General features: G+C 45.0%; 2 protein-coding genes across 2 annotated transcripts; one reads left to right on the plus strand and one right to left on the minus strand.

The window, feature by feature from the left end:
* Window positions 1-51,948: 51,948 nt before the first annotated feature.
* Window positions 51,949-80,205, plus strand: SHFL (shiftless antiviral inhibitor of ribosomal frameshifting). Its single transcript, XM_088479878.1, has 9 exons — window positions 51,949-52,083; window positions 72,010-72,151; window positions 73,321-73,370; window positions 74,904-74,945; window positions 75,882-75,908; window positions 76,923-77,078; window positions 78,038-78,141; window positions 79,079-79,227; window positions 79,477-80,205. The coding sequence occupies exons 1-9, from the start codon at window positions 52,054-52,056 to the stop codon at window positions 79,689-79,691; spliced, it is 915 nt and encodes a 304-aa protein (XP_088336004.1). The 5' UTR covers window positions 51,949-52,053; the 3' UTR covers window positions 79,692-80,205.
* Window positions 80,206-82,386: 2,181 nt separating this feature from the next.
* Window positions 82,387-114,384, minus strand: ANGPTL6 (angiopoietin like 6). Its single transcript, XM_088479993.1, has 6 exons — window positions 114,247-114,384; window positions 89,793-90,420; window positions 88,920-89,121; window positions 88,003-88,196; window positions 87,041-87,311; window positions 82,387-83,082 (listed from the first exon to the last, which is right to left on the minus strand). Exons 2-6 carry the CDS (start codon window positions 90,372-90,374, stop codon window positions 82,895-82,897), a joined length of 1,437 nt encoding a protein of 478 aa, XP_088336119.1. The 5' UTR covers window positions 90,375-90,420; window positions 114,247-114,384; the 3' UTR covers window positions 82,387-82,894.
* Between the last annotated feature and the right edge of the window lie 29,795 nt (window positions 114,385-144,179).

The raw sequence follows: 144,179 nt of genomic DNA on the forward strand, positions 1-144,179 counted from the left end.
TGTCATATTCCCTCCCCTTTCACACTCACTGTCATACTCCCTCCCTTATCATACTCTCTGTCATATTCCCTCCCCTATCATACTCACTGTCATATTCCCTCCCTTATCATACTCACTGTCATATTCCTTCCCTTATCATACTCACTGTCATACTCCCTCCCCTATCATACTCACAGTCATATTCCTTCCCCTATCATACTCCCTGTCATACTCGCTCCCCTATCATACTCCCTGTCATACTCCCTCCCCTATCATATTCCCTCCCTTATCATACTCACTGTCATATTCCCTCCCCTATCATACTCACTGTCATACTCCCTCCCTTATCATACTCACTGTCATATTCCCTCCCCTATCATACTCACTGTCATATACCCTCCCCTTTCATACTCACTGTCATACTCCCTCCCCTATCATACTCCCTCCCCTATCATACTCACAGTCATACTCCCTCCCCTATCATACTCCCACCCCTATCATATTTCCTCCCCTATCATACTCACTGTCATACTCCCTCCCCTATTATACTCCCTCCCCTATCATGCTCCCTCCCCTATCATGCTCCCTCCCCTAATATACTCCCTCCCCTATCATGCTCCCTCCCCTATCATACTCCCTCCCCTATCATGCACCCTCCCCTAATATACTCCCTCCCCTATCATGCTCCCTCCCCTATCATACTCCCTCCCCTATCATGCTCACTCCCTTATTGTATTCCCTACCGTATCATACTCACTGTCATATTCCCTCCCCTATCATACTCCCTCCCCTATCATACTCAGTCATATTCCCTCCCCTATCAAACTCCCTCCCCTATCATACTCACAGTCATACTCCCTCCCCTATCATATTCCCTATACTATCATACTCACTGTCATACTCCCTCCCTTATCATACTCCTTCCCCTATCATACTCACGGTCATACTCCCTCCCCTATCATACTCCCTCCCCTATCATACTCACTGTTATACTCCCTCCCCTATCATATTCCCTCCCCTATCATACTCACTGTCATACTCCCTCCCCTATCATATTCCCTCCCCTATCATACTCCCTCCCCAAATCATATTACTTCCCCTATCATACTCCCTCCCCTATCATTCTCACTGTCAAACTCCCTCCCCTATCATATTCCCTCCCCTATCATACTCCCTACCCTATCATACTCACTGTCATACTCCCTCCCCTATTACACTCCCTCCCCTATCATACTCACTGTCATACTCCCTCTCCTATTATACTCGCTGTCATATTCCCTCCCCTATCATACTCACTGTCATATTCCCTCCCCTATTATACTCCCTAACCTATCATACTCACTGTGATATTCCCTCCCCTATCATACTCACTGTCATACTCCCTCCCCTATCATACTCCCACCCCTATCATATTCCCTCCCCTATCATACTCACTGTCATACTCCCTCGCCTATCATACTCCCTCCCCTATCATGCTCCCTCCCCTATCATACTCCCTCCCTTATTGTATTCCCTCCCCAATCAAACTCACTGTAATACTCCCTCCCCTATCATACTCCCTCCCCTATCATGCTCCCTCCCCTATTATATTCCCTCCCCTATCATACTCACTGTCATACTCCCTCCCCTATCATGCTCCCTCCCCTATTATATTCCCTCCCTTATCATACTCACTGTCATATTCCCTCCCTTATCATACTCACTGTCATATTCCCTCCCTTATCATACTCACTGTCACACTCCCTCCCCTATCATACTCCCTGTCATACTCCCTCCCCTATCATACTCCCTCCCCTATCATGCTCCCTCCCTTATTATATTCCCTCCCTTATCATTCTCACTGTCATATTCCCTCCCTTTTCAAACTCACTCTCATATTTCCTCTCCTATCATACTCACTGTCATATTCCCTCCCCTATCATACTCACTGTCATATTCCCTCCCCTATCATACTCACTGTCATACTCCCTCCCCTATCATACTCCCTCCCCTATCATACTTACTGTCATACTCCCTCCCCTATCGTACTCCCACCCCTATCATATTCCCTCCCCTATCATACTGCCTGTCATATTCCCTCCCCTATCATACTCCCTGTCATATTCCCTCCCTTATCATACTCACTGTCATATTCCCTTCCCTATCATACTCCCTCCCCTATCATACTCACTGTCATACTCCCTCCCCTATTATATTCCCTCCCCTATCATGCTCACTCCCTTATTGTATTCCCTCCCCTATCATACTCACTGTCATACTCCCTCCCCTATTATATTCCCTCCCCTATCATGCTCACTCCCTTATTGTATTCCCTCCCCTATCATACTCGCTGTCATACTCCCTCCCCTATTATATTCCCTCCCCTTATCATGCTAACTCCCTTATTGTATTCCCTCCCCTATCATACTCACTGTCATATTCCCTCCCCTATCATACTCACTGTCATACTCCCTCCCCTATCATACTCCCTCCCCTATCATACTCACGTCATACTCCCTCCCCTATCATATTCTCTCCCCTATCATATTGCCTATCATACTCCCTCCCCTATCATACTCACTGTCATACTCCCTCCCCTATTATATTCCCTCCCCTATCATGCTCACTCCCATATTGTATTCCCTCCCCTATCATACTCACTGTCATACTCCCTCCCCTATCATGCTCCCACCCCTATTATATTCCCTCCCCTATCATGCTCCCTGTCATATTCCCTCGCTTATCATACTCACTGTCATATTCTCTCCCCTATCATACTCACTGTCATACTCCCTCCCCTATCATACTCACTGTCATACTCCCTCCCCTATCATACTCCCTCCCCTATCATACTCACTGTCATACTCCCTCCTCTAGCATACTCACTGTCATACTCCCTCCCCTATCATACTCCCACCCCTATCATACTCCCTCCCCTATCATGCTCCCTCCCCTATCATACTCCCTCCCCTATCATGCTACCTCCCCTATTATGCTCCCTCCCCTATCATGCTCCCTCCCCTATCATGCTCCCTCCCCAATCATACTCCCTCCCCTATCATGCTCCCTCCACAAGCATACTCCCTCCCCTATCATACTCACTCCCTTATTGTATTCCCTCACCTATCATACCCCCTCCCCTATCATTCTCACTGTCATACTCCCTCCCCTATCATACTCCCTCCCCTATCATACTCACTGTCATACTCCCTCCCCTATCATACTCCCTGTCATATTCCCTCCCCTATCATACTCCCTGTCATATTCCCTCCCTTATCATACTCACTGTCATATTCCCTCCCCTATCATACTCACTGTCATACTCCCTCCCCTGTCATACTCACTGTCATATACCCTCCCCTATCATATTCCCTCCCCTGTCATACTCACTGTCATATTCCCTCCCCTATCATACTCACTTTCATACTCCCTCCCCTTTCATACTCACTGTCATATTCCCTCCCCTGTCATACTCCCTCCCCTATCATACTCCCTCCCCTATCATACTCCCTTCCCTATCATACTCCCTCTCCTATCATACTCCCTTCCCTATCATACTCCCTCCCCTATCATACTCACTGTCATACACCCTCCCTTATCATATTTCCTCCCCTATCATATTCCCTCCCCTATCATACTCACTGTCATATTCCCTCCCCTATCATACTGCCACCCCTATCATATTCCCTCCCCTATCATACTCACTATCATACTCCCTCACCTATCATACTCCCTCCCTTATCATACTCACTGTCATACACCCTCCCCGATCATATTCCCTCCCCTATCATACTCCCTCACCTATCATACTCCCTACCCTATCATACTCACTGTCATACTCCCTCCCCTATCATACTTACTGTCATACTCCCTCCCCTATCGTACTTCCAACCCTTATCATATTCCCTCCCCTATCTTACTCACTGTCATTCTCCCTCCCCTATCATACTTCCTCCCCTATCATACTCACTGTCATACTAGCTCCCCTATCATATTCCCTCCCCAATCATACTGCCTGTCATATTCCCTCCCCTATCATACTCCCTGTCATATTCCTTCCCTTATCATACTCACTGTCATATTCCCTCCCCTATCATACTCACTGTCATACTCCCTCCCCTATCATACTCACTGTCATACTCCCTCCCCTATCATACTCCCTCCCCTATCATTCTCCCACCCCTATCATACTCCCTCCCCTATCATACTCACTGTCATACTCCCTCCCCTATCATGCTCACTCCCTTATTGTATTCCCTCCCCTATCATACTCACTGTCATACTCCCTCCCCTATCATGCTCCATCCCCTATTATATTCCCTCCCCTATCATGCTCCCTGTCATATTCCCTCCCTTATCATACTCACTGTCATATTTTCTCCCCTATCATACTCACTGTCATACTCCCTCCCCTATCATACTCACTGTCATACTCCCTCCCCTATCATACTCCCTCCCCTATCATACTCACTGTCATACTCCCTCCCCTATCATACTCACTGTCATACTCCCTCTCCTATCATACTCCCACCCCTATCATACTCCCTCCCCTATCATGCTCCCTCCCCTATTATACTCCCACCCCTATCATACTCCCTCCCTTATCATGCTCCCTCCCCTATTATACTCCCTTCCTTATCATGCTCCCTCCCCTATCATACTCCCTCCCCTATCATGCTCCCTCCCCTATCATACTCCCTCCCCTATCATGCTCCCTCCCCTATCATACTCCCTCCCCTATCATGCTCCCTCCCCTATCATACTCACTCCCTTATTGTATTCCCTCCCCTATCATACTCCCTCCCCTATCATTCTCACTGTCATACTCCCTCTCCTATCATACTCCCTCCCCTATCATACTCACTGTCATACTCCCTCCCCTATCATACTCCCTGTCATATTCCCTCCCCTATCATACTCACTGTCATACTCGCTCCCCTATCATACTCACTGTCATATTACCTCCCCTCTCATACTCCCTCCCCTATCATACTCCCCATCATATTCCCTCCCCTATCATACTCCCTGTCATATTCCCTCCCTTATCATACTCACTGTCATATTCCCTCCCCTATCATACTCACTGTCATACTCCCTCCCCTATCATACTCACTGTCATATTCCCTCCCCTATCATACTCACTGTCATATTCCCTCCCCTATTATACTCCCTAACCTATCAAACTCACTGTCATATTCCCTCCCCTATCATACTCACTGTCATACTCCCTCCCCTATCATACTATGTCCCCTATCATACTCACTGTCATACTCCCTCCTCTATCATACTCCCACCCCTATCTTATTCCCTCCCCTATCATACTCACTGTCATACTCCTTCCCCTATCATGCTCCCTCCACTATCATACTCCCTCCCTTATTGTATTCCCTCCCCTATCATACTCCCTGTCATACTCCCTCCCCTATCATACTCCCTGTCATGCTCCCTCCCTTATCATACTCCCTGTCATACTCCCTCCCCTATCATACTCACTGTCATACTCGCTCTCCTATCATACCCCCACCCCTATTATATTCCCTCACTTATCAAACTCACTGTCATACTCCCTCCCCTATCATGCTCACTCCCCTATTATATTCCCTCCCCTATCATACTCCCTCCCCTATCATGCTCCCTCCCCTATTATATTCCCTCCCCTATCATACTCACTGTCATACTCCCTCCCCTCATACTTACTGTCATACTCGCTCTACTATCATACCCCCACCCCTATCATATTCCCTCCCTTCTCATACTCACTGTCATACTCCTTCCCTTATCATGCTCCCTCCCCTATTATATTCCCTTCCCTATCATACTCCCTCCCCTATCATGCTCCCTCCCTTATTGTATTCCCTCCTCTATCATACTCACTGTCATATTCCCTCCCCTATCATACTGCCTCCCCTATCATATTCCCTCCTCTATCATATTCACTGTCATACTCCCCCCGTTATCATACTCCCTCCCCTATCATATTTCCTCCCCTATCATACTCCCTCCCCTATCATACTCACTGTCATACTCCCTCCCCTATCATATTCCCTCCCCTATCATACTCCCTCCCCTATCATACTCACTGTCATATTCCCTCCCCTATCCTCCTCCCTCCCCTATCATACTCACTGTCATACTCCCTCCCCTATCATATTCCCTCCCCTATCATACTCACTGTCATACTCCCTCCCCTATCATATTCCCTCCCCTATCATACTCCCTCCCCTATCATATTCCCTCCCTTATCATACTCCCTCCCCTATCATACTCACTGTCATACACCCTCCCCTATCATATTCCCTCCCCTATCATACTCACTGTCATACTCCCTCCCCTATCATATTCCCTCCTCTATCATACTCACTGTCAAACTCCCTCACCTATCATACTCCCTCCCCTATCATATTCCCTCCCCTATCATACTCCCTCCCCTATCATATTCCCTCCCCTATCATACTCCCTCCCCTGTCATACTAACTGTCATATTCCCTCCCCTATCATATTCCCTCCCCTATCATACTCACTGTCATATTCCCTCCCCTATCAAACTCCCTCCCCTAGCATACTACCTTCCCTATCATACTCCCTCCCCTATCATACTCCCTTCCGTATCATACTCCCTCACCTATCATACTCCCTCACCTATCATACTCACTGTCATACACCCTCCCTTATCATATTCCCTCCCCTATCATATTCACTCCCCTATCATACTCACTGTCATATTCCCTCCCCTATCATACTCCCACCCCTATCATATTCCCTCCCCTATCATACTCACTGTCATACTCCCTCCCCTATCATACTCCCTCACCTATCATACTCCCTCCCCTATCATACTCACTGTCATACACCCTCACCTATCATACTCCCTCACCTATCATACTCCCTCCCCTATCATACTCACTGTCATATTCCCTCCCTTATCATACTCCCACCCCTATCATATTCCCTCCCCTATCATACTCACTGTCATACTCCCTCCCCTATCATACTCACTGTCATACTCCCTCCCCTATCATACTCCCTCCCCTATCATACTCCCTTCCCTATCATACTCCCTCCTTTATCATACTCCCTTCCCTATCATACTCCCTCCCCTATCATACTCCCTCCCCTATCATACTCACTGTCATATTCCCTCCCCTATCATACTCCCTCCCCTGTCATATTCCCTCCCCTATCATACTCACTGTCATATTCCCTCCCCTATCATACTCCCTCCCCTATCATATTCCCTCCCCTATCATACTCACTGTCATATTCCCTCCCCTATCATACTCCCTCCCCTGTCATATTCCCTCCCCTATCATACTCACTGTCATACTCCCTCCCCTATCATACTCACTGTCATATTCCCTCCCCTATCATACTCCCCGTCATATTCCCTCCCCTATCACATTCCCTGTCATATTCCCTTCCTTATCATACTCACTGTCATATTCCCTCCCCTATCAAGCTCACTGTCATACTCCCTCCCCTATAATACTCACTGTCATATTCCCTCCCCTATCATACTCACTGTCATATTACCTCCCCTATTATACTCCATAACCTATCATACTCACTGTCATATTCCCTCCCCTATCATACTCACTGTCATACTCCCTCCCCTATCATACTCACTCCCCTATCATGCTCCCTCCACTATCATATGTATTCCCTCCCCTATCATACTCCCTGTCATACTCCCTCCCCTATCATACTCCCTGTCATGCTCCCTCCCTTATCATACTCCCTGTCATACTCCCTCCCCTATTATATTCCCTCCCCTATCATACTCACTATCATACTCCCTCCCCTATCATACTCACTGTCATACTCGCTCTCCTATCATGCCCCCACCCCTATCATATTCCCTCACTTATCAAACTGACTGTCATACTCCCTCCCCTATCATGCTCCCTCCCCTATTATATTCCCTCCCCTATCATACTCCCTCCCCTATCATGCTCCCTCCCCTATTATATTCCCTCCCCTATCTTACTCACTGTCATACTCCCTCCCCTCATACTCACTGTCATACTCGCTCTCCTATCATACCCCCACCCCTATCATATTCCCTCCCTTATCATACTCACTGTCATACTCCCTCCATTATCATGCTCCCTCCCCTATTATATTCCCTCCCCTATCATGCTCCCTCCCTTACTGTATTCCCTCCTCTATCATACTTACTGTAATATTCCCTCCCCTATCATACTGCCTCCCCTATCATATTCCCTGCTCTATCATATTCACTGTCATACTCCCTCCCCTATCATACTACCTCCCCTATCATATTTCCTCCCCTATCATACTCCCTCCCCTATCATACTCCCTCCACTATCATATTCCCTCCCCTATCATACTCCCTCCCTATCATACTCACTGTCATATTACCTCCCCTATCATACCCCCTCCCCTATCATACTCACTGTCATACTCCCTCCCCTATCATATTCCCTCCCCTATCATACTCCCTCCCCTATCATACTCACTGTCATACTCCCTCCCCTATCATATTCCCTCCCCCATCATACTCCCTCCCCTATCATATTCCCTCCCCTACCATACTCCCTCCCCTATCATACTCACTGTCATACACCCTCCCCTATCATACTCCCTCCCCTATCATATTCCCTCCCCTAACATACTCCCTCCCCTATCATATTCCCTCCCCTATCATACTCCCTCCCCTATCATACTCACTGTCATACTCCCTCCCCTATCATATTCCCTCCCCCATCATAATCCCTCCCCTACCATACTCCCTCCCCTATCATACTCACTGTCATACACCCTCCCCTATCATACTCACTGTCATATTCCCTCCCCTATCATACTGCCTCCCCTATCATATTCCCTCCTCTATCATATTCACTGTCATACTCCCACCCTTATCATACTCCCACCCCTATCATATTCCCTCCCCTATCTTACTCCCTCCCCTATCATACTCACTGTCATACTCCCTCCCCTATCATATTCCCTCCCCTATCATACTCCCTCCCCTATCATACTCACTGTCATATTCCCTCCCCTATCCTACTCCCTCCCCTATCATACTCACTGTCATACTCCCTCCCCTATCATATTCCCTCCCCTATCATACTCACTGTCATACTCCCTCCCCTATCATATTCCCTCCCCTATCATACTCCCTCCCCTATCATATTCCCTCCCCTATCATACTCCCTCCCCTATCATACTCACTGTCATATTCCCTCCCCTATCCTACTCCCTCCCCTATCATACTCACTGTCATACTCCCTCCCCTATCATATTCCCTCCCCTATCATACTCACTGTCATATTCCCTCCCCTATCATACTGCCTCCCATATCATATTCCCTCCTCTATCATATTCACTGTCATACTCCCCCCCTTATCATACTCCCTCCCCTATCATATTTCCTCCCCTATCATACTCCCTCCCCTATCATACTCACTGTCATACTCCCTCCCCTATCATATTCCCTCCCCTATCATACTCCCTCCCCTATCATACTCACTGTCATATTCCCTCCCCTATCATATTCCCTCCCCTATCATACTCCCTCCCCTATCATATTCCCTCCCTTATCATACTCCCTCCCCTATCATACTAACTGTCATACACCCTCCCCTATCATATTCCCTCCCCTATCATACTCACTGTCATACTCCCTCCCCTATCATATTCCCTCCTCTATCATACTCACTGTCAAACTCCCTCCCCTATCATACTCCCTCCCCTATCATATTCCCTCCCCTATCATACTCCCTCCCCTATCATATGCCCTCCCCTATCATACTCCCTCCCCTGTCATACTCACTGTCATATTCCCTCCCCTATCATATTCCCTCCCCTATCATACTCACTGTCATATTCCCTCCCCTATCAAACTCCCTCCCCTATCATACTCCCTTCCCTATCATACTCCCTCCCCTATCATACTCCCTTCCCTATCATACTCCCTCACCTATCATACTCCCTCACCTATCATACTCACTGTCATACACCCTCCCTTATCATATTCCCTCCCCTATCATATTCACTCCCCTATCATACTCACTGTCATATTCCCTCCCCTATCATACTCCCACCCCTATCATATTCCCTCCCCTATCATACTCACTGTCATACTCCCTCCCCTATCATACTCCCTCACCTATCATACTCCCTCCCCTATCATACTCACTGTCATACACCCTCACCTATCATACTCCCTCACCTATCATACTCCGTCCCCTATCATACTCACTGTCATATTCCCTCCCTTATCATACTCCCACCCCTATCATATTCCCTCCCCTATCATACTCACTGTCATACTCCCTCCCCTATCATACTCACTGTCATACTCCCTCCCCTATCATACTCCCTCCCCTATCATATTCCCTCCCCTATCATACTCCCTTCCCTATCATACTCCCTCCTCTATCATACTCCCTTCCCTATCATACTCCCTCCCCTATCATACTCCCTCCCCTATCATACTCACTGTCATACTCCCTCCCCTATCATACTCACTGTCATATTCCCTCCCCTATCATACTCCCTCCCCTGTCATATTCCCTCCCCTATCATACTCACTGTCATATTCCCTCCCCTATCATACTCCCTCCCCTATCATATTCCCTCCCCTATCATACTCACTGTCATATTCCCTCCCCTATCATACTCCCTCCCCTGTCATATTCCCTCCACTATCATACTCACTGTCATACTCCCTCCCCTATCATACTCACTGTCATATTCCCTCCCTTATCATACTCCCCGTCATATTCCCTCCCCTATCACATTCCCTGTCATATTCCCTCCCTTATCATACTCACTGTCATATTCCCTCCCCTATCAAGCTCACTGTCATACTCCCTCCCCTATAATACTCACTGTCATATTCCCTCCCCTATCATACTCACTGTCATATTCCCTCCCCTATTATACTCCATAACCTATCATACTCACTGTCATATTCCCTCCCCTATCATACTCACTGTCATACTCCCTCCCCTATCATACTCACTCCCCTATCATGCTCCCTCCACTATCATACTCCCTTCCTAATTGTATTCCCTCCCCTATCATACTCCCTGTCATACTCCCTCCCCTATCATACTCCCTGTCATGCTCCCTCCCTTATCATACTCCCTGTCATACTCCCTCCCCTATTATATTCCCTCCCCTATCATACTCACTATCATACTCCCTCCCCTATCATACTCACTGTCATACTCGCTCTCCTATCATGCCCCCACCCCTATCATATTCCCTCACTTATCAAACTCACTGTCATACTCCCTCCCCTATCATGCTCCCTCCCCTATTATATTCCCTCCCCTATCATACTCCCTCCCCTATCATGCTCCCTCCCCTATTATATTCCCTCCCCTATCATACTCACTGTCATACTCCCTCCCCTCAAACTCACTGTCATACTCGCTCTCCTATCATACCCCCACCCCTATCATATTCCCTCCCTTATCATTCTCACTGTCATACTCCCTCCATTATCATGCTCCCTCCCCTATTATATTCCCTCCCCTATCATACTCCCTCCCCTATCATGCTCCCTCCCTTATTGTATTCCCTCCTCTATCATACTTACTGTAATTTTCCCTCCCCTATCATACTGCCTCCCCTATCATATTCCCTCCTCTATCATATTCACTGTCATACTCCCTCCCCTATCATACTCCCTCCCCTATCATATTTCCTCCCCTATCATACTCCCTCGCCTATCATACTCCCTCCCCTATCATATTCCCTCCCCTATCATACTCCCTCCCTATCATACTCACTGTCATATTACCTCCCCTATCATACACCCTCCCCTATCATACTCACTGTCATACTCCCTCCCCTATCATATTCCCTCCCCTATCATACTCCCTCCCCTATCATACTCACTGTCATACTCCCTCCCCTATCATATTCCCTCCCCCATCATACTCCCTCCCCTATCATATTCCCTCCCTTACCATACTCCCTCCCCTATCATACTCACTGTCATACACCCTCCCCTATCATACTCACTGTCATACTCCCTCCCCTATCATATTCCCTCCCCTAACATACTCCCTCCCCTATCATATTCCCTCCCCTATCATACTCCCTCCCCTATCATACTCACTGTCATATTCCCTCCCCCATCATACTCCCTCCCCTATCATATTCCCTCCCCTACCATACTCCCTCCCCTATCATACTCACTGTCATACACCCTCCCCTATCATACTCACTGTCATATTCCCTCCCCTATTATACTCCATAACCTATCATACTCACTGTCATATTCCCTCCCCTATCATACTCACTGTCATACTCCCTCCCCTATCATACTCACTGTCATACCCCCTCTTCTATCATACTCCCACCCCTATCATATTCCCTCCCTTATCATACTCACTGTCATACTCCCTCCCCTATCATGCTCCCTCCACTATCATACTCCCTCCCTTATTGTATTCCCTCCCTTATCATACTCCCTGTCATACTCCCTCCCCTATCATACTCCCTGTCATGCTCCCTCCCTTATCATACTCCCTGTCATGCTCCCTCCCCTATTATATTCCCTCCCCTATCATACTCACTATCATACTCCCTCCCCTATCATACTCACTGTCATACTCGCTCTCCTATCATACCCCCACCCCATCATATTCCCTCACTTATCAAACTCACTGTCATACTCCCTCCCCTATCATGCTCCCTCCCCTATCATACTCCCTCCCCTATCATGCTCCCTCCCCTATTATATTCCCTCCCCTATCATACTCACTGTCATACTCCCTCCCCTCATACTCACTGTCATACTCGCTCTCCTATCATACCCCCACCCCTATCATATTCCCTCCCTTATCATACTCACTGTCATACTCCCTCCCTTATCATGCTCCCTCCCCTATTATATTCCCTCCCCTATCATACTCCCTCCCCTATCATGCTCCCTCACTTATTGTATTCCCTCCTCTATCATACTCACTGTAATATTCCCTCCCCTATCATACTGCCTCCCCTATCATATTCCCTCCTCTATCATATTCACTGTCATACTCCCTCCCCTATCATACTCCCTCCCCTATCATATTTCCTCCCCTATCATACTCCCTCACCTATCAATCTCCCTCCCCTATCATATTCCCTCCCCTATAATACTCCCTCCCTATCATACTCACTCCCCTATCATACTCCCTCCCCTATCATACTCACTGTCATACTCCCTCCCCTATCATATTCCCTCCCCTATCATACTCCCTCCCCTATCATATTCCCTCCCCTATCATACTACCTCCCCTATCATACTCACTGTCATACACCCTCCCCTATCATACTCACTGTCATAATCCCTCCCCTATCATATTCCCTCCCCTAACATACTCCCTCCCCTATCATATTCCCTCCCTATCATACTCCCTCCCCTATCATACTCCCTCCCCTATCATACTCCCTCCCCTGTCATACTCACTGTCATATTCCCTCCGCTATCATACTCACTGTCATACTCCCTCCCCTTTCATACTCACTGTCATATTCCCTCCCCTGTCATACTCCCTCCCCTATCATACTCCCTTCCCTATCATACTCCCTCCCCTATCATACTCCCTTCCCTATCATACTCCCTCCCCTATCATGCTCACTGTCATACACCCTCCCTTATCATATTCCCTCCCCTATCATATTCCCTCCCCTATCATACTCACTGTCATATTCCCTCCCCTATCATACTGCCACCCCTATCATATTCCCTCCCCTATCATAGTCACTGTCATACTCCCTCACCTATCATACTCCCTCCCTTATCATAGTCACTGTCATACACCCTCCCCTATCATATTCCCACCCCTATCATACTCACTCACCTATCATACTCCCTCCCCTATCATACTCACTGTCATACTCCCTCCCCTATCATACTTACTGTCATACTCCCTCCCCTATCGTACTCCCACCCCTATCATATTCCCTCCCCTATCATACTCACTGTCATACTCCCTCCCCTATCATACTCCCTCCCCTATCATACTCACTGTCATACTAGCTCCCCTATAATATTCCCTCCCCAATCATACTGCCTGTCATATTCCCTCCCCGATCATACTCCCTGTCATATTCCTTCCCTTATCATACTCACTGTCATATTCCCTCCCCTATCATACTCACTGTCATACTCCCTCCCCTATCCTACTCACTGTCATACTCCCTCCCCTATCATATTCCCTCCCCTATCATACTCCCTCCCCTATCATATTCCCTCCCCTATCATACTACCTCCCCTATCGTACTCACTGTCATACACCCTCCCCTATCATACTCACTGTCATACTCCCTCCCCTATCATATTCCCTCCCCTAACATACTCCCTCCCCTATCATATTCCCTCCCTATCATACTCCCTCCCCTATCATACTCCCTCCCCTATCATACTCCCTCCCCTGTCATACTCACTGTCATATTCCCTCCGCTATCATACTCACTGTCATACTCCCTCCCCTTTCATACTCACTGTCATATTCCCTCCCCTGTCATACTCCCTCCCCTATCATACTCCCTTCCCTATCATACTCCCTCCCCTATCATACTCCCTTCCCTATCATACTCCCTCCCCTATCATGCTCACTGTCATACACCCTCCCTTATCATATTCCCTCCCCTATCATATTCCCTCCCCTATCATACTCACTGTCATATTCCCTCCCCTATCATACTGCCACCCCTATCATATTCCCTCCCCTATCATAGTCACTGTCATACTCCCTCACCTATCATACTCCCTCCCTTATCATAGTCACTGTCATACACCCTCCCCTATCATATTCCCACCCCTATCATACTCACTCACCTATCATACTCCCTCCCCTATCATACTCACTGTCATACTCCCTCCCCTATCATACTTACTGTCATACTCCCTCCCCTATCGTACTCCCACCCCTATCATATTCCCTCCCCTATCATACTCACTGTCATACTCCCTCCCCTATCATACTCCCTCCCCTATCATACTCACTGTCATACTAGCTCCCCTATAATATTCCCTCCCCAGTCATACTGCCTGTCATATTCCCTCCCCTATCATACTCCCTGTCATATTCCCTCCCCTATCATACTCCCTCCCCTATCATGCTCCCTCCCCTATTATATTCCCTCCCCTATCATACTCACTGTCATACTCCCTCCCCTCAAACTCACTGTCATACTCGCTCTCCTATCATACCCCCACCCCTATCATATTCCCTCCTCTATCATATTCACTGTCATACTCCCTCCCCTATCATACTCCCTCCCCTATCATATTTCCTCCCCTATCATACTCCCTCCCCTATCATACTCCCTCCCCTATCATATTCCCTCCCCTATCATACTCCCTCCCTATCATACTCACTGTCATATTACCTCCCCTATCATACACTCCCTATCATACACTCCCTATCATACTCACTGTCATTCTCCCTCCCCTATCATATTCCCTCCCCTATCATACTCCCTCCCCTATCATACTCACTGTCATACTCCCTCCCCTATCATATTCCCTCCCCCATCATACTCCCTCCCCTATCATATTCCCTCCCTTACCATACTCCCTCCCCTATCATACTCACTGTCATACACCCTCCCCTATCATACTCACTGTCATACTCCCTCCCCTATCATATTCCCTCCCCTAACATACTCCCTCCCCTATCATATTCCCTCCCCTATCATACTCCCTCCCCTATCATACTCACTGTCATATTCCCTCCCCCATCATACTCCCTCCCCTATCATATTCCCTCCCCTACCATACTCCCTCCCCTATCATACTCACTGTCATACACCCTCCCCTATCATACTCACTGTCATATTCCCTCCCCTATTATACTCCATAACCTATCATACTCACTGTCATATTCCCTCCCCTATCATACTCACTGTCATACTCCCTCCCCTATCATACTCACTGTCATACCCCCTCTTCTATCATACTCCCACCCCTATCATATTCCCTCCCTTATCATACTCACTGTCATACTCCCTCCCCTATCATGCTCCTTCCACTATCATACTCCCTCCCTTATTGTATTCCCTCCCTTATCATACTCCCTGTCATACTCCCTCCCCTATCATACTCCCTGTCATGCTCCCTCCCTTATCATACTCCCTGTCATACTCCCTCCCCTATTATATTCCCTCCCCTATCATACTCACTATCATACTCCCTCCCCTATCATACTCACTGTCATACTCGCTCTCCTATCATACCCCCACCCCATCATATTCCCTCACTTATCAAACTCACTGTCATACTCCCTCCCCTATCATGCTCCCTCCCCTATCATACTCCCTCCCCTATCATGCTCCCTCCCCTATTATATTCCCTCCCCTATCATACTCACTGTCATACTCCCTCCCCTCATACTCACTGTCATACTCGCTCTCCTATCATACCCCCACCCCTATCATATTCCCTCCCTTATCATACTCACTGTCATACTCCCTCCCTTATCATGCTCCCTCCCCTATTATATTCCCTCCCCTATCATACTCCCTCCCCTATCATGCTCCCTCACTTATTGTATTCCCTCCTCTATCATACTCACTGTAATATTCCCTCCCCTATCATACTGCCTCCCCTATCATATTCCCTCCTCTATCATATTCACTGTCATACTCCCTCCCCTATCATACTCCCTCCCCTATCATATTTCCTCCCCTATCATACTCCCTCCCCTATCAATCTCCCTCCCCTATCATATTCCCTCCCCTATAATACTCCCTCCCTATCATACTCACTCCCCTATCATACTCCCTCCCCTATCATACTCACTGTCATACTCCCTCCCCTATCATATTCCCTCCCCTATCATACTCCCTCCCCTATCATATTCCCTCCCCTATCATACTACCTCCCCTATCATACTCACTGTCATACACCCTCCCCTATCATACTCACTGTCATAATCCCTCCCCTATCATATTCCCTCCCCTAACATACTCCCTCCCCTATCATATTCCCTCCCTATCATACTCCCTCCCCTATCATACTCCCTCCCCTATCATACTCCCTCCCCTATCATACTCCCTCCCCTGTCATACTCACTGTCATATTCCCTCCGCTATCATACTCACTGTCATACTCCCTCCCCTTTCATACTCACTGTCATATTCCCTCCCCTGTCATACTCCCTCCCCTATCATACTCCCTTCCCTATCATACTCCCTCCCCTATCATACTCCCTTCCCTATCATACTCCCTCCCCTATCATGCTCACTGTCATACACCCTCCCTTATCATATTCCCTCCCCTATCATATTCCCTCCCCTATCATACTCACTGTCATATTCCCTCCCCTATCATACTGCCACCCCTATCATATTCCCTCCCCTATCATAGTCACTGTCATACTCCCTCACCTATCATACTCCCTCCCTTATCATAGTCACTGTCATACACCCTCCCCTATCATATTCCCACCCCTATCATACTCACTCACCTATCATACTCCCTCCCCTATCATACTCACTGTCATACTCCCTCCCCTATCATACTTACTGTCATACTCCCTCCCCTATCGTACTCCCACCCCTATCATATTCCCTCCCCTATCATACTCACTGTCATACTCCCTCCCCTATCATACTCCCTCCCCTATCATACTCACTGTCATACTAGCTCCCCTATAATATTCCCTCCCCAATCATACTGCCTGTCATATTCCCTCCCCGATCATACTCCCTGTCATATTCCTTCCCTTATCATACTCACTGTCATATTCCCTCCCCTATCATACTCACTGTCATACTCCCTCCCCTATCCTACTCACTGTCATACTCCCTCCCCTATCATATTCCCTCCCCTATCATACTCCCTCCCCTATCATATTCCCTCCCCTATCATACTACCTCCCCTATCGTACTCACTGTCATACACCCTCCCCTATCATACTCACTGTCATACTCCCTCCCCTATCATATTCCCTCCCCTAACATACTCCCTCCCCTATCATATTCCCTCCCTATCATACTCCCTCCCCTATCATACTCCCTCCCCTATCATACTCCCTCCCCTGTCATACTCACTGTCATATTCCCTCCGCTATCATACTCACTGTCATACTCCCTCCCCTTTCATACTCACTGTCATATTCCCTCCCCTGTCATACTCCCTCCCCTATCATACTCCCTTCCCTATCATACTCCCTCCCCTATCATACTCCCTTCCCTATCATACTCCCTCCCCTATCATGCTCACTGTCATACACCCTCCCTTATCATATTCCCTCCCCTATCATATTCCCTCCCCTATCATACTCACTGTCATATTCCCTCCCCTATCATACTGCCACCCCTATCATATTCCCTCCCCTATCATAGTCACTGTCATACTCCCTCACCTATCATACTCCCTCCCTTATCATAGTCACTGTCATACACCCTCCCCTATCATATTCCCACCCCTATCATACTCACTCACCTATCATACTCCCTCCCCTATCATACTCACTGTCATACTCCCTCCCCTATCATACTTACTGTCATACTCCCTCCCCTATCGTACTCCCACCCCTATCATATTCCCTCCCCTATCATACTCACTGTCATACTCCCTCCCCTATCATACTCCCTCCCCTATCATACTCACTGTCATACTAGCTCCCCTATAATATTCCCTCCCCAGTCATACTGCCTGTCATATTCCCTCCCCTATCATACTCCCTGTCATATTCCCTCCCCTATCATACTCCCTCCCCTATCATGCTCCCTCCCCTATTATATTCCCTCCCCTATCATACTCACTGTCATACTCCCTCCCCTCAAACTCACTGTCATACTCGCTCTCCTATCATACCCCCACCCCTATCATATTCCCTCCTCTATCATATTCACTGTCATACTCCCTCCCCTATCATACTCCCTCCCCTATCATATTTCCTCCCCTATCATACTCCCTCCCCTATCATACTCCCTCCCCTATCATATTCCCTCCCCTATCATACTCCCTCCCTATCATACTCACTGTCATATTACCTCCCCTATCATACACTCCCTATCATACACTCCCTATCATACTCACTGTCATTCTCCCTCCCCTATCATATTCCCTCCCCTATCATACTCCCTCCCCTATCATACTCACTGTCATACTCCCTCCCCTATCATATTCCCTCCCCCATCATACTCCCTCCCCTATCATATTCCCTCCCTTACCATACTCCCTCCCCTATCATACTCACTGTCATACACCCTCCCCTATCATACTCACTGTCATACTCCCTCCCCTATCATATTCCCTCCCCTAACATACTCCCTCCCCTATCATATTCCCTCCCCTATCATACTCCCTCCCCTATCATACTCACTGTCATATTCCCTCCCCCATCATACTCCCTCCCCTATCATATTCCCTCCCCTACCATACTCCCTCCCCTATCATACTCACTGTCATACACCCTCCCCTATCATACTCACTGTCATATTCCCTCCCCTATTATACTCCATAACCTATCATACTCACTGTCATATTCCCTCCCCTATCATACTCACTGTCATACTCCCTCCCCTATCATACTCACTGTCATACCCCCTCTTCTATCATACTCCCACCCCTATCATATTCCCTCCCTTATCATACTCACTGTCATACTCCCTCCCCTATCATGCTCCCTCCACTATCATACTCCCTCCCTTATTGTATTCCCTCCCTTATCATACTCCCTGTCATACTCCCTCCCCTATCATACTCCCTGTCATGCTCCCTCCCTTATCATACTCCCTGTCATACTCCCTCCCCTATTATATTCCCTCCCCTATCATACTCACTATCATACTCCCTCCCCTATCATACTCACTGTCATACTCGCTCTCCTATCATACCCCCACCCCATCATATTCCCTCACTTATCAAACTCACTGTCATACTCCCTCCCCTATCATGCTCCCTCCCCTATCATACTCCCTCCCCTATCATGCTCCCTCCCCTATTATATTCCCTCCCCTATCATACTCACTGTCATACTCCCTCCCCTCATACTCACTGTCATACTCGCTCTCCTATCATACCCCCACCCCTATCATATTCCCTCCCTTATCATACTCACTGTCATACTCCCTCCCTTATCATGCTCCCTCCCCTATTATATTCCCTCCCCTATCATACTCCCTCCCCTATCATGCTCCCTCACTTATTGTATTCCCTCCTCTATCATACTCACTGTAATATTCCCTCCCCTATCATACTGCCTCCCCTATCATATTCCCTCCTCTATCATATTCACTGTCATACTCCCTCCCCTATCATACTCCCTCCCCTATCATATTTCCTCCCCTATCATACTCCCTCCCCTATCAATCTCCCTCCCCTATCATATTCCCTCCCCTATAATACTCCCTCCCTATCATACTCACTCCCCTATCATACTCCCTCCCCTATCATACTCACTGTCATACTCCCTCCCCTATCATATTCCCTCACCTATCATACTCCCTCCCCTATCATATTCCCTCCCCTATCATACTACCTCCCCTATCATACTCACTGTCATACACCCTCCCCTATCATACTCACTGTCATAATCCCTCCCCTATCATATTCCCTCCCCTAACATACTCCCTCCCCTATCATATTCCCTCCCTATCATACTCCCTCCCCTATCATACTCCCTCCCCTATCATACTCCCTCCCCTGTCATACTCACTGTCATATTCCCTCCGCTATCATACTCACTGTCATACTCCCTCCCCTTTCATACTCACTGTCATATTCCCTCCCCTGTCATACTCCCTCCCCTATCATACTCCCTTCCCTATCATACTCCCTCCCCTATCATACTCCCTTCCCTATCATACTCCCTCCCCTATCATGCTCACTGTCATACACCCTCCCTTATCATATTCCCTCCCCTATCATATTCCCTCCCCTATCATACTCACTGTCATATTCCCTCCCCTATCATACTGCCACCCCTATCATATTCCCTCCCCTATCATAGTCACTGTCATACTCCCTCACCTATCATACTCCCTCCCTTATCATAGTCACTGTCATACACCCTCCCCTATCATATTCCCACCCCTATCATACTCACTCACCTATCATACTCCCTCCCCTATCATACTCACTGTCATACTCCCTCCCCTATCATACTTACTGTCATACTCCCTCCCCTATCGTACTCCCACCCCTATCATATTCCCTCCCCTATCATACTCACTGTCATACTCCCTCCCCTATCATACTCCCTCCCCTATCATACTCACTGTCATACTAGCTCCCCTATAATATTCCCTCCCCAATCATACTGCCTGTCATATTCCCTCCCCGATCATACTCCCTGTCATATTCCTTCCCTTATCATACTCACTGTCATATTCCCTCCCCTATCATACTCACTGTCATACTCCCTCCCCTATCATACTCACTGTCATACTCCCTCCCCTATCATATTCCCTCCCCTATCATACTCCCTCCCCTATCATATTCCCTCCCCTATCATACTACCTCCCCTATCGTACTCACTGTCATACACCCTCCCCTATCATACTCACTGTCATACTCCCTCCCCTATCATATTCCCTACCCTTACATACTCCCTCCCCTATCATATTCCCTCCCTATCATACTCCCTCCCCTATCATACTCCCTCCCCTATCATACTCCCTCCCCTGTCATACTCACTGTCATATTCCCTCCGCTATCATACTCGCTGTCATACTCCCTCCCCTTTCATACTCACTGTCATATTCCCTCCCCTGTCATACTCCCTCCCCTATCATACTCCCTTCCCTATCATACTCCCTCCCCTATCATACTCCCTTCCCTATCATACTCCCTCCCCTATCATGCTCACTGTCATACACCCTCCCTTATCATATTCCCTCCCCTATCATATTCCCTCCCCTATCATACTCACTGTCATATTCCCTCCCCTATCATACTGCCACCCCTATCATATTCCCTCCCCTATCATAGTCACTGTCATACTCCCTCACCTATCATACTCCCTCCCTTATCATAGTCACTGTCATACACCCTCCCCTATCATATTCCCACCCCTATCATACTCACTCACCTATCATACTCCCTCCCCTATCATACTCACTGTCATACTCCCTCCCCTATCATACTTACTGTCATACTCCCTCCCCTATCGTACTCCCACCCCTATCATATTCCCTCCCCTATCATACTCACTGTCATACTCCCTCCCCTATCATACTCCCTCCCCTATCATACTCACTGTCATACTAGCTCCCCTATAATATTCCCTCCCCAATCATACTGCCTGTCATATTCCCTCCCCTATCATACTCCCTGTCATATTCCTTCCCTTATCATACTCACTGTCATATTCCCTCCCCTATCATACTCACTGTCATACTCCCTCCCCTATCATACTCACTGTCATACTCCCTCCCCTATCATACTCCCTCCCCTATCATACTCCCACCCCTATCATACTCCCTCCCCTATCATACTCACTGTCATACTCCCTCCCCTATCATGCTCACTCCCTTATTGTATTCCATCCCCTATCATACTCACTGTCATACTCCCTCCCCTATCATGCTCCCTCCCCTATTATATTCCGTCCACTATCATGCTCCCTGTCATATTCCCTCCCTTATCATACTCACTGTCATATTCTCTCCCCTTTCATACTCACTGTCATACTCCCTCCCCTATCATACTCACTGTCATACTCCCTCCCCTATCATACTCCCTCCCCTATCATACTCACTGTCATACTCCCTCCCCTATCATACTCACTGTCATACTCCCTCCCCTATCATACTCCCACCCCTTTCATACTCCCTCCCCTATCATGCTCCCTCCCCTATTATACTCCCTCCCCTATCATACTCCCTCCCCTATCATGCTCCCTCCCCTATTATACTCCCTCCCCTATCATGCTCCCTCCCCTATCATACTCCCTCCCCTATCATGCACCCTCCCCTATCATACTCCCTCCCCTATCATACTCACTCCCTTATTGTATTCCCTCCCCTATCATACTCCCTCCCCTATCATTCTCACTGTCATACTCCCTCTCCTATCATACTCCCTCCCCTATCATACTCACTGTCATACTCCCTCCCCTATCATACTCCCTGTCATATTCCCTCCCCTATCATACTCCCTGTCATATTCCCTCCCTTATCATACTCACTGTCATATTCCCTCCCCTATCATACTCCCCGTCATATTCCCTCCCCTATCATGCTCACTCCCTTATTGTATTCCCTCCCCTATCATACTCACTGTCATACTCCCTCCCCTATCATGCTCCCTCCCCTATTATATTCCCTCCCCTATCATGCTCCCTGTCATAATCCCTCCCTTATCATACTCACTGTCATATTCTCTCCCCTATCATACTCACTGTCATACTCCCTCCCCTATCATACTCACTGTCATACTCCCTCCCCTATCATACTCCCTCCCCTATCATACTCACTGTCATACTCCCTCCCCTATCATACTCACTGTCATACTCCCTCCCCTATCATACTCCCAAACCTATCATACTCCCTCCCCTATTATACTCCCTCCCCTATCATACTCCCTCCCCTATCATGCTCCCTCCCCTATTATACTCCCTCCCCTATCATGCTCCCTCCCCTATCATACTCCCTCCCCTATCATGCTCCCTCCCCTATCATACTCCCTCCCCTATCATACTCACTCCCTTATTGTATTCCCTCCCCTATCATACTCCCTCCCCTATCATTCTCACTGTCATACTTCCTCTCCTATCATACTCCCTCCCCTATCATACTCACTGTCATACTCCCTCCCCTATCATACTCCCTGTCATATTCCCTCCCCTATCATACTCCCTGTCATATTCCCTCCCCTATCATACTCACTGTCATATTCCCTCCCCTATCATACTCACTGTCATATTCCCTCCCCTATCATACTCCCCGTCATATTCCCTCTCCTATCATACTCCCTGTCATATTCCCTCCCTTATCATACTCACTGTCATATTCCCTCCCCTATCATACTCACTGTCATACTCCCTCCCCTATCATACTCACTGTCATATTCCCTCCCCTATCATACTCACTGTCATATTCCCTCCCCTATCATACTCACTGTCATACTCCCTCCCCTATCATACTCACTGTCATATTCCCTCCCCTATTATACTCCCTAACCTATCATACTCACTGTCTTATTCCCTCCCCTATCATACTCACTGTCATACTCCCTCCCCTATCATACTATGTCCCCTATCATACTCACTGTCATACTCCCTCCTCTATCATACTCCCACCCCTATCATATTCCCTCCCCTATCATACTCACTGTCATACTCCCTCCCCTATCATGCTCCCTCCACTATCATACTCCCTCCCTTATTGTATTCCCTCCCCTATCATACTCCCTGTCATGCTCCCTCCCTTATCATACTCCCTGTCATACTCCCTCCCCTATTATATTCCCTCCCCTATCATACTCACTATCATACTCCCTCCCCTATCATACTCACTGTCATAGTCGCTCTCCTATCATACCCCCACCCCTATCATATTCCCTCACTTATCAAACTCACTGTCATACTCCCTCCCCTATCATGCTCCCTCCCCTATCATACTCCCTCCCCTATCATGCTCCCTCCCCTATTATATTCCCTCCCCTATCATACTCACTGTCATACTCCCTCCCCTCATACTCACTGTCATACTCGCTCTCCTATCATACCCCCACCCCTATCATATTCCCTCCCTTATCATACTCACTGTCATACTCCCTCCCTTATCATGCTCCCTCCCCTATTATATTCCCTCCCCTATCATACTCCCTCCCCTATCATGCTCCCTCACTTATTGTATTCCCTCCTCTATCATACTCACTGTAATATTCCCTCCCCTATCATACTGCCTCCCCTATCATATTCCCTCCTCTATCATATTCACTGTCATACTCCCTCCCCTATCATACTCCCTCCCCTATCATATTTCCTCCCTTATCATACTCCCTCCCCTATCAATCTCCCTCCCCTATCATATTCCCTCCCCTATAATACTCCCTCCCTATCATACTCACTCCCCTATCATACTCCCTCCCCTATCATACTCACTGTCATACTCCCTCCCCTATCATATTCCCTCCCCTATCATACTCCCTCCCCTATCATATTCCCTCCCCTATCATACTACCTCCCCTATCATACTCACTGTCATACACCCTCCCCTATCATACTCACTGTCATACTCCCTCCCCTATCATATTCCCTCCCCTAACATACTCCCTCCCCTATCATATTCCCTCCCCTATCATACTCCCTCCCCTATCATACTCCCTCCCCTATCATACTCCCTCCCCTGTCATACTCACTGTCATATTCCCTCCGCTATCATACTCACTGTCATACTCCCTCCCCTTTCATACTCACTGTCATATTCCCTCCCCTGTCATACTCCCTCCCCTATCATACTCCCTTCTCTATCATACTCCCTCCCCTATCATACTCCCTTCCCTATCATACTCCCTCCCCTATCATGCTCACTGTCATACACCCTCCCTTATCATATTCCCTCCCCTATCATATTCCCTCCCCTATCATACTCACTGTCATATTCCCTCCCCTATCATACTGCCACCCCTATCATATTCCCTCCCCTATCATACTCACTGTCATACTCCCTCACCTATCATACTCCCTCCCTTATCATAGTCACTGTCATACACCCTCCCCTATCATATTCCCACCCCTATCATACTCACTCACCTATCATACTCCCTCCCCTATCATACTCACTGTCATACTCCCTCCCCTATCATACTTACTGTCATACTCCCTCCCCTATCGTACTCCCACCCCTATCATATTCCCTCCCCTATCATACTCACTGTCATACTCCCTCCCCTATCATACTCCCTCCCCTATCATACTCACTGTCATACTAGCTCCCCTATAATATTCCCTCCCCAATCATACTGCCTGTCATATTCCCTCCCCTATCATACTCCCTGTCATATTCCTTCCCTTATCATACTCACTGTCATATTCCCTCCCCTATCATACTCACTGTCATACTCCCTCCCCTATCATACTCACTGTCATACTCCCTCCCCTATCATACTCCCTCCCCTATCATACTCCCACCCCTATCATACTCCCTCCCCTATCATACTCACTGTCATACTCCCTCCCCTATCATGCTCACTCCCTTATAGTATTCCCTCCCCTATCATACTCACTGTCATACTCCCTCCCATATCATGCTCCCTCCCCTATTATATTCCATCACCTATCATGCTCCCTGTCATATTCCCTCCCTTATCATACTCACTGTCATATTCTCTCCCCTTTCATACTCACTATCATACTCCCTCCCCTATCATACTCACTGTCATACTCCCTCCCCTATCATACTCCCTCCCCTATCATACTCACTGTCATACTCCCTCCCCTATCATACTCACTGTCATACTCCCTCCCCTATCATACTCCCACCCCTTTCATACTCCCTCCCCTATCATGCTCCCTCCCCTATTATACTCCCTCCCCTATCATGCTCCCTCCCCTATTATACTCCCTCCCCTATCATACTCCCTCCCCTATCATACTCCCTCCCCTATCATACTCACTCCATTATTGTATTCCCTCCCCTATCATACTCCCTCCCCTATCATTCTCACTGTCATACTCCCTCTCCTATCATACTCCCTCCCCTATCATACTCACTGTCATACTCCCTCCCCTATCATACTCCCTGTCATATTCCCTCCCCTATCATACTCCCTGTCATATTCCCTCCCTTATCATACTCACTGTCATATTCCCTCCCCTATCATACTCACTGTCATAATCCCTCCCCTATCATACTCCCTCCCCTATCATACTCCCCGTCATATTCCCTCCCCTATCATGCTCACTCCCTTATTGTATTCCCTCCCCTATCATACTCACTGTCATACTCCCTCTCCTATCATACTCCCTCCCCTATCATACTCACTGTCATACTCCCTCCCCTATCATACTCCCTGTCATATTCCCTCCCCTATCATACTCCCTGTCATATTCCCTCCCTTATCATACTCACTGTCATATTCCCTCCCCTATCATACTCACTGTCATATTCCCTCCCTTATCATACTCCCTCCCCTATCATACTCCCCGTCATATTCCCTCCCCTATCATGCTCACTCCCTTATTGTATTCCCTCCCCTATCATACTCACTGTCATACTCCCTCCCCTATCATGCTCCCTGTCATATTCCCTCCCTTATCATACTCACTGTCATATTCTCTCCCCTATCATACTCACTATCATACTCCCTCCCCTATCATACTCACTGTCATACTCCCTCCCGTATCATACTCCCTCCCCTATCATACTCACTGTCATACTCCCTCCCCTATCATACTCACTGTCATACTCCCTCCCCTATCATACTCCCACCCCTATCATACTCCCTCCCCTATTATACTCCCTCCCCTATCATACTCCCTCCCCTATCATGCTCCCTCCCCTATTATACTCCCTCCCCTATCATGCTCCCTCCCCTATCATACTCCCTCCCCTATCATGCTCCCTCCCCTATCATACTCCCTCCCCTATCATACTCACTCCCTTATTGTATTCCCTCCCCTATCATACTCCCTGTCATGCTCCCTCCCTTATCATACTCCCTGTCATACTCCCTCCCCTATTATATTCCCTCCCCTATCATACTCACTATCATACTCCCTCCCCTATCATACTCACTGTCATAGTCGCTCTCCTATCATACCCCCACCCCTATCATATTCCCTCACTTATCAAACTCACTGTCATACTCCCTCCCCTATCATGCTCCCTCCCCTATCATACTCCCTCCCCTATCATGCTCCCTCCCCTATTATATTCCCTCCCCTATCATACTCACTGTCATACTCCCTCCCCTCATACTCACTGTCATACTCGCTCTCCTATCATACCCCCACCCCTATCATATTCCCTCCCTTATCATACTCACTGTCATACTCCCTCCCTTATCATGCTCCCTCCCCTATTATATTCCCTCCCCTATCATACTCCCTCCCCTATCATGCTCCCTCACTTATTGTATTCCCTCCTCTATCATACTCACTGTAATATTCCCTCCCCTATCATACTGCCTCCCCTATCATATTCCCTCCTCTATCATATTCACTGTCATACTCCCTCCCCTATCATACTCCCTCCCCTATCATATTTCCTCCCTTATCATACTCCCTCCCCTATCAATCTCCCTCCCCTATCATATTCCCTCCCCTATAATACTCCCTCCCTATCATACTCACTCCCCTATCATACTCCCTCCCCTATCATACTCACTGTCATACTCCCTCCCCTATCATATTCCCTCCCCTATCATACTCCCTCCCCTATCATATTCCCTCCCCTATCATACTACCTCCCCTATCATACTCACTGTCATACACCCTCCCCTATCATACTCACTGTCATACTCCCTCCCCTATCATATTCCCTCCCCTAACATACTCCCTCCCCTATCATATTCCCTCCCCTATCATACTCCCTCCCCTATCATACTCCCTCCCCTATCATACTCCCTCCCCTGTCATACTCACTGTCATATTCCCTCCGCTATCATACTCACTGTCATACTCCCTCCCCTTTCATACTCACTGTCATATTCCCTCCCCTGTCATACTCCCTCCCCTATCATACTCCCTTCTCTATCATACTCCCTCCCCTATCATACTCCCTTCCCTATCATACTCCCTCCCCTATCATGCTCACTGTCATACACCCTCCCTTAACATATTCCCTCCCCTATCATATTCCCTCCCCTATCATACTCACTGTCATATTCCCTCCCCTATCATACTGCCACCCCTATCATATTCCCTCCCCTATCATACTCACTGTCATACTCCCTCACCTATCATACTCCCTCCCTTATCATAGTCACTGTCATACACCCTCCCCTATCATATTCCCACCCCTATCATACTCACTCACCTATCATACTCCCTCCCCTATCATACTCACTGTCATACTCCCTCCCCTATCATACTTACTGTCATACTCCCTCCCCTATCGTACTCCCACCCCTATCATATTCCCTCCCCTATCATACTCACTGTCATACTCCCTCCCCTATCATACTCCCTCCCCTATCATACTCACTGTCATACTAGCTCCCCTATAATATTCCCTCCCCAATCATACTGCCTGTCATATTCCCTCCCCTATCATACTCCCTGTCATATTCCTTCCCTTATCATACTCACTGTCATATTCCCTCCCCTATCATACTCACTGTCATACTCCCTCCCCTATCATACTCACTGTCATACTCCCTCCCCTATCATACTCCCTCCCCTATCATACTCCCACCCCTATCATACTCCCTCCCCTATCATACTCACTGTCATACTCCCTCCCCTATCATGCTCACTCCCTTATAGTATTCCCTCCCCTATCATACTCACTGTCATACTCCCTCCCATATCATGCTCCCTCCCCTATTATATTCCATCACCTATCATGCTCCCTGTCATATTCCCTCCCTTATCATACTCACTGTCATATTCTCTCCCCTTTCATACTCACTATCATACTCCCTCCCCTATCATACTCACTGTCATACTCCCTCCCCTATCATACTCCCTCCCCTATCATACTCACTGTCATACTCCCTCCCCTATCATACTCACTGTCATACTCCCTCCCCTATCATACTCCCACCCCTTTCATACTCCCTCCCCTATCATGCTCCCTCCCCTATTATACTCCCTCCCCTATCATGCTCCCTCCCCTATTATACTCCCTCCCCTATCATACTCCCTCCCCTATCATACTCCCTCCCCTATCATACTCACTCCCTTATTGTATTCCCTCCCCTATCATACTCCCTCCCCTATCATTCTCACTGTCATACTCCCTCTCCTATCATACTCCCTCCCCTATCATACTCACTGTCATACTCCCTCCCCTATCATACTCCCTGTCATATTCCCTCCCCTATCATACTCCCTGTCATATTCCCTCCCTTATCATACTCACTGTCATATTCCCTCCCCTATCATACTCACTGTCATAATCCCTCCCCTATCATACTCCCTCCCCTATCATACTCCCCGTCATATTCCCTCCCCTATCATGCTCACTCCCTTATTGTATTCCCTCCCCTATCATACTCACTGTCATACTCCCTCTCCTATCATACTCCCTCCCCTATCATACTCACTGTCATACTCCCTCCCCTATCATACTCCCTGTCATATTCCCTCCCCTATCATACTCCCTGTCATATTCCCTCCCTTATCATACTCACTGTCATATTCCCTCCCCTATCATACTCACTGTCATATTCCCTCCCTTATCATACTCCCTCCCCTATCATACTCCCCGTCATATTCCCTCCCCTATCATGCTCACTCCCTTATTGTATTCCCTCCCCTATCATACTCACTGTCATACTCCCTCCCCTATCATGCTCCCTGTCATATTCCCTCCCTTATCATACTCACTGTCATATTCTCTCCCCTATCATACTCACTATCATACTCCCTCCCCTATCATACTCACTGTCATACTCCCTCCCGTATCATACTCCCTCCCCTATCATACTCACTGTCATACTCCCTCCCCTATCATACTCACTGTCATACTCCCTCCCCTATCATACTCCCACCCCTATCATACTCCCTCCCCTATTATACTCCCTCCCCTATCATACTCCCTCCCCTATCATGCTCCCTCCCCTATTATACTCCCTCCCCTATCATGCTCCCTCCCCTATCATACTCCCTCCCCTATCATGCTCCCTCCCCTATCATACTCCCTCCCCTATCATACTCACTCCCTTATTGTATTCCCTCCCCTATCATACTCCCTCCCCTATCATTCTCACTGTCATACTTCCTCTCCTATCATACTCCCTCCCCTATCATACTCACTGTCATACTCCCTCCCCTATCATACTCCCTGTCATATTCCCTCCCCTATCATACTCCCTGTCATATTCCCTCCCTTATCATACTCACTGTCATATTCCCTCCCCTATCATACTCACTGTCATATTCCCTCCCCTATCATACTCCCCGTCATATTCCCTCCCCTATCATACTCCCTGTCATATTCCCTCCCTTATCATACTCACTGTCATATTCCCTCCCCTATCATACTCACTGTCATACTCCCTCCCCTATCATACTCACTGTCATATTCCCTCCCCTATCATACTCACTGTCATATTCCCTCCCCTATCATACTCACTGTCATACTCCCTCCCCTATCATACTCACTGTCATATTCCCTCCCCTATTATACTCCCTAACCTATCATACTCACTGTCTTATTCCCTCCCCTATCATACTCACTGTCATACTCCCTCCCCTATCATACTATGTCCCCTATCATACTCACTGTCATACTCCCTCCTCTATCATACTCCCACCCCTATCATATTCCCTCCCCTATCATACTCACTGTCATACTCCCTCCCCTATCATGCTCCCTCCACTATCATACTCCCTCCCTTATTGTATTCCCTCCCCTATCATACTCCCTGTCATACTCCCTCCCCTATCATACTCCCTGTCATGCTCCCTCCCTTATCATACTCCCTGTCATACTCCCTCCCCTATCATACTCACTGTCATACTCGCTCTCCTATCATACCCCCACCCCTATTATATTCCCTCACTTATCAAACTCACTGTCATACTCCCTCCCCTATCATGCTCACTCCCCTATTATATTCCCTCCCCTATCATACTCCCTCCCCTATCATGCTCCCTCCCCTATTATATTCCCTCCCCTATCATACTCACTGTCATACTCCCTCCCCTCATACTTACTGTCATACTCGCTCTACTATCATACCCCCACCCCTATCATATTCCCTCCCTTCTCATACTCACTGTCATACTCCTTCCCTTATCATGCTCCCTCCCCTATTATATTCCCTTCCCTATCATACTCCCTCCCCTATCATGCTCCCTCCCTTATTGTATTCCCTCCTCTATCATACTCACTGTCATATTCCCTCCCCTATCATACTGCCTCCCCTATCATATTCCCTCCTCTATCATATTCACTGTCATACTCCCCCCGTTATCATACTCCCTCCCCTATCATATTTCCTCCCCTATCATACTCCCTCCCCTATCATACTCACTGTCATACTCCCTCCCCTATCATATTCCCTCCCCTATCATACTCCCTCCCCTATCATACTCACTGTCATATTCCCTCCCCTATCCTACTCCCTCCCCTATCATACTCACTGTCATACTCCCTCCCCTATCATATTCCCTCCCCTATCATACTCACTGTCATACTCCCTCCCCTATCATATTCCCTCCCCTATCATACTCCCTCCCCTATCATATTCCCTCCCTTATCATACTCTCTCCCCTATCATACTCACTGTCATACACCCTCCCCTATCATATTCCCTCCCCTATCATACTCACTGTCATACTCCCTCCCCTATCATATTCCCTCCTCTATCATACTCACTGTCAAACTCCCTCACCTATCATACTCCCTCCCCTATCATATTCCCTCCCCTATCATACTCCCTCCCCTATCATATTCCCTCCCCTATCATACTCCCTCCCCTGTCATACTTACTGTCATATTCCCTCCCCTATCATATTCCCTCCCCTATCATACTCACTGTCATATTCCCTCCCCTATCAAACTCCCTCCCCTAGCATACTACCTTCCCTATCATACTCCCTCCCCTATCATACTCCCTTCCGTATCATACTCCCTCACCTATCATACTCCCTCACCTATCATACTCACTGTCATACACCCTCCCTTATCATATTCCCTCCCCTATCATATTCACTCCCCTATCATACTCACTGTCATATTCCCTCCCCTATCATACTCCCACCCCTATCATATTCCCTCCCCTATCATACTCACTGTCATACTCCCTCCCCTATCATACTCCCTCACCTATCATACTCCCTCCCCTATCATACTCACTGTCATACACCCTCACCTATCATACTCCCTCACCTATCATACTCCCTCCCCTATCATACTCACTGTCATATTCCCTCCCTTATCATACTCCCACCCCTATCATATTCCCTCCCCTATCATACTCACTGTCATACTCCCTCCCCTATCATACTCACTGTCATACTCCCTCCCCTATCATACTCCCTCCCCTATCATACTCCCTTCCCTATCATACTCCCTCCTTTATCATACTCCCTTCCCTATCATACTCCCTCCCCTATCATACTCCCTCCCCTATCATACTCACTGTCATATTCCCTCCCCTATCATACTCCCTCCCCTGTCATATTCCCTCCCCTATCATACTCACTGTCATATTCCCTCCCCTATCATACTCCCTCCCCTATCATATTCCCTCCCCTATCATACTCACTGTCATATTCCCTCCCCTATCATACTCCCTCCCCTGTCATATTCCCTCCCCTATCATACTCACTGTCATACTCCCTCCCCTATCATACTCACTGTCATATTCCCTCCCCTATCATACTCCCCGTCATATTCCCTCCCCTATCACATTCCCTGTCATATTCCCTTCCTTATCATACTCACTGTCATATTCCCTCCCCTATCAAGCTCACTGTCATACTCCCTCCCCTATAAAACTCACTGTCATATTCCCTCCCCTATCATACTCACTGTCATATTACCTCCCCTATTATACTCCATAACCTATCATACTCACTGTCATATTCCCTCCCCTATCATACTCACTGTCATACTCCCTCCCCTATCATACTCACTCCCCTATCATGCTCCCTCCACTATCATATGTATTCCCTCCCCTATCATACTCCCTGTCATACTCCCTCCCCTATCATACTCCCTGTCATGCTCCCTCCCTTATCATACTCCCTGTCATACTCCCTCCCCTATTATATTCCCTCCCCTATCATACTCACTATCATACTCCCTCCCCTATCATACTCACTGTCATACTCGCTCTCCTATCATGCCCCCACCCCTATCATATTCCCTCACTTATCAAACTGACTGTCATACTGCCTCCCCTATCATGCTCCCTCCCCTATTATATTCCCTCCCCTATCATACTCCCTCCCCTATCATGCTCCCTCCCCTATTATATTCCCTCCCCTATCTTACTCACTGTCATACTCCCTCCCCTCATACTCACTGTCATACTCGCTCTCCTATCATACCCCCACCCCTATCATATTCCCTCCCTTATCATACTCACTGTCATACTCCCTCCATTATCATGCTCCCTCCCCTATTATATTCCCTCCCCTATCATGCTCCCTCCCTTACTGTATTCCCTCCTCTATCATACTTACTGTAATATTCCCTCCCCTATCATACTGCTTCCCCTATCATATTCCCTGCTCTATCATATTCACTGTCATACTCCCTCCCCTATCATACTACCTCCCCTATCATATTTCCTCCCCTATCATACTCCCTCCCCTATCATACTCCCTCCACTATCATATTCCCTCCCCTATCATACTCCCTCCCTATCATACTCACTGTCATATTACCTCCCCTATCATACCCCCTCCCCTATCATACTCACTGTCATACTCCCTCCCCTATCATATTCCCTCCCCTATCATACTCCCTCCCCTATCATACTCACTGTCATACTCCCTCCCCTATCATATTCCCTCCCCCATCATACTCCCTCCCCTATCATATTCCCTCCCCTACCATACTCCCTCCCCTATCATACTCACTGTCATACACCCTCCCCTATCATACTCCCTCCCCTATCATATTCCCTCCCCTAACATACTCCCTCCCCTATCATATTCCCTCCCCTATCATACTCCCTCCCCTATCATACTCACTGTCATACTCCCTCCCCTATCATATTCCCTCCCCCATCATAATCCCTCCCCTACCATACTCCCTCCCCTATCATACTCACTGTCATACACCCTCCCCTATCATACTCACTGTCATATTCCCTCCCCTATCATACTGCCTCCCCTATCATATTCCCTCCTCTATCATATTCACTGTCATACTCCCACCCTTATCATACTCCCACCCCTATCATATTCCCTCCCCTATCTTACTCCCTCCCCTATCATACTCACTGTCATACTCCCTCCCCTATCATATTCCCTCCCCTATCATACTCCCTCCCCTATCATACTCACTGTCATATTCCCTCCCCTATCCTACTCCCTCCCCTATCATACTCACTGTCATACTCCCTACCCTATCATATTCCCTCCCCTATCATTCTCACTGTCATACTCCCTCCCCTATCATATTCCCTCCCCTATCATACTCCCTCCCCTATCATATTCCCTCCCCTATCATACTCCCTCCCCTATCATACTCACTGTCATATTCCCTCCCCTATCCTACTCCCTCCCCTATCATACTCACTGTCATACTCCCTCCCCTATCATATTCCCTCCCCTATCATACTCACTGTCATATTCCCTCCCCTATCATACTGCCTCCCATATCATATTCCCTCCTCTATCATATTCACTGTCATACTCCCCCCCTTATCATACTCCCTCCCCTATCATATTTCCTCCCCTATCATACTCCCTCCCCTATCATACTCACTGTCATACTCCCTCCCCTATCATATTCCCTCCCCTATCATACTCCCTCCCCTATCATACTCACTGTCATATTCCCTCCCCTATCATATTCCCTCCCCTATCATACTCCCTCCCCTATCATATTCCCTCCCTTATCATACTCCCTCCCCTATCATACTCACTGTCATACACCCTCCCCTATCATATTCCCTCCCCTATCATACTCACTGTCACACTCCCTCCCCTATCATATTCCCTCCTCTATCATACTCACTGTCAAACTCCCTCCCCTATCATACTCCCTCCCCTATCATATTCCCTCCCCTATCATACTCCCTCCCCTGTCATACTCACTGTCATATTCCCTCCCCTATCATATTCCCTCCCCTATCATACTCACTGTCATATTCCCTCCCCTATCAAACTCCCTCCCCTATCATACTCCCTTCCCTATCATACTCCCTCCCCTATCATACTCCCTTCCCTATCATACTCCCTCACCTATCATACTCCCTCACCTATCATACTCACTGTCATACACCCTCCCTTATCATATTCCCTCCCCTATCATATTCACTCCCCTATCATACTCACTGTCATATTCCCTCCCCTATCATACTCCCACCCCTATCATATTCCCTCCCCTATCATACTCACTGTCATACTCCCTCCCCTATCATACTCCCTCACCTATCATACTCCCTCCCCTATCATACTCACTGTCATACACCCTCACCTATCATACTCCCTCACCTATCATACTCCCTCCCCTATCATACTCACTGTCATATTCCCTCCCTTATCATACTCCCACCCCTATCATATTCCCTCCCCTATCATACTCACTGTCATACTCCCTCCCCTATCATACTCACTGTCATACTCCCTCCCCTATCATACTCCCTCCCCTATCATATTCCCTCCCCTATCATACTCCCTTCCCTATCATACTCCCTCCTCTATCATACTCCCTTCCCTATCATACTCCCTCCCCTATCATACTCCCTCCCCTATCATACTCACTGTCATACTCCCTCCCCTATCATACTCACTGTCATATTCCCTCCCCTATCATACTCCCTCCCCTGTCATATTCCCTCCCCTATCATACTCACTGTCATATTCCCTCCCCTATCATACTCCCTCCCCTATCATATTCCCTCCGCTATCATACTCACTGTCATATTCCCTCCCCTATCATACTCCCTCCCCTGTCATATTCCCTCCACTATCATACTCACTGTCATACTCCCTCCCCTATCATACTCACTGTCATATTCCCTCCCTTATCATACTCCCCGTCATATTCCCTCCCCTATCACATTCCCTGTCATATTCCCTCCCTTATCATACTCACTGTCATATTCCCTCCCCTGTCAAGCTCACTGTCATACTCCCTCCCCTATAATACTCACTGTCATATTCCCTCCCCTATCATACTCACTGTCATATTCCCTCCCCTATTATACTCCATAACCTATCATACTCACTGTCATATTCCCTCCCCTATCATACTCACTGTCATACTCCCTCCCCTATCATACTCACTCCCCTATCATGCTCCCTCCACTATCATACTCCCTTCCTAATTGTATTCCCTCCCCTATCATACTCCCTGTCATACTCCCTCCCCTATCATACTCCCTGTCATGCTCCCTCCCTTATCATACTCCCTGTCATACTCCCTCCCCTATTATACTCCCTCCCCTATCATACTCACTGTCATACTCGCTCTCCTATCATGCCCCCACCCCTATCATATTCCCTCACTTATCAAACTCACTGTCATACTCCCTCCCCTATCATGCTCCCTCCCCTATTATATTCCCTCCCCTATCATACTCCCTCCCCTATCATGCTCCCTCCCCTATTATATTCCCTCCCCTATCATACTCACTGTCATACTCCCTCCCCTCAAACTCACTGTCATACTCGCTCTCCTATCATACCCCCACCCCTATCATATTCCCTCCCTTATCATTCTCACTGTCATACTCCCTCCATTATCATGCTCCCTCCCCTATTATATTCCCTCCCCTATCATACTCCCTCCCCTATCATGCTCCCTCCCTTATTGTATTCCCTCCTCTATCATACTTACTGTAATTTTCCCTCCCCTATCATACTGCCTCCCCTATCATATTCCCTCCTCTATCATATTCACTGTCATACTCCCTCCCCTATCATACTCCCTCCCCTATCATATTTCCTCCCCTATCATACTCCCTCCCCTATCATACTCCCTCCCCTATCATATTCCCTCCCCTATCATACTCCCTCCCTATCATACTCACTGTCATATTACCTCCCCTATCATACACCCTCCCCTATCATACTCACTGTCATACTCCCTCCCCTATCATATTCCCTCCCCTATCATACTCCCTCCCCTATCATACTCACTGTCATACTCCCTCCCCTATCATATTCCCTCCCCCATCATACTCCCTCCCCTATCATATTCCCTCCCTTACCATACTCCCTCCCCTATCATACTCACTGTCATACACCCTCCTCTATCATACTCACTGTCATACTCCCTCCCCTATCATATTCCCTCCCCTAACATACTCCCTCCCCTATCATATTCCCTCCCCTATCATACTCCCTCCCCTATCATACTCACTGTCATATTCCCTCCCCCATCATACTCCCTCCCCTATCATATTCCCTCCCCTACCATACTCCCTCCCCTATCATACTCACTGTCATACACCCTCCCCTATCATACTCACTGTCATATTCCCTCCCCTATTATACTCTATAACCTATCATACTCACTGTCATATTCCCTCCCCTATCATACTCACTGTCATACCCCCTCTTCTATCATACTCCCACCCCTATCATATTCCCTCCCTTATCATACTCACTGTCATACTCCCTCCCCTATCATGCTCCCTCCACTATCATACTCCCTCCCTTATTGTATTCCCTCCCTTATCATACTCCCTGTCATACTCCCTCCCCTATCATACTCCCTGTCATGCTCCCTCCCTTATCATACTCCCTGTCATACTCCCTCCCCTATTATATTCCCTCCCCTATCATACTCACTATCATACTCCCTCCCCTATCATACTCACTGTCATACTCGCTCTCCTATCATACCCCCACCCCATCATATTCACTCACTTATCAAACTCACTGTCATACTCCCTCCCCTATCATGCTCCCTCCCCTATCATACTCCCTCCCCTATCATGCTCCCTCCCCTATTATATTCCCTCCCCTATCATACTCACTGTCATACTCCCTCCCCTCATACTCACTGTCATACTCGCTCTCCTATCATACCCCCACCCCTATCATATTCCCTCCCTTATCATACTCACTGTCATACTCCCTCCCTTATCATGCTCCCTCCCCTATTATATTCCCTCCCCTATCATACTCCCTCCCCTATCATGCTCCCTCACTTATTGTATTCCCTCCTCTATCATACTCACTGTAATATTCCCTCCCCTATCATACTGCCTCCCCTATCATATTCCCTCCTCTATCATATTCACTGTCATACTCCCTCCCCTATCATACTCCCTCCCCTATCATATTTCCTCCCCTATCATACTCCCTCCCCTATCAATCTCCCTCCCCTATCATATTCCCTCCCCTATAATACTCCCTCCCTATCATACTCACTCCCCTATCATACTCCCTCCCCTATCATACTCACTGTCATACTCCCTCCCCTATCATATTCCCTCCCCTATCATACTCCCTCCCCTATCATATTCCCTCCCCTATCATACTACCTCCCCTATCATACTCACTGTCATACACCCTCCCCTATCATACTCACTGTCATACTCCCTCCCCTATCATATTCCCTCCCCTAACATACTCCCTCCCCTATCATATTCCCTCCCTATCATACTCCCTCCCCTATCATACTCCCTCCCCTATCATACTCCCTCCCCTGTCATACTCACTGTCATATTCCCTCCGCTATCATACTCACTGTCATACTCCCTCCCCTTTCATACTCACTGTCATATTCCCTCCCCTGTCATACTCCCTCCCCTATCATACTCCCTTCCCTATCATACTCCCTCCCCTATCATACTCCCTTCCCTATCATACTCCCTCCCCTATCATGCTCACTGTCATACACCCTCCCTTATCATATTCCCTCCCCTATCATATTCCCTCCCCTATCATACTCACTGTCATATTCCCTCCCCTATCATACTGCCACCCCTATCATATTCCCTCCCCTATCATAGTCACTGTCATACTCCCTCACCTATCATACTCCCTCCCTTATCATAGTCACTGTCATACACCCTCCCCTATCATATTCCCACCCCTATCATACTCACTCACCTATCATACTCCCTCCCCTATCATACTCACTGTCATACTCCCTCCCCTATCATACTTACTGTCATACTCCCTCCCCTATCGTACTCCCACCTCTATCATATTCCCTCCCCTATCATACTCACTGTCATACTCCCTCCCCTATCATACTCCCTCCCCTATCATACTCACTGTCATACTAGCTCCCCTATAATATTCCCTCCCCAATCATACTGCCTGTCATATTCCCTCCCCGATCATACTCCCTGTCATATTCCTTCCCTTATCATACTCACTGTCATATTCCCTCCCCTATCATACTCACTGTCATACTCCCTCCCCTATCATACTCACTGTCATACTCCCTCCCCTATCATATTCCCTCCCCTATCATACTCCCTCCCCTATCATATTCCCTCCCCTATCATACTACCTCCCCTATCGTACTCACTGTCATACACCCTCCCCTATCATACTCACTGTCATACTCCCTCCCCTATCATATTCCCTCCCCTAACATACTCCCTCCCCTATCATATTCCCTCCCTATCATACTCCCTCCCCTATCATACTCCCTCCCCTATCATACTCCCTCCCCTGTCATACTCACTGTCATATTCCCTCCGCTATCATACTCACTGTCATACTCCCTCCCCTTTCATACTCACTGTCATATTCCCTCCCCTGTCATACTCCCTCCCCTATCATACTCCCTTCCCTATCATACTCCCTCCCCTATCATACTCCCTTCCCTATCATACTCCCTCCCCTATCATGCTCACTGTCATACACCCTCCCTTATCATATTCCCTCCCCTATCATATTCCCTCCCCTATCATACTCACTGTCATATTCCCTCCCCTATCATACTGCCACCCCTATCATATTCCCTCCCCTATCATAGTCACTGTCATACTCCCTCACCTATCATACTCCCTCCCTTATCATAGTCACTGTCATACACCCTCCCCTATCATATTCCCACCCCTATCATACTCACTCACCTATCATACTCCCTCCCCTATCATACTCACTGTCATACTCCCTCCCCTATCATACTTACTGTCATACTCCCTCCCCTATCGTACTCCCACCCCTATCATATTCCCTCCCCTATCATACTCACTGTCATACTCCCTCCCCTATCATACTCCCTCCCCTATCATACTCACTGTCATACTAGCTCCCCTATAATATTCCCTCCCCAATCATACTGCCTGTCATATTCCCTCCCCTATCATACTCCCTGTCATATTCCTTCCCTTATCATACTCACTGTCATATTCCCTCCCCTATCATACTCACTGTCATACTCCCTCCCCTATCATACTCACTGTCATACTCCCTCCCCTATCATACTCCCTCCCCTATCATACTCCCACCCCTATCATACTCCCTCCCCTATCATACTCACTGTCATACTCCCTCCCCTATCATGCTCACTCCCTTATTGTATTCCCTCCCCTATCATACTCACTGTCATACTCCCTCCCCTATCATGCTCCCTCCCCTATTATATTCCGTCCACTATCATGCTCCCTGTCATATTCCCTCCCTTATCATACTCACTGTCATATTCTCTCCCCTTTCATACTCACTGTCATACTCCCTCCCCTATCATACTCACTGTCATACTCCCTCCCCTATCATACTCCCTCCCCTATCATACTCACTGTCATACTCCCTCCCCTATCATACTCACTGTCATACTCCCTCCCCTATCATACTCCCACCCCTTTCATTCTCCCTCCCCTATCATGCTCCCTCCCCTATTATACTCCCTCCCCTATCATACTCCCTCCCCTATCATGCTCCCTCCCCTATTATACTCCCTCCCCTATCATGCTCCCTCCCCTATCATACTCCCTCCCCTATCATGCACCCTCCCCTATCATACTCCCTCCCCTATCATACTCACTCCCTTATTGTATTCCCTCCCCTATCATACTCCCTCCCCTATCATTCTCACTGTCATACTCCCTCTCCTATCATACTCCCTCCCCTATCATACTCACTGTCATACTCCCTCCCCTATCATACTCCCTGTCATATTCCCTCCCCTATCATACTCCCTGTCATATTCCCTCCCTTATCATACTCACTGTCATATTCCCTCCCCTATCATACTCCCCGTCATATTCCCTCCCCTATCATGCTCACTCCCTTATTGTATTCCCTCCCCTATCATACTCACTGTCATACTCCCTCCCCTATCATGCTCCCTCCCCTATTATATTCCCTCCCCTATCATGCTCCCTGTCATAATCCCTCCCTTATCATACTCACTGTCATATTCTCTCCCCTATCATACTCACTGTCATACTCCCTCCCCTATCATACTCACTGTCATACTCCCTCCCCTATCATACTCCCTCCCCTATCATACTCACTGTCATACTCCCTCCCCTATCATACTCACTGTCATACTCCCTCCCCTATCATACTCCCAAACCTATCATACTCCCTCCCCTATTATACTCCCTCCCCTATCATACTCCCTCCCCTATCATGCTCCCTCCCCTATTATACTCCCTCCCCTATCATGCTCCCTCCCCTATCATACTCCCTCCCCTATCATGCTCCCTCCCCTATCATACTCCCTCCCCTATCATACTCACTCCCTTATTGTATTCCCTCCCCTATCATACTCCCTCCCCTATCATTCTCACTGTCATACTTCCTCTCCTATCATACTCCCTCCCCTATCATACTCACTGTCATACTCCCTCCCCTATCATACTCCCTGTCATATTCCCTCCCCTATCATACTCCCTGTCATATTCCCTCCCCTATCATACTCACTGTCATATTCCCTCCCCTATCATACTCACTGTCATATTCCCTCCCCTATCATACTCCCCGTCATATTCCCTCTCCTATCATACTCCCTGTCATATTCCCTCCCTTATCATACTCACTGTCATATTCCCTCCCCTATCATACTCACTGTCATACTCCCTCCCCTATCATACTCACTGTCATATTCCCTCCCCTATCATACTCACTGTCATATTCCCTCCCCTATCATACTCACTGTCATACTCCCTCCCCTATCATACTCACTGTCATATTCCCTCCCCTATTATACTCCCTAACCTATCATACTCACTGTCTTATTCCCTCCCCTATCATACTCACTGTCATACTCCCTCCCCTATCATACTATGTCCCCTATCATACTCACTGTCATACTCCCTCCTCTATCATACTCCCACCCCTATCATATTCCCTCCCCTATCATACTCACTGTCATACTCCCTCCCCTATCATGCTCCCTCCACTATCATACTCCCTCCCTTATTGTATTCCCTCCCCTATCATACTCCCTGTCATGCTCCCTCCCTTATCATACTCCCTGTCATACTCCCTCCCCTATTATATTCCCTCCCCTATCATACTCACTATCATACTCCCTCCCCTATCATACTCACTGTCATAGTCGCTCTCCTATCATACCCCCACCCCTATCATATTCCCTCACTTATCAAACTCACTGTCATACTCCCTCCCCTATCATGCTCCCTCCCCTATCATACTCCCTCCCCTATCATGCTCCCTCCCCTATTATATTCCCTCCCCTATCATACTCACTGTCATACTCCCTCCCCTCATACTCACTGTCATACTCGCTCTCCTATCATACCCCCACCCCTATCATATTCCCTCCCTTATCATACTCACTGTCATACTCCCTCCCTTATCATGCTCCCTCCCCTATTATATTCCCTCCCCTATCATACTCCCTCCCCTATCATGCTCCCTCACTTATTGTATTCCCTCCTCTATCATACTCACTGTAATATTCCCTCCCCTATCATACTGCCTCCCCTATCATATTCCCTCCTCTATCATATTCACTGTCATACTCCCTCCCCTATCATACTCCCTCCCCTATCATATTTCCTCCCTTATCATACTCCCTCCCCTATCAATCTCCCTCCCCTATCATATTCCCTCCCCTATAATACTCCCTCCCTATCATACTCACTCCCCTATCATACTCCCTCCCCTATCATACTCACTGTCATACACCCTCCCCTATCATACTCACTGTCATACTCCCTCCCCTATCATATTCCCTCCCCTAACATACTCCCTCCCCTATCATATTCCCTCCCCTATCATACTACCTCCCCTATCATACTCACTGTCATACACCCTCCCCTATCATACTCACTGTCATACTCCCTCCCCTATCATATTCCCTCCCCTAACATACTCCCTCCCCTATCATATTCCCTCCCCTATCATACTCCCTCCCCTATCATACTCCCTCCCCTATCATACTCCCTCCCCTGTCATACCCACTGTCATATTCCCTCCGCTATCATACTCACTGTCATACTCCCTCCCCTTTCATACTCACTGTCATATTCCCTCCCCTGTCATACTCCCTCCCCTATCATACTCCCTTCTCTATCATACTCCCTCCCCTATCATACTCCCTTCCCTATCATACTCCCTCCCCTATCATGCTCACTGTCATACACCCTCCCTTATCATATTCCCTCCCCTATCATATTCCCTCCCCTATCATACTCACTGTCATATTCCCTCCCCTATCATACTGCCACCCCTATCATATTCCCTCCCCTATCATACTCACTGTCATACTCCCTCACCTATCATACTCCCTCCCTTATCATAGTCACTGTCATACACCCTCCCCTATCATATTCCCACCCCTATCATACTCACTCACCTATCATACTCCCTCCCCTATCATACTCACTGTCATACTCCCTCCCCTATCATACTTACTGTCATACTCCCTCCCCTGTCGTACTCCCACCCCTATCATATTCCCTCCCCTATCATACTCACTGTCATACTCCCTCCCCTATCATACTCCCTCCCCTATCATACTCACTGTCATACTAGCTCCCCTATAATATTCCCTCCCCAATCATACTGCCTGTCATATTCCCTCCCCTATCATACTCCCTGTCATATTCCTTCCCTTATCATACTCACTGTCATATTCCCTCCCCTATCATACTCACTGTCATACTCCCTCCCCTATCATACTCACTGTCATACTCCCTCCCCTATCATACTCCCTCCCCTATCATACTCCCACCCCTATCATACTCCCTCCCCTATCATACTCACTGTCATACTCCCTCCCCTATCATGCTCACTCCCTTATAGTATTCCCTCCCCTATCATACTCACTGTCATACTCCCTCCCATATCATGCTCCCTCCCCTATTATATTCCATCACCTATCATGCTCCCTGTCATATTCCCTCCCTTATCATACTCACTGTCATATTCTCTCCCCTTTCATACTCACTATCATACTCCCTCCCCTATCATACTCACTGTCATACTCCCTCCCCTATCATACTCCCTCCCCTATCATACTCACTGTCATACTCCCTCCCCTATCATACTCACTGTCATACTCCCTCCCCTATCATACTCCCACCCCTTTCATACTCCCTCCCCTATCATGCTCCCTCCCCTATTATACTCCCTCCCCTATCATGCTCCCTCCCCTATTATACTCCCTCCCCTATCATACTCCCTCCCCTATCATACTCCCTCCCCTATCATACTCACTCCCTTATTGTATTCCCTCCCCTATCATACTCCCTCCCCTATCATTCTCACTGTCATACTCCCTCTCCTATCATACTCCCTCCCCTATCATACTCACTGTCATACTCCCTCCCCTATCATACTCCCTGTCATATTCCCTCCCCTATCATACTCCCTGTCATATTCCCTCCCTTATCATACTCACTGTCATATTCCCTCCCCTATCATACTCACTGTCATAATCCCTCCCCTATCATACTCCCTCCCCTATCATACTCCCCGTCATATTCCCTCCCCTATCATGCTCACTCCCTTATTGTATTCCCTCCCCTATCATACTCACTGTCATACTCCCTCTCCTATCATACTCCCTCCCCTATCATACTCACTGTCATACTCCCTCCCCTATCATACTCCCTGTCATATTCCCTCCCCTATCATACTCCCTGTCATATTCCCTCCCTTATCATACTCACTGTCATATTCCCTCCCCTATCATACTCACTGTCATATTCCCTCCCTTATCATACTCCCTCCCCTATCATACTCCCCGTCATATTCCCTCCCCTATCATGCTCACTCCCTTATTGTATTCCCTCCCCTATCATACTCACTGTCATACTCCCTCCCCTATCATGCTCCCTGTCATATTCCCTCCCTTATCATACTCACTGTCATATTCTCTCCCCTATCATACTCACTATCATACTCCCTCCCCTATCATACTCACTGTCATACTCCCTCCCCTATCATACTCCCTCCCCTATCATACTCACTGTCATACTCCCTCCCCTATCATACTCACTGTCATACTCCCTCCCCTATCATACTCCCACCCCTATCATACTCCCTCCCCTATTATACTCCCTCCCCTATCATACTCCCTCCCCTATCATGCTCCCTCCCCTATTATACTCCCTCCCCTATCATGCTCCCTCCCCTATCATACTCCCTCCCCTATCATGCTCCCTCCCCTATCATACTCCCTCCCCTATCATACTCACTCCCTTATTGTATTCCCTCCCCTATCATACTCCCTCCCCTATCATTCTCACTGTCATACTTCCTCTCCTATCATACTCCCTCCCCTATCATACTCACTGTCATACTCCCTCCCCTATCATACTCCCTGTCATATTCCCTCCCCTATCATACTCCCTGTCATATTCCCTCCCTTATCATACTCACTGTCATATTCCCTCCCCTATCATACTCACTGTCATATTCCCTCCCCTATCATACTCCCCGTCATATTCCCTCCCCTATCATACTCCCTGTCATATTCCCTCCCTTATCATACTCACTGTCATATTCCCTCCCCTATCATACTCACTGTCATACTCCCTCCCCTATCATACTCACTGTCATATTCCCTCCCCTATCATACTCACTGTCATATTCCCTCCCCTATCATACTCACTGTCATACTCCCTCCCCTATCATACTCACTGTCATATTCCCTCCCCTATTATACTCCCTAACCTATCATACTCACTGTCTTATTCCCTCCCCTATCATACTCACTGTCATACTCCCTCCCTTATCATACTATGTCCCCTATCATACTCACTGTCATACTCCCTCCTCTATCATACTCCCACCCCTATCATATTCCCTCCCCTATCATACTCACTGTCATACTCCCTCCCCTATCATGCTCCCTCCACTATCATACTCCCTCCCTTATTGTATTCCCTCCCCTATCATACTCCCTGTCATACTCCCTCCCCAATCATACTCACTGTCATACTCGCTCTCCTATCATACCCCCACCCCTATCATATTCCCTCCCTTATCAAACTCACTGTCATACTCCCTCCCCTATCATGCTCCCTCCCCTATTATATTCCCTCCCCTATCATACTCCCTCCCCTATCATGCTCCCTCCCCTATCATACTCACTGTCATATTCCCTCCCCTATCATACTGCCTCCCCTATCATACTCACTGTCATACTAGCTCCCCTATCATATTCCCTCCCCAATCATACTGCCTGTCATATTCCCTCCCCTATCATACTCCCTGTCATATTCCTTCCCTTATCATACTGACTGTCATATTCCCTCCCCTATCATACTCACTGTCATACTCCCTCCCCTATCATACTCACTGTCATACTCCCTCCCCTATCATGCTCACTCCCTTATTGTATTCCCTCCCCTATCATACTCACTGTCATACTCCCTCCCCTATCATGCTCCCTCCCCTATTATATTCCCTCCCCTATCATGCTCCCTGTCATATTCCCTCCCTTTTCATACTCACTGTCATATTCTCTCCCCTATCATATTCACTGTCATACTCCCTCCCCTATCATACTCACTGTCATACTCCCTCCCCTATCATACTCCTTCCCCTATCATACTCACTGTCATACTCCCTCCCCTATCATACTCACTGTCATACTCCCTCCCCTATCATACTCCCACCCCTATCATACTCCCTCCCCTATCATGCTCCCTCCCCTATTATACTCCCTCCCCTATCATACTCCCTCCCCTATCATGCTCCCTCCCCTATTATACTCCCTCCCCTATCATGCTCCCTCCCCTATCATACTCCCTCCCCTATCATGCTCCCTCCCCTATCATACTCACTCCCTTATTGTATTCCCTCCCCTATCATACTCCCTTCCCTATCATTCTCACTGTCATACTCCCTCTCCTATCATACTCCCTCCCCTATCATACTCACTGTCATACTCCCTCCCCTATCATACTCCCTGTCATATTCCCTCCCCTATCATACTCCCTGTCATATTCCCTCCCCTATCATACTCACTGTCAAACTCCGTCCCCTATCATACTCACTGTCATATTCCCTCCCCTATCATACTCCCTCCCCTATCATACTCCCCGTCATATTCCCTCCCCTATCATACTCCCTGTCATATTCCCTCTCTTATCATACTCACTGTCATATTCCCTCCCCTATCATACTCACTGTCATACTCCCTCCCCTATCATACTCACTGTCATATTCCCTCCCCTATCATACTCACTGTCATATTCCCTCCCCTATTATACTCCCTAACCTATCATACTCACTGTCTTATTCCCTCCCCTATCATACTCACTGTCATACTCCCTCCCCTATCATACTATGTCCCCTATCATACTCACTGTCATACTCCCTCCTCTATCATACTCCCACCCCTATCATATTCCCTCCCCTATCATACTCACTGTCATACTCCCTCCCCTATCATGCTCCCTCCACTATCATACTCCCTCCCTTATTGTATTCCCTCCCCTATCATACTCCCTGTCATACTCCCTCCCCAATCATACTCACTGTCATACTCGCTCTCCTATCATACCCCCACCCCTATCATATTCCCTCCCTTATCAAACTCACTGTCATACTCCCTCCCCTATCATGCTCCCTCCCCTATTATATTCCCTCCCCTATCATACTCCCTCCCCTATCATGCTCCCTCCCCTATTATATTCCCTCCCCTATCATACTCACTGTCATATTCCCTCCCCTATCATACTGCCTCCCCTATCATATTCCCTCCTCTAAGATATTCACTGTCATACTCCCCCCCTATCATCCTCCCATATCATATTTCCTCCCCTATCATACTCCCTCCCCTATCATACTCACTGTCATACTCCCTCCCCTATCATATTCCCTCCCCTATCATACTCCCTCCCCTATCATACTCACTGTCATATTCCCTCCCCTATCCTACTCCCTCCCCTATCATACTCACTGTCATACTCCCTCCCCTATCATACTCACTGTCATACTCCCTCCCCTATCATACTCCCTCCCCTATCATATTCCCTCCCCTATCATACTCCCTCCCCTATCATATTCCCTCCCTTATCATACTCCCTCCCCTATCATACTCACTGTCATATTCCCTCCCCTATCATACTCCCTCCCCTATCATACTCACTGTCATACACCCTCCCCTATCATATTCCCTCACCTATCATACTCCCTCACCTATCATACTCCCTCAACTATCATACTCACTGTCATATTCCCTCCCCTATCATACTCCCACCCCTATCATATTCCCTCCCCTATCATACTCACTGTCATACTCCCTCCCCTATCATACTCACTGTCATACTCCCTCCCCTATCATACTCCCTCCCCTATCATATTCCCTCCCCTATCATACTCACTGTCATACTCCCTCCCCTATCATATTCCCTCCCCTATCATACTCACTGTCATATTCCCTCCCCTATCATACTCCCTCCCGTCATATTCCCTCCCCTATCATGCTCTCTGTCATATTCCCTCCCCTATCATACTCCCTCCCCTATCATACTCACTGTCATACTCCCTCCCCTATCATACTCACTGTCATACTCCCTCCCCTATCATATTCACTGTCATATTCCCTCCCCTATCATACTCCCTCCCCTATCATACTCCCACCCCTATCATATTCCCTCCCCTATCATACTCACTGTCATACTCCCTCCCCTATCATACTCACTGTCATACTCCCTCCCCTATCATACTCCCTTCCCTATCATACTCCCTCCCCTATCATACTCCCTCCCCTATCATACTCACTGTCATACTCCCTCCCCTATCATACTCACTGTCATACTCCCTCCCCTATCATACTCCCTCCCCTATCATACTCACTGTCATACTCCCTCCCCTATCATATTCCCTCCCCTATCATACTCACTGTCATATTCCCTCCCCTATCATACTCCCTCCCCTATCATACTCACTGTCATACTCCCTCCCCTATCATACTCACTGTCATATTCCCTCCCCTATCATACTCACTGTCATACTCCCTCCGCTATCATACTCCCTGTTATGCTCCAGAGGTTTGATATAAGAACTGTGTTATACATGTGCCTCCCCAGCCACTGACCTCACTGCACATCACTAATTTGTACCTTACATGAAAAAAACAAACACAAGTTTATCCCCTATATTTGCAGACTCTGTTTGCACAGGAGTTAATGTCAGTGCACAAACTTTTATCACTGGCGTCTAACCTATGGACCTCCCTATTTACCTAAAGACAAAGATATCCCTGTGAAAAAAAGTCCTGGTTATATGCATGCAAATATGCAATAACATGTAATAAAACATAGGCCCACTGTAATAATATGGGATTATAAGGGGTCAATCCAATTAGGTGTGAATGGCGATGTGCGAGTTGCTATTTTCACTTCGAATTCGCATAGCAAATTTATTTTGCAATCCAATTAGCAACTCGCACTGATCAGTCAGACTGTATTCCCAACTTTCCACTCGCACCTCCTGAGATGGAAAGGAAAATCTTTATTTCAAGGTTAAAATCTGGGGACACCGTGCTGAACCCCTTGGACACCCCCCCTAATGAGTAATTAAGCATTTGGAAGTTTCCAATTACATTTAATTTTGGGGGGTAAAAAAAAAAGTCCTCAAATTACCCCAAAATCAACTTTTTGGTTAGTTTAGGCACCCCAATGTTAATTACAATGATTTTTTAGTTGAAAAATAATTGTTTTTAGCATTTTTTTTTTATTTTTCAAGGTGCCCTCAATGTACCCCAAAATCACCTAAGTTTTTTCCTACTTTTATTTGCATTTTTCATTTAATTTGTTTGAGATTAAACGAAAAAAGTTTGTTTTTTATCATTTTCTTGCATTACAAACCCCCCCCCCCCCCCCCACAAATCAGCCATTTCACACCATTTAAAAACCTACAGTGCCTTTTTAGTGGCCACAAACAGCCGTCTATACAGTCCTGCTAACGAAATTATCCATTTTGGGGGGTCCAGGATGGTCTCCACACATTTTCATGCACTTCTCGCAAATCTCATTTGGCAGTAAATTCGCACCCCTCCGCTGCGAGTAGTGCGAATAGGCATTTTTAATTGGATTGGAGAATTCTCGGGCGCACGCTTCGCTGCGAAGTCTGCGAGTTTCAAGAAACATACTCGCCATTCGCACCTAATTGGATTGACCCCAAAATCTTCCTGACATAACTGCAATGCGCAGAGGGTCTGATTCTGAGTCGGACATATGCGGCCGCCATTTTTCACTCCATGCCGGGTAAAAAATATCCAGCTGAAACAGGTGACCCATCTCCGTCCCTGCGCTGTGATCGGGCATGGAAGCCGGCATACATGCCTACTACACTCCCATGAGGCAGAAGAGTTTTGCGCAATCTTATGCCCACCGCCCAAATACGCCCATTTCACGTAAAGTGTGCTCCGTCGCTGGACTGATTATTCCGTATGCACTAGTGAACTCCGCGTGCCGGCTCATGCACAGAAAAACATTTCTTCCTTTGGCACACACGCAGTATGCTGTCATCCGCAAGATTTGTGAGCAATTTAGGGGCATATTTACTAAAGTGCGGGTTTATAGAAGTGGAGATGTTGCCCATAGCAACCAATCCGATTCTACTTATCGTTCATCTTGCACCTTCTAGAAGATAATAGCTAGAATCTGTTTGGTTGCTATAGGCAACAACACCACTTCTAAAAACCAGCACTTTAGTAAATATACGCCAGGGGAGAGCCAGGTAGGCAGCTGCCGTAGAACTTTAAATCCCAGCATGCTGTGCATACTGGACCTTGTAGTTCTACAGCAACAGCAAACAATAGATAACTCAGACAGCATCTCTCTTCCTAACAGTGCAGGGAGAAGATAGTTAGACTACCATATATACAGTAAAATCCGCGCACTGTACCGTAGTCTCCTCCTCTGGTAGGCGGACCCGGAATAATCTCCCAGAGCCCGAGAGACAGCAGTACCCGCAGACAGCGGCCGATCCGGACGGTTCCAAACCTCCACGGAGAGCCGCGATCATGCAGGGAAACCTCGCAGAGGAGCTGGAGGTGAGTGACATGTTGCATGCATTCTTCATACTACTAGAACATGCCATAACGCGTGCATGCATAGTACATACATGTGCATGCTGAGCTCAGTATGTTACAGTACTGTCTACTTCTCCTGTATTGCTGGATGCATGATGGTTATGTATTGCCCACTTGCCATTAATTCCCTTTGACAGTAGTGTAAAAACTTTTCCCGGTGTCTTTATTCACCCAGTGTTGGCCCAATGCACAGTTCCGCGTTTTCTGCAGTGTGTCACTAATATCTGCACATTGTACACTGGAGGGGAGCATCGGAAAGGAATTAGGTATGGTTGTGTGTTGCTGGGATTTGTGGTGCCCCCTACGCTCAGGCTAGGCAGCACTACCTGTCATGTGGTTTAGCTGCATCATGCCTGGAAGTGAAACAAGTTAGCAGCCATGCTCATCCTGCGCACTGTACAATATAAGCTTTGCCAGTGTATTATGATATTTATGTACAGCAGAGCTCACTCACATCCCTTGTTTATTAATTGAGTCTAAAATATTGTGTGTATAAAAATTTACACCAAAAGGTTTTCAATACATTCCGTCAGTGCCGGCTACAGACATATGGGTAGTGTGGTGCCAGTACTCAGAAATAAAGTTGCAGGTACTCACCTAAAGTTACAAGTTGACACAAGACTAGGGCCATATTCAATATGAGGCGAAAAGTCCGTTATCGGCGATAATGTATCGCCGATGACGTCATTTTTGCCTGTTTCAATTATAGCCATATTCAATTTCAAATACCTTTCGTCGTGCGAAAAGTCTTTGTTAAAAAACCTGGATAAGTCTTCTCCATTTTATACATGCCGAAAAAAAGTGCAGAATTGGGGTTTTTGGGTTTAGAATAAAAAAAAAATAGCCTACAGCCTTTTTAATGTCCCCTAAAAGTAATCTGTGTAAAAAGAAATAAAAAAAAAAATCCACAGGACACCCCAAAAAATTTACTTTCATTTTGGGGGCAAAAAAAAAAAGGGGGACAAACTTCAAAACTAGCGAAATACCTTCAGGTCGGGTCCCCGCGTACGCGGCAGGTGTTTTCTAGAATACGGGTGGTTGTGGCAGGTGGATTTTTGAACAATTTTAAAAAATCATTTTAGGGACTTAAAAATATGCTTGCACCCATTTTCATGTACCCCAAATTTGATGGAGGTAGTTATTTTTTGCCAAAAAAAAGCTAAGTGCTATTCTTCATCACTTCTTCACAGGCGCATTTATGCATCTGCCGCAGCTATTTAAAAACCCGACTTACCTTCAGCAAGCCAAATCAGGGCTCCCCATGTAAGACCATCTTTAGGGAGGTGCCATCCACCATGTCCCCCATGATCCCCCATGTCAGACCATCTTTAGGGGGGTGTCATTCCCCATGTCCCCCATGATCCCCCATGTCAGACCATCGTTAGGGGTTTGGCAGGATGATTTCCCGAAAATTGACAGGACTTTTCGATACTTACCTTTCTGCCGGGTCCCGTTATCGCAGGATCCTAATTGAATACGGAGATAAGCGGGCACGCGCCCGATACTTTATCCCCTCCAAAAATGGCGACGATGGCGAAAAGTCAGACCTCAGGCTTTTTCGCCCAATATTGAATATGGCCCTTATAGGGGATTCCATACTCAAGACAAGTCTTCAGACACTTTCTTCAGGAAGCCGCTATATGAATGAAAAATGATACCACAAAAAAGTTGCTGGTACTGCTGAGTGCCGTCAGAGAATAAGCACTGCATGGCGGTATATTTATGACGCGGTAAAGAGCCATTGGGGCATTGTACAGCTAGGAACACACCTGACAGATTTGCTGAGGACCGAAGCAACACTGATAACACCAGATGTGGAGCTTACACACTACACAATTGGCCTGATTCAGCCAGGATCGCTATTGCGATTACACATTCGAATGGGCCGATTGTTGTGGTCTGCGCAGGCGTATGCATTGCAGTCCACATGCTCGAAAACCCCCACTGTTATCGGGACTGCGATCGCAGTGACTACGCAGACCCATCGCAGAGTGATTGACAGGAAGTACCTTTTAGGGGTGGTGACGGGGGGTGGTTGGCGAAACGTAGGCGCGCCAGTGCGTTTGGACGCTGTTGCAGGGGCATGCATAAATTAGCCACTGCAGTGCCATACACAGCTTGGGCTGTCACTGCGTGCGATGAGGTTAGCAATTCCTGAGTAAGTGAGGCTGCGATGGTACTCGGATGTGTGTAAGGTAAAGTGGGTGTCCTTATGTTAGGCTGCGTATGGCATTGCAATTGCAATCAGCATATCTTTGCAGTGGGACTGCGTGCGTAATCGCTATTGCTGAATCAGGCCTCAGATTTGCTTTATTTTAAACGATCACTTGGACTCAAATGTTTGAGGTGACGTTTTATATATGCAGGTTAGGACCGATATCCGTACACGCTACAAATTCTGAACACTGCCTTTCCAATGGAACCGACATAGCGTGTTCAGAACACGCTATGTCGATTACAGATACGATGTGTGAATGACCCAATATCTGACAGGTTGGCCCTAAAATTGTATAATGTGTGCCCAGCATAAGTGTCAGCAAAAATCAATATCACTCCTTCTCCCTAACACACCCTAACACTCCCTTATCCTACTTTGTGTACTTTACCAACATATATAGATTCTATGGGGACGGAAATGTAACTCTATTTGCACAGTGGTGAAAAAGCCCTATTTTTTTGCTGTTAGATAATGTCACTTGAAAATAGTGTTACCTGTAGGCTGCTTATAAGGGTTGGGTATGGATTGCCGACGGTCGGGAATACCGCTGGTCAGAATACCAACAGTCAGAATCCCGATACCCATAGGTAAGTATGCTAGCACTAACCCTAACCACTACCCTTACCCTAACCCTCCCTCCCGGTGCCTAAGCCTAACCTCCCCGCACCCTAAACCTAACACGCCCTCACTGGTGCCTCCCTCCCCCTAGTGCCTAACCCCGCACCCTAACCCACCTCTAACTGCCGATACTTACCTTCGGGATGACGGCGGTCGGGATGCTGACTACGTCCAGCTTATAGCCAGCAAACTCTCTGCAGCAGGATCCCCACAAGGTTAAACAGCAATGTGCACGCACAGACGACTGCTGCACCTAGGGCGGGATGCACTAACATAATGCGGTACATACCGCCATGACATCGCATTTGTACATATGCAGTAACATTTGCGATCAGTACAGCATAGGACAGCTCTTCCGATAAGAGCTGTTCTTTGCGATCAGCGCTGCGCCCTGGACTTCCAGGTTTATGACTCGGGTGTCCATCTGCGCATGCACACAGTGATACAGCGCTATGAACCCCAGACCTCCCACTTTTACATTTTGACAAACATTAAACATTAGTATATACTATTTCCAGAAATGTTTTGAACTTTTGTGTCGATGCACTTTTTCAGATAATCATGATCAAAAATTTCAGTTTGAATTTGGAAAAAGTTTTTCCTCACAAAGCCTATTGTGTTGTATATCATAGGAAAGGGCACAAAAAACACAGTACAATGACACCGCTCCCACCTCTCGGGCTTACTTAGGACAGCTGCTACGGCAATTTGAAAATATGCTGGTTCTGCGTTTTTGACCGATTTTTAAAAATTTTACTTAGCCATATTTTGGAAACTACATGATATATTTAAATAATATTTTGTATTTTTCTTAGACTATATATATACTCTCCATATACCAAATTTTATCAAAATCTAAGCTGGTGAGGTAAAATCAGTGTGTTGATTTGACATGGAATGACCCGCGTTATCCTCTGCATCGGAGCCCCGGCGGACACCCAATAATGCATATGGGAAAAACGGTAAAACCCTGGAAACGGGGTTTTTGACGCATTTTCCATTTAGTGCATCCCGCCCCTAGTGTTCTTGCTAGACCAAGGGCAGGGCAGGGAGCTGAGGTGTGGGCAGGGACTCTCTGCGTGCCCCAAAGGCGTGTGCACTCTTGAAAAGGGGACGTGGCTGACCCAGGAGGGGCGTGTCCTCGTGACATGCCCCCAAATTATCACACTTGGGGGTGTCACCAGCACTTGCCGGGTATCCCACAAGCTCTCCCCTCACTGTGAATAGATCCCGTGCACATGCGCATGGAATCTATTCACCCGGTGGCGTTCAGTAACCACAATTTTTCCCACCCACGGAACACTGCGGCCCACGGATAGGGAATGCAGAGGTCAGGCTGCTTTAGGGGTGCGCCTCTACATTTTGCCACTTTAAAATTGGGCAGGACACGCATCCCGCTAAAACTGCCTAGTGGGAACAGTACACACCTGTGCATCTTATTACGTCAGCCAAGGAGGGAGAAACGGTGGTGCCTCGCTGGGCAGGTGAGTCTAATGAATACAGGTGGTACCTGAGCATGTATTGCTGCAAGAAACAGCGATATAACATGACATGACATGTACTGGTGCTGATTTGGTGTTACTGATAATTACTCCCCATAGTGACTTCCCCCGGGAGAGTTACCACATTTGAAACGCCACCATTGTTCTTCACTTTATAGAGAAGACCTTTTCAATATATTCATGCTAAATATTTACCTCCACCCGCCTCACTCGCGTTCTATCAGATACATTTCTTGTCATTTCTTGACTTTAGTTTGGAGGGGTAAATGGTGGGGTGATCAGAAGAGACCTCAGTACCACTCATGGCCACCTCCCACAATACAGATTGCTACTCCGTAATTATATGACTGCCTACAAAAATGTGAGTCCAGGGTGAGATTGGGCTGTGAGGGGGGTGAATTGTACAACTGGCTCCTAAGTGGATCGAGTCCTGAGTGCCCAATTAGTCTGTAGATAGCAACTGGTGCATGCTAAAGCCGGGTACACACCTAGACGACTGGCATTCGTTCCAACATCGGAACGAATGCCCTTGAACGGGGATTGCCCATCCAAACTGGAACGAGTTAATGAACAATGGAACAATAACTCTTCAGTCCTTTATTAACTTACTGCAGGTCACTAGCCATATCGCTAGGTTTGATGTGCCGTGTGCAGGCAGACCAGCCAGAACAGACGCAGGGGATGGGATGTACTAAAGGAACAATGTGGTAAAAATCAATTTTCTGAGTTTTTACTGCATTTTCATATGTACTAAGCCCCGGCCGCCCTATTTTCGATGCGAAGGGTAACGCCAGAAAAACCTGGCATTACCCTATAGAAGCCTATGGGCCTCTTTCCGCATCATTCTCCCGACGCATCGCCGCCACCCTGCAGGCACCCAGCACTGGCCCCCACTCACCTCAGCCTCTTGCGTGCCGGCCCGTGCCCCTCCTGGGTCCCCCGCCTCCTTCTCCCCCTAATCTTCCGGGTGGAGGGAGGAGGAGGCCGGGACTTCCTGCACAGGACACCAGCAGGAAGTTCCCGGGGCTCGGAGGGGGCGGTGACCCACGGAGACCCCCGCACCCGGCGTCGGCTGCTTCGCAAAGGGAAGCTCTTATCACAAGAGCTGTCCTATGCAATAGCAACCGCATATGTTAGTACTAGGGATGTGCGCCGGACCATTTTTGCCGGATTTGGATTTGGTTCTAATTCGTCGTCCGGCTTTGGATTAGGATTTGGATTTGCCAAACTGCGGTGACTGGCTTTGGATTTGGATTTGGATTTGGATTTTTTTTACAAAAATTGACAAAAAAAGCTAAAATCACATAAATTGGTCTTTTTTTTCTTCCTAGAGTATTATTAACCTCAATAACATTAATTTCCAGTCAATTTAGACCATATCACAGCTTATAATATTGTTTTCAACATTATTGGCCAAAGGTTGCAGTGAGCTGACTGGTTACTAAGCGACAAAGCAGCGGCACAATGACACAGACACCACAGTATAAAGCACATCTATGACACATTGCCACACAGCAGTGGCAGAAATGAAAAGTAGTGCACCCAGCCAGTGGGTACGGCCAGCAGAGTCACAGTACTTGTTTACATGGTGGGCTACGGCCCGAAGAGTCACAGTGCACAATCTTATTCATATTACACCGCACATAGGGCCTGATTCACATTACACCATAAAGTAGTGTCTCTTATTTATGTTACGACACACAGTAGTACCCCTTTTACACAATGCCCACTGTAGTGCCCCTTTTACACAATGCCCACAGTAGCGGTGTCCCTTACACAATGCCCCCAGCAGTGGTGCCCCCTATGCAGTCCCCTTAGTAGTAGGGTCCCCTATACAGTGCCCCCAGTAGTATGCCCCCCAGTAGTATGCCCCCCATTAGCATGCCACCCAGTAGTATGCCCCCCATTAGCAGGCCCCCCCAGTAGTATGCCCCCCATTAGCAGCCCCCCCAGTAGTATGCCCCCCATTAGCAGCCCCTCCAGTAGTATGGCCCCCCCAGTAGTATGGCCCCCAGTAGTAGGCTGCCCCAGTAGCAGGCCCCCCTCAGTAGTAGGCTGCCCCAGTAGTAGCCCCCCTGTAGTATGGCCCCCCCCTGTTGTATGGCCCCCCCAGTAGTAGTAAGCCCCCCCAGTAGTATGCCCCCACAGTAGTATGGCCCCCCCAGTAGCAGGCCCCTCAGTAGTATGGCCCCCCCAGTAGCGGACCCCCCCCAGTAGTATAGCCCCCCCCCAGTAGCAGGCCCCTCAGTAGTATGGACGCCCAGTAGCAGACCCCTCAGTTGTATAGCCCCCCCAGTAGCAGACCCCCCCAGTAGTATAGCCCCCCCAGTAGCAGTAGTATGGCCCCCCCAGTAGCAGGCCCCTCAGTAGTATGGCCCCCCCAGTAGCGGACCCCCCCAGTAGTATAGCCCCCCCCAGTAGCAGGCCCCTCAGTAGTATGGACGCCCAGTAGCAGACCCCTCAGTTGTATAGCCCCCCCAGTAGCAGACCCCCCCAGTAGTATAGCCCCCCCAGTAGCAGACCCCCCCAGTAGCGCCCCCGGCCCTTGTACAACTTTCACAAGTTAAAAAAAAAAAAAAACTTACCTGATTCCTGATTCCCCGCTCCCGCGCCGTCCGCTCTGCTGAGCCTGTCACACACTGTGGAGGGAGCCGGAAGACGGAGCTCATGTGTGAGCTCCAGCCGGCTCCCTCCGTGCAGCAGCCAATGAGAGTCTGTGTGACTCTCATTGGCTGCTGTAACAAACACACAGCTGCCGCTGGCGGCTGTGTGTTTGTATCTGTGTAGGGCAGAGCGCTATCACAGTGGTCTGCCCTACACAATAGGAGACCTGATGTTGGATTCTCTAGTGAGAATCCGACATCAGGCGGCCGCCGTTCGGCCCCGAACGGGGATCCGAGTCAGGCGGTGAACACCCGAACAGGGTTCGGGTGGACTCGGATCCCCAATGTTCGGAGCCGTTCGGATTCCACAGAATCCGAACCGCTCATCTCTAGTTAGTACATATGCGATTAGTAAGGTTGCGGTGACTGGCGGGATGTACACCGCAAGGTTAGTACATCCCGCCCAGGGCCTGATTCACTACGAATCACTATTGCAATCGCAACTGCGATTACGCACACAGTTCTGCTGCAAAACTATGCTAATGTCTACAACTGCTCACCTGGCATAGAGACGCCCATTATCGCTTTCGCAGTCCTGCGTGTACATCGGTAACATAGAGTAACATCGGCCCCTTATGCAGAATTACAGCAGTTCTGACCTGTTTCAGACCGGACGCAGTGAGTACTGAAACTGCAAATGCCGTCGCAGTGGCTAATTTATGCATGCCCAGGAAATGGCGTTCAAACGGACAGGGATACCTGCTGTTCTATGACCACTCACCCATCACCACCCATAAATGCTAACGTCCCGTCACTCACTCTGCGATGGCTTTCTATTTGCGTGCATGATCGCAGTGTAATCGCAATACTGGCCGGTGCGAGCTCACTGGGGTACTGGTGTAGTACGCGCCATTGGCCGATCTGCATACGCTGTTGCAGTTGCGATCCATGATAAATCAGGCCCACATGGAGCAGCCAGCAGCAACTTCTCGTTCCAGCCTGCTCTCCACAGGGAAGTAGTGGTTACGTGTATTGGGGTTTTATATATATATTTATATATATATATTTATATATAAATATTTTTATGTCATATTCAAATTAAAAAGCTAGTCTAGTGTCCCTCTGCTATTATGTTTGTTTTTTTATTTTAGGATTTTTTTTTTTTTTTTTAAACACTTTCTTTTTGTATTATAACGCCTCCTAATGCAGACTGCCCTGGGGTTTGAATCAAACACCCACTTCCTCATGCACTGACAATTGTAAATACATTTCGAGTTGCCCTGTGTGATTCCTGCCTTGTAGGCTGTCACTCCTCTGTGTCACTGACAGACTGGAAGTGTGGTGCTCACAGCAATGTGCCAGGCAGGGAATAGCAGCACAGGCAGCACTTAGACTGACATCCCCCTACTATTTCTAAACCCCACATTTCCTCCACAGAAGATTAGTAGCAATGGTGGGTGAAGGTGATGCAGTGCATGAAGGTAAAGGGCCCTAACACCCTTCCATGGACTCTGAGGGTTGGGATGGGAGACCAGCAGTTGGGATGCCGGCTGTCAAAAGACTGACAGTGGCATCCCGATGCTCAGAATCCCGACAGGGGCTAGGTAAGTATCCTAACTCTCCCCCCCTCCTTCATACCCTTGCCCTCCCTTCCGGCATTGTAACCCTAACCATCCCTACCGTGCATCCTAAACCTAACCCGCCCCCCTTAGTGCCTAAACCTAACCCTCCCCCATTAGTACCTAACCCCCCCCCTTCTCCCCGGTGGTGCCTAACCCTAGCCCCCCCTGTCTGCAGCCTCACCCTCACCTCCCCCTTTCCGCAGCCTACCCACCCTGCACCCATACTTTTTTTTTTTGTTATACTTACCTCTCCGATGTCCCATGGAGTAGCACTGCGGAATATGCCTGCCGCGGCATGTGCAGTAGACTTTGGCCACACTCTACTGCCCGGAGTCTACCACTGCTGTCAGTTCACTGATGGCAGCTGGGTAGAGAGGAGGGGGCCCGGACGGGGAGTTAACAGGGTTCCTCTCCTTTCTTAATATGACCCTGATTCCGGCGCTGGTATTCTGGCTGCAGGTCGAAATTCCGGCGTGGGATTTAGACCGTCTGCATCCCGGTCGTAGGTAAATTGGCTGCATCCCGGATTCTGGTTGTAGAGGTTAGGGGAATGGTTGAAGATGTGATAAGACTGCAGCTGTGGAAGGGGCAGCAGCCATCCCATGATTCCCCTTCGTCCGCTCCCTCCCTGTGTCCTCCCCTGACCATAACATTATACCTGCAGCAGGTGGGTGGAGGGCGAGGATTTTCTTCAGCTGGACCCAGCGTCCCTGTGCGGCCGCACTGACAGAACGTGTCAGGAGCCGGCCCTGAGGGGTGGGATAGTACATACAGAAGATAGCTGTATACTGGCAAGTGAGATCTGATATATAGTGAGCGGGAGACTTATATGATAGGTGAGCTCACAGCATAATGTTAATAAAGGCCAATAGGTTCAATATATCATACATGCCTCCCCTCACCCTTTTCTGTGCCAGGCCTGTTGTATACACACTCGTGCTTGTGACTCATGCTCATTTAAATGTCATTCTCCCGGCCTGTAATCACTTCGGTTCCTGTTTTACATTTGGTCCTGACTTTTTATTGTACTGATATCTCTACTCCCCTCTGTTACTGTTAGAATTTAAAAACAGACACAGGAGTCCCCCTAGTTAAAAACGACGCCCGACAGAGCAATTCAATTGTTGCTCTGTCAGGGCGCAATAGCCGCTAGTGCCGGCATTTCTGCACGCACTCATGAGTGCGCGACCAGAAATGTGTCTGAAACACCCTGGTTAGGGCGCGCTAACTGCAGATAGTGCGCCTTATCCAGGAATTAAGACGGGATTAGCCATTTTAGACGGCTAAACCTCGTCTTTAAGGTGGCGAAGAGGGCGATAATTAATGAGCGCCCAGAGCAATTAAATATGAAACTGGGCGCTCATTAATTATCACGCCCAAAAAAACATTTGAATCGCCCCCACTATGTCACCACTAGAATGCTGGCTCCAGTATCCCAGCAGGGTTGCAAGTAGAGATGTGCGCGGACCCCCTTTTTTTTTGGCAAAACCACCCTCAAGTGTTTTGGTTCAAATTTGGTTTGGTCTTGGATCTCTATAAAATTGTTAAAAACAGCTAAAACAATAATAACTTTGATCTGTTTACATAAAATCCAAAATCCAAGATTTGTTTTTTAAATCCAAGTTCCCAACTTAAAGTAGTCCCGAGCCGGGACTCTGTTCTACTCGGAACCCCCAAAAGTGATCCCAGCCGGGACTCGATTTGACTCTGAACCCCAAAGTTTGGGTGTGATCGGTTGTCTAGTTGTAATGCTACTTTAACCATACCGGCATTATAACTTTAAAGTTTAAACATGGTGATATAGTGGCAAATTGACTACAGTCCCTACTTCTGCATCTGTGCAGGGCCTCAGTGCCTAACATGCTATCTCTTGCGCCATCTTTAGCTTGTGCAATCAAAACATCAACCTATGCCAGGGGTAGCCAAACCTGGTCCTCAAGAGCTTTCACCAGTGCATGTTTTCCAAGTCTCTTCACAGAATCACAAGTGAAATAATTAGCTCCACCTGTGGATCTTTTCAAATGTGCTAGTGATTTATGAATACACCTGTGCACCAGCTAGGTGGTCTAGAAAACGTGAACTATTAGTAGCTCTTGAGGACCGAGGTTGGCTACCCCTGACCTATGCCATAAAGCAGGGGTCCTAATGGTGGGCATACACTATACAATTATCTGTCAGATATCTGTCCAATCTGGCTGGTTGGAATGAAAACCTGGTAATGTATGGGAGCCAATGACAATCGACCATTTGCTCACAAACACTAAAAAACAGACAGAAATGGTCATCCAGACAAATTGGTCAAATCAAATGAATTTAATCAATTTGACCAATAATTTTTGCCCATTTTCCAGTGTTTAAGACCATATGGTCGACAGGTAATTGTAGAGTGTATGCCCAGCATAAGCAACATTCCTCAAGTACAACCAACAGGTCATGTTTTGTGGATTTCATTAATCCTGCACAAGTGAGTTAATCTCCGTAATTATCTCACCTTCTTCCACAGACAGAAATCCTCTAACCATGAGAGCTGAGGTTGAGAACCACTGCTGTAAAATAAAGCTGATGTTACATCTGCTGTTGAAAAGTTTTTTTTTTATTTTGCTTACAAATGCTTTGAGGGATCTCATGTTAGCTTTTAAACGCATTTCATATTTTAGAGCAGAGGTTCTCAAACTCGGTCCTCAGGACCCCACACAGGTCACATTTTCCAGGTCACCCAGCAGGTGCACAGGTGTATTCATTACTCACTGACACATTTTAAAATATCAACAGGTGGAGCTAATTATTTCGCTTGCGATTCTGTGAGGAGACCTAGAAAACAGGCACTGTTGAGGACCTAGTTTGAGAACCTGTGTCTAAAGCTGGGTACACACGTAAAGATTTTCTGTCCAACCATCCAACTAGTTAATTGGTTGGGATGAAAATCTGGTAACGTATGGGAGTAAATGATGATCAGTAATTTGCTCCTAAATGCCAGGAAACAGATGAAAATGTTCGTCGGACAAGTTTGTTAAATATTTGATCTAAACAATTTGTTCAAACAACAGTTTTTGTCAATTTTCCGGCGTTTGGGAGCAAATTGCTGATTGTCATGTACTTTCATACCTTACCAGATTTTCATTGCAGCCAATCAACTAGTTGGATGGTTGGACAGGAAATCTTTACGTGTGTATGCAGCTTTAGGTAAAAAATGCTGCTTAGATGCCACAATAGATATTTACATCTTTTTTGTGACAGGCTCTAATGCTTTAGCCAAGGGGTAGGCAACAAGTGGCTCTCCAGCTGCTGTGGAACTATACATCCCAGCATGTCCTGCCACAGTTTTAGCATGCCTAATAGCAAAACTGTGGCAGTGCATGCTGGGATTTGTATTCCACAGCAGTTGGAGTGCCAAAAGTACCTTCCCTGCTTTAGCCACTGTTTCTCAAATCCAGTCCTCAAGGACCTCTAATACTGGGCATACACTGTTAAATTATTGTCCCAAGCTGATGGGGCTGATAATTGAACAGTGTATTTCCAAGACCAAGCATTAATTATTGATCTGTCGGACATACTGATATTCTCAGAAAGTTTTGATAATTGTATATTCTGCTGCGACCGGCCACCAACATTTCCCATGTTCTTTCACAGTGGAAGAACGTAGATATTGTGGCCATACACATTGTGACTTACCTCACATTGTATGGCCACGATATCTGATGGTTTCATCTTTTCAGAGAAAATTTCTGTTGGTCTGACACACTAATGGTGGGTACACACTATACAGATATATCTGCAGATGATGGTCGTTCATACACACTAAACGGCCATAATCTGTGTCTGGTCGTGGGTCCCTGGGGCAGGGTGGGGGTGTATCCCGCCCCCTTCCCCGTGGCTGCCGCTGCATGCGTACAGACGGTCGGCTGAATGCTCGTACACACTTGCCGATGGATAGACATTTGTGCAGACATATCTGTCCATTGGCTGTGCAGCACAGCCAATGTAATATGTCTGTGAACGACAACGTTTTTTAATGCAACCTTGAGCTGTGCACATTGCGAGCGATTCCGGGAGGGATACCACATGCGTTAATGCTCACACTTCTCATTTCTTTTTTTTGCTAAAACGCTGCTCAGTGTAGCCTGGTTCCTGGCTTATATCAGCTGTGCGCCAATCCATGCCACATTGAGGAGACCTTAAAAATGCCCTCTCTCCATACGTTCGTCGTATTTTAATATTGGTGCGGAATGGAATCTCATTTTACCGCTCCACCACGAAACCTGGCACACTGCTACGCCTACTCAGTGCTTTGCACCAAACACCTTCATGGTGACCCACTGCCGCTGTTTAGCTTTTGCAATCTGTTGCCCCTCTGCCAACACTGCAGCACGCATAACGGACATCACCGGTCACTAATGCAAATCATGGCACTTGGCACCACCAAAAGGCTTTTGGCTTGGTGACATGTATTCCGACTTTTCTTCAAAGAACTGTTTAAACTCTTTGAGGCGGATTTAATTAAGCTTGTGGTTTAGGTGGAACAGCGCACAATCTGCTTTACGGTATGGAAATCTTGCTTGTCTTTGCGCACTCCTCTAAAAGGTAACGTTCAAACAAGAGAATTCCCTGGCTGGATTATCATGACACATTAGCCAATTCAATCTGCCCCTTTGATACTTTTCTGCTGTCCTGTCTTCAGGTCATGCTACAACATTTCTGATGAGTTGATATAAGGGACACCGTTTATTAACGCCGATTGTTTGAAAAAAATCACAAAGGACAGCTCTCCCGGTAAGAGCTGTCCTTTTTGATAGAAGGACTTGCAGGTTATGACCCAGAAGTCCTTCGTACATGCGTCGAGTGACGCACACTCCGTGGAGGTGCTGGGAGGGTTCCGATTGTATCCCCCTTGGGGAGTTGCGAAGAGGAACCCGTAGGCTTCTATTGGGTAAGGCCATCTAAAGGTAACGTTGCCCACCGCATCCAAGCTCGGGAATGTATCATATTCTGCAGCTTGGTGCATATGTGGTAAGCGGACAAACCTCCGAAAATGCAGTTTGACCTCAAAATAGCCTTTGATGCATCCCACCCAAGGACTTTGATTTAGTGATTGTGAAACCTTTTTATTTTCTTTCATCGCAGCAGTCAGGATGCCCTAACTAATGTGTACAAGGCAGAGTTCACGGTTCCCTCATCCATTTGCTAGTAGTTGTTATGAGGTTTTTTTTTGTCTGAGCAACAATGATTGTTTTACTTCTTATATAACCTTTCTGATTTGTGTCAATTGCAACTTTTGTCTGTCTCATCAGACGTTCTTCCACCAGCCGCACATCGTGCAGGTTGGTCCTGGAAAACGTATTGCAAGAACAAAGATTCCTCCTTGATATTCTCCCATGCGAATCAGTAGATGGACCACAGATCCTCAGCTGTTACCCTGGGTCTACATTTTTAGGCATATTTATAACAGTCCACAAATAAATTGCGGTTGTGATACGAAAAATTAGATTACATTCACCATCCGATATTTGCAAATATGGCATGAATGTATTATAATTAGCATCTCGGGACAGAGCTTTGAGGAAAGCTCTTTCCCTACGAGTCCCCTCCCTGCACTTCTTGGGTATGCGCGTGTGCCGGCTACCCCACTGCTATGCTCCTGCTCCAATGCCCCTGCACCTGCTTCTGTGATCGGCCTTTGTGTGTCTAAATAGACCACAGGCTGATCGAAGAGAAAATAGTTATAATAGAAAATAACGAAATAAAGCTTACCTTCACCCAGGTTTCAGTGAACTCCTTCTGTGACCCCTGGTCAGCATATCTGTACAGTCAGCTGAGATGCCGGTCTGGACATCAGCTAACCGCATAGATCAGCTGAAAGGGTCACAGAAGAAGCCCACCGAGCACTGATCTCTGGGTGGAGGTGTTTTATTTATATCCTATATTTAAATATTACTTTTCTCTGTGATCAGCCTGTGGTCTATTTAGAGACACACTGGGCCTGATTCAGAGCCGCTCGTAAGCGGCTGCTCGTTCGCTCCGAGCGATGTTCGCACAACTTCGCATGCGTACGGGTTTTAGTACGCATGCGCGAACCAGTCAGTGCGGTCGAAAATCGTGTGCTCGCAAAATAGCGAATGCCTGCTAATTTGAGTGACAGGATGAGGCGTTTGTGGGTGGTAACAGGGGAAGGTGCTTGAAAACGGGGAGTGGCGATCCGAACGCAGGCGTGCCAAAAGGTCAAAACGGGCATTTTAAGGGTGTGCATAATTAACAAAGCAGCGTCATTGACCACGTCAGTTGGGTGTCTTTTAGCCTGAACTGCTCGCATGATTGCGGTAGGAAAATGCAACCACAAGAATAGCGAGCAGTTCATACGCCGTTCGATGTACTCGATTAATCTAATAAATAGCGGAGATGACGTATGATGCGAGCGGCCAGGGGGCGTTTTTTTTTCAACATAACGTCCACATGTTTTGTTAGCTCGTTCAGACATAGAGGCGTCAACAGACCGCAAAGAGCAAACAGTCAATTTAAATAGCCAGCCCCTTTTTCTAAACGAGCGAGCGCAAATAGCGTCCGGCTCTGAATCAGGCCCACAGGCTGATCACAGAAGTCGGCTCCGGTCTCTGCTCTGCCTGTCAGCACACATGCATGGCAGAGCAAGAGTAGGGGAAACGGAGAGAAGCCTGCACAACGCCATCTGAAGATGGTGTTATTTTCGCAAGGCTCCCACCAAAATTATTTTACAATTTGTGTTTAATAAAGCTAAAACAGATGGCATTTCCCATTACAAGTATAGGAAATACGACCTGCTTGCTAAAAATATGCAGATTTGGCGGCATGGAGAAGACTTTTGCGAATTCTCCTCCGAAAGCCCTTTGATACATTTAAGTGATACTAAAATAATATAAAAAGGGTGTAAAAAAGGTTTTAGTAAAAAATATTGTTAAATAGGCCCCTTTGAGTAAAGGGGAAAAATAAACGTGGTTGGTGATTATTATCTTCTAATTATCTTTAATCATTAACCTATTATTTGACAATTCTCTTCCAAAATACATTTTTAAAATGTTCGGTTATTAGACAACCCGCATAGCATTAGCTTTCGGATGTTCAGTGTTACTGCATAGTGCTGAGTGCGTAGTATCTTTGTGGAGACACTGTAGACGGCACCAGGCGATCATTAATGCGCAGAACTCCCACTGTTTTGTATCTCCCACAGACTGTGTTGTGATTCCTCTGTTGCAGTGTCCTTGTGTCAGTGTAAACACATTCCTTTTCTGGCATAAGCGAAGCACATTTAAAGAAACCCCACCCACAGCCAAGGCAAACACCATGGTTTCATTCCTTATCCCATTAACCCTTTAAACACCGCAATAAACTGTTTAACTGTTTTGTGCAGCCCAGTGATATGACCAATCTGACAGTCTATGGCGTAGCGCCCTGTAATCCCTACGTTGTATAAATCCCTTCTATCCTTGTTGTGCTTTGTAACAGTTGTGAAAATGTTAGTTGTGCTTTCAGTAAGTTATGTAACCAGCATGTAGAGTCTATATAATTGCTGATAAATCATATATATAAAAATCGTTGATCTGTTTGTTTGTCTGTCTGGTTATGCATTCGGACACCCCTACACCGATTGGGATGAACCCAATGCGAGGTGGTCCAGATGGATTAGGGGGTTAGGGTCCCGGTCGGACCTCTCGTTGGTGTTTACGCTGGGCCGAGCTTTGACCAGGGGAGCATGTTCTGAGTCTTCCACTGGATGGATTTGGACGAAAACTTCACAGAGTGGTAACATTGGATCCCAGAAGACATACTAGGGGGGCTTAGGATGCTGGTCAGACATCCCGTTGGTGTACGCTGGGCAGAACTTTGACCCGGGGAGCCTGTTCTGGGCCTTCCACTGGATGGATTTGGATGAAAACCTCACAGAGGGGTGGCAATTGGCCTGGGATGCCTAACTTAATAACTTGAAGATTTAAACCGGGGCAACGCCACGTACTTAAGCTAGTTTCATATATTTACACAGTGAATAAGTAGTAATATATTCTTAAAACTGCAAATTTAATAAATATACACATCTCCCTCACAGAGGGGAAAATGGAGCAGACTGGTCACCCAGGACTAAAGGATGCCGGCGCTGGGAACTGACTAGAGCCGGAGACCAGAGCTTCCCCTAAGTGACTTACATTAGGCCGGGCCAATGTTGTCACCCCCGATCTACCCCTCATAGTGACGCCCTGCATCCTCTCCTCTTGCCAATGAGTAACAGCCTGGGCTTGCAAAGGATGAGCGATCGCTGTCCCGTCTCAGAGGTGCTGATTTATGTGACCTGAATGGCGGAGAACAGGTTTGACGACTTACCAGCAAATGAATGCAGCACACACCCCTGCGTTGCAGACAGACACATTGCTTAAAGGCTCTCAGGAGATAACTTTATTTACTGACTGGGAAACTGCTAAAAAAAACTATAAAACTAGCTTAAGTTCAGCCAGCACTATACGCAGATGTTATTCTTCACCAAAGATTCCTCTCAGGAAAGGCAGTGTTCAGAAACAGACTATTAGTATAGCAACTCCTGAGATAACTGTATTGACATAAAGTCAGCTGTCAGGATTTCGCTTCATCTGCCTGCACACTAATATTCCATGACAGTATGGGACATCACCAAAGAAAGTTATTAATCGCAGTGAACTGCGGCCTAGCATATTCACTAGTCTCAGAGACCGCTCTCCAGCTACAACTTATTGCAGAGCTCATTCCAACAAACTGTATAGATAGCACCACTGATGTGAGTCTGGAGATAAAAGGGAACCCCATTACATTCCAGAATAAGTACAGTTGGTCAGTCATCAAGTCATCAGCTGCGCTCCTCAGGGAAAGACAGGATTGTACAGGATAATAACGAGGCGTTCAGAACCTGGTAAAACTAACGTTATTATTCAACTCCTTAGCACAGGAGAGACTATCGTTTTGGAAAGTGCACCACCGCTAGTCATTCAGCTGAACTGTACAAAACAATCTATGGGGCCCCATGGTTAAAAGCAATTTATAAGCTATTGCATTGATCTCTGTTGAACACTGTAGAAATGGTAATCTGTCACTGTTATAGTCTGCTTTTAAAAGTTTGTGATGCATAAATGGTTATGCACTAGCTTTATGTTATAAAAATGAAAGTGCAAGTGTATAGGGTGCCCATTAATTTATTGCAATTAACACTTTGACACAAACCATTAAGCTAACTTATCATTAAAATAAAGACAATGACACAACTGCGTTGGATTAAAGGTCACAGCTTTTATTAATTGTAATGACCAAATTTTAATTCCAGAAGGGTGGGAAAGAAGACGCTGCCAAGAACCAGCTCTAGGCAATTGAATTTCTTAAAAAATTGGGGGATGACTAACCCCCCCTCACTATAAAGGCATAACCCACGCTGTGAAGGACTCACCACCCTTTACTATAGCACAGTATGGACACTCCAAATGGAAACGCCCTCTATCTTTCCGCAGGGGTAGGACACACCCACTGTCCCTCAAAAGGGTAAGTGCCCCACAATGACCACTTATGCCACATGTGGCTGCTGGCTAGTAGCGCCCTCCCGCCTTCCGAGCTGTGCTTAAAGTTACTAAAAGAATTAGTAAGACAAACAAAAGGCTGAAACAAATTCAAATGTCCCCTAAAATAGCTCCCTTAAAGGTATACAACAGAAACCTTACCCATAGGCTAACTCTTTTAAGAAAAACCCAACAAAGAATCTACCCAGCAACAGGTTCCTGACCACTAACCAATTACAAAAAATGAGACCTCTTATATAGCATCATGCCTATACAGCCCTCAGCTGATCTAAGTGCATTTGTCTGCTTACTAACCAGAAGTTCTTTCACTTCTGCCAGTGAAGACGACTGAGCCGAGTTCTGGTTGTCTCCAGTAAAAGTTATTGTCTAAAGGAAACTGTATCATTCATATTGTGTATGAAAACTGTGAAAGTAAACATGAAAGTTTGATGTACAGGTTAGGAACTTTTCTCAGTTGCATCTAGAAGTAAACCCTGAATCAATAATTATTTCAGAAGAAAAAGTGGTCTGTTGGAGAGTCTACCTCTTTACCACTCTAGAAAAATAGAGATACCTGTAACAGTCAGTCCATTAATTTATCCAGATCCGGTAAGAGACATACCACTGGGCCTATCCATGCTTACCTTTGTTCGAAGACATACACTAGACATACACCTGAGTGTCACAATAGTTTTGACAATTAGTCCACTGTTCCGTTGATGTACCTTCCAAATCTACAGATTTAGGAGGAACAGTCCTGATTCAAGGGCCTGTCCTGACCGCCAAGACTGGGGGCAGCTAAGTGTTTTGGAAGTGTCAGGCACGCCTTTTGGGGGAGTGGCATGCCGCAATAGGATGTGGTCATACCCACCAGCTTAGCATAACCACTTCCTCCTGCCACAGTATGAGCTATACATTTGGGAATTGTGCATTGATATTTTACACTCAGTTGAGAATGTGGATTTCATGCAGAGGCGCTCGCAAAATGTGAGCACTCGCTCTGAATGAGGGCGGCCGCATCTATTTTCTGGCCCGGCCTCCTGGCCGCTCGCTAGGCTGTGGGTGACAACCCACAGCTTTAGCAAGCGGCCAGGTTGATGGTCGCGATGGTCAAGACCATCGCGACCATCGAGGCTTGCGAGAAGACCCTTGTGGTAGGGTCTCGTTTGCCGCAAGCCCCAGTGAACTTTCGGCTCTATTAGAGCCGGAAGCTCACCACTGACCTCACGTGAGGTCAGTGGGGCCGCCCCCAAATGGCACGCCTCAGTTTGGCAAGCCACCTCCCTGCCCCGCCTACAAAGCAGTGCGAGCTGTCGATCACCATCGACAGCCGCCCCTTTTGTAGTAAGCCCTGGAGCAAGAGAGTTTCTCTCTCGGTCCGGGGCTTGCGCAAGCGCAGTGCGGTCGCTGCGCATGCGCATGGCCTCTACATCAACCCGCTTGCGAGCGCATCGGCACTTGCGAGTGGGTCTGAATGAGACCCTGAGTTTCATGGGAATCCTGCAGTACTTGGAACCGGTGGCATTATGGGCGGTGACACATATAAGTTATGTAGGTTATATTGCTGACTGGAACCAGTCTGACTGTTGTATAGTTTCAGGCAGCCACAGACCCTATAATTTACATGTGTGATTTAAATTTATTTATGATAGTGCCCTATGTGTTTTAGTCATTATGGGGGCAATTCAGTTCTCGGCGATGTGCCACTGCTGTGCTTGGTTGCACCGTATATTACAGTAAATACCCAGCAATGCAGTGTCCCCGCCATTTTCCATTTATCTTCCACAGCTGGAGAAGAGTGTTCGCCGATTTAGAGAGAAGTTTCATGGCTTTGTCCCGGTAGAGACAGCAGTGATGCTCATGAGAAGATTTGCAAACCAGCATGACCAAGTGTGTAGATGCATTATCTCATGCAAGGATGATATTAATGGTAAGTATTACCTGGCAGCACCAATGTTTACTGCTGTCTTCTGATTGATGGTGTTCTGTATTGTTTTACATGTTTGCCACAATCTGTCACATGACACAAAAGACTACCCCTTTTCCCTGCAGATGCTACCTCTTGTCCCTGTACACGGACTCAGGCTTCCGACCCCTGTCCCCATAGATGGACTCGGGTTGCCACCCCCTGTCCCCGCAGACGGACTTGTACTGCCGTCCCCTGTCCCACCAGACGGACTTATACTGCCGCCCCTTGTACCCGCAGACAGACTTGTGCTGCCGCCCCTGTACCCACAGACGGACTCATACTGCCGCCCGTGTATCCACAGACAAACTTGTACTGCCGCCCATGTACCCACAGATGAACTCGGGCTGTTGCCCCATGTCACCACAGACGGACTTGTACAGCCGCCCCCTGTCCCTGGCACCCCGTCCTCCGCAGATGGACTGGTACTGCCACCCCCTGTCCCTGCAGACCGACTGGTACTGCCAACCCCTGTCCCCACAGACAGACTCGTACTACTGCCCCCTGTCCCTGCAGATGGACCCGTAATGCTGCCCCATGTCCCTGCAGACAGGCTTGTACTGTCGCCTCCTGTCCCCGCAAATGGACTTGTACTGCCTCCCCATGCCCCCACAGACGGAATTGGACAGTCGTCCCATGTCTCCACAGACGGACTTGTACTGCTGCCCTCTGTCCTCGCAGATGGACTCATAATGCCGCCCCTTGTCCCTGCAGACTGACTTGTACTGCCCCCCCTTTGGTAGATTGACGTGTACTGCCGCCTTATTACCCCGCAGAAAGACTTGGACTGTCATCCCATGTCTTCACAGACTGACACGGGCTGCCGCCTCCTGCTCCCGCAGACGGGCTCAGTCTGCTGCCCCCTGCTCCTGCAGACTATCTCTGGCTGCTGCCCTCTTTCCCCGCAGACGAACTCAGGCTGCCAACCCCTGTCCCAAGAATTACACCTGCTTAGTGGAGAGGCAACTGAAATGCATGGGACCCTTGATGCCTATTCTGCCTCCCTTCTCCCAGGAGCTTTTGTGTTCACCTGACAATTTAGCTTGTCTAGATCCCATGGACTGTTGCCATTACAAGTCTTACCTCACTGTACAGTACTTGATCTCACACTGAGTTGTCTGTTTATACTGTAGACTTGGATCCGGAGGAAAGGAATGAGTTACATCAGGACAGGGTGGCGATGGTAAGACCTGTGTCACTCATTGTTTTCATGCTCCAGTTTTAAAGTTTTATACCAGTTCTTTGCTTGTGACTGTGGGAAGCATTTACTTTAGTGTAAAAGGGAACATGTGCATTAACCTAGAACAAATGATCAGACATTTTAACTTCTTCAAATGTCACTAATTAAATTATGTTCAAATTCACCCTCTGGTATGGGATTGGCATGGATCGGCCTATCAGGATGGCGTCATTTCCAGGAAAGGGTTATACCCTAATGGATAGGGGTGGTTTATACAGGGCAGAATAGGGCAATGCAGGACAGGCACTCTTGTGCACATTGTAACTTTCTCACATGGAAAAATGGCATTTTGTTTTCCATCATGTTCATTTATAGGTGCACTTCTGTAACCGGAAGCCGTCACACAAGGCTTTTTTACAGGGGCAGTTCCCAAATGTGGATTTTTGGTGTCACAGCACCGTTTGCAGTTAGTATTCCATCTCCTTTGTCTATTGAGAACCACGTTTATGGATGACCAATTTGGACAGATTCAGTAACCAGATCGCATTAGGCACTGTTTATACATTTACCCAGCTACACACGTGACCAGCTTCATCTGCCAGCCATGATTTATGATGATCTTATAGATATTGGATGGGGTATTAATTGGGGCAGACTGCTTGTCACATCAGTGGTGGTTTTGGGCCAAATTGACAATAATACTAGAGCCAGTGTTGGAGTGCATTATTTGGCTAGTTGGCTAGTCGGCGGGTTATTACATTGTGTAGGTTAGCTAGAACGCACATGTAACTAGATTATGTTAGTTGTATTGATATGTTCTATTGTGGAACAAATTTTCAACGTAAATTATTGTTTCTTCAGTACATAAGTATGTACAGATCATGAAATATAACTATGAGAGTAGTTGTAAAAAATGCCCTATGCTGTTGTATTAATTATGTAACCATAAGCTACATTTGTGGTTCTTAAAGAGGGAACAGTGCAGAAGAAGAGCTGTGTGGAGATGTATCAAGCCTTGGAAATAAAATGGAGAAGTTGTGCAAAGCAACCAATCAGCTTCTAGCTCATTTATATAGCACAGTCTGTGAAATAACATTTCGGCGCTGATTGGTTGTTTTGGGCAAATTTTCCACTTCTCCCTCTTAGATTTGTTTTGTATCTTTGGAATTCTAAAGGCTACAGGTGGATTAAGATGGGCGGTATGAACAGTGGTGCGTTACCTGCAGAAGTGAGCATATCGCTCATTCCCTTTCTGACAGGTTGTAGTGAGAGCTGAGCGCTCCTCAACCCATCGCACAAGAGGGATTGCGCTCTGAAGACGTTACACGCAAAATTGTTTAATCAACAATCGCACCTGTGTTTTCCATATGTTCTCTCCGCCATCATTGCATGCAGTGTCATCACAGCGTTTTCCCGTCACTACAACCTGGGGAGCGCTACTAATGCTGGAACGGTAATAGTGATCGCAGCACGTATCTGACACTGCCGGCTTGTGGCCATAAACGTATAATAAAATTACACTTGTCTGACTTTCAGAATGTCATCAACAAAATGAAGAAGGACAGTGAAGTACCAAAGGTAATAGTGACGTATTCAAATAAATATGTTGTGTTTATGTGCATGGTTTAACGTTGTCTGGAAATTAGATTAAAGTTGTGCTGTTTATTTGTGACTGAGGTTGGGTCCTGCTTTATGTCCGTACAAGAAAGCCGGGGATAAAGCTGAGTTCCTGGCGGTTGGGGTGCCGGCGCACAGAATGTCAATGCCAGCATCCCAACCGCCAGCATCCCGACTGTAAGTATTGAGGTTATGGGGAGGATTAGGGCTAGGCACTAAGGGGAGGGTTAGGTTTAGGCTGTGGTTGGGGGGGCTGGGGGGCAGCATCCCGCCGGTAAGTATTGAGGTTATGGGGGTTAGGCACTAAGGGGAGGGTTAGGTTTAGGCTGTGGTTGGGGGGGCTGGGGGGCAGCATCCAGACGGTAAGTATTGAGGTTATGGGGAGGATTAGGGTTAGGCACTAAGGGAGGGTTAGGTTTAGGCTGGGGGGCAGGGGGGGGGGCAGGACATTTAGGGTTAGGCTGCGGGAAGGGTTAGGATACTTACCGACAGGTGTTGGTATCCTAACCCCTGTTGGGATGCCAGCGTCGGGATTCTGAGTGCCGGTATCCCATACCCAACCCCAAAACTAAGAGGGACAAGTGTCTCCTTTCATGAGTTGCTCCATATGGGCGTACGAATTCTCTGTGGAACGCTAGCTGCTGTGGAGCTACACATGCCAGCATGACCTGCCACAGTTTTTCTATTAGGGCATGGTAAATCTGTGACATGGCATGCTGGGATGTGTAGTTCCATAGCAGCTGGATGGTTGCATGTCGAATACCCTTGCACTATAATATTTAAACCCACTCAGCATATTACACTTTCTATATATTTTTGTTTGTTTTCCTTGCTTACCGCTGTCTTTGTGTTAAATGCCTCAATATAGTAAAATGTTCTGTGTCTATCTCTTTGCAGAATTTGAGTGCAGACAAAGATATAAAGGTATTTACTCATAACTTTATAATAGCCAGATGTCATTAACATGAAGATAAAGATATTTTATTTATTCACAATTACTATGCTGTTATTCTCTAGAATGTATAATCTATCTACATGTGGGCACTTTATGACAGAGAATAGTGAGGTGGATGAGGCAGCAGACTAGTTGTCTGCGGACAAGGTTTTGGGGCTCGTCCTCTGAAAATACATTGTTCACTGGTAAAGGGGAGGGGGGCATGAGGAGTAAAAAAAACAATAATTTTTAATGGCATTTTTGTTTTAATGGAAACCTACATGTAGTATTCTGCTGTTTGCAATATTGGAAAGGTGAACTAATGCCGAAGTAAGAACCATAAAGTATTTCTTTGTGTTCTCTATAAGAAAAAAAATGAAATAGGGCAGACAACTTTAGATGTAGTTAGGGTAGATATTTGATGGAGTGTCGGCTTCATGTGACCTTTCATTTAGTTTTAAACAGTCATTGTAGATGAATTTTAGAAGATATTTAACTCCTTTATTAGAATGATTATTTATTTGTAAATTGAAACCCCGCACCAGCAACTGCCTAATCAGAATTCTACAATGTGATGTGTTGTGTGTGCTGGGAGTAGGGGTTTATAGGACATAATCGTTTTCTACATTTCTCATGTGATTACATTTTACAAACACATTTAAAAGATGATAATAGTAACACTTTTGAGGAATGCATGTCACAGGAATAGTACCATGTAAAGCTGGGTACACACTAAACGATGTGTAGCACAATGTCGTTCCTGGTGGGACCCAGCGGGGGTGCCGGCATCGGCAAATGCATACATACTTGCTGGCAGCAACGGAACGTCGGGAGCCATGCTGCATTTGGCACAATGGACGATGTCGCTGATGACGGGATCGTGCATCGTCGGCGACATAGCGGGTACACACTGGCCGATGTGGACGAGATCGGGCGACATATCGTCTAGTGTGTACCCAGCTTGTTACTTGTAGGGAAAACTGACCTTTGTATTCCTTTCCCAGGACCTGGCAGTGAAAATGAAGCACCTGCCCCTTACAGAGAAGAATTTGAAGATGTTTAACAATGCTTCTGAAAACCAGATCCCCTCTAACGACCGTCAGTTTGCATGCAAGGAGTGCGATAAGATGTGGTGGCGAAGGGTTCCGCAGAGGAAAGAGGTTGGTGGATCAAATGCAACTGGTAGTGAAGAATATGAACCAGGCGGCTGTATGGGGTCTCCTTATTAATAAGTTAACTGCGCGGTCAGCTGGGTTTTCACGGTCACCGTCCCGCTCTCTCCTTGCTGTTAAAGGAGAAATCCGTTGTACACATGTGCAGAACGGATTTTCTCCAGGCCACCGGCTGAGATGTAGCGGTCTGTGACATCACTATTACATTTGCACTCCAGAATGCCATGTGATCAGCACTCTGAGGCTCATGCACTTGTAGCAAAAGTGTGGGGAGGGGAACTGAGCATATTAGGCTGCTCTGTTAGCTGCAGCAGACGGGACCTATAAACAATCTCCCCTGACACACGTTCCGATGCAATGCCATGGTGTTGGCAGTGCCACTAAGGGAGATCTATTGGTACTGAATGGGAGTGGTGCTTAGTGCCCCATAAAGGTTTATCAGCCCTGGGTAGGAATGGGGGTACTAGGCATATATAGCGACACATGGCAGAGAAGGTTGGTGTAGTGCCACAGTGGGGTCTGTAGACACTTGAGGTTGATGGTTATGCCACTGGGTATCTATAATATATATATATATATATAGGGGTAGCAGGCAGTGCCACTGAGAATCTGTTGCCGCCAGGGGATCTATTGCCACTGGGGTGGTTGGAGGAACTGTAACAGTGGGGGTACATGGCCACAGTGGGGGGAGGGGGTGAAGGGATGCGAGACATCCACTAGGATTTTTTTTTTCAATAAAATATATAAAAACATTCTTAAATTAATTAAATTAATTTAAAAAAAAGCTCAGTTCCTGAGCTTTTGTTGGGAAAAACAGAAGTCAGCTAAGTGGGTAAAGAAGATGGCGTTTGTTACATAGCCAACTCAAAGGCCCCAGATGGGCACATAAAGCCATGGACAGCATATGGATGTGAGTTCCATTGTTGCTTCTTTATTTCCCATACCAGGTGTCAAGGTGCCACAACTGTCGTAGAAGATATGATCCCGTTCCTTATAATAAGATGTGGGGGAATGCAGAGTTCCACTGCCAGGCCTGCGGTCATACGTTCAAGTAAAGCGCAAAGAACTCCTATATTTCTTTCCAGTCTCTAACTGTCCCCATACTACACTGTACTGTATATATGAGGCCAGATTGAAAGGTGGACGCAATGGGAACATTTGCACAGTTCAGCGATTATTTGCTAGAGCGTATGCGCGAAAAGTCCTGAAAACCCCTATGGCGCATGCGTCACCCTGAGTGTAAAGGGGGGTATCCACTACGCGACATGAAAGTCTGAACGTCATTCAGTGAAGGAGCCCGATCTCCTATTTCAGAACATGCCGAACCTGACGAGCGTCATCAGGTTGACGGCAATGTTCTGTAGATAGTCGGGGTCGGCAAGGACCCAGCGTGCACGCGCATCGCTGGTCCTTGCCGGCTATCCATTAGCAGACTTTCCTAACAATCCGACCAAAACCTCCTGGTTTTGGGCGCATCGTGCAGATAGTCTGCTAATTGATAGGCCCCTTAAGGCTCCTTGCACACATTCCAATCTGCTAGGCAATACCACGGGCGTTCCTGGGCAGTGACTGGGAGATGGCCTGAAGTGAACACAATAAAAAATCTATCTCATGGGCATTATGGGTGTGTTCCGGGCGTGTTCTCAAACACAGAGCCTCAGCCATAGACGCCATGTTCAGTGGAATTTCAGGAGACAGTGTAGAGTTCTACTGTCTACAGCATGGAAAGTGGGCGTCCCAGGGCTTGCACATTCCGGCACACTGGTACACAAGGGGAAGGCTGAAACTAGCAATTGCATATTATTACTGTTACAACATCGCAGTTACGGCGGCATTAGCGTCCACCTCTGAATCAGGCCTATAATCTTCCTTTGTCTTTTATTTTTTGTCATCATTTATTTATTAGATATATATCGTCATTTTTTTAATTTTACAAACGCACTTTTTCCCCCCTATCTAAATGCACATTTCTTTTGTTTTTGCGTCAGTGGACTTGCGCAGATGGGGAATGCATCTCCGTGTTACACGTGCAACATTCCCGTCTTGCCCGCTCGTATACTTCCTCGACGCCGCTACAATGGACCGCGGAACCGCAATCTTCATAGCTGCTTTGCAGAGGACTGTTACAATCGAAGAGGTAAATAGACAGGGGGAGGGGAAGTAGAATGAGAAGAGGCCAGGTAGAGAATACTGGTATCAATGTGGTGTTGAAGTCACTTGATAATCTGAAAGATGTTAGGTCAGAAAGAAGTCGGTAATGGGAAGAAGGACAAATGTATAGGGTTTAGCAGATAAAAGGGACCTTGATAGGACTGAGACAAGGAGAAAGATGTGGGACAGACCTTAAAGCATGATGGTTGACCTCTCTTTTTTCGTCTTCATACAGAACCATTCATTCCCGGCATGCAATGTGTCCACCCTAAAAGCAGGTCCAAAAACCATCATCCCAGAGTGTTGTACCCCAGTTCCTTACATGTGAGCACGGGATCCACCGTGGCTACCTGCCTGAGTCAGGGCAGCCTGACCCAGTGTGATCTTGAAGACCTGATCTTGGACGACATAAAGGAGACAGACGAAGAAGAGAGCGATGACGACAGTTAGAATCAGTTGTCGAACTCCCAAAGGTCCGTATGGACTGTACGTACCCGCTCAGTTGTTCTGAATGAATAACCGGCTTTCTGGTGGGCATTCGGAAATGTTACGTGGATAAAACTGACCTTTCATTTAGGGTATTGTCGAATTAGGTGAATCAAACTAAAACGTTAGGAGTTAAGTTAAGCAAATGTTTAGTTTTAAAGAAAAATGCTAGTGCCTTATTGCGCCTTGGATTATGTAGTCACACAATTACATTGTTTCTTCTCCTGTTGCCTTGATAACAATTTCTTGTATTCCGCCTACAGTACCTAGCACTTCTCTAGCACCTTCCATTATGACATTTTCCCTTCTGTTCTTCCATGTTTGATCAAATGCTTCTCTGTGTCCCTTTGAGAGTAACAGACAGATGTATTTGGCTGTTGCGTTATTGTATAATGTTCCATCGCCATTCTGCATCACTTTCTACATGTTGCGAAAAAACCTGTGTCCGTAGTTTTGGAAAATAAATTTTTATAGAAAATAAAAGCTTTGGACCAAACCTTTTCCTGTTTCATTCTATGCTAACATACTATGGGGGAAAGCTATCATATCTTCTGAAGTAGAGAAGTGGGGCTTTTACCCATTGCACCAGCTTCTAGCTATTATCTGGTACATTCTATAAAATGAAGCCACAATCTGATTGGTTGCTATGGATAACATTTCCACTTGTCCTCTATAGAAGGTTGGATAAATCCCCCCCCCTATAAATCTGTGCCAAACACTTTATTGATGGTAGTGTAGAGGTATTGAGGGGAAAAAGAGAAACACCAGGGGAAAAGAGACACCAAGCATATTGCAAGGGTTTCCCAACAGGAGTGGCTCTTGTATCAATGAAACAAATATCATGGTCTGGTTCATATAAGACCGCTGGTTGTCTGTAATTAGCATGACAGCTAATGACCCCTAAGCAACTGTGTCTAATAAGGTGATATCTCTACGGACCTCAGGGAGCAAAACCTCAGCAAAGAGCTACAATGGGCAGGAGCACATATTCCAGGATTGTGATGGCTGCATTGATTCATACCGCTAATCCAGCCAAGAACGGCAAATTAGTCTGTGTAGTGAACAGCCCGGTTTTTTTTTAACTTGACTCCAACCACAGAAGTGGACCAATGGTTTGAGTAGTATGACACCAATTTTTCCCATAAGTCCATGGCCTTCCCTACCATATAAAAGCCTAATCCATCATTTATTGGCTATCCTAGAAGTTACTGCTCTATGCCACCACACATGACTGTAACTTATATTGGTGTTTCCATTTTTCATCCACTACCTATATCTATTAATAGAAACATGTTTTAGGCCTCACTGCCGATTATATAGTGTTATGGTTTGAAGGGATGTGGATCTCATTGCAAGCAGGTTGTCTGCTAGTGACATCTTCATTACATGGTGAAACATGTTCAATGTAAAGACACTTAACAAAAATGGATAGTTATACAGATCAGTGTACAGGTACTCATTATCTTTATACAGTGATGATCACAGTGTATAAATATGCATTATTATACAGCAAGGTGTCCATTATTAATATACAAATAGTCAACATTACAATAGAACACAGCTAACAGCCTTTGACAATTCATGGTCTATACGAGACATTTTGCATCTTGAATATGCAGTAATATTCTGGGCACCAATTCACAAGGATGTCCTAGAACAGGTGATAAAGGACAGAATAAAACCCTAAAATACAAGGTTACCTTATACCAATGGTTCCCATGGGATCGGTATGAAATCCACCGGATGGTGGCCCGGCGGATGTTATACCGATGCTGGAAAGCAGAACAGCAGGATCCCGACTAAGGTAAGTCTCTAACTATTCCTAACCCCCCCCCCCCCTCCCCTAAACCCTAACCCTCCCATCGGGGTGTCTAACCCTAACCTCCCATAAGTGCCTAAACCTAACCTCCCCGCAGCCTAAACCTAACACTTGGGGGGTAGGGGTACCTAACCCTAACCTCCCCCCAGGGGTGCCTAATCCTCTCTTCCCCTAGCCTAACCCTAACTCTCCAGGGGGGATGCCTAACCCTAAGTCCCCCCCAGGAGCCCTTAACCTAACCCTCCCTTCCCCCACGGCTGTCTGCATTGGTCCCCTGCCGGGATTTCAGTCGGGAAGCTGGCGGTCGGCATTTCGACCTCCGGCTTCTTGACTGCATCCCGTTCCTATACTGTATGCCATGGGCTGGTGGTCCAGGAAGAAATTATGGCTAATGTGATAGGTAAAACCAGTTAAGCGGCTGCCAATCATAAAATATGTGGACAAACAATAATAACCCTGTCCATCACCACAAAACTGACCCTAAGGATGACAGGGAGGGACAATTTACTTAATTTAATAATTTTTGCTAAATTTCCCATTAAAAAACTTTTGGCCTAGGGGTGCAGTGAAACAAATGCTGACGGGGGCATGAGTCAAAAAAGTTTGGGAAACAATAGTTTATACAATGAGAAGTACCCATAATATTCACAAATATATGTGTAAAAAAATTAGAGGGAAAAATATAAAACCTTCTAAAGAGTGGAGAAGTTGCCCACAACAACCAATCCGCTTCTAGCTAGCTTTTATCAACTGCATTCTATAAAATGAAAGCTAGCTATAAGCGGATTGGTTGTTGTGGGCAACTTCTCCACTCTTTAGAAGGTTTTATATTTTTCCCTCTAAATCTTTGGGATATTTGCTTGAACATTCTTTAATAAGGGATAAGGAATGTGAGATACAACTATTTACACTCCAGAAGAAAGATTTGACCCTTGAATATAACATACTTATTTACCCATAGTAAAACAAAAGCCACTGCAACCCATTCAGCATGATGTATTTGTAGATGACATGGTATTTAATGTACAGCCAAAGGGGTTCTTTACTGTAAGGGCAGTAAAACTACATGGAATGCATTCTGGATCAGCAGAGACTGTAGATAAACTTAAAAAAAAAATCTATATATATATAAAATACATATAATGTGATTTGATGCACTCAAATTGGTAATATGGTGCCTGGAAGAGTTTAAATGTTTTGGGCAAATTTAGAATGTTTCATGTATATTTATTTACTTATGTTATTTACTTCTTTGTCCATCCGGATCGGCAGAACAGTGACTTTGAGAAAGAAGGGTTGAACTTGCTGGATATAGCAGCTCTCTCAGCTAATGATGTAATACGAGTCGCTATTTGTTGGGTTTTATTAGCATGGAGACCTTCTTCAGAGAGTAGGCGCCACCACGGAATTCAGCCCAGTATACTCCATCCTGGTAGCGGCTGCGGTAATGACCTCCACGGTACCACACCCCGTTGAGGTTGGAGTGGGCGCACATATTGTACCACCAGCCACCTTTCTGAAACACAGCACAGTTACCTTCGGAAAGACAACAGAGAGAAGTGGTTAGAATATTTTTTTTCCCTGTCAATGCAGGTTTTAGCCAAAGTCAAAATATGACAATAAGTAACAATAAACTCTTTAAGGCCTCACAGTCATTTTTCTCCTTTTTTCACTGTTCTAAGTTCTTTAGTGTTGGGGTATCTGTGCCTGGATTTCAGTTCCCTTAAGGCAGGGGTTCCCAACCACGGTCCTCGAGGCACACTAACAGCCCAGGTTTTAAGGATAGCCATAGTTGAGAACAGGTGACTTAATTAGTACCTCAGTTTTTTGATTTAACCATGATTTAACCATCTGTGCTTAAGCATGGATATCACTAAAACCAGGACTGATAGTGTGCCTTGAGGACCGAGGTTGGGAATCACTGCCTTAAGGTGTCTGATTTTCTGAATTACAGAAGCCCAATTGAGATGTGCAGGTGACAGGCTGGGAGAGAGGACCATATGGAGACAGGAGGGAAGCCCTATCCCACAGGACTGGAATCCACCAGAGTGGGAAACTCCGAGGGGAGCTGAGTGTTGAACCTGGAGTGTAGCCAGATGGGTCTGGAGTGTAGCCAGTATGTAACTTGCAAAAGGCAGATAAGAAGAGACAGATGTGGGGATATAGGGCCTGATTCAGAGATGGACACACTTGCTGTCGCGACTGTGTCATTTTTCTTATTGTTTGTGCGAAAATATACAAATGTTGCAGGCATCGGCTTTGTATTTAGACACCCCCGGCACTTTGCAAAGCTGCCGCTTGTGTACAAGGACACAACTAATGGACACACATTGGCTCAATGACAGAGCATTAACTGTGTACGGTATGGCAGACACAGGCTGTGACATGCTTCCAAAATGATCGCGACACGCCTGCATTTGAATTACCCCCCCTTAGTTACCGCCCACAAACTGTTCCTGACTGTCAATCAGTTTGCAAATGAATCCTCTCTGTGACCGTCATCGCAAGACTGTCGCAGCACCTGTGCAGTGCGACTCCAACATATTGCATAGTAGAGAAATCATTGCCCATTAGCGGAAACATTGGCATTGCGTCCATCACTGAATTGGGCCCAGAACTCACGTGAGGGGCTGTGGATCTGCAGAGAAGGAGCAGGCACAGAGTAGTGGTAAGCGTGTTAGCTGCTCCATGGCTTGTATGAATATTAAAACCCAAAAAAAGTCAACCGATTTGTCTGAGCAACGAATGACACACATTGTCCCAAATTGTAGGGATAGATAATGAGAATACCACCCAAACATATATTAAAGAGGTTGATCAAAGTAGATATCTTAATCACAGGAGTAATCATCTAAAAATTTGGAAAGAAAACATTCCAAAGGGACAGTTTCTTCGGATTAAAATAAACTGTTCTAGACCTGAAGATTATGAGAGACAAGTGAGGTCCCTTTATCAGTCCTTTCTGTAACAGGGTTACCCAACACAGTAAAGAAGTTAATAGGCTAGATAGGGACACTGTTATACAAGGGAAGAAAGAAAAAGAAGGGAACAATGATAGAACAATGGCGTTTGTCACCACTTGTAATTCCTATACGAAGGACTTAAGAAGGATAATTAAGAAGAAAAATCTTCCCTTAAATAGGATGCCCACATAGGTCCCTCTATTGTACCTGAAGAATCAGTGATTTTAAGAAGGTCAGAGAACCTAAAATCTAAATTATCCACAAGCCATTTTAGGAGATCAGAGATTAAACAAGTAGACACCTTAAATTGGCTTCCTCCGAAACCACAAGGATTCTACAAATGCACTACATGCAAACACACTGAAAGGAGAAGCGCTAATATAGATCATTTGTGTCCAATGAACAATTTGTAATAAAAGATTTCCTTATCTGCAGATCATCGTTTATCTATGTGGTGGAATGTGGATGCAGCCTGCAATATGTGGGCTGCACCACTAGACCACTGCATGTTAGGTTTATGGAGCACAGCAGAAATATCCTGAAATAACTAGGAACACACTTTCTTTCGAAGCACATAGCCTACTGCTAAGGAGAATCACTAGATAGAATTAAACTGAAAACTATAAATTATGTTACTCCCACTAAAAGGGGGGCGGGGGGACAGGTTCAGTGCCTTATGCAAACTCGAGGCTTACTGGATTTTTCGTCTAAAAACCATGATACCCAGAGCCGGATTAAAGGGGGGGCGACAGGGGCGATCATCACTGGGCCCCCACACCTGAAGGGCCCCCACACCCAGCCATCGGGGTTAAAGTGAACCGGAGGAGACGGAACCAGTTCCGCCTCCTCTGGACACCTAACCCCGGTGCTACACGTAGACACCAGGCGCCCGCTGAGATTGTAACCAGCGGGCGCCCAGCTCCCTCCCCGCAGCGGCAACCAGAGCCGGAGACTAGAGCTCACTCATGAGCTCCAGCTTCCGTCTCAGGCAGTGAACTATGGGAGAGACGTCATGCGGGGCTTAAGGTAAGTATGACTTTTTTTTTTTCTCTTTAGCGCAAGCGCCTTTTCCACTGCTGGTAGGGACATTCCTCGGGTGGGGGGGGGCATTACTCGGGGGGGGGACATTACTACTGGGGACATTACTTGAGGGGGACATTACTACAGGGGACATTACTCGGGGGGGGGCATTACTACAGGTGCCACTACCATAGGTTGCATTACTACTGGTGCCACTACCACAGGGGGCAGTTTTTTTGGAGGGAAAAATCCGAACTCGGCGTGCAAACTCGAACCTATCTGAGCCTGCACATCCCTAGTTTGAAAGTGTCTTCAAGTGCAGTGACAAAGACCATAACACGCTATAATAAAACATGCTCCTATGAGGATCTCCAGGAAAGGCCAAGAGTAACCGGAGCTGCAGAGTCAGTTTATTAGCCAACAGCCCCAGAAATCACCTAATAAAAGATAGAATAGAGACCAAATAAATGCCCCACTGGGTTCAAACAGCAGACACCGCTCACCATCAACTGTTCAAAGCAGGGCCAGATTAAGGTGTGGGGTGCCAAGGCAACTAACTTGTGGGGGCCCCTATTAATAAAAATATACCGACACTATTATTAAAAAGTATAATGTGTAAATACTTTCAGCACCGCAAATGAGTTGCGACTGCTGCTGTTTTGCTGTTAATCCAGCCCTGAATCAAAGGAGACTGATTTAAGAGACTCGCTTAGACCTTAGTTCTGATGAGTCCAAATTTTAGAATTTTGGTTCTAACCGCCATATCTTTATGAAACGCAAAGAAGGTGATCGGGTGATGTCTGGATGTGTATGTTCCAACTGATACACGGAGGAGGAGGCATGAGGGTGATTTGCTGGTGATACTGATGGCAAATTATTTAGAATTGAATGCACACTTAACCATCATGGCCACCACAGCATTCTGCAGCATCAAGTCATCCAATTTGGATTGCGCTTAGCTGAGCTGTCTGTTTTTTTTCTCCAACGGGACAATGACCAAAACCACAACTCCAGGCTGTGTTAGCTCTATCTCACAGAGAAGGCGAGTAATGGAGTATTGCATTAGATGATATGGGCTCCAGGCACCTGATATCAGCCCAACAGAGATAGTTTGGCATGCGTTGGATTGAAGAGAGAAGGAAAAGCAGCTGACAAGTGCTCAGCATATATGGGTTCTCCTTCAAGACAGTTGGAAAAGAATCCCAGGTGGATGAGAGAATGCCAAGAGTATACAAAGCTGTAATCAAATTGTTACTTTGTTGTACTTTATAGTTTTGATGACTGTACTGTGTTTTACCTTCACAGACAATGGAGCATTGTGTGAACACTTTCACAATGAGTAATGTAACACAAATGACATCACAACTCTCCAAATATAAAGATTCATTTTACAAGGGTTTTATGATATATAAACAGTACTTTAGACCTCTGAATGAATGAGTTAGGAGCAGCTAGATTTAAATTTTACCTTAAAACCACAGCAAAACAAGTAGTTTTGACACATTACTCACCAGAATAGGAGTCTCGGTCCTTGTCCATGGTGCTAAACTGTTTGTCATTGTGCCAGGAGAAGGAATCTCCAGCCGTGCCACGATACTGGCCCAGCCGCAACCTGTAGAAATCAGTCTCTGGTTCCAAGCGAAACTGGTCATACTCGGCACTAACTTGTCTACCCTGCCAGTCTTCCATGAGGATGAGAAGTTTATAGCTTTCTTGGTTAGTCAACCAGTAAATGTTCTCAAGACCCAACCAGTATTCACTGTCCAAGTTACCAAACCCATCCTGTATAGAGGACATGGGGCAAAGAATGAGAAATATTGATGGTGAAAGGCTGAGAAAATAGGAATACAATTACCAAAGAAATAATAAAACAACAGCAACAACAATAAGCAGATGATTACAAAAGATTCTGTAAAAGGTTCATGTGTGGGGCAATCCTAACATATAATAAAAAAAATGTGTTAAAAATTGTATTATTTTGTAGTACTATATTTTTATATAATTTAACTTGATCGTAGGGGAGTCTAGGGCTCTGTTACTTGTCTATCACAGTGAGTGAATATATTTGACATTTCTTAGCCATGTCCACAAAGTGCCATTGGAACGCTGTGGGGACGGTCGGAACGCTGACACCTCGTGGACAACATCACCAATTTTCCCTCGCACCCCATAGGGATTGGCAGGAAAATCAGCACTGTTGGGCTACCGTAAGTCCCATAGAGGTGTGTTGGCGATCATCACGACCAAACATCACCGACAACTGAATTACCAGGATTCACTAGACCCCAGGCGGAACAATGAATTCATGATACTATGCTTAGGCTCAAGTGACAAAGCCTACAAAGTGACAGGAAAGGGGATGACAGGGTAAAGCTAAGGATAGAAAAGTTTACATCAAGTTAGATACAATGGATAAGATATGATAACACTATGTTGAAAACAATATGGCTAAAGACATTCAGTCTGGACTCACTTTGTAGTTCTGCCAGTCAGTGAAGAAGTTAGTTGATCCATCCTGTCGCCTTTGTATAACTGTCCACCCGCCTCCGTTGAGCTCCTGCTCGCACCATGCCTGCATGATCTGGTTGCTACTATGTGGTCTCAGCAAGTAAATGCCACTGGTCTTCTGTCCTGCCGACAAGACATCAAGGCAATCCATCCACGGTCCTGTTTGAGTAGATGACACCAGTTCATATGGACAAATATGATATAACATCTTAACTATGGGCCTGATTCCGAGATTTATGCAATGCACTATCCCCCCTTCCCCCCTGGGAGGGTTAGGTTTAGGGTGCAGGGAAGGGGGGGGGTTAGGTTTAGGCACTAACCGATTCCATATATATATTTTTTTATCAATGTTGATTCTAACTTAGGGCCTGATTTTGACATGGATAGTATTGCATAGTCACAGAGAAGCTGCTGTACAGTACCGTACTACCAAAATGCTAATGCAACAGTAGGCATCTGTAGCAAATAGACGCATCCTGCATGCATCTGCGATCCAAGTGCTGCGCTGGTCACAATGGTCGCAGCTTTTGGTCAGTCTACGTAAGCCTAAGCTTAATCAGACTGGCCGTCACAACTGGTCAGCCAGGTCCAGGAAGTCTGCTTCCGATGATGCAGACACTGGGCTCGGCACACCTACAAAACAGAGGCGACACGCATCCATTTTGTAGAACTGTCCTGGTCTCTGCTCCTTCTCCGCCACCCAAACGATGACTGACATGCTGCGGCTAAGGGGGGACCTTGAGCGATCATGCAGGACCCGATCTGCACATGGGCAAATCCCAAAACATCAGATTTGTACATAAACCATCGAGTTTGCATACAAATCCGAATCGGTCCCTTCGTTTTTCTTGCTAACTTTGTAAATGCACTTGATGTACGTACCTAATGATTTGGTGGAGTCCTTTTCCATAATATCTGGGGCTTTGGAGGTTGTCTTTGTAACAGAGTCTAATTGTTCCTGCGGTATTTCCTTCCTGTTTGATATAACGCCTGTTTCTTCCCCATGGACTTCGCGGTTGTGCTTCTTCTTTCCATCTGAAGGATTACTGGAAGCCTCGCTAGCAGATGGCGAATGATCTGGTGCCTGGTGAAATATTTTACATGATAGTTAAATGTTTCAATTTTAACACAATAATAAATGAGAATCCCAGAAAACAATTTGGAATTGTTTGAGAAAATTTCACATACAGTAGATGACACCTTTGGGTTGAAGGTTTTGGTGGCAGATATGTAGAATGGTATTCCGTAAGGCCTAGGCTGTTATGTGTGAGATGTCTGCGAGTGCAATGGGCCATTTGTAGGACATGTTAACTACTTCTTGTTTTATATTTTAAAGAAGAAGAAGATGGTGGTATAGTTGATTATACTGATAGTAATACTCTATATTCACTGATAGACCATTGGGATACTACTTATATGTACAAAAGCAATTTATGCTATCCTGAGCTGTCCTACTCTAATTAGATGGATGCATGAAGTTTTTACAAATGGCTTTCAGAGATAGCTATGCAGGTTTTCACTTTAGAATTATGGTGCTCACAGAACAATCCAACTGAATGGCCCTGTAGACCACAGGCCCGATCTCTGTCACATTTGACAACACAAGTACATAAGACTGTATGGCAAAATCCCTTTAACGATATGGATGGACAGTCAGACATAGTAAGCCAAGTACAGTTGTACTATAATTGGCCTGGATAATAGTGCATGGATACCTTAACTAAGGCTACACTTCACTTGGTCATGTATCCTTACTTGGTTAGTTTGTTGCCGACCAGTGTTTTGAAGACACTGTTCTTCTAAACGTGCTATGATAACACTCTGATTGTTGATTAATGAAGCTAGAATGTTATATTTTTCCTGGAGCTCTTTGTACTTTGAAGCCAACTTGAGGACTTCAGAAGTAGCACTGATTCCTGTATTCTCTTCATGGAAGACTTCCGCTGACTCATTCTTCCTCTCAATCACTTCATGAAGAAGCTGAGTATGGAGATGGCCGAGGCGGGATCCCATGTGTCTGCTCTCTTTGCGGAGATGGCTCATCTCCGTCGCAACATCGTGGTCAACTTCTACCAGTCTTTTTAGCTCTTCTATCTCCATATGCTGACGGCTCAGCTCCTGTTTTAGCTCCTCAACTTCACTTCGGTTCACTCCAAAGGCTTCTGGGAACTTTGCAGTGCTGATACAGACAGCCCCGGTTATCTTTTGCTGTGGCACCACAAATGTGTAGGTGCATTTAGCTCGACTAGCTCCATTGTTCTCAGAATGTTCATTTGCTAGTTGTGGTTGGCAAAGGCTTGGCAGCAAAGATAACCAAAAAATGGTGTGGAAGGTCATTTTAAGGCCGATATTTGTTAGGTGTGTTAATTTCACACAATACCTCCTGAAACATGAAACAGAACAAACGTTAAATATTATACTAACTAGATTTTCATGATGGTAATTTAATAATATCAATGATCTGCCAATGTTGAAATGACTATCACACTGTTTCTCCTTCATTTTTGTTAATTTTTTAATTTTAGAATTCTACATTTATCTATACATTCTGTTTATAATGACAAAAAAAGGATGACTATGTCTGACAAATGTGTTGTTACATTGCAATTGTTAACAAAACTCCACAAAAAAGTGTCACCAGGGAGCACTCTATTATTGGAAATCATGTAGAAGCGCCATCTAGTGTATTATTGCCAGTAAACCAGAGACTGCATTGTGTTCAAATAACCATATACTGTACAGTGCATACATACCAGAAAATAAATAAGAAATACTGTACTTATCTACAAACACTGCAAACAGTGAGCAAATTCACTTGAACCAGTGTGTTTCCAAATTGCATCCACAGTTACAATATAAAAATTTTTTCAGCATACGTGTTGCCTTGTCAGTCGTTCCAGGTGTCTCTTTACCAAACTCAGGGAATTACAAAAAAGGTCTCCAATAGTGTAATATATTCCAAACAAACCTTGTATTACACATAAACCCACAACATAATATGACTTATATGAATCCTTTGACAAAGGGTCTGATTCAGCAAGGAACGCAAAGGAGAGAAGGCACGCAATCGGTCAATTAATTTGCGCATGCATCGCAATGCGCGTGCGCAAACTAGCCAGTGCGATTGGGTTATGATACGAAGACTACACGCAGTGAGCATTCAGACCCTTCCGATATAGATTTACAGGAAGTGGCGTTTGTGCGTGGTGACAGGGGTGGTCAGGCGAACGCAGGCGTTATAATGCCGTTATAGGGGCGTGCATTATTAAGGCAGTGCGGCGGCATACACAGCCATACCGTAATCTGTACACAGGAAGCGGCCAAAATCCTGCGGCAGGTCAGGTCAACCACTATTGTGCTATCAGGCTGTGAGTAATGGGAGATGGGCGGCTGCATCTTATGTTGTGGTCTCATGCGTACGCATTGATTAGCATATTTTCGCAGCAGACGGGTGCGTATGTCTGCTAGCATGCGTTCCTTGCTGAATCAGTCCCAAAAGTCAATAGGTAATGAAGCGAGGTTCAGAATGAATACCCTTTTACTGTATCCTGCCCAAAATCAGGACACAATTTAGTACCATTGTTCTGTTAAACAACTTCAATCTGTTCGACGGACACTCCTGACACAGCCAGGGGAGAGAGGACCGTTCAGTGATTATATAGGGGTGTTCAATAAGGAACAACCACGTGCTAAAACCCAGACCTTGTAACTTTGCTGCACTAGATAAAAAAGATGAACTTGCATTGAATTCAGGAATGACAAGGACTATATTCTATTCCTGGTCCTATGATGGGAACTTTGATATAAAGAGTAGAAATATACATCCTCATGCAGGATTTTCTGCACAAATAAACCCAGATATACTTTGACATATCAGTTGTTCTGTAAGAAGGGTATACCCCACTTTCTTATTTTCCTTACGTTTGGGGGGTGTTCTGTCCCTACATTCGGCTGGGTGAAGTAGAGAAAGAAACCTCTATGTGAATTACATTACCTGTCATGTGAGTATGGTACTGCCAATACCCACACACTGATAAAGATCTATAATATTGAGATCTGTAATACGATGGGTATACCTATGCTACTATACCATTGGAGTTTTTTTCTTTCTTTTGTTATATATACCACGAGATCTGTGTACCACCTCAAATTGCATATTGTGAACATCCGGTAGGGGGCAGCCAGATCGGCAAAATCGGGGGGATGGTCGGTGCTTGTGGGCGGAACTGGGGGTGTGGCCACGTGATAATTCCGGCATTGTGAAGCAAGGGGCGAGGCCAAAATGACGCGATTCGCCGTGGATCGCGTCACAGGCCGTCCTGCTGCAGGGGATTCTCTGGTAAATACGGTGGGGGGGCAGGAGGGGTCAGCAGTTGCCGGGAGACTTGCCTGCCTTCCCGGGAGGCCGGAGACGGCACCCGATTTTTGGGAGGCTCCCAACCAAATCGGGAGGGTAGGCAAGTATGCCCCAGTGTACACACCATAATGTACTGTATCTGCGCCCCTTCCTGGGGCCACTCTCCCCCCAGCACCCGGGCCAGCTGGCAGTCTCGGCAGCCCTGTCTCCGGGTGCCCTGGCCGAAATTCCACCATTGGTTGGATGTAAATTTAAGCTGACTGGACAGCCTCTGTGACTTGACTAATTGTCTTTCATCATTGTCCTGACTGACTCATGCTCATACTGAAAATCCACTAGGTTATTAGTGCAGGTTACAGGTGTATGTAGAGGTTGGGCACCTATCTATCCCAGAGTTGGCTTCTCACTCTTACTTGTTGGAGAGGGGAAGAGACTCAGAATGTAGAGAGATCTCCTTTTATTGTTATTTATAAGAGGTTGAGCCATTACAAGTTGTAGGAGGCACAAGGCAGGATGCCGTAAATCACAGATTACCATTTTGTGCTCGCAAAATATTTTTCTTCTGGAAAAACAGAACGATAACATTGTGTAATGGGACAACCAAAACATTTTGCTGTAAACGGTCCATGATATGCAAAACAGAGAGCCAATGTAGCAAGATAACCAGAACATCCAAAAATATGAATATTAATTTCCATATAGTAACCACAGCGTGACCAAGTTGTGGACCGAGCCAGTCTCTTTGGTTGCAGAAGTCTGCTTATATGCAAAACATATACAAACATGGAAGGGTGAATTACACCATCCACAAAATGAGGGGAAAATGCTGCTTTTTAAGCCAGAAAATTACTGATGATGCTGATGGACATTATAGCTGAGCAACAAAACTCATTTGCACTTGAAAACATAAAAACATTTTATATTTTTTTGCATGTAAATAGATCGTTTCTTGCATTGACTAAACTTTATTTAACATAGTTTACAACACTCTCAAGTGGAAAATAGGGACAAATGAAGGACTACACCAAAACGTCTTTTCTTGTCTTTGGAAATTTTTATTGATAAATTATATTTTTATTTAGCTTTATCCCAATCTCTGTTTTACAGCTTTACTGGACTTGTAATAGAAACCAGCTAAAAACTTACCACATGGGTCCTGTCTTTCAGCGATGGCATCCTTTATGCTACAGAAATGGGCCAAGACTATACAGTTACATGCTCTAGTACAGGCCTGGCCAACCTGTGGCTCTCCAGCTGTTGTGAAACTGCACATCGCAGCATGCCCTGACACAATTATAGCATTCCCTAATAGAAAAACTGTGCGAGAGCATGCTGGGAATTGTAGTTTCACAGCAGCTGGAGAGCCACAGGCTGGCCAGGTCTGCTCTAGAATAAAGACATACGTTTTCAACGTACACACCCATCAGCCATAACATTAAAACCACCCACAGGTGAAGTGTATAACTCTGATTACCTCATTACAATGGCACCTGCCGAGGTGTGGGATATATTAGGCAGCAAGTGAACAGTCAGTTCTTGAAGTTGAAGTGTTGGAAGCAGGAAAACAGGCAAGGGTAAGGATCACGGTGATATTGACAAGGGCTAAATTGTGATGGCAAGATGACTAGGTCAGAACATCTCCATAACGGCAGGTCTTGTAGGGTGTTCCCGGTATGCAGTGGTTAGTACCTACCAAATGTGGTCCAAGGAAGGACAACCGGTGAACCGGTGACAGGGTCATGATTGAATCCCACAGAAGAGCTACTATAGCACAAATTGCTGAAAAAGTTAATGCTGGTTATGATAGAAAGGAGTCAGAACACACAGTGCATCTCAGCTTGCTGATTATGGGGCTGTGTAGTCGCAGATTGGTCAGTATGCCCATGTTGACCCCTGCCCACAACTCAGAGCGCCTACATTTAGCATGTGAGCATCAAAACTGGACCATTAAGCAACAGAAGCAGAAGGCAGCCTGGTCTGATGAATCATGTTTTCTTTTATATCATGTGGACAGCTGAGAGCGTGTGTGTTATTTACTTGAGAAAGAGATGGCACCAGGATGCACGATGGGAAGAAGGAAAGCCGACGGAGGCAGTGTGGTGCTCTGGGCAATGTTCTGCTGGGGAACCTTGGGCTCTGCCATTTATGTGGATGATACTTTGATACGTACCATCTACCTAAACACTGTTGCAGATTAAGTACACCCCTTACTGGCAACGGTACTCCCTGATGACAGTGGCCTCTTCCAGCAGGGAAATTACACTATGCAGTCATTTCAAAATAAAGAATAAAAATGTATACAGAGAATTATAGAATTATGGAGAAAAAATGGAAGGTCTTACTGATCAGCAATGAATACATATCAAATAAGAACAATTATTAAGTGTCATATATACAGGGACGTGCAGTCAGGGTAGGCAGAGCCTCCCCTGTCATACTCCTGAGATTTGATAGAAAAATTATTAGAATAATACAAAGAGACTATTTATAACTTATAAACATCTTCTTTGCTTATTGTAATCATTTATATAGTTCACACTCACCAGCTTTGTGGAGCTCCCTGGGACTGCAGGGAGACGAGAGAAGAAGCAGCAACCACCCAGCCTTGTTTCTGTATAGTCAGACAATGCTTGCAGAGCTGGGGGTGGGGACACTCCATGGGCAGTAAGCTGCAAATAATTAAATCTAATAGAGGCATGCCTCTGAGTATGGAAGGTGTGCCTTGAGCACTGATGGACACCTTGGCTGTGTCATGTGACCAGAAAATGCACTGCAGTGTTTAGAGATTGGAATTCAGTCAGCAGCAGCAAGAGAAGACACAGTGATGCAGGTAGGATAATCAATGCAATGGTAATCAATCAAGAAGCTTAGTGTAGTGAGGGGAGAATCACAGTGAGTAGGGGGTGAAACAGGCACTCAGACCCATCTCCCCAGCCATTGACCTCACCGCACGTCACTGCATATATAGAATATAGATCCTGGGAAGTACTACTGTGCAATTCCCCATACATATAAATAATGGACAGATAGTAAAAGTTCTCTGTGTAAAAAAAGAGACAAGTTATTGTGAAGAATGACGGCTGGTATCTGGTCCCCCCCACACTTTTAATAAATCAGTTTTGCAGGGTTCAGTTACAAATACACCCATGAGAGAGAAAGTATTAATACAATATTTGTGCTGGTAAGTGGAAATAAAGGCAGAGCCCTAAAGCTTCAACCTTGGCAGGTTTTCTGTGTGGTTGCAAATATTCCGTTGAATTTTGAATCCCTTCTCGTGTCTAGTTAAATATTTCCAGGGCAGACTGAATATGGGAGAGGGTAAGGAATAGTTCCAGCATAATTCTACTCTGATTATGTCACACAATGCAGCCTATGACTGACATTCCCAATGGAGGGTCCCCTGCTATATGCATATGCAGCAATTACCATAACAACCACATTGTAGGAACAGACAAAGCAATGTTAGTCGACCTTTACATATTAATTAATATACGTGATAGTTGTCCTGATTGTCATGTGGTAGTGCAGCTTTTTTCACATCGTTTGGAACATAGCCAGTTGGCAAAGGGGGCATGCCTTCCTAAACTGGGTGTGGTATAGTGGATTGCAGAGTGGTTTTAGTGGACTAACATTCCTCCCAGCATTGGCCCCAGACCAAATTGGGACAATGTGATGTCAAGTATACAAATGAGGTGTGATCATTCCACATCGATGGTGTGGACATTCCATGTGGTGGCATGCTACATTCCACAGAGGGTGCCTTAGCACTTCCAAAGACCTAAGCCACCCTCAACACCCCTGGCCTCCAAATAGCCAAGCAGGCATGACATTAATGGCAGGTGTGCCTGGTACTTGCTGACCAAGGTGATCAGGGTTATACACTTCTCTAGTGTTCAGTCTAGCACCCTGCACCTGTCACAACCCGTGCAGTTCCTCTTTCCTGCCTGGGGTGTCGCTATCTGCTCTGGTGCTTCTAGCACACTGTTCTGTATATCAGCAGTTTGTTGCATTAGCTGAGTGTGCTAGAAGCACCAGGGCAGAGAGCAACACTCCAGACATAAAAGAGGAACTGCACAGGTTGTGACAAGAGCAGGGCACTAGAATGAACACTAAACTTTCGAAATTCCCAGCAGTTGGGATAAAATTTAGAGGTACAGTTGGGAGTTATGGAGTGATAGTGACTTGTGAGACTCAAGGTGTGGGTTTAAATGTTCATATTATCTTGTTGGGTATATTGGTAGCCTGTCAACTAAAACAATTTGTATCCGAACCAAAATGACTATTTCCTGGGAATATTTTATCAGTGACGTCCCCTGGACCTCATCCCTCTGCTCATGCTGAGAAATTTGCTATAAGGATTACTGTAAGATTTGGGACAAAGGAAATGTGTAATACAAATTCTCCTTGTAGATTTTTCCCCACACTTTAATTAAGACTTAATAAATTAGTTTCTAGTTTATTATTTCTGTGTCCGAAGTCATTATCACACTTAGATTGGGCCTCATTTAGATAATAATGTGCTGTATTTTATTGTACAGGTGCAGTAAAACGGTATGCAGTCGGGAAGCCGGCGGACCTAATCCCGACAGCCGGCTTCCCAACTGCTTTATCCCGGCAAGGGTTAAATGACAGGCGTCATTTTACCGATGCCGGGAGACCGGCGCCCGGCATCCCGATCGAAGGGATGCTGGGCGCCGGGCGCGGACAGCCGCGGGGGGAATAGGTTTAGGGCTCCCGGCGGGGGACTTAGGGTTAGGCACCCCCCCCCGGGAGGTTAGGTTTAGGGTAGGGGGAGGGTTAGGGTTAGGCACCCCCGGGGGGTACTTAGGTATAGGCGACGGGGAAGGGGGGGGTTAGGTTTAGGCACTTAGAGGGGGGATTAGGGTTAGGCACTGGGGGGAAGGTTAGGGTTAGGCACCCCTAAGGAAGGGTTAGGGAAGATGGGGAGGGAATTAGGTTAGTCTATACTTGCCTTAGGGACGTTCGGGATTTTCACCGATGTCAGGCAGCCGCTGTCGGGATTCGAACCGCCAGACAAAGTGAATAATATACTGCAGCGCAATTTACACTAGTCTCCCCATGCACCTGGAGACGCAAATAAGGGGTGTGCAAGAGTAAATTGCTTACAGTATTGCTATGCACAACTTAAAGAGTTTTGCTGGGTACACACTGGCAGATATATTGGCCAATCAATTGATTTGCCAATATATTTTGTGTGCATCGGACAATGTGTACCAGCGATATGTCCGACCGCCCGTACACTAGCAGCAGAGGCGATACGCCCCCCCGGACAGTGGGACCCATGGCCAGCTGACAGATGATGGTTGATGAGTGTGTATGAACAACCATCATCTGCAGATATATTTGTTATATGTGTATCCAGCTTAAACCACATCTCTGATTTCGCCTGTAAGGAGGCATAAAACATGCAACTTCTCTTAGACTGGTATAAACATATGCTGATGCTGCTGATTAGCATATGTCTTAGAAAAAATAAATGGATAAAAGTAAAAAAATTCTGTAGTACTTTAAATATAAATGAAAAGCCGTGGTTTTGTGGCTGCAGTTTTAAGTGTATGTTCAGGCAGCAAAAATGTGACTTAGTCTAAGTGAGTCTCATTATACATAATTGAATACCACACTCCTACACTGTATACCTCCCAACATTCCTATGTGCTCAAATGGCCACTTTATAATGAAACTCCACCCATTCTTGTGTAAGCCACACCCTCTTTGAGGTCCATAATTCAGGACTACCCCATAGCTATTTGGACAGTTTGGAGATATTACACAACAGGATAATGAAGCAAAGGTGCTGCGTAGGGCTAGAGCTTATCATAAGCACTAAGGTTCCGGGCCCCTGCTCGGAACCACTGCAACAGACTTTGAAGGTTAAATCAGGGCAATCAGTACTGGTTCCATCCACAGTTAGGGCATGCTTCTCTGCACAACGCGTTTCAGATGCTAGCGTCCGCGCATCACCTCTAAAGGTTGAGAGATTTAAGGAATTGTCTTTGGGATTGTGCTGTACATATCCACTGGCCTATATACTTAATTTGGTCTGTATACCATCATTGTTTTATTATGTGTGAGAAATAAATGTACAGTATTTATGTTTTATATGTATGCCCTTTATACATCATTGGGTTTTTATGAATAAGCATCACCAAATATATTCACATTTTCTTTGTAACTCAGCGCCGATTATATATACCATTATATTTCATGCGGACATAACCCCCAGTGTGTCAGCAAAAAGTTCAGGTTGAATTAGAGACGTGTACAGACCCCCGTGTTGTGGTTTTGGCTCTAATTCATCATCGTGTTTTGGTTTTGCCAATACCACCCTCACGAGTTTTGGTTTGAATCTGGATCTTTTTTGAAATTTGGGCTGTTTTTGTTCACACAGTATTATTAAGCTCAATTACACTAATTTCCAGGCATTTCCAGTCAATTTTGACCACCTCAAAGCTCATAATTTGGTTTTCACCCATATTGGCCAAAGACTAGCTGGCTAAACTAAGCAACAGAGCAGCAGCACAGACACCCAGTAGTCTAAAAGGGTATGCAGTCAGGCTTCCCGACTGTGCAATCCTGACAGGGGACTAATGACAGGCATTGAAATCCCGACACATCATTATCCCTACACCGGGAGCACGACACTTGGTATACCAAACGAAGGTAAGCTGGCCAGCGGGCGTGGACAGCCGTGGGGGGAAGGTTAAGTTAGGGGCTCCTGGGGGGCTTAGGGTTAGGTACCCCCCAGGAGGGTTAGTCTAGGGGAGGGGGAGTTATGGTAAGGAGCCCCCGGGGGGAGGTTAGGGTTAGATACCCCCCGGAAGGGTTAGGTCTAGGCTGCGGGAACAGGGGGGGTTTGGGATAGGCACTAGGGGGGGAGGTTAGGGTTAGGCACCCCTAAGGGAGGGTTAGGGTAAGGGGGGAGAGGGTTAGGTGTAGTTAGTTTACTTACCTATCAGGATTTTCACTGCTGCCGGTCTTCCGGCATTGGGATTTGAACAGCCGGACATACAGTAGGTCCGGCGGTCATTCATACCGATTCCTTTTAAAAGAATAATGCACATCTACGTATGACGCATTGCTGCACAGCAGTGGAAGACAGGATGGCAGTTTAATAAACTATATGACCCCATAGAAGTAATGTTTTCATTAATCAAGAACTAGATCAGAGGCCCGAGGGCAGTACAGGGATATGGAGGTGGATTATGTATGTAGTGGAAGTGACATAAACAATTGATTGATTAAAAAAATGTAATTTGAGACATGGACTTGTTTTGCAGGCACTGAGAAAAGGCCATAAAAGAATACAATTTATATTGTTCACTTCATTCATATTACTGAATAATAATAAATACTGTATGCTCCATAATTCAGTATTTTTGTTGTGAGTCACCACACTATTAGAGCAATAACCAATAAAAATGTTTGTCTATGCAAAAAAGACCATCACCAATGCCCCCTGTAAATACAGTTCATAATGAAAAGAAATAGTGCAAGATGGATCCGTCCTTGGGCCCTAATCATTATGTTGTATATTAAAAATCTATGCCAAGAACTATTTTTTTTAATGTCCCAGTACAGGCGAAGAATTGCTGTTCTGGTAAAATGAATACCATTACCAAAATAATTTTTTACAGGATTTTTGAGATTTTTCCCAAATAATTTGCATGGACTTGCTGCAAATGGCGTAAAAAAAGGGCGGATGTTCCTAGATGGTTAATGTCCTTACTATACTTACTTTAACTACACAAATGGTACAGATGACTTTACAAATGTTGTCAGGATTTGGATAAAAATATTTTCACACGAAAAGAGATGGCTTTTTTGGTCTTATGCCTAGGCATGACAATGGCCTTTTTCTTATCATGGGCAAGAACTACAGCCACTGGTGACTGACTTACTTTGAAACAAACAACATCATCATTAGTGTCAGATGCACAAATATCCCTCTCATCTTGTTGCACTTCCACGGTAGCATGCTCAATTTCTAAGTGACCTTTACATTTACTGCTGCTCATCACCACATTTGCAAAGGGTGTGGAAATGGTAAAACGTGCTTCTCTAGAAGTACAGTGTCAGAAATGTCAGACTCACATATAGCATTCGTGGACATATTTAGACTCTCCTTAGGGATTAGTGAAGTTTGCGAACACACTGTTCCTTCTTCAGCCTTAGGTGTGATTTGGTGAATTTATTTGCTTATTTTAAAAGTGACACATTTTGACTTAAAGTGAGAAGGTGCTGCATTTGAGCTTTCAGAAGATGCCTTACTGTGTTTGGCCCTGGTTTCTGCAGTAGGCATTCTAATGCATGAAACAGCAGTAGCAGGACCACCGCTCACAAAGGAAGGCCATGGCCTGAGCCTTTCCTTGCCACTGCATGTGGTGTATGGAATGTTAGCAATCCTATGCTTTTAGGCAATAAGTTTTCCTTTATTAGTAGAGGTGATGTTTTCTTTAACATTGTGAAATATTGTTTAGATTTCATATATCCTTTATTTCCCTTGGACCACCTTTAGTATATGTATCATGACTGCTGGCAACAGCAGCAGCATTAGTACTGGGTTGCTGCTCCTGCTCTTCTATCGACTGATACATATTGACTCACAGCACTCCTAGTATAAGGCTAGCACCCTAATGACACTATATTTTTTAACACAAAAGTTTTATCATTCTAATTTTTTATAACAGTGCCTGAACACACAACACAGTTGCTCACAGCTCCCCTAGTAATGGTGGCACCCTAATTTTTTTAACACACAAGTTTGAAAATTTTATTATTTTGATAACGGTGCCTGGACACACAACACATTGCCTCACAGCACTCCATATATGGGGTGGCACCTAATGACATTATATTTTTTAAAACACAAGTTTTATTATTTATATTTTTCATAACAGTGACTGAACACAGAACACAGTGCCTCTGAGCACCCCTAGTATTAGGGTGGCACCCTATTGACGTTATATTTTTTAACACACAAGTTTTATCATTTTAATTTTGATAACAGTGCCTGAACACACAACAAAGTGCCTCACAGCGCTCCTAGTATAAAGTTGGCACCTTAATGATATTATATTTTTTAACACACAAGTTTTATCATTTTATTATTTAATAACAGTGACTGAAGACACAGCACAGTGCCTCAGAGCACCCCTAGTATAAGGGTGGCACTCTAATGACATTATATATTTTAACACACAAGATTTATAATTTAGATTTTTGATAAAAAAAAGTTAACACACTGCGACTCACAGCACTTCTCGTAATTGTGGCACAGCACCTGCTGAATGTTATTTTTTAACACAGTGCTGCAATCCACAGTGCCTATATTGTTTTTTTAATTTTATTTTTAATCACACAGTGGGCCTGATTCAGAGCCAGACGCTCTGACAGAGCGCTCGCTCTGAATCAGGGCCGGCCTTCTGTTTTTTTAGAGCGGCCTCCTGGCCGCTCGCATAGCTGTGGGTGACCATCCACAGATATAGCGAGCGGCCAGGAAGATGGTTGCGATGGTCAAGACCATTGCGACCATTGGGCTTGCGACGAGACCCTTGTGGTAGGGTCTCATTGCCGCAAGCCCAAGAGAGATTTTGGCTCAAACAGAGCCAAAATCTCTCCCACTGACATCACTCATGATGTCAGTGGCGCTGGCCCCAAACGGAGGCGTTCACATGGGAATGCCTCCGTTTGGGCAGCCACTCCCCCGGCCCGCCCACCAAAGGGAGCGTGCTGTCACTCAACATCGACAGCACACCCCCTTTGGTACGAGACCCGGAGCGCCGGATTGCCCGTTGCTACCCGGGTCTCGTGCATGCGCACGACGGAGCCGGCTCCGTCGTGCGCATGCACACTGGGCCACCATCGACCCGCTTGCGAGCGCTTAGCGCTCGCGAGCGGGTCTGAATCAGGCCCAGTGTCCCTTTAAGTTAAACAGTGCTCCTAAATGGCATTTTTTAAATGACACAGTGCTCTGCCCCTGCCTTTACTGTGTAGTGTAAAGGGCATTACTGTGTGGCATAATGTATAAGGGGCCCTACTATTGCGTGGAATAATGTGTATAAGGGGTACAACTGTGTGGCATAATGTATAAGGGGCATTAATACTGCATGGTATAATGTGTATAAGTGGTACTACAGTGTGGCATAACCTGAATGGGCTCTGTGTGGCATAACATGAATGGGCTCTCTGGGTCTGATTCAGCATGGATCACAACTGAGATTACACACGCAACTGGGCGATTGTTGCGTTCTGCGCATGCGTATGAATCGCAGTGTATGTGCGAACACTCCACTGCGATCGGGACTGCGATCGCAGTGACTACGCAGACCCATCGCAGAGTGATTGACGGGAAGTGCCGTTTGGGGGGTGGTGACAGGGGGTGATCGGTGCAATGCAGGTGTGCCAGTGCATTTGAACGCCATTGCATGGGCTTACATGAATTAGCCACTGCGATGCCATACGCAGCTTGGACTTTCACTGCGTGCGATGAGGTTAGCAATTTCTGCGTAAGGTCAGACCTTGTACAAGTGTACGTGAGGCTCCAGTGGTACTCGATGTTACCGAAGTTTTTGCAGTCTTGCAAAGTATTACGGATGTGTGTAAGGTAAGGTGGGCATCCGTATGTTGTGCTGCGATGGCATAGCGTTCGCAGTGGATTAGCATATCTTTGCAATGAGACTGCGTGTATAATCACTATTGCAATACTGAATCAGGCCCTCTGTGTGGGGACAAATGTATGTGTTTTTTTTTTTACCTCTGTGGGGGCTTTTTAAGATCTTGCTATATGGCCCACAAAGTTCTAGTTATGCCCTTTTATGCAAACACAGAGGCTCTGAATTTAATATGAACTTGCATGAGTCATCAAGTTTGCTCAGCCTGAGATTAAAAGGATACTTTTGTAGCAATCTCAAAGGCTTTTGGCAGACTGACAATTTCCACTGGAGCCAGCCCCAGAACCTGTGTAATCTAAGAGGGTCCACATTTTTAGGGATTGCGTGACAGTGTGTGGCCCTGACAAAGTTCAAACCTAGGCAGAACCTAGCCCTGGTCAAATATACACCACCATGCCAATTTTGGTGGAGCTAGGTCCAAAACTCTGGCCATGCATAAAGGACAAACAGACGAATAGACAGAACCACTTTCTCGCTTATTATATAGATTATATTTTATGTGTTTTATGATATACTTTTTGTGTATATGTACATTTTATTTATGTTGTATCCAGTACTTGTTTTTTTTTATGAAAAAAGGTGGCGGTACTCACCTAAAGTTACAAGTTGATAGAAAATGTACAGTAGCTTCCACACTCTGCATAAGTGTGCAGATAATTATTATATTCATTTCTGAAATTATTTTTCTGATTTCTTTCTGTTTCTGGAGCTAGTTTTACAAAAGTAAATGTATTTCTACAAATATAAGTTCATCACATACATATAACATTGAGTTTAATGTATTGATTACACCAATCATGCTCTGTACCCACTTGCCTGGTGTGGTCACATCGTTTGGGACCACGCAAGGCTGTTTGTTCCCTGAAACAATGTGACCAGACAGAAATGCTCACTGGGCAGCTGCCGGTACCTAATGTCCCAGCAATTGCCAATCACAGAAGGACCTTCCGGCCCCGATGCATCCTTGCATCTTCTCTCAATGTCTGCCGTACAGCCGATCACTGCTGAAAAAGAATAATACAGTGTAACGTGCTGTAACCCAATGTAACCAATTCTAATTTAATAAATAAAGTGTAGTTTTATAACTATCTTTAACACAGATCCTGGAACTCCTCTGTCGTTTGTACAACTCTTATTATATTATTACAACATTGCATATATTAACCCTTAAAGCACACAATTTTCACCAGTGGCAGATTTTACCCAGAGGCTGCAGCCCACCCCCCACTAATATCTGCCATCTACAGGGAATGCATAGCAGTAGCATTAACTTCCCACTGGAAACACTCACTGCTAGGTGGGCAGGCAGTCTCAGTGGGAGGTGTTTCCCCCCCTTAGGACTGCAATTAGCAGAGAAAGCACTTCTAATGGGATGCCACTCCTCTGCTATAAAGTCAGTCCTATCTGGCTTCTAGACCAAAGCAGTCCCTACAAGCCTGCTTGTTGATTTATGTGCATGCGCAGGCAGGGACGCCAAGAGGGGGGAGGTACTTTTTACCTGGGCCCTCGGCAGTCAGAAGAGCCCGGCAAGGGCCCGGGTCAGCTACTGCCCCCACTGCATCTGGAAAGCAGTGCAGCCACAGCAGCACATCGGGCAGTGAGAGAGAGGACACTGGTGATGTCCCCCTCTCCCCTGGAGCCATCTCTCTGCGCTGAGCTTCGCAGGACTGCGCACAGCAGTTAATTAATTTACTTTGGGGGAGGGTGTGAGGCCACATCTTCACAATTGCCACACCCCCCGCTAGTACCCGGACCCTCTGAGCTCTTGATGCCCCAGTGAACGAGAATGCAATGCCACACATGCGCACATTTCAGACCGTTCTGGCAGTGGGCACCAGACTCCCCTGGTTATAAAGCTGATTTTAATTGATTAAAACAAAAAACAGAACATAAAGAAACTGATACACAAGCACACATGGTCTATTTTTTTTATGTCCAGCATGCTGGCAATTGTTTTCCAAAAGTGCCATCATGCAGGGGCAAGTCTTGCTTGTATCTGTAGTCTGCCTGTAAAGAACAATATTATACCCCTTTCACATTGAAATGCCGGGTTGCACTCGGGATTTTGTTCACAGGTGCATCTTGGGTGCTTGGAGATGAGATCCCGGTTTACCCATTCACACTGCACTGTGAGCCGGGTTGAACATGTGTTCAAACCTTCTCGTGACCAGGGTTGAAATGCCGGGACGATCTACCTGGCTTATTTCAACCTGGCCCTTTTACTGGGTGCTGCACTGTATAATAAGTGCAGCACTTGGCTCCTGACAACTGTGAGGGAGCTGGCCGGCACTGCTCACAGGGCAGTCCAAACCTCCGGCACTTCCGCTGCCCACCAGTAATAACGGGACCACTGGGGTTCGGCCTCAATGCCATGTCCCCTTCCTGCGTGGCCACACCCCTGCCCATGATGCAACGCCTTTTTCGTCAGTGCGAGGCTGCGCAGCGCGCTTATCGTCCCTCCCCGCTCCAGGTGACACCGCGGGGAGGGACGCCACTGTTGCCAACTCACCCTGATTGGCAGCAAGACTCCCTGAAATAGTAGCAATCTCCATGACTCCCTCAGGAGTCTATCAATCTCCCTGATGGCACCTTATTCCCATTATGAAACAGTTATACAGAAATAAACAGAGATATATACATTCAAATGGTATCATTAGTATCATTTCCCTGCATCGGTTCAACACAATGATCCCTATGGCTACAGGCATTTTCTGGAAAGTATCAGTGTGTTTTTATCCACAAAAAGATCTTACTAATTGCTTTAGGGCTCATTTACATGTGGATATGTCAGTATTATGACACGCCTCTCGGATGTAGCAGGACACGCCCACTTTACCGCTGAGCTCATAGGTGCTGCTTTCACAATCTCCCTGAAATGCTTTTTCAACAGTAAGCAAGTATATTATTATTAGGGGTGTGCACCGGCCACTTTTCGTGTTTTGGTTTTGGATCTGGATCTTTCTTCGTGTTTTGGATCTGGATTGGTTTTGCCAAAACCACCCTTCCGTGTTTTGGGTTCTGGGTTTTGTGTTTTGGATCTGTATTTTTTTTAAAAAAAGCATAAAAACAGCTAAAATCACAGAATTTGTGGGTTTTTCTGCTCCTATGCTATTATTAACCTCAATAACCTTCATTTCCACTCATTTCCAGTCTATTCTGAACACCTCACAATATTGTTTTTATGGCCAAAAGGTTGCACCAAGGTAGCTGGATGACTATGCTAAGCGACACGAGTGGGCGGCACAAACACGTGGCCCATCTAGGAGTGACACTGCAGTGGCAGACAGGATGGCAGTTTGAAAAACTAGGCCCCAAACAGTACATACTGCAAAGAAAAAAAAGAGGTGCAAGATGGAATTGTCCTTGGGCCCTCCCACCCACCCTTATGTTGTATAAATAGGACATGCACACTTAACAAACCAATCATTTCAGCGCCAGGGTCTGCCACATGACTGTGGCTGAAATGATTGGTTCGTTTGGGCCCCCACAAAACAAGCTGGCAATTAATGTGTCCCTGCACAAACTGGTTCTACGGAGGCAAGATGTCATCCTCATCCTCCTCATCCACCGATTCCTTGGATAAAACAGGAAAAAGGGATTTAGGTGACCCTGGACTGCTTACGGTCTTAGCCAAAGTTTCTGAACTTGACAGTAACTTTTTATGAACGCGCTGCAGGTGCCGTATAAGGGAGGATGTTCCTAGGTGGTTAACGTCCCTACCCCTACTTATTTCACCTTTACATATGGTACATATGGCAAGACAGTTGTTGTCCGGATTTGGATAGAAATATTGCCAGACCAAAGAGGTGGAATGTTTGGTCTTCTGCCCAGGCATGACCGTGATGGGCTTTTTCATCCCACGGACAACAACTGTCTCCCCCGGAGCCTGATTTAAACAAACCACATCACCATCAGAATCCTCCTCGCCAACTTCCTCCTCAGCGCCAGCTACACCAGTATCCTCATCCTGTTGTACTTCAACAGTGACATCTTCAATTTGCATATCAGCAAGTGGACTGTGGGTGCTCCTTTCAGCACTTGCAGGGGGCGTGCAAATGGTGGAAAGAGCCACCTCTTCCCGTCCAGTGCTGGGAAGGTCAGGCATCGCAACCGCCACCACACTTGGACTCTCCTTGGGGATTTGTGATATCTTCTTAGAACGCACAGTTCTTCGCTGTGCTTTTGCCAGCTTAACTCGTTTGATTTTTTTAGCGGGAGGAGGGCTTCCATCGTCATGTGAAGCTGAACCACTAGTCATGAACATAGGGAAAGACCTTAGCCGTTCCTTGCCACTCTGTGTCGTAAATGGCTTATTGGCAAGTTTACGTTTCTCTTCAGATGATTTAAATATTTTTTTCAAGGTCATTTTCCTGAACTTTGTCATTTGGGATTGTATGTGCCCTCTACTATGACATTGGGCATCGGCCTTGGCAGACGACGTTGATGGCATGTTATCGTCTATGTCATGACTAGTGGCAGCAGCTTCAGCACTAGGAGGAAGTGGTTCTTGATCTTTCCCTATTTTATTTTTATCGGAGAAAGTTTGGTCCTCCATTTATGTTATATTGATATATACGTGCGGCTAAGGCGCACACAAACACAGAAAATAATTTTTTATTTTGGTTGGAGACTAGTGCACTTTGTGGGTTACACCACCCTTTAAGAAATGAGCCAGCCGGCCCTTTACTTATGGGACACAGGCGCACGCTTGGCACTACTTTGATGATGCACGTGTGGCTACTGCACACACAATTCACAAACACAGAAAAAATTTTTTTATTTGGTTTGGAGTGTACTTTGGGGGTTACAGCACCCTTTAACGGTCAAGCCAGCCGGCCCTTTACTTATGACACAGGCGCACGCTTGGCACTACTTTGTTGATGCACGTGCGGCTACTGCGCACACAATTCACAAACACAGAAAATATATTTTTATTTGGTTTGGAGTGTACTTTGGGGGTTACAGCACCCTTTAACGGTCAAGCCAGCCGGCCCTTTACTTATGACACAGGCGCACGCTTGGCACTACTTTGTTGATGCACATGCGGCTACTGCGCACACAATTCACAAACACAGAAAATATTTTTTTATTTGGTTTGGACTGGAGTGTACTTTGGGGATTACAGCACCCTTTAACGGTCAAGCCAGCCGCCCCTTTACTTATGACACAGGCGCACGCTTGGCACTACTTTGTTGATGCACGTGCGGCTACTGCGCACACAATTCACAAACACAGAAAATAATTTTTTTTTTGGTTTGGACTGGAGTGTACTTTGGGGGTTACAGCACCCTTTAACGGTCAAGCCAGGCGGCCCTTTACTTATGACACAGGCGCACGCTTGGCACTACTTTGTTGATGCACGTGCAGCTACTGCGCACACAATTCACAAACACAGAAAATAATTTTGTTTGGACTGGAGTGTACTTTGGGGGTTACAGCACCCTTTAACGGTCAAGCCAGCCGGCCCTTTACTTATGACACAGGCGCACGCTTGGCACTACTTTGTTGATGCACGTGCGGCTACTGCGCACACAATTCACAAACACAGAAAATATATTATTTTTTTAGCACTTGGGGGGAGCACCCCTGATGGACAGAGCACCCCCTGGACAACACTACAGCACCCCTTTAGGACTGGGACACTGCACAGGACTTTGGAGTGGACACAGCCCCTATGGAGAACTGACTGCACAACACAGTCCAGCCAGCCCCTATGGACTTTGAAGTAGTGGACACAGCCCCTATTAACAACAGCAGCACAGCACAACACAGCCAGCCCCTATGGACTTTGAAGTAGTGGACAACAGCAGCACTACACTGCACTACACTACACAGCCCAGCCAGCCCTAACTCCCACCCTCCCTCTTCACTGTCCACAGCCGAGTGAGAAAATGGCGCCGACGCGGGTACCTTATATAGGTTCCAAAACCCGCGAGACTCGGAAGGCGGGATGATGACGTTTTGCCTCGATTTCAGATCCGAGTCAGGCGGGAAAAGTCGAGCCTGACTCGGATCGGACTCGGATCGGGGGGGCTCGGGGGGGTTCGGAATTCAGAAATCCGAACCCGCTCACCCCTAATTATTATTATATGTAAACTGCTATCCTGTCTACCACTGCAGTGTCACTCTGTTTCCTAAGTGTACTATATTCTTTTTTTTAACTGCCATGTGTTTGTGCCTCTGCTGTCGCTCAGTTGAGCCAGCCAGCTCGCTGCAGCCTTTGGCCAATATGGGTGAAAACAATATTGTGATCTGTGAGGTGGTCAAAATTAACTTGAAATAACTGTTATTAACGTCAATAATTCTGCAGAAACAAAAAAGGTCAAAATTGCATGATTTTAGCTGTTTTTTAAAGAATTTTTTAAAGAAACCCAAAAACAAAAACATTTGAGGGTGATTTTGCCAAAACCAAAACATGATGAAGATTTATAACCAAAACCAAAACACGGGAGTCTGGTCACATCTCTGTTTATCTGTTTCCTTCCTATCCTGTCAGCATGTTCTGCCTATCACTAGTGACATCAGTATCAACTGCTCGCTCGGAATGCCCAGAAGACCCCAGAGTTCAGCAAGTTCTCCATGACTCCCGGTTAGTGTAGACAATTCTCCAAGATCCCACCTACTTCACCAATAAAGTGGGCAGTCTGGGGGCTTGATGATGTGATTCACAGTGAAATTAAGCCCTTCCCCCAAATTAGGTTAATGGCATCATCATGTCCACACAATTGTCCCACTAGGACTGCTCCTCCAAGATTCCCAGTCTCTGCAATGAGGTCAAGTTTGGAATTGGGATTATATACATTATAAACATTATACTCATTCTATGGAGAAAGATGATCAACACTTACAGCAAACAGAGCACATACTGCATAACGGACCAAGGTTAAACAGCAGACCTGGTGTACAAAACACCCCCGATGCCAAACCACATAGGGCTCCATTATCCACTGAGTGTCACTCACATGTCTGTTGAAACCAGCACGGATCTAGCACAGCAGTTACTATAGAGGTTGCTGCCCACAGTTTTTTTTTTTTTAAATCAAAGCAGTAATAGGGAAGCTGACTGAGCATGATAGCAAATGTTTGTGAGCTAAGGGCCTGATTCAGAGCCGGACGCAATTTGCCGACGGTCGTTCAGGAAAAGGGATGGCTATTCAAATGAACCGTTCGCTCTTTGCGGTCTGTTCACGCCTCTATGTCTGAACGAGCGAACAAAACTTGAGATCGTTTTTTGGATAACTACGCCCCCTGGCCGCTCGCATCCTACGTCATGTCCACTATTTATTAGATTAATCGAGTACATCGACCAGGGTATGAGCTGCTCGCTATTCTTGTGGTTGGTTTTTCCTACCACAATCTTGCGAGCAGTTCTGACTATAAAATAACCCAGTGACGTGGTCAATGACGCTGCTGTATTAATTATGCACACCCATAAAACGCCCGTTTTGACCTTTAAGTACGCCTGCGTTCGGATCTCCACTCCCCGTTTTCAAGCACCTTCCCCTGTTACCACCCACAAATGCCTCATTCTGTCACTCAAATTAGCAGGCATTCGCAATTTAGCGAACAAACGATTTTCGGCCGCAATGACTGGTTCGCGCATGCGTATTATGATCCGTACGCATGCGCAGTTGGGCAAACATCGCTCGGAGCGAACGAGCAGCCACTTGCGTCCGGCTCTGAATCAGGCCCCAAGATCTGATGGGGAAAATACCCCACTCCCAACCATAGCAATCCTTACAAATGCCAGAATTTATTGTGAGGGATGGGGAAAGGGATCAATTGCACAGGAATATTAAGACAGTGGGAAATACTGAGAAATAGTTTCTTTGTATATATTAGGGGTGTGCACCGGCCACTTTTCGTGTTTTGTGTTTTGGTTTTGAATCTGGATCTTTCTTCGTGTTTTGGATCTGGATTGGTTTTGCCAAAACCACCCTTCCGTGTTTTGGGTTCTGGGTTTTGTGTTTTGGATCTGTATTTTTTTAAAAAAAAGCATAAAAACAGCTAAAATCACAGAATGTGTGGGTTTTTCTGCTCCTATGCTATTATTAACCTCAATAACATTAATTTCCACTCATTTCCAGTCTATTCTGAACACCTCACACCTCACAATATTGTTTTTATGGCCAAAAGGTTGCACCAAGGTAGCTGGATGACTATGCTAAGCGACACGAGTGGGCGGCACAAACACGTGGCCCATCTAGGAGTGACACTGCAGTGGCAGACAGGATGGCAGTTTGAAAAACTAGGCCCCAAACAGTACATACTGCAAAGAAAAAAAAGAGGTGCAAGATGGAATTGTCCTTGGACCCTCCCACCCACCCTTATGTTGTATAAATAGGACATGCACACTTTAACAAACCAATCATTTCAGTGCCAGGGTCTGCCACATGACTGTGGCTGAAATTATTGGTTCGTTTGGGCCCCCACAAAACAAGCTGGCAATTAATCTGTCCCTGCACAAACTGGCTCTACGGAGGCAAGATGTCGTCCTCATCCTCCTCATCCACCGATTCCTCACCCTCTTCAGTGTTGTGTACATCCTCATCCTCACAGAGTATTAATTCGTCCCCGCTGGAATCCACAACCACAGGTCCCTCTGTACGTTCAGGAGGCTGGTCTCCCTGGAAGAGTTGATAATTCATTTTATGAACATCATCTTCTCCACATTTTGTGGAAGCAACCTCCTACGCCTTTCGCTGACAAGGTTCCCGGCTGCACTAAACACTCTTTCGGAGTACACACTGGAGGGGGGGCAACTCAGGTAAAATAGAGCCAGTTTGTACAGGGACCTCCAAATTGCTTCTTTTTCCTGCCAGTACAGGTACGGACTGTCTGACATGCCTACTTGGATGTTGTCACCGATGTAATCCTTTAACAGACAGATGCACGCTTGTCGCTGCTGCTTTAAGGATGCAGGTGCGGCTACAGCCCACACATTTCACAAAGACAGAAAAAAAAAGAAGAATATTTTTATTGTTTGTGGAGCGCACTTTGAGGGTTACACCACCCTTTAACAGACAGACGCACGCTTGTCTCTGCTGCTTTGAGGACAGTATCAAATGCAGTGACAGTAGATTTGTCAGAAATTGTTGGCACATCCTTCAGTCCGGACCAGATGTCCAAACCGGCCCTTGACTTATGACACAGGCGCACACTTGGCGCTGCTACTGTGTTGATGCACGTGCGGCTACATCGCACACAAGTCACAAAAACATAAAAAAAGTAGTTTTTTATTTTTTGGAGCACTTTGAGAGTTACACCACCCTTTAACAGACAGACGCACGCATGTCGCTGCTGCTTTGAGGATGCAAGTGCGGCTACAGCCCACACAATTCACAAAGACAGAAAAAAAAAGAAGAATATTTTTATTGTTTGTGGAGCGCACTTTGAGGGTTACACCACCCTTTAACAGACAGACACATGCTTGTCGCTGCTGCTTTGAGGATGCAAGTGCGGCCACAGCCCACACAATTCACAAAGACAGAAAAAAAAAAGAATATTTTTATTGTTTGTGGAGCGCACTTTGAAGGTTACACCACCCTTTAACAGACAGACGTACGCTTGTCGCTGCTGCTTTGAGGATGCAGGTGCGGCTACAGCCCACACAATTCACAAAGACAGAAAAAAAAAGAAGAATATTTTTATTGTTTGTGGAGCGCACTTTGAGGGTTCCACCACCCTTTAACAGACAGACGCACGCTTGTCGCTGCTGCTTTGAGGATGCAGGTGGAATCTAGACGGGATTTGGAACCGGGGACACACTACCTCCATCAATTGTCTAAATCCCACTGCACTAATGGCGGATACCAGACCCACGTCTAACACCAACATAGCAGTCAAGGCCTCAGTTATACGTTTTGCTTCAGGATGACTGCTGTCATACTTCATCCTCATCGCTAGGGACTGTTGGAGGGTCAATTGTTTAGTAAAAGTAGTGGTGTTCCTACTTCCTCTCTGGGATGATGAACAACTCCCAGCAGCAGCAACAGCGCTAGGAGGAAGTGGTTCTTGATCTTTCCCTATTTTATTTTTAGTATGGGGGAGAAGAAGAAAACTCTCTTGTTGGGGGCACTCGAATGTAAAGGTTATAATAAGAATAATATATAAAAAATAACTTTTATTAGATATATTTTAAAATACCAAAAACAAGTCTGAGCCTGTTACTTATTGGCATTACTGTTGGAATAACAGCTATAAATTATCACAAGCAGAACACGAACATACATAGAACATAAGACAACATATAATACAATACTTATCACAATTATGTGAAGCTAAGTGAAATATTACAAATAGGTCTATAATTCTCTGTCTCATACAATATTGAGACCTATATAAAACATATACTAGTTCAATGACCTCATAATGTCGTCATAGCACAATGGCTAATCAGAATTACGGCAGAAGCATACAAGGAAATCTTCTAGAAAAGAATGTGATAATAACCATACAATATTCAATATAGGTTACGTGAGATATCACAGCACAATAACACTGAACAGTAATCAGAGAAATACAATAATAAGGGGGTCAGATGAAATAATAGCTGACCCTGCAAATATCAAAATGAATATAAGTAAATCACAGGTTGTAATGAGAGGCAGATCACACGTAGGTCGCCTGTGATGCCACCCAGGTACTTGTAGACAGTAAGGTTATAGGAAAAAGTAAAGCTACTCCTTTATGTGGAGTTTACAAAATAGCAGCTGCTGCATGCCATTGTATAACCATTGAATGGCATGTGAGCGTACTATAAAGGTACTCCCAGGGTAGGGAATAAGTACAATGAGTATCTGCTGTTGGACTGCGTTAAAAAGAAGGTCCTGGTGTAAACATTGCAGGAACCTCTAATAGGCGCACCCCAATGAGAGTACTCATAGAGACAATAGTTATCGTAATGAAATAACACAGCATAGGTTTGCGATCTGTGCTGCTGCCAGTCATATACCAAAGGTAGTGGTGAGAGGTGGGAAACCCAGGTCGCATATGCAGTGATAGGAAGAAAGAGTATGAGTGTAGCTGCACTATGGCTAGTACAGGACAAGTGGAGCTCTGTTGCCCTAAAGGTATTGCAGGGTCACAAACTTGTCTCTGTTAAATAAAGCCACTCAGTGCGCTAAAGAAAGTGTAGTATGAAAAGTACCTGAGCGCTTACCTCCAGGGAGCCGGTGTGTAGTATAGAAAATCTGCCACTAGAAGAGCCTGTCAGTATGCTGCCATGACGAATCCCGCCTGTACACAGCCGGATTCGCGGGTCTGAGACCCGCGTTTCACTGTCGCTTCCTCAGTCAGATGCATGTGGACTGTGATACACAGGTGATCTTTAACCTGCGTTGTGACCAATGGGAGAGCAGGTGCTGTGTGTTGCAGATGCAATACCCTTGTCAATAGGTCCAAGTGTTAACTCCCTCTATTGGTCCACAGCAACAGGAGGGAATGAGTCATAGGAGGGGGGAGTGATTGGGTTAGATGAAGCTCATAACGATCAGGCTAACAGGCTAAGGTGGAAAACCTGACTAGTAGCTAAAGTGTCTGTCTTGCAGCAAAAATAGTTATGCAAAAATGCTAATACCAAACATACAGATATATAAATAGTAGATATAAATAAGTGTGTATATAGTGATTAGAATAAAGAAAATGTCACTTCCTCAGTCAGATGCATGTGGACTGTGATACACAGGTGATCTTTAACCTGCGTTATGACCAATGGGAGAGCAGCTGCTGTGTGTTGCAGATGCAATACCCTTGTCAATAGGTCCAAGTGTTAACTCCCTCTATTGGTCCACAGCAACAGGAGGGAGTGAGTTTTTTTATTTTGGTATCATTCTCTTTATTCTAATCACTTTATACACACTTATTTATATCTACTATTTATATATCTGTATGTTTGGTATTAGCATTTTTGCATAACTATTTTTGCTGCAAGACAGACACTTCAGCTACTAGTCAGGTTTTCCACCTTAGCCTGTTAGCCTGATCGTTATGAGCTTCATCTAACCCAAACACTGCCCCCTCCTATGACTCACTCCCTCCTGTTGCTGTGGACCAATAGAGGGAGTTAACACTTGGACCTATTGACAAGGGTATTGCATCTGCAACACACAGCACCTGCTCTCCCATTGGTCACAACGCAGGTTAAAGATCACCTGTGTATCACAGTCCACATGCATCTGACTGAGGAAGCGACAGTGAAACGCGGGTCTCAGACCCGCGAATCCGGCTGTGTACAGGCGGGATTCGTCATGGCAGCATACTGACAGGCTCTTCTAGTGGCAGATTTTCTATACTACACACCGGCTCCCTGGAGGTGAGCGCTCAGGTACTTTTCATACTACACTTTCTTTAGCGCACTGAGTGGCTTTATTTAACAGAGACAAGTTTGTGACCCTGCAATACCTTTAGGGCAACAGAGCTCCACTTGTCCTGTACTAGCCATAGTGCAGCTACACTCATACTCTTTCTTCCTATCACTGCATATGCGACCTGGGTTTCCCACCTCTCACCACTACCTTTGGTATATGACTGGCAGCAGCACAGATCGCAAACCTATGCTGTGTTATTTCATTACGATAACTATTGTCTCTATGAGTACTCTCATTGGGGTGCGCCTATTAGAGGTTCCTGCAATGTTTACACCAGGACCTTCTTTTTAACGCAGTCCAACAGCAGATACTCATTGTACTTATTCCCTACCCTGGGAGTACCTTTATAGTACGCTCACATGCCATTCAATGGTTATACAATGGCATGCAGCAGCTGCTATTTTGTAAACTCCACATAAAGGAGTAGCTTTACTTTTTCCTATAACCTTACTGTCTACAAGTACCTGGGTGGCATCACAGGCGACCTACGTGTGATCTGCCTCTCATTACAACCTGTGATTTACTTATATTCATTTTGATATTTGCAGGGTCAGCTATTATTTCATCTGACCCCCTTATTATTGTATTTCTCTGATTACTGTTCAGTGTTATTGTGCTGTGATATCTCACGTAACCTATATTGAATATTGTATGGTTATTATCACATTCTTTTCTAGAAGATTTCCTTGTATGCTTCTGCCGTAATTCTGATTAGCCATTGTGCTATGACGACATTATGAGGTCATTGAACTAGTATATGTTTTATATAGGTCTCAATATTGTATGAGACAGAGAATTATAGACCTATTTGTAATATTTCACTTAGCTTCACATAATTGTGATAAGTATTGTATTATATGTTCTCTTATGTTCTATGTATGTTCGTGTTCTGCTTGTGATAATTTATAGCTGTTATTCCAACAGTAATGCCAATAAGTAACAGGCTCAGACTTGTTTTTGGTATTTTAAAATATATCTAATAAAAGTTATTTTTTATATATTATTCTTACTATAACCTTTACATTCGAGTGCCCCCAACAAGAGAGTTTTCTTCTTCTCCCCCATACTACGTTTATCTATACTCTCATGGGGAGCACCTCCACACTTTACAATATTTTTGCTTGACACCTGTACTAGGGTTTGATATTTATAATTGTGGATTTTCATTATTCTTTTGACTAATTATATCCAATATATTATATCCTGTGCTCAAACTATATCCCCCTATTCCCCCCTTCCCTGGTCATTCCTATTTTATTTTTATCAGAGAAAGTTTGGTCCTCCATTTATGTTATATTGATATATACGTGCGGCTAAAGCGCACACAAACACAGAAAATATTTTTTAATTTTTGCTGGAGAGTAGTGCACTTTGTGGGTTACACCACCCTTTAAGAAATGAGCCAGCCGGCTCTTTACTTATGGGACACAGGCGCACGCTTGGCGCTGCTCCTTTGTTGATGCACGTGCAGCCACAGTGCACACAATTCACAAACACAGAAAATATTTTTTTATTTGGTTTGGAGTGTACTTTGGGGGTTACAGCACCCTTTAACGGTCAAGCCAGCCGGCCCTTTACTTATGACACAGGCGCACGCTTGGCACTACTTTGTTGATGCACGTGCGGCTACTGCGCACACAATTCACAAACACAGAAAATATTTTTTTATTTGGTTTGGAGTGTACTTTGGGGGTTACAGCACCCTTTAACGGTCAAGCCAGCCGGCCCTTTACTTATGACACAGGCGCACGCTTGGCACTACTTTGTTGATGCACGTGCGGCTACTGCGCACACAATTCACAAACACAGAATTTTTTTTTTTTTTAGCACTTGGGGGGAGCACCACTGACGGACAGAGCACCCCCTGGACAACACTACAGCACCCCTTTAGGACTGGGACACTGCACAGGACTTTGGAGTGGACACAGCCCCTATGGACTTTGAAGTAGTGGACACAGCCCCTATTGACAACAGCAGCACAGCACAACACAGCCAGCCCCTATGGACTTTGAAGTAGTGGACACAGCCCCTATGGACAACAGCAGCACAGCACAGCACAACACTACTCTGCACTACACTACAATACACAGCTCAGCCAGCCCTAACTCCCACCCTCCCTCTTCACTGTCCACAGCCGAGTGAGAAAATGGCGCCGACGCGGGTACCTTATATAGGATCCAAAACCCGCGAGACCCGGAAGGCGGGATGATGACGTTTTGCCTCGATTTCAGATCCGAGTCAGGCGGGAAAAGTCGAGTCTGACTCAGATCGGCCTCGGATCGGGGGGGTTCGGATTTCAGAAATCCGAACCCGCTCACCCCTAGTATATAGTAAAAAAAATAAAGTTAATAAATAAAACACACTTTGCTTTCCCTTAGCCATGTAATAATCAGGTAGTCATATTCCAAGGTCAATGAATACTGAGCATGCAATGTGTTGTTTATGGTTGGCAGGGCTGCCACCAGAAATTGTGGGGCACAGTACTGATAAAAATAGGCAGGGCTCCCCTGGGGAGGGGGGGGGGGGCACAGGGCAGGAAAGGCTTAACCTTAATGGTGGGGCACAGGGAAGGTAAGGCTGGAGTAGGAGGGAGGCACAGGGCTGGGAAGGCTGGACTAGGTGGATGGGCACAGGGCAGGCACTATATACTTACCAGGCTACCTGGTTCCTTCAGCAGGTTCGGAGAGAGTACGGGCCCGGGTGGCAGCAGTGCAGAACTGCAGATCACAGCTGCGATTGGTTCGCGACCGGTGTCATGTTTGAAGTGCCCTTGGCGGCACTGTTTCTCCTCGGCTGCCAGAGCATATCTGCAGTGCTTCACCACTGCCACACGGGCCCACGCTCTCTCCAGGCAGTCCCTTCCTGATGGCGGACAATATGTGTTGGCACCGGTTGCCTTCAGAATTGGGGTTCCCGATTGTGAGGTTCCTTGTAAGTCCGGCTATTCTGACACGCCAATTCCGAAAACCTCTTTGCACATGGTCATCTGTAGAATGCACCTGTGTAAATCACGCGTTAATGTATCTTAAAAGAAGAACCTCATTCAAAATTGTTACATTTATTATTGGATGCTGACAAATCCAGTTTTGCGCATACATGAGATGCAGATTTCCTGATCTGATGAGATCCAGGATGCAATTGGAACGTTCACAAGGGGAGGTCGGACAGCATTGTTGCCTCTATGACACAGAGCAGCGGTACAGCCGGCCACTGTGGTGATTTTGTATATTTTGGCACGCCGCTCAATTTATTTATTTCCAGTTATTTATATAGCACACACATATTCCGCAGCGCTTTACAGAGAGATAATATTTTACCATTCGTACCTATCCCTGCCCCAGTGGAGTTTACAATCTATATTCCCTACCACACATACACACTACATACTTGCCGACAATCAGCTACAGCCTTCCGGGAGGGAGCTGATTGTCGGCTAACAGTGGGGGGGCGGGGGTGGTCATTGGGGGCGGACCAGCCAGTTGGTGGTGCATTGGGGGTGGAGCCGCACGATCGCGTCATCGTGGCTCCGCCCCTCTTCACAATGCCGTTATTTTCATCAGTATGAAGCAGGGGGCGGGGCCGCAAAGACACGATTCAGCGCGAATCACGTCACTGGCTCCCCCGCTGTAGGGGTTTCTAATCTTTTCAGGGGGGAGGACGGGAGGGTCAGAGCCTTACCTGCCTTTCCGGGGGGCCGGGAGCGGCACCCGAAAATCGGGAGGCTCCCGGCCAAATCGGGAGGGTAGGCAAGCCTGACACACTATGGTCAATTTTGTGGGGAGCCAATAACCTAGCAGTATATTTTTGGAGTGTGGGAGGAAACCAGAGTACCCAGTGAAAACCCATGCCAGCACAGGGAGACTATACAAACTCCACACAGTTAGGGCCGTGGTGAGAATCAAACCCATGACCTCAGTGCTGTGAGGCAGTAATGCTAACCATTACACCATCTATGTTACCAATTTAGAATAACGGCAGCCACCAAGTATAGTATGTAATATGCCGGATTTTGCAGTAATGTGGTAAACGCTACCTGATGATTTAGCATTTTTTTGTATTTGTTATATTACAGAATGTCATGTCACAGCTATGTGTATATGTTATATTACATAATGTCGTGTCACAGCTATGTGTATATGTTATATTACAGAATGTCGTGTCACAGCTATGTATATGTTATATTACAGAATGTTGTGTCACAGCTATGTGTATATGTTATATTACAGAATGTCACAGCTATGTGTATATGTTATATTACAGAATGTCATGTCACAGCTATGTGTATATGTTATATTACAGAATGTTGTGTCACAGCTATGTGTATATGTTATATTACAGAATGTTGTGTCACAGCTATGTGTATATGTTATATTACAGAATGTCGTGTCACAGCTATGTGTATATGTTATATTACAGAATGTCGTGTCACAGCTATGTGTATATGTTATATTACAGAATGTCGTGTCACAGCTATGTGTATTTGTTATATTACTGAATGTCGTGTCACAGCTATGTGTATTAGTTATATTACAGACTGTCGTGTCACAGCTATGTGTATATGTTATATTACAGAATGTCGTGTCACAGCTATGTGTATATGTTATATTACAGAATGTCGTGTCACAGCTATGTGTATTTGTTATATTACAGAATGTCGTGTCACAGCTATGTGTATTTGTTATATTACAGAATGTCGTGTCACAGCTATGTGTATATGTTTTATTACAGAATGTCGTGTCACAGCTATGTGTATTTGTTATATTACAGACTGTCGTGTCACAGCTATGTGTATTTGTTATATTACTATATTACAGAAAGTTGTGTCACAGCTATGTGTATATGTTATATTACAGACTGTCGTGTCACAGCTATGTGTATATGTTATATTACAGACTGTCGTGTCACAGATATGTGTATTTGTTATATTACTATATTACAGTATGTCGTGTCACAGCTATGTGTATATGTTATATTACAGAATGTCGTGTCACAGCTATGTGTATTTGTTATATTACAGAATGTCGTGTCACAGCTATGTGTATTTGTTATATTACAGAATGTTGTGTCACAGCTATGTGTATATGTTATATTACAGAATGTCGTGTCACAGCTATGTGTATATGTTATATTACAGAATGTCGTGTCACAGCTATGTGTATATGTTATATTACAGAATGTCGTGTCACAGCTATGTGTATTTGTTATATTACTGAATGTCGTGTCACAGCTATGTGTATTAGTTATATTACAGACTGTCATGTCACAGCTATGTGTATATGTTATATTACAGAATGTCGTGTCACAGCTATGTGTATATGTTATATTACAGAATGTCGTGTCACAGCTATGTGTATTTGTTATATTACAGAATGTCGTGTCACAGCTATGTGTATTTGTTATATTACAGAATGTCATGTCACAGCTATGTGTATATGTTTTATTACAGAATGTCATGTCACTGCTATGTGTATTTGTTATATTACAGACTGTCGTGTCACAGCTATGTGTATTTGTTATATTACTATATTACAGAAAGTTGTGTCACAGCTATGTGTATATGTTATATTACAGACTGTCGTGTCACAGCTATGTGTATATGTTATATTACAGACTGTCGTGTCACAGCTATGTGTATTTGTTATATTACTATATTACAGTATGTCGTGTCACAGCTATGTGTATATGTTATATTACAGAATGTCGTGTCACAGCTATGTATTTGTTATATTACAGAATGTCGTGTCACAGCTATGTGTATTTGTTATATTACAGAATGTCGTGTCACAGCTATGTGTATTTGTTATATTACAGAATGTTGTGTCACAGCTATGTGTATTTGTTATATTACAGACTGTCGTGTCACAGCTATGTGTATTTGTTATATTACAGAATGTCGTGTCACAGCTATGTGTATTTGTTATATTACAGTATGTCGTGTCACAGCTATGTGTATATGTTATATTACAGTATGTCATGTCACAGCAATGTGTATTTGTTATATTACAGAATGTTGTGTCACAGCTATGTGTATTTGTTATATTACAGAATGTCATGTCACAGCTATGTGTATTTGTTATATTACAGAATGTCGTGTCACAGCTATGTGTATTTGTTATATTACAGAATGTCTTGTCACAGCTATGTGTATATGTTATATTACAGAATGTCGTGTCACAGCTATGTGTATTTGTTATATTACAGAATGTCGTGTCACAGCTATGTGTATTTGTTATATTACAGTATGTCGTGTCACAGCTATGTGTATATGTTATATTACAGTATGTCATGTCACAGCAATGTGTATTTGTTATATTACAGTATGTCATGTCACAGCAATGTGTATTTGTTATATTACAGAATGTCGTGTCACAGCTATATGTATTTGTTATATTACAGAATGTCGTGTCACAGCTATGTGTATATGTTATATTACAGAATGTCGTGTCACAGCTATGTGTATATGTTATATTACAGAATGTCGTGTCACAGCTATGTGTATTTGTTATATTACAGAATGTCGTGTCACAGCTATGTGTATATGTTATATTACAGAATGTCGTGTCACAGCTATGTCTATATGTTATATTACAGAATGTCATGTCACAGCTATGTGTATATGTTATATTACAGACTGTCGTGTCACAGCTATGTGTATTTGTTATATTACAGAATGTCGTGTCACAGCTATGTGTATATGTTATATTACTGAATGTCGTGTCACAGCAATGTGTATATGTTATATTACTGAATGTCGTGTCACAGCTATGTGTATATGGTATATTACAGAATGTCGTGTCACAGCTATGTGTATATGTTATATTACTGAATGTCGTGTCACAGCTATGTGTATATGGTATATTACAGAATGTCGTGTCACAGCTATGTGTATATGGTATATTACAGACTGTCGTGTTACAGCTATGTGTATATGTTATATTACAGAATGTCGTGTCACAGCTATGTGTATATGTTATATTACAGAATGTCGTGTCACAGCTATGTCTATATGTTATATTACAGAATGTTGTGTCACAGCTATGTGTATTTGTTATATTACAGTATGTCGTGTCACAGCTATGTGTATATGTTATTTTACAGTATGTCATGTCACAGCTATGTGTATATGTTATATTACAGAATGTCGTGTCACAGCTATGTATATATGTTATATTACAGAATGTTGTGTCACAGCTATGTGTATATGTTATGTTACAGAATGTCGTGTCACAGCTATGTGTATATTTGTTATATTACAGAATGTCGTGTCACAGCTATGTGTATATTTGTTATATTACAGAATGTCGTGTTACAGCTATGTGTATATTTGTTATATTACAGAAAGTCGCGTCACAGCTATGTGTATATTTGTTATATTACAGAATGTCGTGTCACAGCTATGTGTATATGTTATATTACAGAATGTCGTGTCACAGCTATGTGTATATGTTATATTACAGAATGTTGTGTCACAGCTATGTGTATATGTTATATTACAGAATGTCGTGTCACAGCTATGTGTATTAGTTATATTACAGACTGTCGTGTCACAGCTATGTGTATTTGTTATATTACAGAATGTCATGTCACAGCTATGTGTATATGTTATATTACAGAATGTCACAGCTATGTGTATTTGTTATATTACAGAATGTCGTGTCACAGCTATGTGTATATGTTATATTACAGAATGTTGTGTCACAGCTATGTGTATATGTTATATTACAGAATGTCGTGTCACAGCTATGTGTATATGTTATATTACAGAATGTCACAGCTATGTGTATTTGTTATATTACAGAATGTCGTGTCACAGCTATGTGTATATGTTATATTACAGAATGTCGTGTCACAGCTATGTGTATATGTTATATTACAGAATGTCGTGTCACAGCTATGTGTATATGTTATATTACAGAATGTCGTGTCACAGCTATGTGTATATGTTATATTACAGAATGTCGTGTCACAGCTATGTGTATATGTTATATTACAGAATGTCACAGCTATGTGTATATGTTATATTACAGAATGTCACAGCTATGTGTATATGTTATATTACAGAATGTTGTGTCACAGCTATGTGTATATGTTATATTACAGAATGTCGTGTCACAGCTATGTGTATATGTTATATTACAGAATGTCGTGTCACAGCTATGTGTATATGTTATATTACAGAATGTCGTGTCACAGCTATGTGTATATGTTATATTACAGAATGTCGTGTCACAGCTATGTGTATATGTTATATTACAGAATGTCGTGTCACAGCTATGTGTATTTGTTATATTACAGTATGTCGTGTCACAGCTATGTGTATATGTTATATTACAGAATGTCGTGTCACAGCTATGTGTATATGTTATATTACAGAATGTTGTGTCACAGCTATGTGTATATGTTATATTACAGAATGTCGTGTCACAGCTATGTGTATTAGTTATATTACAGACTGTCGTGTCACAGCTATGTGTATATGGTATATTACAGACTGTCGTGTTACAGCTATGTGTATTTGTTATATTACAGAATGTCATGTCACAGCTATGTGTATTTGTTATATTACAGAATGTTGTGTCACAGCTATGTGTATATGGTATATTACAGAATGTCATGTCACAGCTATGTGTATATGTTATATTACAGAATGTCGTGTCACAGCTATGTGTATATGTTATATTACAGAATGTCATGTCACAGCTATGTGTATATGTTATATTACAGAATGTTGTGTCACTGCTATGTGTATATGTTATATTACAGAATGTTGTGTCACAGCTATGTGTATATGTTATATTACAGAATGTTGTGTCACAGCTATGTGTATATGTTATATTACAGAATGTCGTGTCACAGCTATGTGTATATGTTATATAACAGAATGTCACAGCTATGTGTATATGTTATATTACAGAATGTCGTCTCACAGCAATGTGTATATGTTATATTACAGAATGTCGTGTCACAGCTATGTGTATTTGTTATATTACAGAATGTCGTGTCACAGCTATGTGTATTTGTTATATTACAGACTGTCGTCTCACAGCAATGTGTATATGGTATATTACAGAATGTCACAGCTATGTGTATATGTTATATTACAGAATGTCGTCTCACAGCTATGTGTATTAGTTATATTACAGAATGTCGTGTCACAGCTATGTGTATATGTTATATTACAGAATGTCGTGTCACAGCTATGTGTATTAGTTATATTACAGAATGTCGTGTCACAGCTATGTGTATATGTTATATTACAGAATGTTGTGTCACAGCTATGTGTATATGTTATATTACAGAATGTCGTGTCACAGCTATGTGTATTAGTTATATTACAGACTGTCGTGTCACAGCTATGTGTATATGTTATATTACAGAATGTCACAGCTATGTGTATATGTTATATTACAGAATGTCGTCTCACAGCAATGTGTATATGTTATATTACAGAATGTCGTGTCACAGCTATGTGTATATGTTATATTACAGAATGTCGTGTCACAGCTATGTGTATTAGTTATATTACAGACTGTCGTGTCACAGCTATGTGTATATGTTATATTACAGAATGTCACAGCTATGTGTATTTGTTATATTACAGAATGTCGTCTCACAGCTATGTGTATATGTTATATTACAGAATGTCGTCTCACAGCAATGTGTATATGTTATATTACAGAATGTCGTGTCACAGCTATGTGTATTTGTTATATTACAGAATGTCGTGTCACAGCTATGTGTATTTGTTATATTACAGACTGTCGTCTCACAGCAATGTGTATATGGTATATTACAGAATGTCGTGTCACAGCTATGTGTATTTGTTATATTACAGACTGTCATCTCACAGCAATGTGTATATGTTATATTACAGACTGTCATGTCACAGCTATGTGTATTTGTTATATTACAGAATGTCACAGCAATGTGTATTTGTTATATTACAGAATGTCACAGCTATGTGTATATGTTATATTACAGAATGTCATGTCACAGCTATGTGTATTTGTTATATTACAGAATGTCACAGCAATGTGTATTTGTTATATTACAGAATGTCACAGCTATGTGTATATGTTATATTACAGAATGTCGTGTCACAGCTATGTGTATATGTTATATTACAGACTGTCGTCTCACAGCTATGTGTATATGTTATATTACAGAATGTCATGTCACAGCTATGTGTATTTGTTATATTACAGAATGTCGTGTCACAGCTATGTGTATTTGTTATATTACAGACTGTCGTCTCACAGCTATGTGTATATGTTATATTACAGAATGTCGTGTCACAGCTATGTGTATATGTTATATTACAGAATGTCGTGTCACAGCTATGTGTATATGTTATATTACAGACTGTCGTCTCACAGCTATGTGTATATGTTATATTACAGAATGTCGTGTCACAGCTATGTGTATATGTTATATTACAGAATGTCGTCTCACAGCAATGTGTATTTGTTACATTACAGAATGTCATGTCACAGCTATGTGTATTAGTTATATTACAGACTGTCGTGTCACAGCTATGTGTATATGTTATATTACAGAATGTCACAGCTATGTGTATATGTTATATTACAGAATGTCGTCTCACAGCAATGTGTATATGTTATATTACAGAATGTCGTGTCACAGCTATGTGTATATGTTATATTACAGAATGTCGTGTCACAGCTATGTGTATTAGTTATATTACAGACTGTCGTGTCACAGCTATGTGTATATGTTATATTACAGAATGTCACAGCTATGTGTATTTGTTATATTACAGAATGTCGTGTCACAGCTATGTGTATATGTTATATTACAGAATGTCGTCTCACAGCAATGTGTATATGTTATATTACAGAATGTCGTGTCACAGCTATGTGTATTTGTTATATTACAGAATGTCGTGTCACAGCTATGTGTATTTGTTATATTACAGACTGTCGTCTCACAGCAATGTGTATATGGTATATTACAGAATGTCGTGTCACAGCTATGTGTATTTGTTATATTACAGACTGTCATCTCACAGCAATGTGTATATGTTATATTACAGACTGTCATGTCACAGCTATGTGTATTTGTTATATTACAGAATGTCACAGCAATGTGTATTTGTTATATTACAGAATGTCACAGCTATGTGTATATGTTATATTACAGAATGTCATGTCACAGCTATGTGTATTTGTTATATTACAGAATGTCACAGCAATGTGTATTTGTTATATTACAGAATGTCACAGCTATGTGTATATGTTATATTACAGAATGTCGTGTCACAGCTATGTGTATATGTTATATTACAGACTGTCGTCTCACAGCTATGTGTATATGTTATATTACAGAATGTCATGTCACAGCTATGTGTATTTGTTATATTACAGAATGTCGTGTCACAGCTATGTGTATTTGTTATATTACAGACTGTCGTCTCACAGCTATGTGTATATGTTATATTACAGAATGTCGTGTCACAGCTATGTGTATATGTTATATTACAGAATGTCGTGTCACAGCTATGTGTATATGTTATATTACAGACTGTCGTCTCACAGCTATGTGTATATGTTATATTACAGAATGTCGTGTCACAGCTATGTGTATATGTTATATTACAGAATGTCGTCTCACAGCAATGTGTATTTGTTACATTACAGAATGTCATGTCACAGCTATGTGTATATGTTATATTACAGACTGTCATGTCACAGCTATGTGTATATGTTATATTACAGTATGTCGTGTCACAGCTATGTGTATATGTTATATTACAGAATGTTGTGTCACAGCTATGTGTATTTGTTATATTACAGACTGTCGTCTCACAGCTATGTGTATATGTTATATTACAGAATGTCGTGTCACAGCTATGTGTATTTGTTACATTACAGAATGTCATGTCACAGCTATGTGTATATGTTATATTACAGACTGTCATGTCACAGCTATGTGTATATGTTATATTACAGAATGTCATGTCACAGCTATGTGTATTTGTTATATTACAGAATGTCGTGTCACAGCTATGTGTATATGTTATATTACAGAATGTCGTGTCACAGCTATGTGTATATGTTATATTACAGAATGTCGTGTCACAGCTATGTGTATATGTTATATTACAGACTGTCGTGTCACAGCTATGCGTATATGTTATATTACAGAATGTCGTGTCACAGCTATGTGTATATGGTATATTACAGAATGTCATGTCACAGCTATGTGTATTTGTTATATTACAGAATGTTGTGTTACAGCTATGTGTATATGTTATATTACAGAATGTCGTGTCACAGCTATGTGTATTTGTTATATTACAGACTGTCGTGTCACAGCTATGTGTATTTGTTATATTACAGACTGTCGTGTCACAGCTATGTGTATATGGTATATTACAGAATGTCATGTCACAGCTATGTGTATTTGTTATATTACAGACTGTCGTGTCACAGCTATGTGTATATGTTATATTACAGAATGTCACAGCTATGTGTATTAGTTATATTACAGACTGTCGTGTCACAGCTATGTGTATATGGTATATTACAGAATGTCATGTCACAGCTATGTGTATTTGTTATATTACAGAATGTTGTGTCACAGCTATGTGTATATGGTATATTACAGAATGTCATGTCACAGCTATGTGTATTTGTTATATTACAGACTGTCGTGTCACAGCTATGTGTATATGGTATATTACAGAATGTTATGTCACAGCTATGTGTATTTGTTATATTACAGACTGTCGTGTCACAGCTATGTGTATATGGTATAATACAGATTGTCATGTCACAGCTATGTGTATTTGTTATATTACAGAATGTTGTGTCACAGCTATGTGTATTTGTTATATTACAGAATGTCGTGTCACAGCTATGTGTATTTGTTATATTACAGAATGTCGTGTCACAGCTATGTGTATATGTTATATTACAGAATGTCACAGCTATGTGTATTTGTTATATTACAGAATGTCGTGTCACAGCTATGTGTATATGTTATATTACAGAATGTCGTGTCACAGCTATGTGTATATGTTATATTACAGAATGTTGTGTCACAGCTATGTGTATATGTTATATTACAGAATGTCGTGTCACAGCTATGTGTATTAGTTATATTACAGACTGTCGTGTCACAGCTATGTGTATATGTTATATTACAGACTGTCGTGTCACAGCTATGTGTATTTGTTATATTACAGAATGTCATGTCACAGCTATGTGTATATGTTATATTACAGAATGTCACAGCTATGTGTATTTGTTATATTACAGAATGTCGTGTCACAGCTATGTGTATATGTTATATTACAGAATGTCGTGTCACAGCTATGTGTATATGTTATATTACAGAATGTTGTGTCACAGCTATGTGTATATGTTATATTACAGAATGTCGTGTCACAGCTATGTGTATATGTTATATTACAGAATGTCACAGCTATGTGTATTTGTTATATTACAGAATGTCGTGTCACAGCTATGTGTATATGTTATATTACAGAATGTCGTGTCACAGCTATGTGTATATGTTATATTACAGAATGTCGTGTCACAGCTATGTGTATATGTTATATTACAGAATGTCGTGTCACAGCTATGTGTATATGTTATATTACAGAATGTCGTGTCACAGCTATGTGTATATGTTATATTACAGAATGTCGTGTCACAGCTATGTGTATATGTTATATTACAGAATGTCGTGTCACAGCTATGTGTATATGTTATATTACAGAATGTCGTGTCACAGCTATGTGTATATGTTATATTACAGAATGTCGTGTCACAGCTATGTGTATTTGTTATATTACAGTATGTCGTGTCACAGCTATGTGTATATGTTATATTACAGAATGTCGTGTCACAGCTATGTGTATATGTTATATTACAGAATGTTGTGTCACAGCTATGTGTATATGTTATATTACAGAATGTCGTGTCACAGCTATGTGTATTAGTTATATTACAGACTGTCGTGTCACAGCTATGTGTATATGGTATATTACAGACTGTCGTGTTACAGCTATGTGTATTTGTTATATTACAGAATGTCATGTCACAGCTATGTGTATTTGTTATATTACAGAATGTTGTGTCACAGCTATGTGTATATGGTATATTACAGAATGTCATGTCACAGCTATGTGTATATGTTATATTACAGAATGTCGTGTCACAGCTATGTGTATATGTTATATTACAGAATGTCACAGCTATGTGTATTAGTTATATTACAGACTGTCGTGTCACAGCTATGTGTATATGTTATATTACAGAATGTCACAGCTATGTGTATATGTTATATTACAGAATGTCGTCTCACAGCAATGTGTATATGTTATATTACAGAATGTCGTGTCACAGCTATGTGTATATGTTATATTACAGAATGTCGTGTCACAGCTATGTGTATTAGTTATATTACAGACTGTCGTGTCACAGCTATGTGTATATGTTATATTACAGAATGTCACAGCTATGTGTATTTGTTATATTACAGAATGTCGTGTCACAGCTATGTGTATATGTTATATTACAGAATGTCGTCTCACAGCAATGTGTATATGTTATATTACAGAATGTCGTGTCACAGCTATGTGTATTTGTTATATTACAGAATGTCGTGTCACAGCTATGTGTATTTGTTATATTACAGACTGTCATCTCACAGCAATGTGTATATGTTATATTACAGACTGTCATGTCACAGCTATGTGTATTTGTTATATTACAGAATGTCACAGCAATGTGTATTTGTTATATTACAGAATGTCACAGCTATGTGTATATGTTATATTACAGAATGTCATGTCACAGCTATGTGTATTTGTTATATTACAGAATGTCACAGCAATGTGTATTTGTTATATTACAGAATGTCACAGCTATGTGTATATGTTATATTACAGTATGTCGTGTCACAGCTATGTGTATATGTTATATTACAGAATGTTGTGTCACAGCTATGTGTATTTGTTATATTACAGACTGTCGTCTCACAGCTATGTGTATATGTTATATTACAGAATGTCGTGTCACAGCTATGTGTATTTGTTACATTACAGAATGTCATGTCACAGCTATGTGTATATGTTATATTACAGACTGTCATGTCACAGCTATGTGTATATGTTATATTACAGAATGTCATGTCACAGCTATGTGTATTTGTTATATTACAGAATGTCGTGTCACAGCTATGTGTATATGTTATATTACAGAATGTCGTGTCACAGCTATGTGTATATGTTATATTACAGAATGTCGTGTCACAGCTATGTGTATATGTTATATTACAGACTGTCGTGTCACAGCTATGTGTATATGTTATATTACAGAATGTCGTGTCACAGCAATGTGTATATGTTATATTACAGAATGTCACAGCTATGTGTATATGTTATATTACAGAATGTCGTGTCATAGCTATGTGTATTTGTTATATTACAGAATGTCGTGTCACAGCTATGTGTATTTGTTATATTACAGAATGTCGTGTCACAGCTATGTGTTATTGTTATATTACAGAATGTCGTGTCACAGCTATGTGTATATGTTATATTACAGAATGTCGTGTCACAGCTATGTGTATATGTTATATTACAGACTGTCGTCTCACAGCTATGTGTATATGTTATATTACAGAATGTCGTGTCACAGCTATGTGTATATGTTATATTACAGAATGTCGTCTCACAGCAATGTGTATTTGTTACATTACAGAATGTCATGTCACAGCTATGTGTATATGTTATATTACAGACTGTCATGTCACAGCTATGTGTATATGTTATATTACAGTATGTCGTGTCACAGCTATGTGTATATGTTATATTACAGAATGTTGTGTCACAGCTATGTGTATTTGTTATATTACAGACTGTCGTCTCACAGCTATGTGTATATGTTATATTACAGAATGTCGTGTCACAGCTATGTGTATTTGTTACATTACAGAATGTCATGTCACAGCTATGTGTATATGTTATATTACAGAATGTCGTGTCACAGCTATGTGTATATGTTATATTACAGACTGTCGTGTCACAGCTATGTGTATTTGTTATATTACAGAATGTCGTGTCACAGCAATGTGTATATGTTATATTACAGAATGTCGTGTCACAGCTATGTGTATTTTAGCAGTAGGGGCCCTTCTCTGACATCCTTTACATTTACATGGCAAAATAATGAGCTAAAGGCTAATAGAGGAAGGTTGACAGCAGAAAGATAAGCTGACAGTCTACAGGCCTGGGAAACAGGTCACATTGTAGTAAGTAGCCCATAAGGTCAGCTGTGTTTATATGACGGGGTTAAAAAACTCAGTGTGGCTATCTGTTCCTAGATGTACATGAATGGAGAAGAATTATAAATTAACTCTTTTATGCCCTGAGATGTCTCTTTCACACAAATAGCAACGTGTAAATTATAAATATGTTGATTGTACAATAAAACATGTTTTTATTTGTTTTTACGATGCAGCCTTGTACAGAATTTGGGCACTTACCGTTCCGGATACACCACACAATACAACTACATATAAGTGCGTATATGTGCTCAGGCCTGCTTATTACACTGGAATTTACGCTAAATCTTTGTTTTTGATATGTGTGTGAAAAGGCTCTCAGTCATGTCCTGTGTCCTGCATATAGATATCACTACAGAACATGCTGCCTCTACGCACTGCCCTCTATTATATTAGTGCAGAAGGGGCTCATTCTATAACACTATTATTACTGTGTCCTGCATATAGATATCACTACAGAACATGCTGCCTCTACGCACTGCCCTCTATTATATATCTGCAGAAGGGGCTCATTCTATAACGCTGTTATTACTGTGTCCTGCATATAGATATCACTACAGAACATGCTGCCTCTACGCACTGCCCTCTATTATATATCTGCAGAAGGGGCTCATTCTATAACGCTGTTATTACTCTGTGTCCTGCATAGAGATATCACTGCAGAATAAGCTGCCTCTACGCACTGCCCTCTATTATATTAGTGCAGAAGGGGCTCATTATATAAAGCTATTATTACTGTGTCCAGCATAGAGATATCACTACAGAACATGCTGCCTCTACGCACTGCCCTCTATTATATTAGTGCAGAAGGGGCTCATTCTATAACACTATTATTACTGTGTCCTGCATATAGATATCACTACAGAACATGCTGCCTCTACGCACTGCCCTCTATTATATATCTGCAGAAGGGGCTCATTCTATAACGCTGTTATTACTCTGTGTCCTGCATAGAGATATCACTGCAGAATAAGCTGCCTCTACGCACTGCCCTCTATTATATTAGTGCAGAAGGGGCTCATTATATAAAGCTATTATTACTGTGTCCTGCATAGAGATATCACTACAGAACATGCTGCCTACACGCACTGCCCCCTATTATATTCCTGCAGAAGAGGCTCATTCTATAACGCTATTATTACTGTGTCCTGCATAGAGATATCACTACAGAACATGCTGCCTCTAAGCACTGCCCACTATTATATTCCTGCAGAAGGGGCTCATTCTATAACGCTATTATTACTGTGTCCAGCATAGAGATATCACTACAGAACATGCTGCCTCTACGCACTGCCCCCTATTATATTCCTGCAGAAGGGGCTCATTCTATAACGCTATTATTACTGTGTCCAGCATAGAGATATCACTACAGAACATGCTGCCTCTACGCACTGCCCCCTATTATATTCCTGCAGAAGGGGCTCATTCTATAACGCTATTATTACTCTGTGTCCTGCATAGAGATATCACTACAGAAAAAGCTGCCTCTACGCACTGCCCCCTATTATATTCCTGCAGAAGGGGCTCATTCAATAATGCTATTATTACTGTCTCCAGCATAGAGATATCACTACAGAATAAGCTGCCTCTACGCACTGCCCTCTATTATATTCCTGCAGAAGGGGCTCATTCTATAACACTATTATTACTCTGTGTCCTGCATAGAGATATCACTGCAGAATAAGCTACCTCTACGCACTGCCCCCTATTATATTCCTGCAGTAGGGGCTCATTCTATAACGCTATTATTACTCTGTGTCCTGCATAGAGATATCACTACAGAAAAAGCTGCCTCTACGCACTGCCCCCTATTATATTCCTGCAGAAGGGGCTCATTCTATAACGCTATTATTACTCTGTGTCCTGCATAGAGATATCACTACAGAACATGCTGCCTCTACGCACTGCCCTCTATTATATTCCTGCAGAAGGGGCTCATTCTATAATGCTATTATTACTGTGTCCTGCATAGAGATATCACTACAGAACAGGCTGCCTCTACGCACTGCCCTCTATTATATTCCTGCAGATGGGGCTCATTCTATAACACTATTATTACTCTGTGTCCAGCATAGAGATATCACTACAGAACATGCTGCCTCTACGCACTGCCCCCTATTATATTCCTGCAGAAGGGGCTCATTCTATAACGCTATTATTACTGTGTCCTGCATAGAGATATCACTACTGAACAAGCTGCCTCTATGCACTGCCCTCTATTATATTCCTGCAGAAGGGGCTCATTCTATAACACTATTATTACTCTGTGTCCTGCATAGAGATATCACTGCAGAATAAGCTGCCTCTACGCACTGCCCCCTATTATATTCCTGCAGAAGGGGCTCATTCTATAACGCTATTATTACTCTGTGTCCTGCATAGAGATATCACTACAGAAAAAGCTGCCTCTACGCACTGCCCCCTATTATATTCCTGCAGAAGGGGCTCATTCTATAACGCTATTATTACTCTGTGTCCTGCATAGAGATATCACTACAGAACATGCTGCCTCTACGCACTGCCCTCTATTATATTCCTGCAGAAGGGGCTCATTCTATAACGCTATTATTATTCTGTGTCCTGCATAGAGATATCACTACAGAATAAGCTGCCTCTACGCACTGCCCTCTATTATATTCCTGCAGAAGGGGCTCATTCTATAATGCTATTATTACTCTGTGTCCTGCATAGAGATATCACTACATAACATGCTGCCTCTACGCACTGCCCTCTATTATATTCCTGCAGAAAGGGCTCATCTATAACGCTATTATTACTCTGTGTCCTGCATAGAGATATCACTACAGAATAAGCTGCCTCTACGCACTGCCCTCTATTATATTCCTGCAGAAGGGGCTCATTCTATAACACTATTATTACTCTGTGTCCTGCATAGAGATATCACTACAGAACATGCTGCCTCTACGCACTGTCCTCTATTATATTCCTGCAGAAAGGGCTCATTCTATAACGCTATTATTACTCTGTGTCCTGCATAGAGATATCACTACAGAATAAGCTGCCTCTACGCACTGCCCTCTATTATATTCCTGCAGAAGGGGCTCATTCTATAAAGCTATTATTACTGTGTCCTGCATAGAGATATCACTACGGAACATGCTGCCTCTATGCACTGCCCTCTATTATATTCCTGCAGATGGGGCTCATTCTATAACACTATTATTACTCTGTGTCCTGCATAGAGATATCACTGCAGAATAAGCTGCCTCTACGCACAGCCCTCTATTATATTCCTGCAGAAGGGGCTCATTCTATAACACTATTATTACTCTGTGTCCTGCATAGAGATATCACTACAGAATAAGCTGCTTCTACGCACTGCCCTCTATTATATTCCTGCAGAAGGGGCTCATTCTATAACGCTATTATTACTCTGTGTCCTGCATAGAGATATCACTACATAACATGCTGCCTCTACGCACTGCCCTCTATTATATATCTGCAGAAAGGGCTCATTCTATAACGCTATTATTACTCTGTGTCCTGCATAGAGATATCACTGCAGAACTTGCTGCCTCTACGCACTGTCCTCTATTATATTCCTGCAGAAGGGGCTCATTCTATAACGCTATTATTACTCTGTGTCCTGCATAGAGATATCACTACCTAACATGCTGCCACTACGCACTGTCCTCTATTATATTCCTGCAGAAAGGGCTCATTCTATAACGCTATTATTACTGTGTCCTGCATAGAGATATCACTACATAACAAGCTGCCTCTACGCACTGCCCTCTATTATATTTCTGCAGAAGGGGCTCATTCTATAACGCTATTATTACTGTGTCCTGCATAGAGATATCACTGCAGAACAAGCTGCCTCTATGCACTGCCCTCTATTATATTCCTGCAGAAGGGGCTCATGCTATAACGCTATTATTACTCTGTGTCCTGCATAGAGATATCACTACAGAACATGCTGCCTCTACCCACTGCCCTCTATTATATTCCTGCAGAAGGGGCTCATTCTATAACACTATTATTACTCTGTGTCCTGCATAGAGATATCACTACAGAACATGCTGCCTCTACCCACTGCTCTCTATTATATTCCTGCAGAAGGGGCTCATTCTATAACACTATTATTACTCTGTGTCCTGCATAGAGATATCACTACAGAATAAGCTGCCTCTATGCACTGCCCTCTATTATATTCCTGCAGAAGGGGCTCATTCTATAACGCTATTATTACTGTGTCCTGCATAGAGATATCACTACATAACATGCTGCCTCTACGCACTGTCCTCTATTATATATCTGCAGAAAGGGCTCATTCTATAACGCTATTATTACTCTGTGTCCTGCATAGAGATATCACTGCAGAACTTGCTGCCTCTATGCACTGCCCTCTATTATATTCCTGCAGAAGGGGCTCATTCTGTAACGCTATTATTACTCTGTGTCCTGCATAGAGATATCACTACCTAACATGCTGCCTCTACGCACTGTCCTCTATTATATTCCTGCAGAAAGGGCTCATTCTATAACGCTATTATTACTGTGTCCTGCATAGAGATATCACTACAGAACATGCTGCCTCTACGCACTGCCCTCTATTATATTTCTGCAGAAGGGGCTCATTCTATAATGCTATTATTACTGTGTCCTGCATAGAGATATCACTGCAGAACAAGCTGCCTCTACGCACTGCCCTCTATTATATTCCTGCAGAAGGGGCTCATGCTATAACGCTATTATTACTCTGTGTCCTGCATAGAGATATCACTACAGAACATGCTGCCTCTACCCACTGCCCTCTATTATATTCCTGCAGAAGGGGCTCATTCTATAACACTATTATTACTCTGTGTCCTGCATAGAGATATCACTACAGAATATGCTGCCTCTACCCACTGCCCTCTATTATATTCCTGCAGAAGGGGCTCATTCTATAACACTATTATTACTCTGTGTCCTGCATAGAGATATCACTACAGAACAAGCTGCCTCTACGCACTGCCCTCTATTATATTCCTGCAGAAGGGGCTCATTCTATAACTCTGTTATTACTCTGTGTCCTGTGGCCATTGCAACACCTTAAGGGTAGGATTTACAGGCCATGCAAAGCTATTTATTTCCATGCAATTTACATGCAAAGTTATTTATGGACACCATCATTATATAAAGTATTAGTAACTATAAAAAAGCCTTGTGTGTAGTGTAGGTGCATTTACTAAATTTAATGGACAAAGGGAACCAAGGATGGGAAATAAGGGGGTTATGATCACTTTGAGATACAGAGCTACCGATTTGGTGCTTTCTGGGCCTCATTTAGATCTAGAAGCAAATTCAGATAAAGTGCAAATTTTCAGCTGGACAAACCACACTACAGGCTTGCCTACCCTCCCGATTTGGTCGGGAGCCTCTGGAATATCGTGTGCTCTCCCAGCCCCCCGGACAGAAAGCCAAGCTTCCCGGTGGCCATGACCCGTCCACCACCCCCTGCAGTAACGATATAAACCCCTGCAGCAAGTGGAGGCCGGTGACGCGATTCACGCTGAATCGCGTCATCGTGGGCCTGTCCCCTGCTTAACAATGGTGTTAATTTCACCACGATGATGCGATCACGCAGTCACACCCTCGGCTCTGCCCTCAATACTTCATCATCGCTATGCCACGTCCCCCCTGGAAGGAGGGAGCTGAATGTCGGCAAGTATGACGCACTGTGATGCATGGGACGCAATGCAGGGAAATACTGGTGGCTAGTCTGGGGCAGTTTAAGAGAGTAGGGGGGCCTGGGTCTACTCTGTAAGGGCCCCCTACTCTCTGTGGTTCAGTATACTCTGGCACTGTGCCATGGTCCCTTCTACTGCACATACACAAGTCTCTGGGAAATTGTCCACTGCGCCATTTTCCCGGTGATTTGTGCTGTTACTGTGGGACTCCGGGGAGGTCAGTATTAATAATGGGTGTAGGGCCCAGGGCCCCATGTGCACTGCACACCCTGCACACATTATAGATACACGATTCGGGTAGTGCTTGTATTTAACTACTGCGATTTAGGCTTGAGCTAGAACGCACCTTCCTCCTCACTGTAAATATGTCCGCACAATTTAAATTTGCCCCGCCCACAGAGCAACATGGTTCTACCATGAGCTCAAATTGTACCTTGTAATTATATTTACTCCTAATTCTAAATGTGGACCCTATAGCTAGTTTAGTAACATTTAGCAATCTTTTTTTTTTTTCTAACTCATAGTTGTCATTTTACATTTTGTTTTTACTGACTATTAGGGTTAAATTTACTAAAGGTCTATTTAGATCAATTTAAAAGTGATCTAAACTCGATCAACGTTGAAAGGCTATCCAACTGCAAAATCCACATATTTATCCTCCGCAGGGTTTAAACCTCAATCCCGTCAATGATGATCGATTTAGATCAATTTTAAATCGTTTTTAATAGACCTTTAGTAAATGTACCCCTTAGTATATTTGCTAATGGTTGACAATGATGTATTTGGCACATATAGAAACCTAACTTCTAATTCACTTTTGTTTGATGTTCAATGTACACAGAAAGAAATTGCATTAAAAATATCCTCACAATGACAGGTGGAATTTAGGCTAATAATAATATTAATAATAATAATAATAATAAATAAAATAAACAGTTATTAATTAGATGACCAATACATATTATCCTCTCATGGATGCTACTTAGTATATAACAAGTTAGATAACTCGGCATTAGTTATTGTGTATCCATGAACTATAGTTATAGAGTGCAATAAGAATACAGCACTTACTGTGAAGATGATTTATAGGAGTAGGTCCCAGGCAGAGCCAGTACCATCCCAGGGACGCTTAGTGTGCACTGCAGGGCTGTGATCTCAGAGTGGGAGCTGTAGACACTCTCTCTGTTTAGTTAGGATGAGGGCTCGGTATAGGTGGCTATTATAAATAATCTCTGAGCCAGCCCTCTCTCTGTAAATAGGAATGTGAACTGATTCGGTGCCTGTATGACAGTACTGTGCTGTATTATCTCTCAGCTCTCACATTTCCTCCTCTTCTTAAACAATCCTCATTTGTCTTCATTGTTTTCCTCTATAGCTAAAAATCTTATCTAGAATTCTGAATGTTATAGTCAGAGACAATTTATGAGAGGAGGGGGTCCATGCGCAATCTTCGAGCAAGGCCCACCTTGCACCACTGCATACGCAAAGTGCTAGAGCCTACTGCATATGTGCATATCTCTGGTAAAATTAACCTGGCGCCATTTTCCCCGAGATTACTTCAGTAGTGGCTGCAAGTTAAGTATGTTAAATGGTTGCACCCATTATAGATACACCAATGGTTGTACCCAACACTGTAACCAGCTGGCCATGCATCCTGTGCCAGCCCACCCACTGAGCGCATGATGTCATGACATAGCGCAGAGGGGGGCGGGGCCGCTAGCACCTGCAGATGCTCTGAGCAGCTGAACAGACTGCAGGACTCCTACCTGGAGCGTCTGAAGACTTCTCCGGCTTGCACTGCAACAGTGATACTGGCTGCTGGGTAGAGTTGTAGGCTCGGTGCTAGCCAATAGCAAGGGCCGTGGGGCAGCGATGGTGACGTCCACGGGCCTTCCACCCCGTGCAATGTCGCACACCTTTAGTTACTGCCCTGGTTGTAGTGTATACTACTTATTTTTATTCCCTTTCACAACACACATACATGAAAGTATTACAGTACATTCACCGGGATACGGTCACTATCCGATGCCGGGATTTTGACTGCCGGGATCCCGAGCGCTGGCATCCTGTACACAGCCCCATCCACCCTCCTTTTTTGTCTTAATATATTTTACTTACTATGTAATAATTTGAGATTAGTAGAGTGGAGACAATTTATTAATGTATTATCTGCAGTCAATCCTCTTTTCAGAGACAGCAAATGTCAGAGCTATTAACACGAGGATACTACAGCAAATATCAGAAATGTGTCCAGCGATCCCTTCATGGGCATTGGCATAAGCTAAGCTTTTCAGGATATGGCAACCAGTAGCAAGTGTCATCTTTAGGTGGTCTTAGCTTTTGTAGCCTATGAGCAGCCCTTTCTCGATCTTAATGCCGGAGACAGATCTTTGGATGCCCCCCTGCAAGCTATACCTATGCATGCGCAGATTGTAAGATATCACTTTAACTTTCCATTCTTCACCAGGAAAGGCTCTGATTGGAGAGGCTGTCCTGGCTGGAGGATTTTGATAAATTAGCAAAGAAAATAATTTTTTTATTGCAACTGTATGTGGCTATATAAAAGTATAGTTTACAGGGCCCCCACTATCACCAGTAATAAATGTCCCCAACATCTTGGATGTGAAATATAACAAAATAAATAAAACAATCAAACTGCCGCACTTCCACTTATGACCACAAGGTGATGATCTGTTTCATGGTCCTGGTTCACCAGGGCACCATGCCGTCCACCATTGCGACCATCAACCACTGATAGTCGAGATGGTGATCCCAACCTGCGACCTCCGTCGCAGGGCTGTGATCGCAAATGCAGCAGGGGGTGTCATACCTCTTCCTGCTGCATTTGCATAATAGCAAGGACGTAATTGCAAAGCTGCCTGCGTGCACTACACACTACAGTATATGCCTGCGTGCAGCTTTGCAATTGTGATTCTCGCTGAATCACCCCCCATGTACGGTACCAGCTCTAGGTCAGTTTGTAGTTTATAGACTAACCTAGAACTGGATTTAGATATATATAAGCACTAATCCATGGCACTCACCATTCCTAGATTTGGGGTGCAACATGGTATGTGACCACATTGTTTAATTAGAAATAATGAGTGATGAGGGCTGCAAGCTTAAATGCATCGATCAATTCATGAACCAAACCCCACTGTTTATTATGTTGATTATTATTACTGTTAGTTATTATGGTGAGTGCAGAGCTCCTGTGATATATATATATATATAAATATATATATATATATGTGTGTGTGTATATATACACTAACACAGTGGTTCGTTCTCAAACTCGGTCCTCAGGACCCCACACAGTTTACGTTTTCCAGGTCACCTAGAAGTTGTATTCATTACTCACCAACACATTTTAAAAGTTCCACTGAAGGAGCTAATTATTTCAGTTGTGATTCTGTGAGGAGACCTGGAAAACATGCACTGTTTGGGGTCCTGAGGACCGAGTTTGAGAACCTGTGCACTAACATATATAAAATTAATATAAACTAACATATAGTATATACACAGACACTTGAACAGTATACACACACACACACGATAAAAAAACTTAAAAAAGGATATTTAACTTATCCTTCTCTATCCACATTATTAATGTATTTCTCTCGGTGTATGCTGACTTTCCATTGCTTTTCTCTCCATGGTCTCTGTTAAATTCTTCAGATGCTAAATAAATGAAAGCAAACCAGTAAGTATATATCTAGGAGTATTTACCAGTAAAAGCCCAGGACTGTCCGTGGTGCTGGATATCAGTAAAACTGAGTAAGGTCCATAATGGAAGCAACAGTGCAGTGTCCGTGCAGACAGGATTTTCTACTGGTCGCAGAAGGGTTTCGATGTTTCTGCTTGCAAAAAAATAAAGAAAATGTCCTTAGTTTCATATGTTCCACAGGAATTCAATATTTTCTTTCCAGAAATTCAACCCAAGGTTTGGCTGTACAATAATGTATTATGGGGAGAAGCCAAACCCTGCAGATTGCAGCATTCTAAGTAGAAGGGTTTTTCTTTTTTTAATGTTCCTGTCCTCATAATGCTCTTTTTAGAAGCTGAATATTTCCAGCAACCACCTGCCAAAAAATACATATTTATTTTCTGCTGTTCTTTGGATCTTTTATGCAATCAGGAAGAGAAGTGATGTCTATAAAAGTATACGTATACACAGAGGTGTAGGGTGAAACCATGGTGCCCAGGGAATGCGCACACCTACACTACGTAGTGCCAACCAGTACAGACTGTTTTTAAAGTGGGCGTGGCCAGCATGTGCAGTTAATTTAAAATTAAAATTTAAATATTTAATAGTCTACAGAAACCGTCTTTTGTTGGATAATAAATACATCCTGTCCCTGTCCTCTCCGTGCTGCCTTTAACTGGACCTTCTCATCCCTGAAGCTTTCTTTACCCCACCACTGTCCGCCTAAGTCATACTGCTATGTCACCCACTGCCCACCTATATTCCCTAATTTCTGCTCGGTTTGAGGGTCAGCTCACCCCACAGCTGACACATTAGGTAAAAGTTCAGATTGAGGGGTACACTGACTTAACAAGTGCCAAGCTAACAGTCACACTCTCCGTTCTTCTCCGGACTAAGGACATGGATAGCCGGTGAGTGAAAAAGGCACTGTTCTTCCCTGTACTGAGCCCCCCTGGCATAGACGGCTGTTGAGAACATGGACAGTTGATCCACAGACATTCAGTGAGTGAAAAAGGCGATCCTCCCAGTTGGAACTGTCTCTGGCCGTCCAGCTTCACTCCTCGCACCCCCCAATTTTTGTCTCAGAGGTGCCTCCCTCTGCCCCTGTAGTAAAACCGTCCCAGTGTGACATGGCTGTGCTCCCAGAACGTAGGCCGAGGTTCCCAGTAACTGTGGTAGCTGCTCCATCCATGGGGACAGCTGATACTTACTGTATCTTTGGCCAGTAGGTGTGAGGCGGTGTCAAGGGCTCCTGGGGGTGTAACAGGGAATGTAGTTTAAATATCAGCTGTTGGGAATCCCGACACTAGTCAGAATCCCGATGACCACATCCTGCCCGCCAGCATCCTGACGGTAAGTAGTGGGGTTAGGGCAGGGCTTGACAAATTTTTCTAAAATCTAGGAGCCTGGTGAATTTGTAGGTGCCAGACCACCACCCCCCCAAAAAAAATCACATGAGTGAGTAAGGAGCACAGCTCTGTGTGTTATGCAACTGTTATACACACAATACTAGTTCACAAAATGGTCAGTTGAATGGATACAGTAAAATGGAGGCCCCCTCACTGCTCTGCACAGCTCCCCTGCTCCACCCTCCAGTAATAATGGACCACATTTCACATAAACAATGATGCTAGAAAGTACAACAAAACCCCCTCCCCTCATGGTCACACCACTATCCCTCTGAAGCTGCTCCGCAATCCCTGTCCACGCATAGATCCTACTACCGGAAAGCTTTATGCAGCCAGACATAGAAGACAGTAGACAGCCGGGGACGTACAGGAGGATCAGCGTAGACTGGGACAGATAGCAGGGAACAGAGCAGGCCAGGATGGAGATGAGTCATCAGTGCAGGCCGGGACGGACACAGGCACAGCAGTCACCGCAGGCGACACTCAGCACATGCACTCATTTGCATGATATGAACACCGCAATACTATAGGCATGAATCTCCGCCAGAGCTGATGAGGATCTGCTTCCTCCCTCACTGCAAAATCTGGTAGCCAGGCAGCAAAATCTGGTAGCCATGGCGACCTGGCCCCTGGGATTTGTCGAGCCCTGGGTTAGGGGGAGGGTTAGGCACTAGTAGGAGGGTTAGGTTAGGCATTAGGGCAGAGGTTTAGGCTGCCGGGGGTAGGGTTAGGTTTAGACTGCAGGGAGGGAGGGTTAGGTTAAGGGTTAGGATCAGTGGAGGCTCCAGAGGCGGGCCTGCAGTACAGTCCAAGATTCAAATAGGGGAGTCACACCAACTGCCAGTGAGTCTCGGCCGGTGATGATTGGCAGCGTCTGAAAAGGCAGTTGGTGTGGCTCCCCTATTTGAATTTTGGACTGCGCTGCAGCCCCACCTCTAGGACCGGCACTGGTCAGGATATTTACTGACGGTGTCGGTATCCTAACCCTGACGGGATGCCTGTGTTGGGATTCTGACTGACAGAATGCAGAGCGCTGGCATCCCGTACCCAACCTGTGTAACAGTATTACTGTGGGAGGATGCAGGTGCTATGCTTATGTCTAACAAGCAGAGGGCTTTTGGGCTGGATGCTGTCATTGCTGATCTCCCTGCCCTCCAACTCACATTCCTCTCACTGTGAGGTGGACATGTTGCAGAGTGACTTGGAGGGGGCACCATAGTCAGCTACTGCGAGATCGAGGCCCGGCATTCAGCGTACCCAATGTTCTATATATATCATCTGCTGTCTTTCCACTTGTGTTGTTTTAAGGTCTTACTAGTCTTGACAAAAGTCCACAACGGGACCAAAACCTCTGACATTTATTAGTTCCACACTGGTGGTATGTAACTTAGAAATTACTGGATTTTTGATATTGCTGGAAATGGTGACTAATGGCCCACAACCCTATAGTAAGCCAAACACACTGAGATTCTCAACACAGATGAAAACAATCAGGCTTAAGCTGGGTACACATAATTCCGATCACTTGGCAGATCAGATAACACTGTACAACAAATAAATACTTTTCATTTATTTCCTTTCTAAAAATAGTCATACATTAC

Source organism: Taudactylus pleione, unplaced genomic scaffold (genome assembly GCF_031769625.1).
Source record: "Taudactylus pleione unplaced genomic scaffold, aTauple2 ptg000248l, whole genome shotgun sequence".
Taxonomy (NCBI): domain Eukaryota; kingdom Metazoa; phylum Chordata; class Amphibia; order Anura; family Myobatrachidae; genus Taudactylus; species Taudactylus pleione.

What these genes read in the sequence shown, in the direction of transcription:
- SHFL (XM_088479878.1), top strand. Translation starts at nt 52,054, where the DNA reads ATGCAGGGAAACCTCGCAGAGGAGCTGGAG. An exon ending in GGGTTCCGCAGAGGAAAGAG is followed by an intron (nt 77,079 to 78,037) that starts GTTGGTGGATCA and finishes TTCCCATACCAG; the next exon opens with GTGTCAAGGTGCCACAACTG. An exon ending in GGACTGTTACAATCGAAGAG is followed by an intron (nt 79,228 to 79,476) that starts GTAAATAGACAG and finishes GTCTTCATACAG; the next exon opens with AACCATTCATTCCCGGCATG.
- ANGPTL6 (XM_088479993.1), bottom strand. Translation starts at nt 90,374, where the DNA reads ATGACCTTCCACACCATTTTTTGGTTATCTTTGCTGCCAAGCCTTTGC. An exon ending in GTCGGCAACAAACTAACCAA is followed by an intron (nt 89,122 to 89,792) that starts GTAAGGATACAT and finishes ATATTTCACCAG; the next exon opens with GCACCAGATCATTCGCCATC. An exon ending in CTGACTGGCAGAACTACAAA is followed by an intron (nt 87,312 to 88,002) that starts GTGAGTCCAGAC and finishes TCCTCTATACAG; the next exon opens with GATGGGTTTGGTAACTTGGA.